The sequence below is a fragment of the Ostrea edulis genome, chromosome 3 (assembly GCF_947568905.1).
Source record: "Ostrea edulis chromosome 3, xbOstEdul1.1, whole genome shotgun sequence".
Classification (NCBI taxonomy): domain Eukaryota; kingdom Metazoa; phylum Mollusca; class Bivalvia; order Ostreida; family Ostreidae; genus Ostrea; species Ostrea edulis.
Genome location: NC_079166.1, coordinates 92,118,322 through 92,262,500, shown reverse-complemented (window position 1 = coordinate 92,262,500; position 144,179 = coordinate 92,118,322). Strand labels below are relative to the sequence as shown.

The window sequence follows — 144,179 nt, the reverse complement described above, 5'->3', positions numbered from 1 at the left end:
AGTAGAAATGACTTAATAGGAGAAATATTTCAAGCCCCATAAAATCTGTAAAATCCAGGAGCTTCCGGGGGCTTCACCCCTTGGACCCCCACCAGGGCTTCGACCTGGACCCACTGCCTCATAAAGTGGCGCCCTCGTAACCACAATTCCTGGATCTGCCCCTGCTACATGTATTTTATGCTGAATTCTGCAATGAGTAAAGTCAATCACTCTCTTATATATATATATATATATATATATATATATATATATATATATATATATACATAAATATGTGTGTGTGTGTGTATGTGTGTGTGTGTGATTAAAACAACATTTTTACTTCATTTTAAAAACCTCAGAGGTCCTTCAAAATTGTCACTTAAATTTGTCTTTCCAGTTATATCAGCTGGAGGATTCAAGCTCCTGAGAAACTTTTGTATACTTTGTCATGTTTGTTCGGTAATTTGTCTAGCGAAATTACAAATCTTATTATTTTCATCTTATTTTTTTCTTTTTCTTAAATTGTTGTTTAAAGTGTTACATTTTGCATACTTTTTAATTACTGTTTTACTGAATTGTTAATTTGTCTCGTGTACTTACACTATCATTTTTCACATTCAGTATTCTCTATGAAAGGTGAATATAACGAACAGTAATTAATATCATAACTCTTACAAGCAATACAAAATAGAGATTTGGGCAAACACAGACCCAGGTGGATATACCAGAGGTGGGATCACGTGCCAAAGAGGGACGTCTAATCAAAGAATTAAAAGTTTAATATGGATCACTAAGTAGGAAATGATAAAAATGAGTTGATACTTTGTCATGAGTGGATGACTGAACGTATTCGAAAACAAGTGTTTACATCTAAATATACATTTATATCAAGTCGTTTTTTTTTTTTTTGTTCATTGATACATTTGCCAAAACAAAAGCAAAAAAAAAAAAAAAAAAAAAAAAAAAAAAAAAGAAAAAAAAAAAAAAAAAAGCTGTCCTCTCAGTGTTGAAAATAAAAAAGTGGAGTGAGTCCCATTAGTATGTAAGTTAAATTAAATGTGTGTCCTATTGTATTTTGCACCGGTCCCAACCCCCCAACCCCCAAAAAATATTGACTGGTCATTTACAAGTCTTTTAGATTACTTCAATAGTGATTTAAATCATTCACAGATCGAATTTTAACTGTGATATGTGCAGTAAATAATTATTGAGTAAAGAATTCATCCACATGTTATATATTCGCCACAGAAATCTGAGAATAAGATCCCGCCTATGGCCTTTTATCCATAATATATAAAGGTACATGTATGTCTACTTTCGTTTTGATAACAATTAAATAAATGACAAGATGAAACAGATAGAACATACTTGACGCTTGGATTAATTAACATGGCAAATGTAGATAAAAATTATCATTTTTTTTCCAAATATAGAATGGGTATGAAAAGTATTTTTAAATGTGACCCTGCAACGAACCCCATGGAAATTCCGACAAAAATTGAAACGTTTAATAAACAGTCAACAGTAAGCAGGTATGTCCATTCTAAAATTATCACCATTGTTGTATGTTTACGGATATGACCATTGTCTTGTGGAAACATTTTTAACTACTACGAGAGTGTGTTTCTGATATAAAACTGAATGTAAACACTTAAATCTAGATAGTATCACTACACATTAGACGGTGTTACAGGCCTCGTTATGGATAGTGTCACTACACATTAGACAGTGTTACAGGCCTCGTTATGGATAGTGTCACTACACATTAGACAGTGTTACAGGCCTTGTTATGATCCATGCTGATTAGTTTAGTTGTGCGCATGTCGTCGTTATGTTATACTCGTAGTTAGTCAATGAATCGACATTTAAGAACAGCGTTTTGTATAATATCACCGAACAAAGTTCGCTCAAATTACGACACGGTAATTGTGCCATAAATATCGGTATAATTCACACTTAAGCTACGGCACATTAACTGTGTCATAAGTACCGGTATAACTTCATTCGCAATATTTACACTCCAGCGTGATAAAGATGTTACACAAGTATGAGAAAATATTATGATGAAATGACCCCTGGTAGGAAACAAAACAATAAAGGGTTTGCTACGGGTTTACACAATAGAAAATAAACCCAATTGATATAATTCGGGTGGGCTACATCATTAATTATATATAATTAATAGCAACATCGATTAGTCGAGACAGGCTATTTTTACATTTCAGTTAAATAGACACCGAAGTTGCACGGATATGTACACGTACGTGACGATCTGTCATGCATGATTAGGTCATAACTAATTATAGATGATGCGTACGACAGATTGGTATATTAGACATATATAAATCTTTGGTCATCTGAGTGGAGGTTAACGTAAGTAGGTGGATTTTCGACTGGTCCAAAGCAACACTAGCTGTCATTTCGAAGTTGGAAATTCTTATTGTAAAATTTTGATTTATTGTCTCAATGGTAAAAAAGTAAGGCTTATAAACTTATGTTATCAGTTCGTGATAACTGTATACATTAGATACTTCATTCAGAGGCTCTGAAGGAAGTAAAATGACATCATTGTCTTACCAAAGAAAAAATTGATTTTATTGATCTTTTTGATAAATTCTTAAAATTAGTTTTACGTTTATTGATAATAATGATCAAAATTATATAAAACCTATTATAATGACCCATTTTTATAACAAAATAAAATTGTCATAGTTTAAGCTAATGTTGCTTTACAGCTGAACAGGCTGACACAACCAATTATTGATTGAATCATTCTGAGTTCATTGATTGATTAAGATATGTCTAATGCTATCTGACGTGTTCATGTCAATTGCGTTCAAGACGGATGTGACCGATCAACAAGGAATGTTGGGATGTTTAATGATCCTCCTAGGCGACTGATCCCAATTCTGTTTTCCCAGGTGTTCATGTTTGCCTAAACTCTTAATTTTTTGTATTCCTTATACTGCTTATAGGATATATGAGATGATCACGGTTCGTTTTCTTGTTTTCATCTGCCTATGTAAGGATACGGCGATTTACTGCGCAGCAAATGCTCAAAAATCGTAGCAGTCAACAATTATAAATATTTTGAAGGCTTACATGCTTTCAACTGAAAGAGGAATAAAACACCAAAAATAAATCTTATAAATGTAGGACACGAACAACAATGCTTTGACATTGAAAGCTTTCAAATTACTTAATTTAATTAGAAATACAGTTTTAATAGAGAGCAATCCGAAAAAAATAATCATAAAACGTCTGTTAGACTTGAACCCGCGATCTACATATTGTTGTGCATTACGTGGTATAAATATAATATAGAGTGCCCAGTTAGTGCAGTAACAACATAAGTCGTTCGCCATAGGCTGAGTTGTACAGATCTCCGAGATGATCGTCTCTAGAGGTCTGGTCTGTGACTTGAATACAACTAACTTGACAGCTGCTCAGTATCGGGAATGTCGAGTCCGATCTGAATAACATCGAATATTACTACAATATCAGCAGTTGACTCGTTGACCTTCCGAGCTACCCAACTAGGCGATTAAATTTAAGGCCATAGGACACCTAAGATTTTGAACACATCAAGTAAAGTAGGAGTTTTTGTGTTTTTGTGCGTCGTGCATAATTGCCAACCTCCAACATGTAGAAGGAAGTTACTAAACAGAGTACGTTAGAGTACTATAGAGTACGCTGGTAAAATTTCATAATCTAATGCAATTGAAGTGTTTATTTGTATGTAGACGGCTTAAATAAACATGATTATAAAATAATTTCGCAATATTTCTCAAAAGTACTTGTTTTTTTAAAGCTATATTTTGACCAGAAAACATTAAATTTATTGAAGATTTACGGCATCCCGATCCCGATTATTAGCGATGTGACGTATTACATCAGTAATTGATTCCATAATTAATTCCATCTATGATTGATAGTTACTCGGAAATCATGATCTTTGATTCTCTTGTTTTGTTTTCCTCTTGTATTTTTAGCTCACCTGAGCTGAAAGCTCAAGTGAGCTTTTCTGATCACCCGTATTCCGGCGTCCGTCCGTCCGTCCGTCTGTCCATCCGTCTGTCCGTCTGTAAACTTTTCACATTTTCAACTTCTTCTCAACCAAAGTTGGCACAAAACATCCTTAGGTAAAGGGAATTCTAAATTGTTAAAATAAAGGGCCAGGCCACCTTCCAAGGGGAGATAATCAAGAAAAGGTAAAAATAGGGTAGGGTCATTAAAAAATCTTCTTCTCAAGAACCACTGGGACAGAAAAGATGAAATTTATAGATAAGCTTTATTAGGTAGTGCAGATTCTAAATTGTTAAATCATGGCCCCCGGGGGTCGGATGGGGCCACAATAGGGGGTCAAAGTTTTACATACAAATATATAGGGAAAATCTTTAAAAATCTTCTTCTCAAGAACCACAGAGCCAGAAAAGCTGAAATTTATATGAAAGCTTCCTTATATAATGCAGATTCTAAATTGTTAAAATCATGGCCCCCGGGGGTCGGATGGGGCCACAATAGGGGATCAAAATTTTACATACAAATATATAGGGACAATCTTTAAAAATCTTCTTCTCAAGAACCACTGAGCCAGAAAAGCTGAGATCTATACGAAAGCTTCCTTATATAATGTAGATTCTAAATTGTTAAAATCACGGCCCCCGGGGGTCGGATGGGGCCACAATAGGGGATCAAAGTTTTACATACAAATATATAGGGAAAATCTTTAAAAATCTTCTTCTCAAGAACCATTGGGCCAAAGAAGTTCATATTTATATGAAAGCTTTCTGACATAGTGTAGATTCAAGTTTGCAAAAACCATGGCCTCCAGGGGTAGGTTTGGGGCCATAATAGGGACTACGGTTTTACATGCAAATAGATATGGAAACTCTTCTGATATGGACCAAGGTGACTCAGGTGAGCGATGTGGCCCATGGGCCTCTTGTTCATTTATCTGGTGGCGCCCTGTTTTTATTGGTTTTTTGGAGGGGTTATGTCTCCCCCTTTAAATTTATCTTTTTTGATTTTATGGTTTTTTTTGGGGGGGGGGGGGTATGTATTCCCCACCCTTTAAATTAAATTTATCTTTTTTGATTTTATGTTTTGTACCTTTGTTGTCTTTTAAAGTTTTTGTAGTTTGATTTGGTGAATGTGGAAAAGAAAGTGAAATACTTTCATTTTCAAAAATGCTTCAAAAGGTTAGTGTCCGTGTGAAGATTCTCAATTCGATATAAGTGGGTCTTTAGATAGGAGAACAATTCTACACAACCCTTACATATAATGTCTACTTTATTCTTGTCAATGTTGATAATCAGAATTAAACTATAAACTACTTTATGGTACTTTGAACAATGATGTACATGGAAGTAAATGGAAAAAAAGAAAGATGTGTTTCCATCATGTGAAGCATGCAATATAGATTATTATTATTATTTACAGTATTTATATAGCGCATTATATAATAAAAAAAAATCTAAGCGCTTTACATTAAAACAACAATAAACTACAATTAAAAATTGAACATATCTAAAACAGTGTGAAAAAAAAATCGTAATTAAACTACAGAAAATACATACAAAAAGGTTTCATGAAAAAGAATATTAATACTGTCACTGGAAATGGCTTACATAAAATCGTGATAAGCAAGTCTGAAGAAGTAAGTTTTTAATTTTTTCTTGAAAAGTTCGAAAGAAGATGAAGACATAAAACAATAATGTATGAATTTAAAATCATTAAGCATATTTGGGAGAAATAATTAGCTCCTTCTTGGAGTTTTATATTACATGGGACACTATTGTACTAGCAATCAACAAAAAAAAACCAAAAAACCAAAAAAAAAAAAAAAAAAACAAAAAAAAAAAAAAAAAACAAAATAAAGAACAAACAAAGAAAAAAAAAAAACAAAAAAAGAAACAATCTTTCTGAATAATCTTATATCCTCTGTTAAGTTTTTTCTATTTATAAATATAGAATGAAATACAGATTACAGAATGAGAAAATGATGGAGCAAGATCTGCATACGTTTAACATTGAACGTGTTAATCCATAGTTATAATGCAATACTTTTGTTTACATATGTTAAATATACTAGTAATAGTTCGTTTCGTTTAAAGCGGATTTTTCAATTTACAAGTTAATTCTTGACACAATTTCATAGTTTTTAGTATTTAGCACAAATCATTTAGTTTTACACATGCTATTTTCTATTAAGCAATCTAATTGTAAACAAAAACATGGCACGAGCCTTGTTGATATAAGAAAGAATTGTGAGTGCTGTATCTCACTTGTAGCTCAAAAGTTGATATCAAAATTTTGGTTGAACATTAGAAATACTTTAGTTAAGCTGGATCGATCCTCATGTGATTTATCAATATTAATGTTATTGATTTTCACTCAGTATAGTTTAATTTCATCAATAACCAAAGAGAATATGTATGTCGCCACCTTTTTAAAGATGTCATACATACAAAAACAGAAGTATATATCAACATAAAAAAATCAAACATTTTCGTTAAACAGAATAATAAAAATTGATCTAAAAAAAACTTACTGATATGACAATTTTTAAATGTCAACAGTTTAAGAAAAGTGCTTATTCATAGATATATAAAAATTAATTGTGGATATTAGTGAAATCATTGTGTCATGGACATGCAGTAGAGGTAATTCTAGCATAGGAGTTATTGCCCTTGACAACATTTTAAAAATTATAAATACATGTAATTTATTATCTATGGAAAATAAAAACTTTGTCAGTATCAAACGTTTACCAAATTTTTTTATTATACCCGCACTTTCTAAAGAAAGCTCGGGTATATTATTTTTATCCTGGTCCATCCGTCTGTCCGTCCCAGTTGTTGTCACTAAAACTGTGTCCACATTTACAGCGCAATCCAAATGATATTCTAGGTGCTAAATAGTAAAGTCCTTTAGATGTACAATAAGGTTTCAGAAATTTCATATTGGCCCCAGGGGGCAAATAGGGTATGAAAATGACATTTTTTTTTCACATAAAGCTTGTCACTTAAACTCCATCTACAGCTGTAGGAGCAGTCACAAGCTATTCTAGGAGCTGAATAGCAATGTCCTGTAGATGTGCAATAAGGTTTTGGAATTTCCATATTGGCCCCATGGGGCAAATATGAGCTGAAAAATGACGTTTTCTATCATAAAGCTCCATCTACATCTTTAGGAGTAGTCACATGATATTCTAGGACTGTTTACCTTGAATGACCTTGAAAATGAGTCAAGGCCAAAGGTCAAGATCACTTTCTCCTCCACAAGGTCTTAAGTGGTTGACTTCAAAAATGGGGTCATGGTCAAAGGTCAAGGTCACTCTTCAAGATGTGGGTCTCCACAAGCAATGCAACATTGAGTATGTACGTCATTCCAAATGAAGTCTATATCCCTTTCCTTCACGGGATTCAGAATGATAGCTGTCTTCGCCAAGTACTTGCAAGACACAGATAGATGACCGACACTCTACGCATAACTTGGAGAAACAGTCTCCGTGGGAAAGCTCTGTCAATGTCAAGGAGGACTGCATGGACCAACCAAGTGCCAATTTACATATCTGCCCAATGTTCAACATTAGGGCACTGGTACTGATCTTTAAGCAATACACAAAATTGACACTCTACACAAACTGATAATACCCCCCCCCCCCCAATTAAAACAAATGCACATAGACAGAAAGAGCTACACTTGTACATTTCACCTTCTGTAATATTGTAAACCAATAAATGAACAAAAATATTATTAAAAAAAAGAAAAAAGAAATGATAAATAAAATAAAATAAATGAATAAGCTAGACTTGTCTGATCAGGAATGATGCAGTATCCTCTGTACAGACTCTATACTCAGCAAACATTTTCATTGTGCCTTTGCTCAGCCTCTTAAATCCAAGTGAACTCACTGAAATGACCTCCACGTCCACACATGTACACAAATCATCCAACAAGGAAATGCGCAGCTTCTTCTCCTGTCGTCCGTTTACTGCATCCTCAAAAATGAAAGTAGAAATCCCCGCCAACCAACTCTCTCACACGTCACTGTTTCGGATCCTATAAAAAAGTAACTTTATCAAAGTACAATGAGCATCACCATGCATTCAAACACAAATAAACAACATTGATATCATTCAAACTCCATTATTTCTTCTCTTTAAATCATCTAGTGTTTAACCCTGGTCACATTACCTTCGTAAATATTTTGCTCACTAAAAAGTCATGCCGGGTCAAATGATCATAGATATATTTAGAGGGGGTGGGGGTGGAACAGCATATGACGATATCTGATCATCAACTTTTATCACATTTGTTTGAGCATGTAAGTCACTAAAAATTAAACTTGTCGTAAAAATACACACTGAAGTAACTACAAGGAATTGCAGAACACCTGGATACCAATTAGGGTATCATTCTGTCTCTGTAATTGAGCTTGTGAAGTAGATCTTACAGAAACGGATGCAGGAATTTTTGAAGGGGGGGGGGGCAGTACTTGATCTTTTAGAAACTTTTCACAACGTCCTTCTGCTATCTATATCTATGTTTGATATAGCAAAGAAATGAGAGAGAGAGGGTTACTCCCAGTAAGCTGGGGGCGGCCTAGGCCCCCAGAAGCTGTAGGGTAAATGGTGCAACTCCTGCATTCTGAACATTTCCTGGACCTTCCTTTTCACTTTCAAATTCTCTACTTCTTAAAATTCTTTTTTTTATTAAAATTGTTTATGTTACATATACTTTTTAAGAATTCTTTTTAAAGCGATACTTGCAATTGACGAAAATATTGTAAATATTTTATCAGTGTGTCGTCTTATTTATCCTAGAATTAAATGATAATTATACTGGTGTTGATAAATTTGAATGAAACAATTAGTAGTACATATACATGTAAGTATCTACCTTTCATATCATTTGGACTCAAAGTCTCGTTAAAATTGAATCATTCTTAAATTGTTTGGTTCTCCAAAGGGGCGCTCTGGACCCCCCCCCCCCCCCCCCTCCTTCTGGATCCGACCATGTCTTATGTGTTGTTTCTGCTAGGAAATTTCATTTGCGATTACAGTCACTTGCCCTTTATAACCATAACAATGCGAAGTAATATAAGCCCCGTCAGTTTTATTGACAACGGCAATTTCTTTCCTTTGAAATGGTAAAGAAGTTCGATATATTGACACTTCTCTCTCTCTTTCTCTCTCTCTCTCTCTCTCTCTCTCTCTCTCTCTCTCTCTCTCTCTCTTCTTTATGGTAGGCAGTTGAAACGATGTGTAGTGAAAATGTAAGTTTAAACGGTGAATCTAATCGTATTTTGCAGATTTGGTATATCGAAGTTTGGCTTTAAATACGTACAGTTTTAATAGCGTTAGGTGTAGTTGTCAAATTAATGAGTCAACTTTTCCATCCCCTTTTGGAACTGAGGATGCAATGGGTCGGAGATGGGCCACTTCAAAGTCGATCTCTAGCCTATCTCTAAAGGGCAGCGAATATGCATTACATGCATAGTCTAAACATATTTTCTATCATGACAAACTTCACCTTCTATACAATAGTTAGGCTCCGTAGAATTAAGATTAAAGATGGCGACCTTCATATAGGCGCTTCGTGTCGTTGTTGCTAAGTCAATCATTGGGCGGCTCAATTGACTTGTATTTTTCCGAGTTTATGTACATTTTGATAAACGAAAGTTAGCATCTTTGTCTCTTGGATTAAATCATAAAAACTTTGGAAGAAAGGTTAATGACTTGAGTTCTGGGGCAAGTTATACGAGTTTAACCTGGTTTGGGTCAGTTTACATTTTTTTATAATCCGCTTCAGCATAAACTGATCCAGACCAGGTTATACTCGTATAACTTGCCCCAGAATTAAAGTCACTCCTTAATTAATCTTTCTGTGTGTGGTTTTGATGATTCCAGGAAAACGAATGTGTACGCTGGAATATCAAGTAAATGGTGTCTCTTTCATAATACATCAATTTTCTCTTCAACTGATGAAAAGCTAATTGTAACCAGACCTGGTTTCTCTCAACCCCTGCTCTTTAATTCTGTCGTTGCAAATACATTTACAGAATCACATAGGAATCTAATAAGATCCTTAGCTATCTCAAGAATAGCCTCGTCTTGGTTATGCATAGTGTTATAATCTATTATCGTGCGTTCTGCGTCACTAAGTGTGTTCGAGTTGTTTTTCTTGTTTGTGCTATCAGCTGATTCTGATTTTCAGTTAGGATGTTCTAGATTGTCGACTTTTTGTATTCTTTCTATAAGCGTATCAACATACCGTGGTAGCGAGTCAATTTGTCTTTGGTGTGTTCCAAGTTCAAGGTCAAAATCTGAATTCATTGCTTTGATATTTATCGTCAATACTTGCCATAAAATCGTTACGAAAATTATTCTATTTCTGATCACATGACGAACGTATTTTTTTCTGACTATTTTGAAAGATCCTCACCGCGATTGTTATTAAAGTAATTTGCTCTATCATTTTCGTCTCAAAATCCTTTGTCAATCACATCCGCGACTTCGAACAGTTTGCTAGTGGGTTTTGGAATTTGTTCATCAGACGACAGCCTACGCCAACCCCGTTCCAATCTTCTCCTTACATGGACCCCCAAACACACTTCCAAATTAACAAGTTTGTTAAAAAACACAGACTATACTCACATTGCAATGGCTTTTTTATCCACACAAACATTCACGGGTTAAAATCACTGCCTAGTCATCTTAACGCATACGCAACCTTATGTTTGAATAAAAGGACCTCTAAATCGGATACATTTTTCACAATGCAGTGCAAGTTATTTCCCTCTAAATCAAGGAGCACACAAACCGTTGCGATCCACAATTCATAACGTGAGCATAATGATTTACTATATCTGTCTGTAATTAAAGGTACCAGTTAAGATATTTTTCTGTACTTAATGAACGTAATTTTAGCCACTGATTTCATTTCTGTAGACTGTGCGATTTTTTTGTTTCGTAGGCAAAGTTGTATCATGATGTAGCAAAATCTGTAAATATCAAAGTATTCCTCTGCTTAGATCATGATCAAAGTATCTTGAACATATCATTAATTCTTTATTATTAATTTAAATCAATATTTTGGATTTATATTTTTCCTGGAACACCATTATTGCATTGCATTTTGATAGGATGAATATCTAAATTCAAATATTGGGGGAGGGGGTCCAAAAAGTTTGTCATCCGACATCGCTTTTCACACACAGTTTATTATTATTTTCAACAAACATCAAATGTAGTTCGAAGTGGGAAGGGTTGTTGATGAAAACTATGTGAATTTAATTTCTTCTTGTTAGACGTTGTAAATTCGTGTGTCATTTCAAATTAATTCTGAAGAGTGTTTTCATTTTGGTAGCTAGCCTATAAAACCCAATGTAGACGTTGAAAGAATTGCACAAAATGCATACTATTATCTCAGCAACTTAATCCTCCTATTCACCCTTCTACTCCGGTAACCTTTCAATATCCACGCCTGGACAATGTTAATTATATGTACATGTACATCGAATGTAATGTAATATTTATGTTGGTATTTGATTGGACTTTATTTTTGTTTTGTTTTTTCACGTGCGATCCAATATTTTGAAAACATCTTTATGTAAACCACCTTTAAATGTTTTAAATAACTCGACCTGTATTGAGTTACGTAGCATTAGAGTGAAGGTTGGGACTAGCTCCACACTTTTTTTGACAGCGTTCTTTTTCCTCTATCATTACAGACAAAGTTGGCAATTTTTAAAGTTCGATCTATAGGCTAGTTCCTTACCTTTTTTGAAAATTAACAGTGGACTGTAGTGGAAATAAATGTATAATCAAATTAACCTAAGAATTGGAGTAAAGTATCAACGCTCGTCTCCTTATCCCCAAAATGTAGGATTTAGAGCTTTGATTTCAATTTTACATTTTACGAGATATGAAATACCCGACAATTGTAAAAAAAAAAAAAACTTCTCCGGCTGCCCCACCCCACCCCCTCTCTTTTGACCCATCCCAATAAAGAAAGAAACAAACCCAAGAAGGATGGATGGTTATGTCTATTTAATCTCATGCTTTCATCGTGCCTTTCTTTCCAGATGTCTGTTGTTTTGAAAGATGACTTCTAAAATTATCGGGTTTCAAATAAAATTGTTTTCACAACCTTAAAATTTGACGAAATTCTAGACAAGCTTTTACGATAGTCAATGTAAAGCTCCAGGTTGACATTTTAATGTTATTGTCCAATTATCGTGTAATCCGTGTACGTACAGCTTGGTGGCGTGGCGTCAATAGCACACACCGCTTGTGAAACGATATTATTTCTCTGTCTTCTAATTAAAGAATACCTCGCTATGCGAGATGTATAATACAGAGGTCATGACATTTTAAATTATAGTTATACCCGCACTTTCTAAAGAAAGTTCGGGTATATTGTTGTTACCCTGGTCCGTCCGTCCGTCCGTCCGTCTGTCTTCTTCCTCAAACTGCTCTTTTATTTCAAGTGGTAACCAAGTGATCTTTTGGAATATGATAGGTGGTGTACTGTATATATATGATAAGGTTTTAAAATATTCAATTTTACCCTGGGGGCAAAACGGGGTCAAAAATGACGTTTCTTAAACAAAAACCTGGTTCCCAGAACTCCTCCTACATTTCATGCAGTAGCCCAATCATCTTTTGGAAGATGATTGGTTGGGTCCTGTAGATGTGCAATAAGGTTTTGGAATTTTCATTTTCAAATGGGGGTCGAAAATGATGTTTTTTAACACAACCCTGGTTCCCAGAACTCCTCTAACAATTTACACAGTAGCCTAATAATCTTTTGGAAAATTATTGCTGGTGTCCTGTAGATGTGCAATAAGGTTTTGGAATTTTCATTTTCACCCTAGGGATCAAATAGGGGTCGAAAAATGACGATTTTGTACAAAGAAACCCTGGTTCCCAGAACTCCTCTTACAATTTACACAGTAGCCTAATAATCTTTTGGAAAATGATTGCTGGTGTCCTGTAGATGTGCAATAAGGTTTTGGAATTTTCATTTTCACCCTAGGGATCAAATAGGGGTCGAAAAATGACGATTTTGTACAAAGAAACCCTGGTTTCCAGAACTCCTCTTACAATCTACACAGTAGCCTAATAATCTTTTGGAAAATGATTGCTGATGTCCTGTAGATGTGCAATAAGGTTTTGGAATTTTCATTTCCACCCTAGGGATCAAATAGGGGTCGAAAAATGACGATTTTGTACAAAGAAATCCTGGTTCCCAGAACTTCTCTTACAATTTACACAGTAGCCTAATAATCTTTAGGGAGATGGTTGTTGGTGTCCTGTAGATGCACAATAGGGTGTCGGAATTTTTATTTTTGCTCTGGGGGTCAAGTGGGGGTCGAAAAATGACGATTTTGTACCACAAAAAACCCTTGTTTCCAGAACTCTTCTTACATTTTACACAGTAGCCTAACAATCTTTTGGATGATGATTGCTGGTGTCCTATAGATAAGCAATAAAGTTTTGGAATTTTCATTTTCACCCCTGGGGTCAAATGAGGGTTGAAAATGACATTTTTGCATAAAAGAACACTCAGGTCCCCAGAACTCTTTTTACGTTTTAAGCAGTATCCTAATAATCTTTAGGAAATTGGTTGCTGATGTCCTGTAGATGTGCAATAAGGTTTTGGAATTTTTATATCCGCACTTTCTAAAGAAAGTTCAGGTATATTGTTTTTATCCTGGTCTGTCCGGCCGTCCGTCCGTCCGTCCCAGTTGTTGTCACTAAAACTGTGTCCACATTTACAGCGCAATCCAAATTATATTCTAGGAGCTGAATGGTAAAGTCCTGTAGATGTGCAATAAGGTTTCAGTAGGGGGCAAATAGGTCCTGAAAAATGACATTTTCTAACATAAAGAGTGTCACTTAAACTCTATCTACATCTGTACGAGCAGTCACATGATATTCTAGGAGCTGAATAGTAATGTTCTGTAGATGTGCAATAAGGTTTCGGAATTTTCATATTGGCCCCAGGGGGAAAATAAGGGCCGAAAAATGACGTTTTCTATCACAAAGCTAGTCACTTAAACTCCATCTACATCTTTAGGAATAGTCACATTATATTCAGGGAGCTGAATAGTAATGTCCTGTAGATGTGCAATAAGGTTTTAGAATTTTCATATTGGCCTCAGGGGGTAAAGAGGGGCCGAAAAATGACATTTTCTATCATAAAGCTCCATCTACATCTTTAGGAGTAGTCACATGATATTCTAGGATTGTTGACCTTGAATGACCTTGTAAGTGTGTCTAGGTCAAAGGTCAAGATCAATTTCTCCTCCACAAGGTCTTAAATGGTTGACTTAAAAAAATGGGGTCAAGGTCAAAAGTCAAGGTCACTCTTCAAGATGTGGGTCTCCATAAGGAACGCAATATTGAGTATGTACGTCATTCCAAAGGAAGTCTATATCCCCTTCCTTCACGGGATTCAGAATGATAGTTGGCTGCACCAAGTACTTGTGAGACACAGATAGATGACCGACATTCTACGCATAACTTGGAGAAATAGTCTCCGTGGGAAACCTCTGTCAATGTCAAGGAGGACTGCATGAACCAACCAAGTACCAATTTACATATCTGCCCAATGTTCAACATTAGGGCACTGGTACTGATCTTTAAGCGATACACAAAATTGACACTCTATACAAACTGATAATACCCCCCCCCCCCCAAATTAAAAGAAATAGACATACACAGAAAGAGTTACACATGTACATTTCACCTTCTGTAATATTGTAAACCAATAAATGAATAAAATATTATTCCAAAAACAAAAAAGGAAAAAATGATAAATAAAATAAAATAAATGAATATGAGATTGATCACTGTTCGTTATCTTCAACTTGCCTGATCAGGAATGATGCAATATCCTTTGTTCAGACTCTATACTCAGGAAACATTTTCTTTGTGCCTTTGCTCAGCCTCTTAAATCCTAGTTAACTCATTGAAATGACATCCACGTCCACACATGTACACAAATCATCCAACGAGGATATGCGCAGTTTCCCCTTCTGTCGTCCGTTTACTGCATCCTCAAAAGTGAAAGTGGAAATCCCCACCAACCAACTCTCTCACATGTCACTGTTTCGGATCCTATAAAAAAGTCACTTTATCAATGTACAATGAGCACCATCATGCATTCAAACACAAATAAACAACATTGATATCATTCAAACTCCATTATTTCTTCTCTTTAAATCATCTAGTATTTAACCCTGGTCACATTACGTTCGTAAATATTTTGCTCACTAAAAAGTCATGCCAGGTCAAATGATCATAGATATATTTAGAGGGGGAGGGCAACAACATATGACGATAAGCTTATCATCAACTTTTATCACATTTGTTTGAGCATGTAAGTCACTAAAAATTAAACTTGTCGTAAAAATACACACTGAAGTAACTACAAGTAATTGCAGAAAACCTGGATACCAATTAGGGTACCATTCTATCTCTGTAATATGAGCTTGTGAAGTAGATCTTACAGAAACGGATGCAGGAATTTTTGAAGTGGGGGGTCAGCACTTGACCTTTTAGATACTTTTCACAACGTCCATCCGCTTCTTTGCTAGTTAAACATTATAGGATTCAGAGATATAAAGCGGGGGGGGGGGGGGGGGGGGGTTCCAGAAATAAAAAAAAAATGAATTGATACAAATAGATATACGTGTATCATCCAGTGCTAGTTAATCTTTTATTTAACTTGTACATTAAAAATAATTGCCTACAAATATTAGCAGTATCATATATATATTTTTTTTAAACAACAAAGATGTCCCACAGAAAGGGGGGGGGGTGTGCCAATCCCCGGATTCCCTTCTGGATTCGCCATTTGGACGGAGTGTATATTTAAAGGCAAATGCTTACGTGCGGGTATTACTGTCTCATGACAGCATCTAGTTATATATTATACCATTACATTTTTGTGGTCATAAAAATATAAAACATAAACCCCTGTCAACAAAATAAAAAAAATAAATAGCTGCATATAAGGCGTCAATCTATATTAAACACACCCGCAGTAACAGACATCTGTCCCGCAGAAACGCATACAACTTCTTCAAACCTATATCATTGGCTTGTGCCGGCCCATAAATAGAACAGTTATCTAATATGGCGGATAAACGATACATGCGGCAGACACGGGGAATTCTACTATATTAATTCATGTCAGCTTTAAGTATACCTATTTACGTTGGAGCTATTCTTACATGCCAGAGGATTATGAGAATCTCTGTGTTTGGTTCATCATATATGAATGTTGGTCGACAACTTGGACACGTGGGTTTCCTCCGGGTACCCTGGTTTCCTCCTATTCAATGAAAACACATCGCTAATATCCGTGCAAGTCAGTAAATAGCTGGTATATAGCTAATGTTCATTGCTGTTATGTTTGACTTTAAAACAAAATTATTATCATTAAGGTGCATGTACATGTATATGAAAATATCTCTGATACGAATTAATTTCCTGTTGATTTATTTCTAATGCAAACACAGTTCATTTAAACATTAAAATATTCGTTTTCGCTATCGTCTATTTCATATTTCTTTTAAATAAAGTGGTAACAAAAGGAAATGAAAACAACGAATGCTACAACTTACTAAAACTTAGAACAGCGTATGACATATTAAATGATGATTTCCCGTTGAACTTCATTCGAGAATATTTCTCAGAACTTTTACTTCGTCATCATCTGACATACTGTACCACTTTATTCAAATCCAGGAGATGATGACTTATAACGCTTGACGTTTTAAATTTCAGAATGTGACCAACTTCCACAACTGTTGAGAATATATTGACGTCGTCAGTAATGGCAGAGAGAAAGCGTCGTGATTCAGCTGTTGAGTCTGTGAGTAGCTTTTGATTGCAAGGATCTAGTTCATGTCCTTTGAATATCACAGTGATACATAAACTATATATATGTCACAATGTACATTCATTCTTCTCCTAAGGGGTAATATTTCTATTGATATTTTCTCTTTACCAAGGATCTCTTGCAAAAGCGTTTTAGAGCAGACTCCAACAGCAAAGACGATGACGAGGGTGATGACGATGATGGTGATGATGGTGAGGAGGAGGAGGAGGAAGAAGAGGAAGAAGACAATGTTACCAGTAAAGAAATTACTATTGTCTATAATTTCGTCTCATTGACCATTAAATGTGGGTATTGGGAATTTTTTTTCAAATAAATAGAAACAGCCGTAACTATGTTTTGGTGTTATAATCTATACCTACATAATTTGAAGCAGAAAATTAATAATTCATTCAATGAAAACTGAGTTTAACTGACATGACTGTATTGATTTTAATTGATTAAGATTTTTTGAACAACATATAAGTAATATGGATACAAACGAGGTATTCATTTTATAGATTAATTAGCGATGCATATGTAAGTATAGCTACTGAACTGCTCTTACCAAACACATGTATTGAACCTAATTTGATATATTCATTTTCACGTTAAAGAGAAATCTTGAATTTTCACATTCCCATTCCAAACATTGATCGGTGATACAAGTGAATAATCTTTAGTAAGCTACACAACATTAGACATTCTTTATTTCAATAGAGTGATAGAAAGCATCATGAAATTCAGTTATGCTTCATTTAGTGGATTTGCGTTTTGACAAGTCTGTAAATCTTAGAAATTCAACATATTTGTCGATCAGTTTATGTACAATTTTTGATTTTATGAAGTACGTTCTGCCTAATCTTAAGGTTATAATTCACCTTGATAATTGAATTGGTTGTATCATTGAATCTCCAAAAAGTCTCATTGGTGATATACAAATATACATGTTTTATTTATCAATATAAGCATTCGATTTTTTTCAAGGCATCTACTGTAAATATGACCGGGCGATCCTACTTCAGTTATTGACTCGATATGTCGGGCTTTCTTCTTGGGATATAGATAAAGGATATTTCCATAAATGTTTGGAAAAAATAGAAGCTTGTCGTGGGGTTATAATTCAGTTTGGGAATTGAATCAGTTATGTTATTGTATCAAAATCCTCTCTTTGATGATATACACATACATATTTTCTCTATCAATATCAGTATACACATTTCATTTGTTTCCAGATATCTACTGTCAACTTTCTGAATATGACCAGGCGATCCTACTTCATTTGTTGGCAAGACATGGCTGGATTTATTCTATAGATGAAGGGATAGATGAAGGGACAGATGAAGGGGAACTCCATGAATATTTGGAAACATTTAGAAACTTGTGTGACATGGACAGCAGACCAGTAGAGGAGGATATCCGTTTTATTAAATCAATGGCTGACAAAGGGGACGTGTTGAAGTGGGACGGTGGAAAACTAGAGTTTTCTTCTCCTGGGGTCAGATATAGGGTTATTGAAGAGTTTGCAGGCTGTGTCAGAACTGACAGTGAATATCTGATATTGAGCATAATTATTGAGAAGAACTGGAGTGACCCTAAATCTGAAGGAATTAGAAAACGAATCACCCAGAGCATTCTACAGCCTTTTTTCTGGAGAAAAGGACTTGATTCCATCGACCTCTTTGTCACAAAGGGATATCTGATTAATATGTTCTGTGATGGACGGAGAGTTATCAGCGAAATACGTAAGTAAAATGTCAATCACTTTAACACTTTCTCTGACGTACCTGTGAGTTTGACCGGTAATGTGTAAAAACAGGACCATGCAAAAGGAATGCCTCTAAATCTTTGAAACCATGTGAAAATCAATTGAGTAAATAGAGTCATTAAATTAAAAAAAAATGAAGTGAAAGATGTGTCGATCTAAATATGACACAACACTTTGCATCACACCATCATCCTCTCCATCGATATGAATTATTAAAACAATCCTTATGAATGCAATATTCTTTTTTTCATATTTTTGAAGAAGAAAAAAACCCATCAGAACAAATTATAGGGGTATTAAAGGAGTAATGTTCTACTCAATGCAAGGGGTTAACGGTGATTTTCTAATGATTATTCATGAAGGAATGACGTTTATATAAACGGTGGATGCACGTAAGCCGTGAGAAAACAATTATTAGAAACATCGTGGGTGATGAGTATTTCGTTTACAGTATGCAATCATATTGAATCGAGATTTCATGTTACGTAATTACTTTAAAGCAGATTAATTACTTTACAAAATTATCAACTTTTCATAAATTACATGCTTGAAAACATCTCCATGTAAAAGAAAACAGTGAAAATATTATTTAGAAAGTAAATATAGTGTGGTACATAGATGCAAGGTGAAGATAACGAACAGTGATCAATCTCATAACTCCTACAAGCAATACAAAATAGATAGTTGGGCAAACACGGACCCCTGGACACACCAGAGGTGGGATCAGGTGCCTAGGAGGAGTAAGCATCCCCTGTTGACCGGTCACACCCGCCGCGAGCCCCATATCCTGATCAGGTAAACGGAGTAATCCGCAGTCAAAATCAGTGTGCCAAGACCGGCTTAACAATCTGTATGAAACACGTCAGACAGCATTTGACCCAATGCGAGGTTGTATTGACGAACTAGATCGTTATAACGACCATAGAATTTGCGAAATGCTCATCCGGAAAACCTCGGACATTTCAGCCAAAGCACGGTGTAAGGCCCGAGGTGTTCCGGGTAACGCATAAATTATACAGTGTTAGACGTCTATAAATAGCCCTACGCCCGACAAGGGAATCCCAACATGATGTATTAACTCAGACGCAACTGTCTAGTTTTAGGGCTGAAAGAGCGTAAACAAAGAATTACTAAGATACATTTGATATTTTTATTACTATTAAGCTTATGGCACGGTGCTGTTCTAACAAACTACACAGCTTTACAAAGATAAGAACACCAATGATATGTAAGTTTGAACTGGTAACGTGACTGTCACTTGTAAATACAGGGTGACGCGATTGTTTGTAAACACCGATTTAGAATTAAATATTTTTTGTTAAAACAGGTGAAATAATGTATGATATGTCATACAGCCTCATAACTACATACGTGCGATGATTTAATAGCGTTTTACGTGATGGAAAAAAATGTAATTCGGATCATACAGCTTCAAACCTGGTATTTGCGCCACTATCTATCGCTACTAGAAAAAAAATATCGGCTAATAAATCGATGTTCCATATAAAAATAACAATCTTTGTATGAAATAATAAATTGAAGGGAAAAGTACGTCTTCTATGACGCGAAGTGTGTCTCCGTTACTACGTGCCTAACGATTGATTGATAATAAGGGAGGGTGAAGATAACGAACAGTGATCAATTTCAATCATACTTCCGCAAGCAATACTAAATAGATAGTTGGGCAAACACGGACCCCTGGATACACCAGAGAAGGGATCAGGTGCCTAGGAGGAGTAAGCATCCCTTGTCAACCGGTCGCACCCGCCGTAAGCCCCATATCCTGACAAGTGATAATTTACGGTATCATTACGGTACCATTGCAGGGTGGTCGGTTGTTAAGCGGAATGAATCGAGAATATCTACCAAGCTGAGTAAATATCCACGTACGGTAGATGAAATTCACATTATACAAATTTTGAGATTGATGACATAGATCACTATCTTTACCTTTTCATTGTGCTTTGATTTGCTTTTAAGTCGCGTTCCGCTACTAAACATTAGAGAGTCATGGTTTTTGGTACTAGGATATTCGCTTGCAATATTTTGGTCCTTACAGAGAATTGCTTTTAAGTCGTGTTCTGTTACTAAACATTAGAGAGTCATGGTTTTTGGTACTAGGATATTCGCTTGCAATATTTTGGTCCTTACAGAGAATTGCTTTTAAGTCGTGTTCTGTTACTAAACGTTAGAGAATCATGTTTTTTGGTATTAGGATATTCGCTTGCAGTAGTCAAAAAGGATAATTGAATCGGGGAGAATCTTTTTTTTTATCAGACATGAATCGGCTTTAGTCTTCATTAATTTGTAGACATCAGTTGCTCAATTAATGCATAATTTCCGAAATTTCTTTTTCTGAAGAGTTCGAAATGTTTCGATATTCCGTAGTTTATTTTCGGAACTCATACAACGTCCTATGATCATGAATAATTAGAAATGGTGCTTGGAGAGAGGAAATTAGCTTAACTGTTTTTCATCTGATTGGGTTAAATAACATAATTGAAATAAAGTGTATTACTCAAAGCTTGTTATAAATCATATGTTTGTTTTATTTTATTTAGAAATGTAAAAGCTTTAAAGACAGTTTGTGCGAACAGAGTTTGATAGACATACATAGAGGTCACGCTGATTGTAATCTTTTTTTTATCAAATGAATATACTGCGTGTAATTATAAAAGCTTAGTAATTGTTAACGTCATATCATATTTTCCATCATATATCCGTTATTGTTGCTATAATAGAGAATAATTATACCGTATTTGATGATGTGTCATGAAATGTACGCTTTGCTTTGTTTACTGTATTGCATGTACATGTACATGTCAATTTGCATCAAATGCGTTTTCCTGGAGGTCAATGGAGATCACAAGCAAATACGATGCAGATTGGAAATTGAACTCAAGCGGTAGCTGAATGGTATCTGAGAGCATTCGCTTCGTAACCGGGAGTCTTATCTTCACCAACAATTTTCGCATAATACATTTCTCAGCCTGAAGTATCCCGATCAACAAAGCTAACCCTTTCTGATCTAACGCTAAGGATTTGCGTAGTATAATTTCATTTAATTACTTTTAGAGAAATTTGAGTTTGTTTTATTTTTTTTATCCATAATTTTTTTATTGAAATGTTTGTAATTTGCAACTTTGCTCTTTCGTATTCACGGTTGTTTTTATTTAAACTCGGAACGTTTGTAAGATAATTTAGTTTGTATAACCATTATATTTCTAACTGAAGTATACATGTGTCAATTTCACTTTCATTCAAACACTACTCGTTTCTGCAAAATGTTTTTCATCCTCGTTTTCATCAGTTTTTGATATTTTTTTTTCGATTCTATTTCACATCTTGAGGCATTTCATGTTCAAAAGTGTTATTAATGTTTTCTAATTAAGATGTTTGAAACTATATTTTTGACGCATCTATATCAACTATTCGCTGACGCAATAGCTACTCCGAATTGTTGTTCCTTGCTCTCACATATACCTCTGTCAACGTCTTGAGGCTTTTACAACGTTATTGTAATAGTGGCACGTGTGCCCAAAAAAGTATGGCATCGAGTTCAGTTACAAAAAATATAAGTAAATAAATAAATATTGAACAGATGTCAAGTCTTTTTGTGACAAAATAAGCATTGATTTGGGTTGAAACGTGGATATTAGGTCGTTCTCTTGCACCAGGCCTATACATAGATACATAAAAAATTCATAGTAATGGAGAAAAATACATATAGTTGCTTGTCCGACACTTTCCCGATATTTTATAAAGTAGCACTTAGTTTTATTAGCCGTAAAAGATGAATTTACATGTGGAATGACATTACGTAGTTTGAGACGTTGACATAGGACGGTAGATATATGCGAGTGTAAGGAACGATAACTCTGGGCAGAAATTAATTGTGATGTTTTAGTAAGGACTTTCGCGACGTTGCTGATCTCCTCAATATGAAGCGTTTGTATGATCTACAAAATAGATTTAGATTTTATATTGCAGTTATATTACAACAAAAATACATACATCGGTCTGGATAGTACATAACTTGAAATGTAAAAACCCCGAATTAGATATCTGATTGATCCAAAGATTAACACAAAATTAGCATATGAGGGCATACAATGAAACAACCACTTCAATGTTTTACTAATTTACCGAGTTATTTCTATATGCGTTACCCTAGCCATACATATTGATTAAGTTTCCTTTACCCTAGTCATAAATTTGCCTTACCTTAATCATGCTCGAATTTCAAAACCTCTGTATCGTTGTAATAGGCGCTGATCATGCAAATATGCAATATTTACCTTCTACTATACAACTTTATCCTAAGTTGTTTTGTAAAACGGGTCCCAGAATACGAAATTCGATTACGGGAATTAATTGTTCAAATGAACATGCTATCATATTTCATTCTGTGATTATGAGTTATACGAATCTGAAACAACTTACATATTAGATACAGTCGATATCGAAACATGTTTATGATACATGTAACTACATTTATAGTCTACCCGATATTTCAAATAGAACTGCATTTTTATATCACTATGCTCATTACTTTCTAAAATCCGTGTTTCGCAAAACCAAGATCGTATTCATTGTGCTTTTGAAGATTGCGGAAGCTAAGATGTTTGGATTCTAATGAAAATACTCATTTGTGTACATAATTCAATGACTGTAGAAGTTGGGGTGCATATAGTGTTAGCATTTTTATTTGCATCTTTGTCTAAACCTCTCTTCAACATTTTACTAACCATGCGCCATTCACAGCACCTTACACAGCACCTTTCACAGTTCCTTACACAGGGACGTCCTGTTTATACACCTGCACGTAATGACATGTACATCGATCTGTCAAGAAAGAATTAAAAGGGAACTTTAAGTCGTATGGTGCCAAAAAAAATTGAGCATTCTCTGACAAAATCTACTAAATACTAAAATCATTGATTAATCAAATTGGTTGATTCAAATTGACATACTTTTTTTTTTTACCTAAGCATAGATTCTGTCCACAGAAAGCGCTTGAGCTCGGAAGCTTCCGGAGACTTTGTACCCTGAACCTCCACCACGAATTTGATTTGGACCCACTGGGCGCCTTAAGGCTGCCCTCGGACACCCTGCCTTTTCGGCCTGCACATAATTTCGTTCTTCGTAACTATAACCTTCTTTATAATAGACACATGTAAAATCGCAGGTGCCGATATGAAGACAGCAGTTTTTGTACGACTTTACACACAGCAGATACATTGTGTGAAATGTGGATTTTGTTGTACAGTTTCATCATCGTCATCATATATCTTAGTAGTCATGTTGTAATTGTCAGTGTGTGTCATGAAAGTCAGTTCTACTCGAATTACATATTCTGCTGTCTTTTCTTGAAATCCCCGGTCCCAATGGAGATAAAATGTTAATTTACAGCAATTTTGATGTAGAAAACTGTTTTAAAACGATTTCTGAAATCTAAAATCCCGAGGACTTGGCAATAAAACGAGAAAAGTAGAACCATTATCTTCCGACGTATTTCAACGACTTATAGATGCTAAACAGATGGGAAACGGTAAAAAAAAAAACTTACTTCAGTATAAGGTAACATTCTTTAAGCAAAGAAATAGCAGCATCAGATCTGTAAACATTCCCGTTCATACGATGACGCCACGTAAACAAAGTTCTACAACTCTTACAAATTATATGAAATATTGAAAACGGGCGAGTTTGGTAAATCCGAAAAAATAAATAAAAATCAGCAATGGAATAAAGCTACAAAACCCAGACTTTAGCATGTTTCACAATGTCAATAGTACTGGAAACGTAACCATTAAAGTAAACTCTCTGAAGGAATGAAATAGTCAAATATCGTTGTACAGTATACCATGTATTTATGTTTGGGTCAATGACCCCCCCCCACCCAATTTAAAAAAAAATGTTTATCAACTTGTTGTGTTTTAGGTATATGATATAAACAATATCACACTCTAATGTTGATCTCGGACCTGGGATTGCCCCTCGAGTGATCTCGGCCCTCGCCCTACGGGCTCGGGCCGAGATCAACTCTCGGGGCCAATCCCAGGTCCGAGATCAACATTAGAGTGTGATATTCTATATATAACATTTTCCCCGCGATACAACTATAGGCCTGTACGTCGTGACGTACTTTTATATTGTGACGTCATATATAGTATGAAGTGCACCGAGGTACATTTTATGATGTTTGTTTTAACTTTACTCGGGACACCTTAACCCTGCTGCGTGTATCCTATCCTATCGTGCGTGTATCCTATAGTGTGTGTATCCTATTCTATCCTATCGTGCATGTGCCGTATCGTGTTTCATCGTTAATCATGTCAAGAATAACTGAATGTAGGGGGGGATGGGCAATATATCAATGAACCAGAATTTATTAAAAAAATTCAACATAAGAAGAAAAATCTCTTTCCATGACCTTCAATGCGATATTTAGATATATCGACGACGTTTTATCTATTAACAATGCTATTTTTATTCAGATACACCGCCGCGGTGTTTTAGTGGTTAGAACGTTCGCCCCACATGCGGAAGCCCCTGGTTTGAATCCTGGCCGCGACAATCCTAAGTCGTTCAAACAGGTAGTGACAGTTCCATCGCCAAACACTCGGCATCAGGTGTGAATGTCACGGGCCGTCGGAGATGACCTTAGAAACGGATGTCCCGTGTCACAGTAGGTGTGGCACGCTAAAGAACCCTCACCTCTCAAAGGCCGTAATAGCCGAGCAAAGGCCTAAATTTGAGGGCCCCCATCGGTGTTGGTTACGTTTCCATATGAATGAAAAATTCTCGAGAGAGACGTTAAGGAAGATACCATCATTCATTCATATGTCGATTCGATATATCCCCGTGACCTCAAAATAAAAGACATCACAGAGTTGTAAAAATATTAAAGACAAACTAACAACTCAACTTTATGATAAACATGATGATTTCACCTTATCCATCATTAACTTTAATTCTTCGTTGAGGCCTCATCCTGAACTATTGGACAATGATTTGAACAATCTGGAATCTGCACTACCTGTATATACTTCTGTATCAGTTTGACTAATCATGACATTGTTGCTCTTGAGAAAAAAATAGTTTTAAAATTCATCCCATATATTCTCCTATAAAACAATATTGCGGCCCAATCCAATCCAATGCGGACATGATTTAAACAAAATTGAATTGATACTAGGTTCCTTGAGGATGTTTGGATATGAACGGTGAAGATAACGAACATTTATCAAACTCAACACTCCAATAAGAAATACAAAATAGAGTGTTGGGGAAACATGAACCCTTGGATATACCAAAGGTAGAATGAGGTAATGAAGAATAAACATCCCCTGTTAACCGGTTACACCCACCATGAGCTTTATATCTTGATCAGGTAAACGGAATTATCTGTAGTCAAAATCATTGTGCCAAAAACGGCCTAAAATAGGTATGAAACGCGTCAGACAGCATTTAACCCAATGTTAGGTTGTATTGACAAATTGGATTGTTATAACGACCGTGCAATTTGCGACGTGCTGACTTTAAAGCAGACTGTTAAAAGTCCTGCACCACTGACTTGTTTGTCAGTAGCCTGCCTCGATTTGAAACCTGACCAGACGCATAACACCCTCTTGCGTATCGATTCAGTTGAGAGATATAAATACCATTCGCAGGTGATGATGTAATATTGCTACATGAATAAGGAAAGATGACGATTCGTCGTAGGTGTGAATAATGCATCGGTACAAATGTCGGTCATACACACAATTCAACTTGTGAAACTGTTTGGCACACCCGCGCATTTTTCAGTGTCTCTTCGTAACAACCATAACAGACATAATCTGTGATTTGAAAGCCAATGCAGTATTTCAAAATGGCATTCATAATAGAAAATAATTATTTGTATATGAATATATCAATACAATTTCTAAGCTTTACAACTTCTCTTTCCCCTCGTATAGATTGAAATATATTGAAATATCTAAATAAGAATAGTTGATAATGTTTTATTTACAGATTACTAATGTTATTCACATTTCATGAACAAAGTCATATTCAAGTTGCTGGGTTTTTTTATTATTTCAAAGAAATTTGGTATTTTGTGTCTGATGTATTGTATGAGTATTGCAATTTATAATTTCAGTGTGCCTTCCCTATGATGTATTCAATCTTGATGACGATACCACGAACCGGTTAATACAATTCACAAAGACACTGGAATCACAGCGACAGGCGCCCCCCGGTATCCTGAGTCACAACAGTGCTCTTGGATCATTTTTAATCCTTGAGAATTTGGACAAAACAATAGGTAAGTCTTTAGAATTGTTTTATTCAGAAGATTATCCATTTATTAAGTGTCATATTGTTAGACATATCGTATTATGTTATACAATAACTTGACGATGAGATGACTGTCGATAAAACTACACAAACAATAAACATGTCGTAATATATAAATATTTCGGAAAAGGACTTCTGCGTTAATTTTCAGTGATTTGCTTTTTATACTGAAAAGAACTGGGAACACACGTTCTCTAAAAACTTAAATGGAACATAAATAATAATACCATGTTTAAATAGCACCCTTTCTCATACACTATGTACATATATGTTGCATATATAACCAGTCATATGTTTAGTGGAAGAACTTAGTTTTTGGTAATTATCCACACTATGTACATGTGATGACCAACTGCTGGATTAGCGAATTCGATTAAAGCATTTGATCTAAGGAGAAGTAAAACACCCATATCTAGAAATGGCAAATGTTAAAGATTGATATCTTTCCCTTTTCCCTTTTCCCGGGAATAGTGGTTATATTGTTCCCCTTACCCTAAACAATAATGATGGCGATACTTCCCCCTACATTCTTAGTTTGTTATAGTTAGCATTTCCCACATGGGTAAGGGTAACCCTATCCCCAAACCAACAATATATTGAACCTCAACTCCTTTAGTGCATGGCTTCGAGATTTACCCATATCTTATTTCATCAGGATCGTTTCGTATAAATAACAAAATACGTATATATTGGGTATATTTTGTCAACAAGTTTGGTCCCCTAATTAAACATATATTTGTCATTACTAAAACCTATCAAAGGCAGCAATGATTATATCAATTATAAAGGCATGAGCAAGTCTAGTGAATGCACTTAAAGGTGCACGTGTATTTGGTAACAGCCCCTTGCTTTTTCTAACGTGGACGTGAATGGTATAAACATATCAGGTCGAAGTTATGAATTGAATCCATTTATTGAAATTCTCCCACACAATTTAAGAAATTAAAGTGTCCCGGAAGTCAACAATACATTTTGGTTTATCTTATGTATTTTTAAAAATAAATACCGATAGTAAAATTCTTTGAGTTATTTCTTAATCAACAAACGATATAATGGGCAAAAACAACCTTTACCGTAAATTCACACCTTTACGATACCGAAAACGAGACTGAAAATGTAATACCGGATCTGACGTCACAACCCATCATTGGCAGTTTCTTCACAACAAGACGAGAGTATAAGAGAAGAAAATATTCGAAGAGAAATGGCAAGTAAGAGTAAGAGACACATATGTGTAGTTGCAGGATGCAACAACAGGCCCTCGGACACCGTTTCCGTCCACAAAGGACGAGCGACAGAGAGCTACATGGACTCGATTTGTGAGCTGACCCATGCAGACTGGACATGATCGTCACAGTATACTGTTGTTTGTAGTGCACATTTCCCGGACGAATGTTTCGAGGCTCAGTTTTCACTGATGAGAGAATTTGCAAAAAACCGCTTCTACCTGGTGCGATTCTATCGCTTTATCCTAAGAGGAAAGTGGACGACCTCAGTCTTGCCCTTTTCTCTTCGCCAGAGCCTAAACCTAAGCGCCAGGCTGCCGTCAAGCTGGATAAAAATAGGGTAGGTCGTGTGTGTTACTTTATTATGAGATTTCCATCGGTAAGAAAGTTTATAATTTTTATTGTAGTCTGTGACGTTGATTAGCTTTTTTTCACTTTATAAGTTACAATACACGTACCATATAACGAGTTTCTTACATGCCCCCATCTGATCAGGACCCTGGATTAGATTGTCGTTTAAACATATTCTGTCATATAGATCCACTGACCTATCTTAATAATGTGATCAAGAACTTTGCATAATTTAAATATACGAAGACTTTTATTACTCTTTTAGTGGGCAATAGTATTTTCCAACACGATTAAATGTTAACATTGCAAAGATACCAATTCTGATCAATCAAGTGAAGGCTGTAGAGTGGGTTGCCTGTAACCCCTGTTATAACTCCTACATGTACATCCTTTGGATTTATACGTTAATGAAAATTAAATTATTTCCAAAAATGACATATGATGGAAACCCCTCTTCACTAATTTAATTTACACAAATCATGGGCAGATCCAGAAAATTTGGAAAGAGAGGGTTTTTTTTAGTTTTGAAAGGAGGGTTCCACCATCTATATGTGTGGGTGTTTCTTAGCAAAATTTTCTGATGAAAGGGTAGGGTTCCGACCTTCGGGATACCCCCCCAACCCCTCTGGATGATCTGGATCCCCCCACTGCAAATTATTTCAATATTTACATGCGGACATTTTGTTTCAAAATAATAATATAATTACAGTAAATATATTATAAAGCACTATCGTAACACTTATTTTATCTTTTTTTTATTGGGAAAGGTTGATGATTGCTGCTCTACATTTTAATGAGAATTTCTCAAGGCTGTATGTCATAACGAAGGAGGGGGACCAACAATTTAAAATCAGCTTCTCGAAGTTCAAGCGTGGGGAATGCAGTGTTCGTAGGAAGCCTGTTGATCCAACAATTAGTAAGAATGTACTTCTAAAGATAATCTACTATCATAATTCATATCAAAATTAAATGGCATGACATTTTCACTATTTTTGCATTTGTCACTTTTCTTTCAATCAAGTTTAAAACAGCAATACCAATGTTAATGAGAATATGTATTATTTATCAAAAATTTATTTATTAGGATATAAAGCATACATAAAATTTAAATAGTGTCCATTTATTCCAGCCCATCAGTCCTGATGAAAGAGACTTATTTGGCCTTTCATGGGTCATCAGAACTATTACCATACTCATTGCCAGCTAAACCACCTCCAATGTGCAGTAAAGTTTTCCATCCTGATAAAGAAGAAGTGGTGCTACATTTTAGATCGAGGTTCAGTCGGAAAGAAACATCCGTGTGAATGCAAGATGAAGATAACGAACAGTGATCAATCTCATAACTCCTGCAAGCAATACAAAATAGATAGTTGGGCAAAACATAATACTAGCTATTTGGACATTCTAGGAAAGCAGATAAAAATATGTTGGTAATACAGATGTGCTCTATTTTAATCTTGTTTAAAAATGTTAAATCGTTGTGAAACATCTTTATCTTTGGTTTTGTTTAAATCTGAACCAAAGCGATATAGAATAGTAGGTTGTGAAAACAAATTTTGTTATTTGTTTTATAAATAACAAATAGACTGGGAACAACCATGATATAGGGTCTGACCGTTGGATAACAATCTGTTTGGTCTTGCATACAACAGTGTGTTTTTGCAAACACTTTATAGAATGAAATATTAGCATAGTATATGTAGTATTAGCTTAGTATATATAATAGTTGTAAGAGTTAAAAAATGATAAAACTTCTTTTTTTAATGAGAACATGAAAACAGGGTCCTCGTCCCGTTCCTTGGTGCAGAAACATTTTATTTAAAATATTGTTTGTGCAGCTGATGCTTTCTAGAAAATTGATATTTTGTAGTATTCTGTTTTGCCAGTATTTATTTATAATTATGATATTTTTTACTACCATTATGTTTATAAATGTATTATTTTTGGGTCATTTCTGTTAGAATGTTGTGCTTGAAATTTTTTGTATGCATCATGGATGAATCGTACATTTGTTTTTAAAAAAAGTTGCTTCAACTAAATCATACCATCACTCAGGTGCATTGAATCCTTGATACTCCTCAGAGGCAAAGAAATTCGTCACAGCACATGAGGGTAGAGAGAATCGCACCTTGTACCCTAGGTAGCCTTACCCATTGGGGTCATGTGGATTTTGTATTGGTTAAATCAATGGGAAAAAAACTGACTTGCTCTTCAATTTTTGCCCTCATTTCTCCATACTGGGATCAGTATTGGTATTATGCCGTTTCGAGCTCATGCACATCTAAACACACTGATGAAAACCCAGGGTGTTCAGTAAAGCAGGCTAGTTCCTTGTTGAATGACTCCCCTCTTCTCATCAACCCTTGGCAATTCGGTGCAGCATACAATTTCCTTGACAGCTGACATATGGGAATATAATCCACATTGACTCCTAAAATGATTTGTAAATCATGTGAATTTGTGAAAGAATAGAAAACTCAATAATGGGGAAAAGATAAGACAACTCTCCTCTAGATGATATTTTTTAAAAATTCTTAGAAAAAATTGTAAGTACAATTATAACAGTATAAAGGGGGTGTCATATGAGAGGATAGAAAAATCAATGTTATTTTTCAGCTCTTTCCCAATGAAGTAATGAGCGAAAATACACAACAGGAACAAATGATTTTGTAATAATAGTAAGGCTATTGATAATTGAGGGTATATACCATACCACTCCCTAATTACTAAGGGGTGGTATGGTACACACCAGTGCGACCACTAACATTGTTGTTACAGACAAAATTACAGATTCCTGTGAAAACGACGTGGACAGGCGTAATATAGTCATTAGACATCTGTAATTTTATCATTAATGTAATTAAGAATCATGTACAGTTAAAAATTATTGATCAATTTCGTATTTCCCAATTTATTTTATAAACAAACAGTCTAACGGTGCCTTATCATTCCGTGCTTCCAAGGCGATGTTCAAGTTGTTCACGTTCAGCATTCTCCCCATTTAACTCGTCAAAATAGTCAGAATCCGTTGCAGCTGGCTCATATTGGTAAGGGACGATGTCTGTACGTACTCGTAACGATAATCTTCAAAGGAAGACGCTTCAAATGATATGTGGAGGTCGATTTCGTCCACAGAAACGGATGTATCGTTCACATTTGCCATACTGCCCTGTTTGAGACTGATGGGTTGTGATGTCACACGTCATTATGGCTAAATATAGTAAAACCGGAAGTCCAGTTCATTGATTTCGGGCAGGTGCAAAAATAGCTAACTTTGACGGCGAATATCTCGGTATTGAATGCACGCACGATCATAAATTTTTGTCCTTATATTTTTAAATGAATTTCTGAACCAATTTACCATTTTTGCACCCATGACTTCCGGGGCTCTTTAAAGTTTGGAGTTATTTGAGACATGCACAAGAAATATTACTCTACTACCCACACCCTCACTACCACCATCACGACCATGAATTCAGAAAAGGAAGGTTGGGAAAATAATGATAAAATAATTGGGATTTTAAACATCGACAAAATGGAATATGTTGAATTTTTTGGTTAATGGAACTTAATCAAATGCGACGAAAAGTGTACCATTAATCTATATCTTGACCCAAAAAAAAAAAAATCAAAATCCAGGTAAGTGTTGTTGATAATTGTAACCGAAAATTGTAACATATGTTGCATTTACATGTACAAAGTCATAAGAACAGCCTCTGGTTCATTGTTTGTTGCACGTCCCGTCGGGGATTTTACACTCATAAGGAGACGGCACCATCAGTCGGTGAAGTATTACAAATTTAGATCTATGCTTTGCGCCCAAGGCCGTAGCAGTGTACGTTCTTTAACATGCCAACTCCTACCCAAATAGGAGACCTCCATTTTGAAGGTCATATCGGAAAAAGCCATGAACTTCACTTCTAAATCCAGAACGTTTGATGAAGGAGGATTCACTGCTTCTTATTACGTCTGAGGTTTGACACGGCAACTGCACGAGCGGGGTTTCGAACTTACGATTTCCCAGTTACGAAGCAAAAGTTCTACCACTGAGCTACCGTGACAGATTGAGTGTGTACGGCTTACATAATGTTTCGTTAACCACATTAATATATCATTAATAGGAGTGTACAATGGGACGGAATCAAGAGTTGGGTAGACTCTGAAAAGTTTATTGTACAATACACTATATTATCATTATTACACTTTGCATCGAATTATGGGTTACCAGTGTATTGGGGTAAATATTTAATTTTACAACGGTAATCCACCAGTGATCTTTTCCAGGGCTGCGTTATTGAACTGTATACAGATATCCTGGTGGTATCATGCGGTTCCTGGTGGATCCTTCCGATCACACGCTGACATCGTATGACCCAAGTCATAATGCTACAATTCTTTAAATAATGAAATGGTATCCGTGAGCAGCAAATTGTATATATGGAACGTGACATTTTCATTTTGAAAATTTGAATATGGTTCTTTCTATATGATTTAAGGATGGATGGGATGATATCATGTAAACAATTACAACGCAGACATGGGGTATTGATTTTTGTTATCAGAAAATGTCGAGCAAGAGGAAAGACTACTAAGACACGATAAAAACCCGTAGACAAAAATAAACGGAAATATGATGAATTATTAGGCATATAGTTGTTTCTTAAAGAGGTTCACACCTGCGATTTGGAGCAAAGTCATTTTTGAGGGGTGGGTGGGTGTATTTTTGATTTCTACCCTGAAGGAGAATTAGGAAATTAAAAACAAAAACTGCGATCGTAAGGCTTGTTATTGAGCTACAGTATCCCAAACATGATATTTTTGCACTTGAACTTTATTCAATTAAACTTGATTTACATGTTGGTGTCAAAACAACGTAGGCATTACAAATCAGTTAGATATACGGATCTATTCTAATAATACAGTAAAACAAGTTAATGCAAGTTAAGGAAATAAATGATAATCTTTTTGTACTTGATATGCGAAAAAGTTCATGGTATTGCATTTGAGAGCTTAAAGGCCGAGAAAATAAGCACCGCCTTGAAATTTACCTGGTCTGTGAACCCTTGTCAATCAGGAAAAATTAAGCTTAAGATTGGATGCTAGAAATTGATGGACTTTTAGCTTTTAGCCTTTGTGTATACCTTATGTAAAACTTATACGGTACCAATTTTGATGCACCAGATGCGCATTTCGACAAATAATGTCTCTTCAGTCATGCTCAACCGAAATCTTTGAAATCCGAAATAACTATGAAGTTTTAGAGCTAAATATAGCCAAAAAACAGCGTGCCAAAAAAGTGGAGCCAAATTCGTCCAAGGATAAGAGCTATGCATGAGGGAGATAATCCTTAATTTTGAAATGAATTTCTAAATTTTGTAACAGCAATTAAATATACATCCGTATTTTCAAGCTAGTAACGAAGTACTTAGCTACTTATCTATCTTAACTGGCGATCGAGGCGTCCGTGTAATCGTTTGATGCTGACCGCGTAGTCCAGCTTGATAGGGAAACGGTTTTGGTTTTTTCATGTAGGGAGATTCACACAATAATAACAATCAGTACATGAATTATAAAATAATATAGGGTTAGGGTTAGGGTTGGGGTTTTGATAATTATTATGAATTGTTGAATATAATTTACACGGAGATCGATTTAATGTTAAACAGATTAATTATGAGTAAATGCATTGTATGCTAAGGAAATCTTGTTTACACTCAGTTGAAAATTTATAAGCGTAATTTTCCCCTTGAAACAAAGCGGCAAACGTTCAACTTATCGGAAGAAAAATTAGCCGCAATAAGGACGCTTTCTTGTGTTTAATGGTTGGATTGGGATCCATAGGAAGAAAAAAAATCTTCGTCTATACCAGTTTTTAAGGAACTGTTGGAAAATGCGAATGTCCTGTTTGTGTAGGCCATGCGCTATGGCCATATCGAGTCACAAAGACAACTTAGGTAGCCAGAGAATTCTGGTGTGCGTCCAGAAAAAAAACTAATTCAAACAGAATAAAACTTTCTAAGCTGTTTTGGAATATATAGTCATCATGGGACATGGGACATCAACTGTACACAGCCAGACAATCTACCGCAGTACGCAGAAACTCTCGTCGGAAACTGTATGTTTGGCAGTCAAACATCGTCAGATACTGGGTATCCGACGAACAAAGGCAGTCAAATGAATACAAAAAACTTTCAATAACGAATAGTTTGCCTAAGTTTCCAATGGCTAAGGTTGTCATTTATATAAAATAAATTTATCGAGCTTTAATTTTTACGTTTGATTCATTAGATTTAATTATCAACGTTTCGATTAATCTGCAAAAAAAAAAAAAAAGCCCACTACCATGGAGTTTTCAATCATACAAAAACGTACAGGTAATGCAGGTAACACAGATAATATTCCGTGTATTTGTACATATACAAGCTAGCAGGGTTCTCTCGGCCTTGAAGCTTCACACCTGCCTTAAATTACTTCCGCCCCTCACTTAACTTGCCTGAGGAAAACCAACCGGTTGAAAACCTTGGCCTTTAGTATGACATATTAGGAGTAAAGTCCATTTCTAAATTTCGTATAATTTTTTTCAAGTCTTCTTATGAAATTCAAAATGAAAGTTAAAAGAGTGGGGTTGGAGATTCAATTTTTAAATTATTGCCGAAAATACTAAATCTTTATACAAAATTTCATGCATATTGATTGAAACTTTTTTTCTTATTCTTACCTGCTAATTTTTACCTGCAAACAATAAAAGAGGCAGAAACCATACCATTATCTCGCAACATTTTTTGATTTTCATGAACAAAATTAACATTTAAGCACAGTAAAATATATACATTATATCAGTTCTTTATCGTCCTTTATTGGGGAAAAACATTAGAGTATTATTCATCATTAGTGGACGACGCTTTCTACATACATGCTCGAGTTATGACATCATTTCTTTTTGCAGACGAGTGATATGTATGCATTTATATATTAATGGTATGAATTATCATTTCTATACAGTGCACAAGCATAGACATATTTAATAGAATATAATTTACAATATCATTGATTTTCATTTGAAGTAGAATATTTTTTAATTCTAGTATAAAACTTCATAATCTGCTTGTTTTAAAAAAAACTGTTCGTCCATGTATGTATGATTAGCTAATTTTCTTTGTCAATGCTTAACCAAAAATGCGTTAACCGAACTATCAATGTAAATAAAGGACTACAGCCACAAAGTACTAAAATCGGCCCTTTCGCAAAAAATAAAGGAGACTTTCATATATGATGCTCTAAGATTTATAGGTCATTGAGCAATTTATTTCAAAACAATATCTTTTCTAGTTATCGTTTTACAGTCGTTTAAACTTTGTATTGTTTTTCAGCATGAAAACTAAATAACGTCATGATGCTTACGTCATGGTGTTGACGTTATGAGAATCACAGTGTAAAACACCAAAAACAATGGACAGATAGGTTAATATATATTTTTGGGTCTTATTCTGATTGTAAATCAGAACTGTTAAAATACTAGGAACTTGTATATTTTCTATCACGACGTTTAGATTTGAGATATATTGCCCCCTCCCCCCACTTTACATTTGTTTTTCGCTGTATTGGACATAATTTAAAAATTGTGATAGTAGCCAGGGGTCAGTGTTTGCCCAACTCTCTATATCATGTTACTTATGGGAGTTGTGAGCTTGATCACTATTCGATATCGTCACTTTTCATTTTCAATCCAATTTATGTTATCATAGTTTCCAAGGAATGAAAAATGTGGCATCCACGTCCTCAAATTTTGTCTCCAACTAAGATATTTTTAAATTTAATGTTTAGGTTATTTTGAGATTGAAGTCCAGTCGTACTTCGCTTCATAACGCAATAAGGCCAATCCAAATACTTACGCATCTTTATTAATCGGACTAACTTGCGGTAAAATTTACTACCTTTTAAAGAAATGGATCCCAAAAGCCCCTCCAAATGCATATCACATTGAACTTTTAACAATGTACTTGATTCTTGAAAAGCATGGATAAATTCATAGAAAGAAAAGACAAGTTGAGAAAACAGTAATAATTAAGGAGTTATAAAATCTGTCGATTGTAACCTTTCAATTGAGGTAAACAAATTTGATGACAGTGTCGAATTTTATACCTAATGTATTTGTTCTTAGAAGTGAATTTGAGCAACATTATATGATATGCCCAATGATATTTCAGATTTGTATGGACTGTCACTCTCCAGACAAAAATGGAGCATTCTTATCCACATCTTGACATCAGAGAAATACAATGCGTCTCTAAATTCATCATGGAAAGATAAAACAAGAGCTCTGGGAGAAGTATTTCCAGTCCTGCAGAACGACTCTATAGTCGATGAACACGATGTCATTAAGGAATTGATTGAAAATGACAAAGTACTGACATACCAAAAGAACAATAGCTCCGTTGGGTTCGCGTCAGACGATGTCCGCCATCAGGTGATGAGTTACTTTGTCCAGAATTGTCTGAACACTGTCGAGGACTATGAGAACTACTTCAGATTGTCGTCAGTAGACTCGTTGTTGGAGTATGTACGTACGTGGTGGTACAACAGAGATACAGATGAACGATGTATGTACCTAACGGAGGGACTTGAGGAGTCCTTTATCAAGAGACTTGGAATTGATGCAATACGTCATATAATGGTGGAGTTTAGAGAAGACAGTGACGGCAACATCAGTAGAGGAAGAGAGAACTGCATTCTAGATAAAGTGAAACAAATACGTAAGTTCCTCTTTTTAGAGCTAGACGATTAAGTGATCTTTTTCCACATTTTGTCCAGAGCCCATCCGTCTGTCTGTCCGTCTGTAAACGTTTAACAATTTGTACTTTTCCCAGAACGAATTCGCCAATTCCAATAAAACTTGCAATAAATCATACTTGAGTGAATAAAAATCAAATGTGTTCAAACACAGAGTTATACCCCTTTCAAAGGGAAAATATTCAAGAAAAGACTAAAGTAGGGTGTGGTCCAGACTATCTTTAGAATATTTGAATGACCCATTTAAACGTTCTCCTGATAGTCTAGTCTAGAAAAGTTTAAATTTGCCTGACAATTTGCTGACATAGTGTACATTCAAGTTGGTTGAAATCACGGTTCCCGGAGGTACGAAAAGTCATTTATCTGCAAACCTTCCTAGGTAGAGCAGCTTCGAGTTGGTTTAAATCATGACCATGACCCTGGGGAAGGATGGGACCAGGATAGGGAATCAAAGTTTGACATGGGAAGATGGTACAGGGATTTCAACAGTCTCGATTGAAGTCAGCATTTCGCAAATTCTATGGTCGCTATAACGATCTAGTTCGTCAATACAACCTCGCATTGGGTCAAATGCTGTCTGACGTGTTTCATACCGATTGTTAAGCCGTTCTTGGCACACTGATTTTGACTGCGGATAACTCCCTTTACCTGATCAGGATATGGGGCTCACGGCGGGTGTGACCGGTCAACAGGGGATGCTTACTCCTCCTAGGCACCTGATCCCGCCTCTGGTGTGTCCAGGGGTCCGTGTTTGCCCAACTATCTATTTTGTATTGCTTGTAGGAGTTATGAGATTGATCACTGTTCGTTATCTTCACCTTGCATAGGGAACATTTTTAAAAATATTTTTTCTCTAGACATCAAGGAAATCATTAGTCAAATTGATATGCAAGTATTTTTCAGGTAGTACAAAGTGTAGTTTTTCTTTAATTTAGTGACCCAAAACATACCTTTTAGGTTTACCAATAATAGGAGATGAAAGTCTAATTTAGGAGATACAGGTAATTGAAACAAATTTTTTTCAAGATTAGCAGGACGACATTAAATCATATCAATTAACAAGTGTTTTTAAATTGTATTCATTAAAGTGTTTTGATGCCTCTCCAACTTTGAGGAACATTGTTATACGGGGTATACTGGAATCGGGTTGTCCGTCTGTCTGTCCGTCCGTCTGTCTGTCCGTCCGTCCGTCTGTAGACGCAATGGTTTCCGGGCTCTAAAGAATTATCTTTTCCACCTACCGTCACCATATCATATATATGGACTACCCATGGGATGGAGATGTTCCCTATCGATTTTGGGATCAAAAGGTCAAAGGTCAAGCGTACTGGACATTGAAGTAGCAATATGGTTTCCGGGCTCTAAAGCGTTATCCTTTCCACCTGCAGTCACCATATCATACATATGGACTACCCATGGGATGAAGATGTGCCCTATCGATTTTGGGGTCAAAGGTCAAACACACTGGACATTGAAGTAGTAATATGGTTCAGTTTGTCATGCCATTTGTTTTTTACACTCAGAAAAGTGGTAGTTTATACCTATTACCAACACCCTTTGGGAGATTGGGGTAAGCGGGGGGTATTCGTAGTGAACATTGCTCACAGTACCTCTTGTTTTTCCTGTTTGTCTGAAACTTGAACCTTGTTTATAACTTTTAAAATCATGGGTGATACGACCCATATTCCATATTCATATTCTATTTGACAAGACTGTTGGTATCATCATTTTTACCCTTGTGACCTTGACCTTTGAGTTTGATCTAGTATTCAGAAAACCTATAAACATCATATGCAGATGATAATGGGATATTGCTACATAAACACGGGCCGATAGAGAAGCTAAAGTGATCCGTTTTGTCATCAAGTTGTCAGTTTGCCGTTGATATCTACTTTCAGCAAAACATTTAAGCATGAAGAAGTGTACGACTATGTGGTGTATTTTATTTCGACTTCACAAGGATATATCGAATCGACATATGAATGAATATTATAATTATTGATAAATAAAACGTCGCCGATACATCTAAATGTGAAATTGAAGGCCGTAGCAATATATTTGTATTATTAGGAAGAAGTTTTTAAACAGTGATCACTTTCATAATCTGACTCATAGTTTTAGACACATTTGATATTCCGGCCAATGGGTCGGATGGATATTATTCATCGTACCTATACTGAAGTCCTAAGCTACATAAAAACCCTTACAAATAAAAGATACAAAAAATATGCAGGAGTTCCTCAATGACAATATAGTTGTGGTCTTTGGTAATCAGGTCTTCCAACAGTCTGTTTGAATTCCCATGGACATGAACTGTACTTTTTTGTTAGCTAACCTTTTTTATATTCATATGAAGATTTCAGTTTCTCCATCGTCAACTTCCCATATTTATGTCGCAATATTTCATTATCAACTACAGATGGTGTTTATATCTCTCAACTGAATGGATACGCAAAAGCTTGTTCTGTGTATGGTCAGTTTTGGAATCGAGGCAGGCTATTGACAAACAAGTTGAGGGTGACGAGGTTTCAACTGTCGAGTTTAAAGTCAGCATTTCGCAAATTATATGCTCGTTATAACGATTTAGTTTGCCAATACAATCCATCATCGGGTCTAGTGCTGTCTGAGGTGTTTCATACTCATTGTTAGGCCGTTCTTGGCACATTGGTTTTGACTACGTTTACCTGATCAGGACACATGGCTCACGGCGGGTGTGACAGGGCGACAGGGAGTGTTTACTACTCCTAGGCATCTGATACCACTTTTAGTGTGTCCAGGGGTCCGTGTTTGCCCTACTATCTATTTTGTAGTGTTTATAAGTTTTATGACATTGGTTATTATTCGTTATCTTCACCTTTCATTGTATACTTTTCTTAATGCTATGCAATGTAGATAACTTGTATGTTAACGATTTACGAAAAAATAGATGTGAAAACCATAATGAAGAGATTGATCTTTATTAACACTTTATATCTTTTTTAATATCAACGTATTCTAATGTTTCGCAACACATTTTGTATTAAACACTGGATATTATAGCCTAGACATCCTTTGTTGTGTACACATACGCATACACTTTGATTTGTCTGTTCGCAATCATGTTTTTCTATGAACACCTGTTTTCAATTTCCCAAATCACAACATCAGTTGTGTATGTCATGAGTCTTCGGAGATGATCTTAAAACGGATAGTCTGCGTCATAGTAGGTGTACCATGCTAAAGATCCCTCACTGCTCAATGGCCGTAAACGCCGAGCATAGGCATAAATTTGAAGCCCTTCCCCGGTATTGATGACGTCCTTATATGACTGAAAAATTCTCGAAAGGGATGTTGAATAAGATACAATCAATAATTAGCAATCGATATTAGAGCTGTTAAATTGAGTTAACATATCTCGAAAGGTCATTGAGTATGCAATAAAAATATGAGTGGTCCTAAATAGACACTTGTGTTGTCCCTGTGGTGATGGGTAAAATATCAGAAGATCATGTGCATTTGTACAGCTTAGAATATGTCGTTTGGATATAAGACTGAAACAATTTCATTGTGTGTGAATCAAAGTTATAGTACCCTTAATTGTTGTAGGATATCATGATTGACTAAGTCAAGTGCTGCCAACGAGGTTTTCACTATTTATTCCATGCAACTAAGTGTCAGGAAGTTAGTGTCAGTTAGTGATGTTGGGCAACAAGGCAATTTCTTTAAACCAGACTGAGTTCCTAAATATGATAAAACATGTTAATGAATTCATGCACCTGATTAGGTAAATGTGTTTCCCTGATTTCTGATAAAGATGGATATTGGTTGGTAGTTACATGGATCATTCTATTTTATTTCTTATATGGGCATTTGCCAATTAATGTAATTGTGTTTGTGCCAATAAATATTTGTATTTGTATATAGGAGTGACTTTAATTTGTTTCAGAAGTGAATGGAAAATGTCATTAGTGATGCTAGCATTGGTGATATCGGCAGTGGGTTTAGATATTGCATTCGTAGAGACTTTCATGATACGGGAACTAATGAAATCTACACCTGCTGATTTATTCATGTCAGATGTGCTTTACATTGTTAAGATTTCGTCCTGGTAGATATGGAGTATATAAAACACAGTTTACTCATCACGCTTGGACGTTGTGCATTCTTTTGACTTGTCTCGATGAAAGCTAACCTTCAGCAATTTAGTTAATACATTGTTAGGAAGTTCCGTGACGTGTTCATAAAAAAACATCATGCCCTGTGCATCATCAATATCTGGCCCATTGTTCTTAATATGATTTGTAGAAACCTGAAAGCTAAGTGATTGAAATAACGTTTAACGTCACTTTTAGAGCAATTGTGTCTAAATTGGGAATAGGGTAATATTTTGAATGAAGGTGAAGATAACGAACAGTGATCTCATAACTTCTATAAGCAGTACAAAATATATATTTGGGCAAACACGGACCCCTGGATACACCAGAGGAGGGATCAGGTCCCTAATAGAAGTGAGCATTCCCTGTCGACCAGTCAAACCCGCCGTGAGCCCTACATTTTGATCAAGTACACGGAGTCACTCTTGAAATTCAATTCAGACGTACACTGAAAGTAAATACGTAAGCTACGGTAGCTGTCAGACCAATGTACTCCTGCACGGATACGGTGTTTTGTAATTTCGGGATGTAATTCGATTCGCAAGTGACGTCACTGGTGCCAATGACATAACACTAATCAACCGTAACTAATCGGCTATTTACATAACTGCAAATGGACATCGTATGGGGATCGACGCCATCAGAGTATGTTGCCATGTGCACACAAATGTAACTATGGCGTCACAGTCGTATGTTACAATATAAAACGCGAGCTTTCAGATGCATCTAAGATATCATACATATCTAAGGTATTCTACCACTATCAATTTCCACTTATATGTTTATGTATTAGAGTGAATAGGACGTTAATGTTACCAAAACTGAATTCGTGGTGAAAATATAAATAACACATTATACATGAATTCGGTTCTTGTCTTTTAACTTCATCCACAGGCGCGCTTCCAGCGAAGAAATGCATCGATTTGATGCAATTCCTGCGCCGATCCACGTCCGAGTCTTCTTACCTGTTACGGAAAACGACAGACGCGTGATCCGATTGAACACAAATTGGATTTGCAAGTGACGTCACAGTTTTCAATTTAATAACACACTCTGCACGAGACGTTTCCATACGAGTTAAAAATACTAGAGAGGAACGTTGAATAATGTACAATCACTCTCTAAAGGGAGATGGTGTATTGGAAACGATGTATCGTGTCATTCTTATTGTCCAATCATATCTACAAATTTGTATGAAGCAAGTTAATAACAGTGTTTGGTCACCTATAACCTCGACTGAGCAGGCATCCATCTACGCGAGAATAATTTTATAATCAGTAGAATATGTATCTGTTCATTAGATGTTGAAATCAATACAGATAAATTGGTGATTTTTATTTTACCTGGGTAAGTAATAACTTACTGCTTCATATTTAATATCTGGAGACAATCTTTGATATGGTTCATTCATTTAGCGGGTACTCTTATTAATATAATATAATACTGTTCAAACCTAATGTACATTTTTCCTGATGCTCCATGATGATGGTAGGTAGGAAATATCGGTATAATTTTTTAAAACGATTTAGAAGATATAGGTTATTATGTTTAGATTAAATTCGATCATCGTGTAATTTTTTACAAGGTTTGGACGAATCTGACGACAACTTCACGGATATCAACACATTGTGTGTCGTTATAAACCATTCTCTGTAATATCTACACGTTTCTCGTCATGCCGAATCCGCTGTGCTCTTAGCCTGTATGGTTATTGTAGCGGTGGTACAGTTTTGGATGGTTCAATCCCAAGTCGTCTACTGAACTGAAATAACCATACGGAGGTCGTATGATCTGTTGTACGATAGGAGTATGGGCAAAGGGCTTATGATTATGTATAACTTTCAACTACAAAAGATTGTAGAGAATACGGAGTTCGTGATTCAGTACGATAACACCACAGTACGTAAACGTCGCTCCTTTTTAGTTAGCTCAAGCGATCTTATTATTTGGTCTAGGGTTGGCGTGCGACATGCAATGTGCATAAAAGTTTAAGAATTCGGGTCATATCTGAAAACGTCTTGGTTAATTTCTTTCTGTCGTGCACCAGGACATCCCGGGGTCTATCAGAGCAGCTAATACCACTCTTACGCAAGGGGAGATAATTACACAAATATACTAAGATATTGTAGATATTAAAACTCCAGAACAACTCATCGTATTTGAACCAATCTTGCAGAATTGGATAACTTAATTATGTAGAGTTTAATTTGTTCAAGGCTTTACCACTCGGACAAAAGTTGTAGCACTGAAGTGAGTTTGAATTTGGGAAAAACTTGAAATTGTAAAATTTTCAGATGTGACCATTGTTCCTAGATATCGGATCGCTTTTGATGAAACTCGGTATATACTTGCCTCTGACTGTTAAAGTAACTCATTACACTATTTTCATATTTAGCAGCTCGTTAAAACCAAACAAGTATGATTTCAACATCGAAAAAGTGGTACAAGCTCTCAAGTATTTTATATTACTTTTTTGTGATTTATCCCTGAATGATACAAACGGTTTTTTGTTTAAAAAAAAAAGAGACTCTAGAGTACAATTTTTGCTGTGATATGATGCATGGTATGAACATCTAAGTAAATATGTCTAAACGACTCAAATATACTTTCTAATTTTAAATGAAAATATATTTTATGAAAATTGAAAACTTTATTACCTAACATTGTTATACCCCCGCGAACGAAACGGGATATATAGGAATCACTCCGTCTGTCTATCTGTCTGCCCCTCTGTCTGCCTGTGCTAATTCGTGTCCGGGTCTTAACTTCTTTGTTCTTTGACATAGGCATGCCATATTTGACACATGGGTGTATCACCATGAGACAATGTGCCGGGTACCTTCATGACCTATATATGACCTTGAACTTTGACCTCATGGTCAAAGTTGAGTATAGGGTTTTGACATAGTCATATCATAAGACATTTTTTACACGCAGGAAAGAGGTAATTTATACCTATTAACAACACTCTTTGGGAGTATTGGTTAAGGGGGGGGGTATTCTTACATTGCATTGCTCACAGTACATCTTGTTTAAATCTACGGATCAAATATCCAAACAACATGTCAGTCAGAAAAAAGATATATCAGAAAAAAAAACATTTTTTTGTAAATTGAACCAAGCCCGATTTGAATTAAAGAAAAGTAGTCATTGAGAACATTCTAATCATAAAATCACATTCCCTTAGTGTAAAATGGTTTCAAATGAAACTAATTTCTTGATGAATAGGGCATAACTTTAGCAAGAATATGATTATTTTACTGATTTCCATCAATCTTATCGGCATCGGTACTTTTTTCTCAAGTTTGAATATAGTGATCATTCTAATCTAAAAATGGTCATGTCGTTTCAATTTCTATTGATGACAATGACATATTTCTTCGATATATGCAAGGTGAAGATAACGAACTGGGATAAATCTCATTACTCCTATAAGCAATACAAAATAGATAGTTGGGAAAACACGGACCTCTGGACACACCAGGGGTGGGATGAGGTGCCTAAGAGGAGTAAGCATCCCCTATTGACCGGTCACACCCGCCATGAACCCTATAATGTATATGTTTATTATGAGATTGATCAATGTTCGTTATCTTCACCTTGCATTTAATTTTCCATTTTTTTCTTTACATGTTAATTTTTTCGGCTGGTGCGAGTTCTATAACATTATTTGATAATGTTACGTGCCTAGCTATCTAACGCCCTCTCACTCAAAAGTAAAAAAAATATATTATATTATACAACTTCATTAGGTTTAATGGACACTATTTTGCTTATCACCGTAATACATGTTTATGCAAGCGGACAATCTAGGCATGTTTAAAATTATTTTTTCCATCTTCACCAACGAAAAGATCTTTCATTTATTGTGTGAACTCGTACTTCACGTGCTGTTATACGATGTACCGACAAGTGTTGGAAATACCACATGTATGTGTTTATGTACATGAGAATTTGGCGTTTCATAAAAAAAGTTTGAAATTCTGCGGGGAGGTCTGCATACGGATATACATGTATATCTTGATATATATGTGCACCGGAAATATTCCCGATTTACAAACATGTTGAGGTTTCAACTTACAGAAAACTAAAATCCATTTAGCGACATTGTCCTCTCTATGTTTAGGATTTTTCGTTTCAAACATATAAATGTGAAAAATTAACACATAACGGACGACATAAGTCAAGGATTATTAAAATAAATCTTTTTTTATTGAATTAGTATTACGAATTTACAATAACATATATCATTAAAGGATATAAATATATACAAGTTGCCGTTTTATACATTTTGATTTTCACATAAAAATAATTTTTCGCTTAGTATTTCTTTCTTTTATTTCTTTGTTTTATCACACGGAGATGCACTGTGGCACCAAGGGGTACATGTGACATCCACGGAAATCCTCCGTGGACTTAGATGTCTGGCTCGTTCAGAAAAACAAGACTTCAAAGATGCGGACAATTTTAAAAGTCCGCCGTGTTTTGGACCTTTTTTTTTTAGTACCACCGCGTTACAAGGAACACACACAAAACCCGTGTCATATACTGTCTTTCTTTAAAAACTAGGAAAGTACTGAAAAACGCTAAGCTGACTTCATCAATTCTGTCTGTAATGTTGATGAGCAGGAACAACAGTAAAAAAGTGCATGCGTTAAGACAGTAAATAGGGATCTTCTACTGTCTCGCTAGTGAGTTAGCTTTTCTAGTGATGTGGTAGTGTTTCTCTCTTGATCGTGCACGTTTTGTATAATGCAAAGAGGAATGTATTATGTAGTGATTGACAAGTCTATTAATTAAATACTTTTAATGACCTACATTTTTCCAGTTACTCCCCTTACACAGGAAGATGGGGGCGCACTTACGATCGCAGTCCTAAATTTCACATAAATAGTAATAACAAATGGTGTATAGTAAAGCTTACGTTACCAAATTCTTTATTATGTTGAATTTCAACAGGTTGTATTCTATCTATGACACAAATCAGGTTTAGTTTCTTCGATTTTATGGAGAAAACTTTTTGAAATATGCACTTTGTCAAACTGTGGAGTTGGGGGAGGGGGAGGAGATGTTATAGGCGTATTTAAACTTTATTTCTGCCCAAGTTATAATACAGTTGATACCGTGAATATCAGTAGTAATCTGTTTTAAAAACAACAGACACCTAGATATCATATAATCAGGCACGTTGGATCGTTAAAAGAAGGGGAAGGCGATTTCATGATATTCCCCTACAATTCCAGACAGGTACATTAAAAAAATCTAAAGCTCGAGAGAGAAGACGGCAAGGGTTGATCTTTCAGCTCCATTCATTGGTTAAATTTTACTTTCCCACTATGTATAATTCACAATGCTGTTTTAAGAGGGGAGGGGGCTTGCAGCTTATATATAGATCGAACTTTGCATTTACTTTGCATGTAATGATAAAAGAGGACAAACCCATTGTTGCTATGTGCCTGATGATTGTTTTTGTGCTCATTTGAGTAATTGAAGTGCAAGAAGAGCTGTAAGTTGAATGTTTTACACAAAATTTAACTTTCTAAAGATTGAATTACACGCACGTTGCGTCGTTTAAAAAAAAGGGGGTGACTTCATAATATTGCCCTATAATTCTTGACAAGTATTTTGGTTTTTTTTTAAATCCATGTTCTGTTTATTGCCACCTGGTGTACATCCAGCAACACGCAGTTTTATTCAGTGTGAGAGAATGGAAATTGACAATGTACATGTATGCGTTGGTTGCACATGTGTTTTTACGCATATTTTATTGTATGTGTATAGGTTGTCGAAAATAGTGAAAAAAATAATAATGAAGAATTGCTGATATACTAAAGACATCCCGATTCTGATCTAAAGAAGTCGAGAAGTAGTTGATATTTACATACTTTCTTACATCATTACAATATTTACTGATTGTGTGAAAACCACACCGGAGACATATACTAGTAAATGTAATCAGTAACCGAACTATTATTGCTCAGCTATACTATTTTTAAGTCATTACACTTAAGTTTTAGAAATTTTCCTTAACTAGCAATTGATTGCAATCAAAAATAGTAAAGTTTCCATTTATTCCTTATATGACATCGTCAACTGAGGACCACAATATGCTGCGCGCCATCTGTAATAATGGGGAAATAACTCGCATAGTATTGTGAAAAATGTAGGTCATTACAACACCTTTTGCAAAGGGATGACAACTGTTACTGTTAAAATTCTGCTCTAAAATGACACAATCAATACATTTTGAATCACATATTCAACTCATGCAAAATTGTCCTTATGATACGCTTGCTTTAGAATTTTATCATTATGCCCCCGAAATCGAAGATCAGGGGGGGGGGGGGGGGGCATATTGTTTTTGTCCTGTCTGTCATTCTCTAATTCTGTAAATCTCTAATTCTGTCATTCTGTCTGAAACTTTAACCTTGCTAACAACTTTTGAACAGTACATGATAGAGCTTTCATATTTCACATGAGTAGTCCTTGTGACAAGACCTTACTGTGGGTACCAACATTTTTGACCCCGTGACCCTGACCTTGGAGTTTGACCTACTTTTTGAAAACTCTAACCTTGCTAATAACTTTTGAATAATAAGTGATAGAGCTTTGATATTTTAAATGAATATTCCTTGTGATAAGACCTTTCCATGGGTACTAACATTTATTACCATGTGACCTTGACCTTGGAGTTTGGCCTACCTTTTGAAAACTTTAACCTTGCTAATAACTTTTGAACAATAAGTGGTAAAGCTTTGATATTTCACATGAGTGTTTCTTGTGACAAGACCTTTCCGTTGGTTTTAAACCTTTTGACGTTGACATTTAACTTTTTTTTTTTTTACATTGGTTATTACTTCTAAATGGTAAATATTAGAGGTTTCATATTATATATGAGCGTTTCTTTTGACAAGATCTTTCTACTGGTACCAAGATAGTTGCCCTTGTGACCTTGGCCATCTTTGGAGTTGGCCATTATCGGGGGCATTTGTGTTTCACAAACACATCTTCTTTCCATTCAATTTCAAAATGTTGACGCACTCTAGCCTATACATCCACCCTTTTTGATTCAACAACACCTTTGGACTGACTTTTTCTAAATAACAATTTATATTACCTATCAACATATGAATGAATATTATAATTATTGATAAATAAAACGTCGTCGATACATCTAAATGTGAAATCGAATGCCGTAGCAATATATTTGTTTTATTATGAAGAAGTTTTTAAACAGTGATCAATTTCATAATCTGACTCATAGTTTTAGACACATTTGATATTCCGGCCAATGGGTCGGATGGATATTATTCATCGTACCTATACTGAAGTCGAAAGTTACATAAAAACCCTTACAAACTAAAGATACAAAAAATATGCAGGAGTTCCTTAATGACAATATAGTTGTGGTCTTTGGTAATCAGGTCTTCCAACAGTCTGTTTGAATTCCCATGGACATGAAGTGTATTTTTTTGTTAGCTGACCTGTTTTATATTCATATGAATATTTCAGTTTCTCCATCGCCAACTTCCTATATTTATGTCGCAATATTCCATTATCAACTACAGATGGTGTTTATATCTCTCAACTGAATGGATACGCAAAAGCTTGTTCTGTGTATGGTCAGTTTTGGAATCGAGGCAGGCTACTGACAAACAAGTTGAGGGTGACGAGGTTTCAACTGTCGAGTTTAAAGTCAGCATTTCGCAAATTATGTGCTCGTTATAACGATCTAGTTTGCCAATACAATCCATCATCGGGTCTAATGCTGTCTGAGGTGTTTCACACTCATTGTTAGGCCGTTCTTGACACATTGGTTTTGACTACGTTTACCTGATCAGGATATATGGCTCACGGCGGGTGTGCCAGGGTGACAGGGAGTGTTTACTACTACTAGGCATATGATCCTACTTTTAGTGTGTCCAGGGGTCCGTGTTTGTCCTACTATCTATTTTGTAGTGTTTATAAATTTTATGACATTGGTTATTATTCGTTATCTTCACCTTTCATTGTAGACTTTTCTTAATTCTATGCAATGTAGATAACTTGTATGTTAAAGATTTACGAAAAAATAGATGTGAAAACCATAATGAAGAGATTGATCTTGATGAACACTTTATATATACAGGGTGGGGCCAAAGTTAGTATATAGTATGTATAAGTTTGCTGATACTGTATAAAATCTAAATGCATATTTAGAGATAGCAGTAAAGGATGTACAAGAAATGGTCAGTTTCATAACCTAGGGTTATGACTTTAGGATGAGTCCAAATTAGTCATATCTTTTGATATTTTAATGTTAACACACCTATCATTTGAAGCCTTTCATCAATGTATGCACTTTTGAGAACAGTGAAGTTTTAAGAACACATCTTGTTTATACTGTTGCTGAACATTAGAATCTAGCTTAGATATTCAGAACAGGAATTCTTTTCTAGATTCCATTGCCCATGGAAGTAGTGATACTTTTTCACTAGTATTCAGGTGACCGATAAGATCAGTGGACCCCTTGTCTTAATTCTATGCAATGTAGATAGCTTATATGTTAAAGATGTACGAACATAATATATATGATAACCATGCTCAAGAGATTGATCTTTTTGAAATTTTTATATCTTTTTCAATATCAACGGATTCTAATGTTTCACAACACATTTTTGCATTAAACACTGGATATTATATCGTAGACATCTTTTGTTGTGTACATATAAGGATATACTTTGATCTGTCTGTGTTCGCAATCTTGTTAAGTTGAGTTTACGTATAACGAAAGGTCATTGAGTATGCAATAAAAATCCAAGTGGTCCTAAAATATACCTTTGTGGTTTCCCTGTTGTGATGGGTAGGATATCAGACCATGTGCAAATTTCCACAGCTTAGAAAATGTCTTTTGAATATCAGACTGAACCAATTGCATTGTGTGTGAATCATAGTTATAGGACCTTAATTTTTGTAGGATATCATGACTGACTAAGTTAAGTGCTTTACGGAAATCTGGAAACATAATGCCAACGAGGTTTTCACTATTCATTCCATGCAACCAGGTGTCAGTAGGTTTGTGTCAGTTAGTGATGTTTGGCAACAAGGCAATTCCTTTAAACCAGACTGAGTTCCTAAATATGATAAAACATTTTTTTTTAATTCATGCACCTGATTAGCTAAATGTGTTTCAATGATTTCTGATAAAGATGGATATTGGTTGATAGTTACTTGGATCATTTTGTTGGCTTTTTTATACGAGCCCTTGCCAATTAATGTAATTGTGTTTGTGCCAATAAATATTTGTATTTGTATATAGGGATGATTTTAGTTTCTTTCAGAAGTGAATGAAAAATGTCATTAGTGATGCTAGCATTAATAAGATCGGCAATGGGTTTAGATATTGCATTCATAGAGAATTATATGATACGGGGACTAATGAAATCTACACCTGTTGATTTATTCATGTCAGATATGCTTTGCGTTGTTAAGACTTCGTCCTGGTAAATATGGGGTATCTAAAACACATTTTACTCGCCACGCTTGGATGCTGTGCATTCTTTTGACTTGTCTGGATACAAGCTAACTTTCAGCAATTTAGTTAATAAATTACTAGGAAGTTCCGTGACGTGTTCATAATAGAATGTCATGTCCTGTACGTCGTCAATATTTGGCCCATTGTTCTTAATATGAGTTATAGAAACCTGAAAGCTAAGTGGTTGAAATAACGTTTAACGTCACTTTTAGAGCAATTGTGTCTAAATTGGGAGTAGGATAATATTTTGAATGAAAGGTGAAGATAACGAACAGTGATCGCATAACTTCTATAAGCAGTACAAAATATCTATTTGGGCAATCATATTTGGGCAATCACTAGGGATCAGGTGCCTAATAGAAATGAGCATCCCCTGTCGAATGGTCAAACCCTACATTTTGATCAAGTAAACAGAGTAATCCGTATTCAAAATCAGTGCGCCAAGAACGGTCTAACAATCGGTAGGAGAAACGTCAGACGGCATTTGACCCAATGCAAGATTGTTAAAACGACCATAGAATTTGCGAAATGCTAACTTTAAACGAGACGGTTGAAACCCCTCTAATATAAACTTGTTTGTCAAAAGCTTGCCGCGATTTCAAAACTGATCATACGCAGAACAGGCTCCTGTGTATCGATTCATTTGAGATATATAAAAACAATGACTGATCGTTAGATACTATCTTGTATGAATATTTTCTTTTTCCATTTTTGTTAAAGAAGCAACTGTCTATGATCTTACAAATTCTAGTTTTAAAGTTATAGCGAGGAATGACCATGTAACGTGCTGACAATTCGATCGTTTTGATGTGTTTGATTTGAGAAAGTTTTGTAATTTCAAATTTACAAGCAGTTCTTTCGATTTGTATCCACATTTGATTTACACTACTTCTTGCATGTGTTGTGGCAAAATACAGTTGGAATTCCTCCTTCACGGCAGTTGATATTTTCACGAGGAGGGGCTTGTTAGAACATTTACTAGATCCAGTGATGCATCTTTGTATGAATTTTTTTACAAGTTTAGGAATCCAGTATAAGTGCGGTAACTCATGCATGTGATTCTTGTGATTAAATGTGAAGCAGCTTTTGAAAAATTTCACCTTTCAAAAGGGAATTTGGAGTATTATTAATGGTGCCAAATGTGGAGTTAATGCCAAGTTCATGTACAATAGTTGTAATGATGAGCATTAAAAACAAAGACAATATTTTTACAAGATTTATCAGCTGAAAACAAAACATTTGTCATGTAAACTATCGATTTATTTTATCACTTCTGGTTTACTAAACACAAGAAGATAACATTTGATGTAACTCTGTGTACTTCACACTTGATGACGTCACAATGAAAGGGTGTGTTACAAAGTATAGGTCAATATACTTCTATCGTGGGGAAAATACCATTACATTGTCTTGTTATTTAATACCGATGTCAAGTGTTCAATGGTGTGAATGTAAATCTACTTGATAAATTTTTCCCAAGTAATCATTTCTTAATTTATCTATGATATCATATCAGTCTACAATTTTTTATATTGTGTGTGCTACGGTAGATTGATTTTATACTGTGATTTTGAAATCACCCCTAATGGCCACTGTCATCAAAGTAATTTTTTCGTAAAACAACCGTTCGGCGCAGGTAAAAGGTGATGCTCGTTTTTCTGATATTCTGTGTGAAACCAATGGAGGAAACAGACAATCTCTGCTAATATTGTTAGAGGGGTATGCTTTATTTAGGTGCTGTTATAGTCGATCATTCTCTGTAAATAATATCCTCAAATGTGACAAGGTCCGATATTTCGGGTCAAATACCAACGAAGCTAAGACTTTTGATGACATTCTCGACCCTTTTTGCAAATAAACCTCACCATGCTTTACCTCTCTAATACCTTTATATTTTAATGATGTGGTAATTTCTACTTAGCACCAAAGCGATTTATTGCATGAACTTTGAAATGTAGATATTTCATGCCACGCGACCGATATCATCACATCATCACGTAAGAATAAATTATTGGTTTTCTCCAGTAGATTTGAAAATATTCTTAATTTGGCTAAGGAAGATTTGCATAACGGCCTGGATTTTGTCGACATGAAGCAGATTTGTTAAATGCCATCTTTACTAATGTTTCGTTAATTCGGCCATCATCTATATCGGTCATTAGCTAGACTTTAATTAGCTTTAATTAGCATTGTTGCGAAGGCATTAACTGTCTGTTCAACGATGTAAACAAACATAAATCTATGTGATAAGACGAGCAAATTTAGTGCAAAGTTGGTATTTAAGACAGTGTCTGGTTAATGAAACACGGAGTTTATGACAAAACGAAACCATGGAAAACCCGACTGGAAATTGAAAATATAGAGATTGCATTGTTTGCCAAAATTGATTTTAATATTTAATTCTTAAATAGACATCCGTAGGTATTTAATCGTCATATTTGTTTTGTGTCTTAGGTCATATCTTTTATCATTATACCTCTATCATCAATTCTCAAATCTGATTGGTTGGTGGAAAACCTTTAAATTTTAATAATGACTCCAAAATACACTGTTTACTGCAATATTGACCTCCGAATCACTGCACGTGCATAATATTGACCTATTATTATTATTAATAATCGCTGAATTTTACCACTAACGAACTGATACTAAATATCCATGATATAACCAATGATTAGGTCTAGTGAATCAAGCCCCAGGTAGATACACTTCCCATTGACAAATGCTGCTCCTTTGCTTGTTATGCAGACACTACGTCATGATTTTGTGTACAATGTGCGTTATGTCTGGATCTTTGTTGTAAACAACTACGAAGGACTGAGATAGTTTGAATATATGTAACATTACAGAGGTAGGACTTTTATCAGACGTAGAATTATAAGAAATTTTTCTAAAATGTCTTTTTTATTTCTAAGACGAAAATATTTGAAATATTTTTTGAATTATAATTCGGTGCACAATCCGACGTCCAAGGTAGAACTTGAAATGATTGACACGGTACACAGATATCGTAGAAATCTGAGTTCGTGTTACAAATACATGCTGTGTGTCAGTTTGCTTTCTTTTCTATATCGGTATCATAAAACAATTCATCACCCGTGGTCAGTGTAACATGGGAAATGAGAATCTTCAACCGGGTCAACTTGGTGACCTGCACGCAGCGGTTGTTTGACTTAGACAGGTTATGTCACGTCGTGGACCAGGTCTCGGGTTCTCATTTTCCCATGTTGATATGATGACGGGCCATTAATTGGATAATATCCTTTGAGAGAGTTGTAATTTCAACTACATCGATCGTCAGCTTGATCCACATCCCTTGCTAGTAAAATTGTTTAAATAAATCAGGAGAAAATGTGATTCTATAAGATTTGACAAATAAATATAACTAGTTTATTATTTGTGGTTTGGAATCATATTTTTCAATGCACCCTTCAAAATTTATACAATTATAAAGCAAGATGATAAATCGCATTAATGAAATAATTCTTTTTAACCTGTAGCCATATCAACAAAACCAGGGAGATGGAAATTTTATTTCCTTTAATAATTGTTTATGGTTCAAATAGTATTCTCGTTTGTATAAATATCCAGGAAATTAGTTTTGTTTGCATATAGAATAAACCTTGGAATAAATTTTGCCACTTAAGAAAATAAAAACAAGGCAGCTGATAAAGGTGCACACGGGTAATCCAACAGGACTGGGTTGCTCAAAACCTTGGTTAAGCTTAACCAGTGGTTACATCCCTTGTCCACCGGTTAACTTTTAGCCAATGGTTAAAATATGTTGCTCAAAAGTTAACCAGTCGTTAAATTGCCTAACCAATGGTTAAATATTGATTCAAGTTAACCAAACTGCAGAGGTGGGTTAAGTCATTTAACCAGTGGTTAAACATGACTGCTTGCTTGCTTTTTTTATGCAAATATGAGCACATAACACAAGAAACGGGGAGTTTGGAGACATTTTAATCTTGATTTCACTGAAATGGAGTAAAAAGGAAGTTGAAAATTTTCTAAAAAATCAGGCAGGTACATCACAGATCTCGTAAAGCCCCAACTGTGCCGTCTCACCATGTTTTCATTGTAAGATATTGTTTGGTTTCCTACAACATTAAGAAAAGTTATAATTATCATGTAATTTAATCCATTTCTTTCTTAGATTTAAGTATTTAACAAATGCATAAAAAATGATACATACATGTAGGTGAGGTCACCGGGGTAGAAAAGGGAGATCACGGGGTAGAGGGGGAGTAAACTGAGTCCCTTTATACCTAAGTTTACTACCGCAGTGCACCAATTCCTAACCATGCCTTTATGTTTGTACCCCCCCCCCCCCCTACGCTAAAGTCACCTGTTTATTTATCTACCCATTTCATTCATCTTATCAAACTATTCAAATCATATTAAAATCCCGCATTAGACACATGAAAACAAAAGTACGTACCATCTATCCTTCTGTGTTTAGTAAACCAGAAGTGATAAAAGAATTAGATAGGTTACATGAGGAATATGCTTTGGTTCCAGCTGACAAAGCTAGTAACAACATTGTCTTTGTTTGTAAGGCTCATTATTACAACTGTATTTTAAACGAACTTGGCATCAATTCCACTTTTGGTAATCATACTTATACTCCAACTGCCATTTCAAAAGACGAAATTCTTCAAAACCATGCTTCAGTTTTAGACACATTTAATATTCCAGTCAATGGGTCGAATGAATATGAGTTACCGTACCTATGCTGGATTCCTAAACTACATAAAAACCCTTACAAACAAAGATGCATTGCTGGATCTAGTAAGTGCTCTACCAAGCCCCTATCTTTGCTCCTCACGAAAATGTTAACAGCTGTGAAGGAGAAACTTCAAACTTACTGTGCGACTACATTTCCCAGAAGTGGTGTCAATCAAATGTAAATTCTAAAAAATTCTAAAGAACTTTTAGTAAACTTGAAATCACTGAATTTTTCCCAAATCAATAGCATTAAAACCTATGACTTTTCAACACTATACACGACCATTCCTCACGATAAATTAAAGACTAGACTTTTTGACATCATAGACAGTTGCTTCTTCAACAAAAACGGAAAACGGAAATATTCATATCTAGTGATCAGTCATTCAAAAACTTACTTTGTTAAACACCACTCTGATTCCACGCACAAGTACTCTGAAGTTGAAATATAAAATATGTTAGAGTTCCTCATTGACAATATCTTCGTGGTCTTTGGTGATCAGGTCTTCCAACAGTCTGTTGGAATTCCCATGGGCACGAATTGTGCTCCTTTGTTAGCTGACCCGTTTTTATATTCATGTGAAGCAGAATTTATTCAAAAACTTCTACGTGAGAAGAAAAAATCTCTCGCTGTGACCTTCAATTCGACTTTTAGATATATCGATGACGTTTTGTCTATTAACAATGATAGCTTTCACTCATATGTCGATTTGATATATCCATGTGAGCTCGAAATAAAGGACACCACAGAGTCGTCCACTTCTGCTTCATACTTAGATATTTTATTGAAAGTAGACATTAACTGCAAACTGACAACTCAACTATATGACAAACGGGATGATTTCAGCTTCTCCATCGTCAACTTCCCACATTTATGTAACAATATTCCATTATCACCTGCATATGGTGTTTATATATCTCAACTGATTCGATATGCAAGAGCTTGTTCTGGGTATAGTCAGTTTTTAAATCGAGGTAAGGTACTGACAAACAAGTTGATGGTACAGGGATTTCAACAGTCTCGATTGAAGTCAGCATTTCGCAAATTCTATGGTCGTTATAACGATCTAGTTCGTCAATACAACCTCGCATTGGGTCAAATGCTGTCTGACGTGTTTCATACCGATTGTTAAGCCATTCTTGGCACACTGATTTGACTGCGGATAACTCCGTTTACCTGATCAGGATATGGGGCTCACGGCGGGTGTGACCGGTCAACAGGGGATTCTTACTCCTCCTAGGCACCTGAACCCACCTCTGGTGTGTCCAGGGGTCCGCGTTTGCCCAACTATCTATTTTGTATTGCTTGTAGGAGTTATGAGATTGATCACTGTTCGTTATCTTCACCTTGCATTAATATTTGTTTATTTTCAAAAAACAAATACAACTTTAAAAACTACACAATTTTGGATAAATTGATAATTAAATCAATTTAAGTTAAACGGAGTTATCAATCATGTGCACACATTTTGTGTTGTACATAAATATTTATTTATTTTATTTATTCCATTTATTTATCTTTAAGGTTTTAAAAAAAAGGATATTGATATTCGGATTTTATTTATGCGTTTAAATTATCTGAAAGCAAACAAGTAGTCTTGATAGATTAAAACAGTTTATACACTAGTCTTGTGATCACTTAATTAGGTGTAAAAAAAAAAAAAAAAAAACAACAACAAAAAACACCACGATGTTGACAGGTGGAGTTGAGAATTTCAAGTCGTTGTCTAAGATAAAGTAAACCTTAAAGAAATAATGTAATCCTGTTACAATTCTCAGGGATAATTTTTACTTGTTGGTGAATCAATAAATAAATTGAAATTAACCCCAACCACCATCCAAAGAAGCCCCCCCCCCTCCCGAAAAAAAAACTCCCTGTTATAAAATAACACAAATATTAAATAAATACATGTGCATGTAGTTATTTCTTTAAATGATGATCAAAGAGGTGGGGATACAGTACAATAGTATATTTAGTTGATCATATATATTATGAGGATAAAATTGTCTATGGGGTCAATTTTAAGTGTTGGGGGCAATAGTTTCTTTGAAGAATAATTACTGCATCTATGTTGTATGTCAAGTTGAAATGATTATATGGGATTGAAGTTTTAAAACATCGAATTCAGTCTATAAACATTTATGCAAATTATTTTTCTACTGTCGACATTGTATTACCGCTGCGGTAGCCTAGAGGTGAAAGCGTTCGTTAATAAAAGAGAAAAAAAAAAGCGTTCGTCCCGCTTGCGGAAGGCCGGGGTTCGAATTCCGGGCGTGACAGACCTATAAGTCGTTAAAACAGGCAGTGCAAGTTCCATCGCCAAACGCTCGGCATCAGGTGTGAATGACAGGGGTCCTTGAAGATGACCTCAAAAACGGATGTCCCGTGTCACAGTAGGTGTGGTACGCTAAAGAACACTCACTGCTCAATGGCCGTAAACGCCGAGTAAACAGTAGCGGATTTAAGGGGGGGGGGCAGTCAGCGCGCGCCCCCCTAAAATTTTCAAATTTAAGTAAATCGTGGTATCTTGTTTAGAAAAATGTACAAAACGATAAAAGAAGCAATAATTTCTACCATTCCCAGAGAAATTAATGACCAAATATTTTGATTTCTTGAATTATGTATTAGGAGAACTTAATTTTTTTTCCAAAACCCTTTAAAAATTGCGTCATTATACAAATTTCACCTGATCAAAAGTGATGAAAAATAGTACAAATGACCTGAATAGGAGACATATTTCAAGCCCTTTAAAATCTGTAAAATCCAGGAGCTTCCGGGGGCTTTGCCTCCTGGGCCCCAACGAGGGCTTCGCCCTGGACCCACTGCGGGCCTCAAAGCGGCCCCCAGATTCCCTGCCTCATAAAGTGGCGCCCCCCGTAACCGCAATTCCTGGATCAGCCCCTGGTAAAGGTCTAAATTTGAATCCCTCTCACCAGTCTTGGTGAGTCTCCATCTGAGTGAAAAATTCTCGAGAGAGACGTTAAACAAAATACAATCAATCATTATCAATCAATCAAGATTGAATCAATTGTATGAGGACCCAAATTCTACAGGAGCGAATTCATAGATTGCAGTGACCTTCAAATTGTGAGTAGGTCCAAGAATAGTTCGATTTGTTTTTAGCTAGGCTATATTCCAACATTATCATGTACGTGTGCGGATTATTTTAATTATGCCTACTTTATGTGATGCCTTCACTGAAACAAATTATACCGTTTGATTAAGTTACAACTTCGTGTTAGGTGTACACTAAGGGGGGATAGAAGCCAGTTTGCAAACGAACTACTCAACTTGTGAATTTCCTTTGACTAAAACGTATTTCAATTCTCAGTATTTGTAATAGGAAAAGTGTAGTTTTAGTATAAATAATACAATTATGTAGGCTTAACGTGAATATCAAAGCCTCCATCCTCAAGTCTTCGTGAAATCCCGATGAATCAAATTCACTGATTTCCGGTGGATCTAAATAATTTTCTATGAGACAGGGTTGAGTGACAAAGGAGGTGGACCCTTCCAGTTTATATTCAGTGAGTTTTTTGCATACAGTTTCTCCTCCTTTTGCTTTCGAACAAGTCTTCGTGTACATCTCTTTCACATTCTCAACTGTTTACCCACCCCCACCCCCCTTTTTTTCCCTTTTCGAGTTAACGGCCTCGGTTGACTTCATAATATGACTTGTACAACTAAGAATAGGTTCTCATTAGGTGAAAATTTCTCTGTCCGCTTCATTAACATTTGCAGCAGCCATTACTGTTTACATGTTGTTGAATTATGGGATACTAACCACTGGTTAAATGAACTTAACCGTTGGTTAGTATACCCTAGGGCTAAACTCACTTTGAGCAACAGAATGTTGACCAGTGTTTAGTTACTCAGTGGATAGTAAAGGACCAGAGCCACAAACCCCATATTATGGCCCTTAAAATATATAAAAATGAAAGTAAGTGTTGAATAGGAGTATTGGTGTTATAAATATGTATCAGAATCCGGGGCTTAAAAAAACATGTTAGATTTTAAAAATAGGAGCACAACTAAAGCTGTATACATACTAGAACCGGATATGGTACCGTATTTCTGTCATTTTCCACCAAAAACTGGTTATTTTGTAAAGGTTTTGTCACACTGGTTTCATCTCGCCCAAAATATTTAAAGTATTTTTATAATATACACCTTTTCAATTGACCATAAATGCAAAAATATTTTAGGGAGAGCTATGAGCACTATTTTTATTTTTAACAAAAAAGATATTCCTGATTGCTGAAAAATATTACGCTTATAATGCGCTAGTGGTGGTAAACTTGAATTTTACAGAAAATATGGCTGGTTTAAGTATCTTATGGAGAAAGAAACTACGTTTTTTATTTCGTGTCATGTATATGTACATAGGTCATTTTAGTTCGGTGTTTATTTTTAAAGCAAGGGAAATTCCCTCACCTAATAATAGTTTTCGGTTGCAGCTTGTTTTGCCCTTTTACTATAGATGTTCATTTTCAATACCTAGTTGTTTTCATCTTTTAAAGTCGTTCACAATACATCTTCATTGCATTGTTGCTTAAAAACTGTGTACAATTTTGGTAGTTTTACATTATTATCATAAACATTATCATTGAACGAAACGACAGTTACCGAAACTGTTAGGCCTAGTGACTGAAATGAACATGGCGCGGCGTCTTCTTTCACTTTGGGATATCGGAAAATATTCAGGCTTCACGCAAGTATTCTTGTATGGTACTGATATCATATCGAATAATTTTTGCTCTATTTATTTTACAAAAGTGTTACTACGCAGCTTTAGACTGTCAACATTCGAAATAACTGTTTTATTTAACCTAACTTTACGTACATTGGGAGCAAGTCCTTCTTTGATTTACAGTACATCCAAGTTTCGGGCGGAATATTAGCATGACCTGGTCAGGCAAAAAGGAATTCAAAATAACAGATTTAAACTACAACATGACTTACCATAGCATGCAGCATTACCGTCAGTTAAATCCGACAGTAAATTATGTAAGCAATTCATAGATAGCGATCCACATGTTATCGATGAGACATGACGTCATCTGTTGTAAGATATTCATGACGCATTTTATGCTTCGATAGGCGGATCAAGTAAACCCCATATAAAAATACTCGATATACTGGTTTTGTTTTGTTTTGATTTCACATATGATATCGTTGTACATGTCATGAGTTTTTTATTTTCTATTTTTATGTAACTTTACTTGTAAACAAAGACTGTGCGTTTTGTTTTTTTTGTTGGGGGGGGGGGGGGGTAAGACAGTACAGTATTTATAAATTGTGCATGTTTGATTCCGTTGATTTTCAATTTCATGGCCTAGTTCGAAGGCCTATCAACGTATCAATGTTCCATTGTCCAATGTAAAATTAGAAAAGGAAAAATAGTGTCGTCTTGGTTGTCAAGGAGGTGTGTCCCAATGCCAAGTTACATTTAAACAATATAAACAAATATTTTTTTCAGTGTGCTCAACAAATCAAATTGCGTGATACAAGTAAAATTAAATTATGACAGACGGACTGAATGCTATATTATATATGTTTTGCCAATTAATAAACTGGACATGTGTTGTGCCAATAAATATATCTTAATTTAATAATTCAGCCTACAATAGCAACAGGAAATTGTTATTAAATTGTCCAATCTTCAAAACCTTAAATTGTGTACATGTGTGTGGTGGCGGTGGTGGTTTTCATCCACTCAAACTGTCCTAATCCCCCTCCCAAATTCAATTTCTTTAAGTGTGCAGTGGATAGATCGCCACATGGACCCATCCAAGTCTACTGTAAGGATGTTTTAAAATATCGGTTTCAAATGCAATTAGTTCACACACAAATATATATAGACAACATTATTTGACGATTTGCATTTTAGTTACTTCTATTCATACACGCTATACAACAGTACTGAATCCATAACTGAGAGAGAGAGAGAGAGAGAGAGAGAGAGAGAGAGAGAGAGAGAGAGCACCATTAATTGTATACAGGTACGGGAAGTTTAATCAAATCTTAAATGTACAATATTATTCTTATTAGGTAGCCATTCCACTTCATTCTGATATATTTAATTTCTCTTTTTTCCATGTTAAATTAACTGATATAAATAAATAGTATGTTCTATAACTCTCATTCAGAAGACGGGTAAGTTCGTGAGTCACTGAATAAACAAAAAATTGTCCGCATTCTTATTTCAATCGCGTTGTCAACTGTGCACTTTTTGATATTTCTACACTACCTGTAAACATGTAGACAGCGGATCTAAATCATCTAATATTCTTAATTACAATGAAAATTATACATTAAAATACATGTGGTGCACTAATATAAATGTAAATCTTTTAAAATAATCACACAAATAAACCAATGCTTTTACTTGTCATTTTATGGTTCACATTTCTTTGAGCTGATATAATTCATGCTATTTAACAAATTGAAATCAATGCCAATTTATACCATGTGATATTCGTTTGTTCATTTTCAAAGTCAAATGATCCTTCTCTTGGTGAACTCGTGCTGCTCGTGCTGTGAAACGACTAACACGTGCAGGTGTTTGTGTACGGGATGTCGAGAATTTGGGCGTTTCATAAAGGTGTGAACGTCTGCGGGGAAGTCTGCATACGGATATATATCAATATCTTGATATATCTATATACAAGAAATAATACCGATTTACAAACATGTTGAGGTTTCTACTTAGAGATAATTAAAATCCATTTAGTGACATTGTCCACTCTATATCTGCTTCAAACATATAAACGTGGAAAGTTAATACAGAACGGACGTCATAAGTTAAGGGTAATTAAGATGAATTGTTTCGAATAGCAAACTCCAACATGTAAACAATTTAAGTAAGTTATCAAATCAGTATGGTAATTCTTTAAAGATAGACAGTGAAGGTACATTTTTAAAAATTAAATTACTATTTTAAATTTACAATAATATATATCATTAAATGATATGAGTATATACAAGTCGCCGTTTTATACGTTTTAATTTTCACCCACTAATATTTCGCTTAGTATTTTTTTTATCACACGAAGGTGCACGGTGGCACAAAGGAGGCACAGATGTCAGATCTCCGTGGACTTAAATGTTTACCTCGCTCATAAAATTAAGACTTCAGAGGTGCCGACAATTTTAAAGGTCCACCGTGTTTTATTTTTAAAAAAATAGTTTTAAAACTCCATTTTTGTAATTAGTTACTATACTAACTCAAGTTTAATCGAAATTATACAGTTGTCTCTCTTTTTTTTATCCTCAATTATATCAATTTTAATGGAAGTTGATACTAATAGAATCCTTCATTAGTACGAGTGTGAGATAGGGAAATTCCACCGAGGGGACAAGATTCGCAGTCTTGGACGAGGCTTTGCCGAGTCCTAGACAGCGAATCTTGTTCCAGAGGTGGAATTTCCCTATCCCACACGAGTAAATAATGAAGGATTATTTTTCTCACATTTTAACTACAGTTTAGTGCATAAAATTAGGAGCTTTCAGAAAATTTTAGATTATCAAAATCCTCATTTGAACTTCGATGCAAAAACTAATTAGATAGGTAGAAAGAGCATACCCGAAAATGGTTTACACTGTAAGTGTAAACTGAAAAACCCAAGGTTGTCCACCAGAAAGCTATACTACATTAAAATTTAAAGATAACAATGCAAAATATTTTTACTTCACTGTGTAACGTAAATCTTCACCGTGTAACGTAAATCATAGAAAATATATGACGTCACAATCAAATGACGTCGCAGCAGTGTGAGACAGAAAAATCTCACATGGCTGTCTCACATGGGTAAAGTCGATCTCACACTGGTGATAATGTGAGAAAAATAGATATATGCAACTTGAAAATATAAACTCGTCTTTGAGATAGACGGTAAAACAATACTGTTTGCTGTGGTCCTTTCACTGCAAGGAATTTTAATTTTTGATCACGATTTTTCAATTATGTCCAATACAGCGGGGAAAAAATTGTAGTGTTATGTAGTGGGAAGGGGGGGGGGAGATATATCACAAATTTAAACATCGTGATAGAAAATATACAAGTTCCTAGTATTTTAACAGTTGTGATTTACAATCAGAATAAGCCCAAAAAATATATATTAACCTATGCGTCCATTATTTGTGTATTACACTGTGATTCTCATAACGTCAACATCATGACGTTATATAGTTTTTCTGTTGAAAAACAACACAAAGTTTAAACGACTGTAAACGAAAACTAGAAAAGATATTGTTATAAAATAAATTGTTCTATGACCTATAAATCCTAGAGCATCAACTGTGAAAGTCTCATTTATTTTGGTGAAAGGGCCAATTTTAGTACTTTGTGGCTCTGGTCCTTTAACCACTGGTTAGCTTAACCAGTGGTTAAATTTAACCAAGGTTTTGAGCAACTGGGTCCAGATTGTTGGAAGTCGTGAGCGCCAAAGACCACAAAGATATTGTCATTGTGGAACTTCAGCACGTTTTTAATATCAATTTCATAGTACTTGTGTGTAGAATCAGAGTAGTATTTGACAAGTTATAGATAGATATGGGTAGCAATAGATAAGTAACAATAGATAGATAAATGAAAAGATAAATAGGTAGATATCCACATATATACAACTAAAGGTATACAGATAATTCGATGGATAAATGGATTGACGGATAGGCTGATGGATAGAAGGACGGACAGATAGATATATCATAGGTGGAGGTCATCGTATTGAAGATAGTTGTACTTTGTACTGAGCACATATACATTGTATCCCACTGTTCTCTGGTGTGTATTTGAATGTCGGATTTTTCGTCTTATTGAAAGGTATCATGGAAAAAAAAATGTGCCATTGTCTCGATATTTTCAGTTGATCAGGTACCAGATGAAATCTCCGACTGGGATTACGAAGCACGGTGTCGGTACGTGGAGTGTGCTAAAAGAGGAACACAGACAATACACAGAGCGCGTATGATGATCGTGGGCTGTGCCGGAGCTGGTAAAACTACTCTTCTTAGACGTCTACAGAAACAGGGTTTAGAGGAGTTAAAACAAGTGGAGTCTACTGTAGGACTGGAGGTTCATGAAGATCTGTTTGAAATAACAGACAGTGGTTGTTTGAGAGGTAAACTATAGAATACACCAAATAGTACAATAATAATTGTTGTAATCAACACTATCTAGTGCATACATGGCTATTGTAAAACAATAACAAAAATAATCTTACAATTCTCTGCAATGATTACACCGATTAGAAATATTGACGGCATTCAATCGATTGAAAATATTAACTTTCATTCATACACGGAGTTGACATACTCCACACCGTGCTCCACATTTATTTCGTAAGTAGATGTTTTATTGAACATATATCGATATCTTCGACTTTCATATCCTAACGGTAAACTAAGAACTCGACTTTAAAACAATTGGGATAATGTAAGTTTCTTCATGTTCAACTTTCCATAATTAGGTAACAATATGTAATGAATTATAACTTCTATATGGTGGCTATGTTAGTTAACTGAATCGATACGTAATAGCTTGTTCTGTGTATGGTCTGTGAATCAAGGCAGGTCACTTGCAAATGAGTTGACGCTATAGGGGTGTCAACAGTCTTATATAAAGACAACATTTCGCAAATCCATTGGTCGGTATGATGATCTAGTTTTTCAACACAAAAAGTAATTGGGTTTAATGCTGTGAAAGGTGAAGATAACGAACAGTCATCAATCGCATAACTCCTAAAAGCAATAAAAATAGATAGTCGGGCAAACACGGACCCCTGGACACACCAGAGGTTGGATCAGGTGGCTAGGAGGAGTAAACATCCCCTGTCGAGCGGTTAGACCCGCAGTGAGATCTATATCCTGATATATTTTATAAAGATTTTAGACCGGTCTTTATCAATTGACTTCGACTACGGATTGCTCCGTCTACCCGGTCAAGAGACAGGGCTTACGACGGGTGTGAGCAATCAACATGGGGTGTTTACTCCACTTCATTCCACGTTTGATATATCCACATGCCTATGTTTGCCCAGTTCTTAATTTTGTATTCTTCATGAAAAGTGAAGAGAACGTACAGTGATAAATCTCATAAATCCCACAAGGAATACAAAATAGATAGTTGAGCAACCACGGACCTCTGGACACACCAGCGATGGAAGTTATGATATTGATCAACGCCCGTTTTCCTCGTATTTCTACGTACGTGTCGTAAATCATACAAATATTAGCTCTTAAATATGTGACATATGATGACAAACGGTATGATTTCAGCTTCCCCATCATCGATTTCCCATATTCATGTAACAATATTCCATCATCACCTGCCAACTATTTCAACTGATTCGATACACAGGACTTTGTTCCAAGTATGATCAGTTATTAAATCGAAGCAGGCTACTTACAGACAAGTTGATGATAAAAGAGTTTCAAGAATCTCGTTTAAAGTCAGCGTGTTTCATACCGATTATTATACCTTTCCCGTCACACAGACTTAGAATACGGATACATCCGTTTAACTGATTAATATATAGGGCTCACAGCAAGTGTGACCGGTCAACAGAGGATGTTTACCGCTCTTAGACACCTGTTATGTCCAGGGGTCCATGTTTGATTTGTCCAACTCTCTATTTTGAGTTATGAGATCGATCACTGTACTTATGTTCACCTTTCATGCATGTAAAACCTATACGGTACTAATTTTGATGCACCAGATGCGCATTTCGACAAATAATGTCTCTTCAGTGATGCTCAACCGAAATGTTTGAAATCCGAAATAACAATGAGGTTTTAGAGCTATTATAGCCAAAAACAGCGTGCCAAAAAAGTGGAGTCAAATTTGTCTAAGGATAAGAGCTATGCATGAGGGAGATAATTTCAAAATTTTATAACAGCAATTAAATATACATCCGTATTTTCAAGCTAGTAACGAAGTACTTAGCTACTGGGCTGTAGAGACCCTCGGGGACTAACACTCCACCAGCCGAGGCCTCGACCCATGCATGCATGTTTAATGATTAGTTATCCACAGAAAAATTGTCTTAAGGAGGTATGGTACATCGTCAAAATGAATTACTTCCAGATTTGACTATTCCTTTTAGATTCAATTGGCTAGCTGAGTACCTCATTACAATAGGTTAGCACGTAGACTGCCAAACTGTATATAGTGGGTTCCAAGCCAGCGGGTTTTTTTTCTTATTTTTTCCAGATTACATTACTCTAAAACTGATTTTTTACTGAATAAAGCAGATTTAAAATGTATCAAATTCAAGATATTACTGGGCATTTCCTCCACATTTCAATCATATATATATTTATGGTGTAGCATTTCTCCTTAAATTAATATATGTGTTTAGCGATTTAGCTTCTTCAATAGTACGTAAGTGAGTTGTGGATTTAAGGGAACGCTGGGAGTAGGAAGTATACACTAATGCTACAAATTTGATTTTACAGCGCATGCTTTTTCTCACATAATTTTTCTCCATCTCTATATCTTTCTTTCTCTCTCTCCCTTTCTCCTTTTCTGTCTCTTTTGGTTCATATTTTGTTATACAATTTAAACAGCACTACCTAAGGATACAGGAAAAGAGGACAAGCAGATTCTGAGTGTTGTGGACTTCGGGGGACAATGTGCCTATTACGCCTGCCATCAAGTTTTCCTCAGCAGAAGAGCATTTTACCTGCTCGTTTTGGACATGTCCAAATCTTTCAGTGAAAAGGTTGATGAAAGTTTGTGTGAACAAAATGGAACAATGTTTGCCGACTGGACTTACGGAGGTATATAGAAAGACAAATTATGTATATAAAATGATAACCTATACTTTGTATAAACATAGTTTATTATAGACGATAGTGTGTGAAGAGGAGAAAATACACACCATTCGGTGTGCAATTCTGTTATATCTACCTTTCCTTTTCACATTCAACGATGATAAGAAATAAAGTAACAAAGTATCCATTATTTTTAATCTTACACATTATTGTAAACTTTCACAATGTATGCTAGATGTGTATGTTGTTATCTAACATTCTTACGTATGTATGATGTAATTTAATACTTTCAGGGTATGTTATGTTCTGGCTTAAGTCAATCCACACATACTGTGCAGAGGACACGTCCATTATTGTTGTAGCAACACACAGTGAAAATACCGACGAAAGGGTTAGTGCGTTAAATTGCTTAAATGGCGAACCTTTACATTTTAACATTATCATTATTATTAGTATCAATGACGATAATAATATCGTTATTATTATCATTGTTATTATTATTTTATTATTAATATTATTATGCATGCGTTGGCATTATTGTTTTCAGGACAAGGAGGATTTTTTTGATAGACTTTTGGATTTGCTTCCGGCAGATGATACAAAGCTTAAGAAACACTTTCGCCGGAATAGATGTTTCTTTATCGGTCTACCTATTGATGATACCGGCTGCTTGGATCCTTTATCTGACTTAGAACATTGCATTGTTTCCATCGCCAAGGATCATAGATGGAAAGAATCTATTCCCAAAGAATGGTCAGTAATTGAATTAGTTTTCATGAAGCGGAAGGAAAAAGCGAAAGAATTCGATGAACGAATTGCAAGGATTATTCCAGTCAGCGAACTGGAGGAAAACTATTGGCTTGATTCGAAAAATGCCCGTGTGAAGGTTCAAGATGCTTTACGCTTTTTCAATGACATCGGTTTGATTCTCTACTTCAATGAAAAAGAACTGTTAGAATCACTTGTTATCGATGTCCAGTGGTTCGTCGATTCTTTCAAGTTCATTATATCAGACAAGAAACACGTCCGAGATTTGGCAGAAACTGACAATGACTGGAAATATTTCAACCAAACCGGATACCTCAGACACAGTCTTCTTACACGTATCTGGGAAGATTTATTCATAGAGTCAGAAGAGGAAGATTCAATATTACAGTACATGCAAAGACTTGGACTATTGGCGATTGGGGATGATAAACATTATGTTCCTTGTATGAACAAAAGAGACTTTGGTAGAAAGGAAACCATCGCACTGCGGGGGATGGAAACGAAATCGTCAGTGCTAGTACTTCATTTCGAGTTCCTGCCCTTCTTCTTCTACTGTCGGTTGATAGTTGCTTGTATTGTTGGTACTGAATGGAAAGTGGTGATAGATAATGCGATACCGTGCCTATATAAAGATGTCGCTATATTCGTTTACAAAGACCACCTTATTGCCCTTGTTGTGACGATATCAGCAATACAGATTCAGATATTTCGTCCACAAAATACACCTATAGATCCTGATATCGCCTCAAATATAAAAACAACTCTAGAGAACAGACTAGGATACTTAATGAGCACATTTCACAAAAAAGTGACATACAGGATCGCGTTCCAATGCTCTGTCCAAGATGTTTTGACTCGAGATGTGAATTGTTATGTGTATCAAGAGGAAATACCAGACAGGGGAGAAGTAATGTGTCCAAGGCACCAATTCCCTGAGAATCATCTACTAGATGTGGAAGCTTTAACAAAGTTCTGGAAGTCTGTGAGTGACCTCAAAATTACTGAAATCATGTTTACCTCAGATTTATTTCCAATGATGCAATAATTTAAAACCTCTTAGCCAAAAAGCATTTAATTGTAAGTCAGGTATTTTATCACTGTAATGTAAAACGTATACGGTATCAATTTTGATGCACCAGATGCGCATTTCGACAAACAATGTCTCTTCAGTGATGCTCAACCGAAATGTTTGAAATCCGAAATGACAATGAAGTTTTAGAGCTATGATAGAGAAAAACAGTGTGCCAAAAAAGTGGAGTCAAATTCGTCTAAGGATAAGAGCTATGCGTGAGGGAGACAATCCTTGATTTTGAAATGAATTTCTAAATTTTATAACAGCAATTAAATATACATCCGTATTTTCAAGCTAGTAACCAAGTACTTAGCTACTGAACTAACAGTCCAGTAGCAGAAATAATGTAAATGTAAATAGAAATGTAAATAATTTCACAATCTGCAAGTTAACCCAACTTTTCTATCTTCATATCAATCACTGTTTCAAGCTACAGATACATAATACAATTTTCGTCTCATTTATTCGTAATCAGAGTCGGGACAGAAGTTACTATGTCCTTTTGCTGTCCAATCGCGGTTGTTATTTACAAAACTATGAAGGTAGAACACTGGGGCATGGTTGTTCTTCCGTACTTAAAATGTATTATGAAAAAGTAATTTAAATTTTTAAACTAAATTATCGATTCACGAGCTCATATTATACATTTATTATTGAGCATATATTGCTTTTGTTTTATATCCAATTGTTTGACAAAACATCTTATTATACTCTGATTATAGATTTATATTTCACTGCCTGAAATGTGATGTTACAATTGTATGATTTTAATGAATGTACCGAGGTGTCTTTACAAATTCTGTTGTAATCGAATGCCACGAATAGCGCAGAGCGGAATATACTCCCGAATGTAGGCCATGCTTTATTTCTAATGTTTGAATTATCTATTTAATTTCAGAGTCCAATGAATCTCTCTTCGCAGAATGGAAATGAGAAAGGTATGTCATGTTGGTTTTTGTATACTCAAATGGTGCTTTTATGTGTACGTTAATTCCACATTCTCGTTGTGTTTATTTGTCAGTGGATACGACACATGAAGAGAAAATTCAGAAACTTGTGAAAACCGGAAGAGATGCTTTACAAGCGTATTTTGACACAATATTTCCATCGGATGATTTAGAACAGTGTCTCCAAGATCACAAGACTCATCTAACAAAGGGACAATTCAAATTCACGGAAGATCAGATAGAAACTGTTTACCCAGCAGGTAGACTTCATCATTCCTTAAACAGTATTTGAAATATTGTTCTTTATTTAGTGGTAAAGAAAACGTGTTGATGTATGCTTGTGTATATTGTTATGACAATATTGATCTATTCTTGAGATAATTCCACAGGTTGTAGTTCAAAAGTCATGTCTACGTCGTTTGATGTTCCAATCATGTACAAACTTTTGAGGAACTTTGGCGACAATGTACCTCCCCCGACTAGAGACTGGGGAAAGGAACCAGCGGTTGGACAGAAAACGAATGGAGATGATATCGAGAGAATCCGAAAGTTCAGGAATATGAGTGCACATGGTAAACTGACTGAAAACTGTATGGATGGGGAAGATTTCAGACTTTACTGGGAGGAGTTGGCACAGGTGAGAACTATAGAAGTGTATTGTTAATGCATTCAATGTCACCATATCTGCAATTATGGTTACCATACGCCTCTTGTGTTAAGCTATTTAGTTGCTTTTTATCTAAGCAATTTAGTCCTATAAATATGTTATTGATTTTTACTAGATTTTATTTATGCAGCATTTGCTAAATGTATGCCAACGAATCCCGATCTTTTTGTTTTATTTTCCTGTTTCCTTTGTTTTGTTTTCTTAATATACCCAAGAGTAGGTAATATAACAACGATAAATTCCAGAACTGTTCTGTAAACTCAGTTTGAATACAATTATTATCTATCTATCTTTATTTGTAGGCAATAATGAGACTTACAAATGGTTCATTCAAGAGTAGAATTGATGCAATTCCTCGTTAGTCTCAAAAGGTAGTTACCCTTTGAAATTGGAATCATCAACAGAGTATATATTTTGAAAAGGAAAAGTATTCATTCGGATATCATCTTTACACACTGATTTTTGGGTTGACTCATCTCCTCCACAAACCCCTAATATATTACAACACTTAACCTGGTCTCGCAGTGATGATCTGATTTTTAACTTTATAATGTAGCTTGTGATTTTCAAGTAACTGCTTTCACAATGCTGTTAGTAAAAAATAAAGAAATATGGCGGTAACAACGGACTAAAACTATGCAGTTAATAGAATCATTTCAGTAAAATTAAAGGTAGAATAATAGCCTACCATAGAAAGCTAAACAGGGGGCGACATGTTTTCTTAGGTAAGACGAAAAGCGTGAACATTCTGATGTAGAAGGTCCTACGGTTGTGTTTGGAGAATCGGCTGATTGTGTCATTTTTTCGTCTGTTTAAAATATTTAAACAAAACTAAATAAAAATATCACTTGACGGTATTTGTATGGTATTTAAGTCATTAAACCCCACACAACTCGAGTATAAAACTGATAAACACGTGAAAATATTCATGTCCTTTGTGAATCGAATATGTTCCTTGTTCAAATATTGAAGAATGTAACCAATGGAATTTAGCACTGTTTTAATTGTGTAATCTGCCAAGGGTTTGGGAGGAGTGAAGTGGATTCAAAGTTAAGATGATTAGACACTGGATAGCATGATATCAAATCAAACTTACTTCACCATGTTAATTTTATTTCAGGATCCCACACAGCCAAACGTTCACCAAACCAATACTTGGATACAATTGTCAGACTATTTCGTTGTTATCATAGAAGAAATACCCTTGATCCGTGGACTCTACTTGTGGCGTCATAGCTTAAAATTATTCTTTTATTTGAATTTAATGGCCAATGAATATTCTGATGGTTTATGGGATATACAAGGCGTTGGACATTTTCATGATATTTTGAAAATTAAGAAATATATCTCTGTGGGTGCACTATAGCGAAGCGAGTACTTAGACTATCAACAAACAAAAAAAACCTTACACATTTGATTGTTTATTACAAAATACACTGCCCTTAATTAGATCGATAAGATATATTGAAATTGATTTATACTACTCTTTGCTCGTCGATATGGAATCCTTGTGCCGGGGGTGCTAAGGGATAAAAGAACCAAAATGGAATAAAGTGTTTGATGTTAAATATATCATTTTCATACGGAAAAGAGTTGTATGATTGTATCATGTACCTATGAATTACGTGATGAAAAATAATAAGGATAAACAAGTGACAGTGCTCTAGATGACAGAGAACGTACTTTTAAATGTGTTCATGGCAACTTCCTAATGAAGGGTTGGATATAACTTTTGAAATTTGATATTTCTTGGAAATCTATTGTTCCCGGTTTTATAAATGCACTCTCAAGCATCAATATCATCTTGAATTTTTCATGATCATAGACATGGTTTACAATCCACAGGTACATGTATAACATGGATACGCAATCTATAACGTAAATTAAAAGTAGTTTGATGTTTTGTCGTATATTGCTAACTTGTGTACTGTGAAAAGGTGTGAAAACTGCATATAATAGCACTGTTCGTTATCTTCGCCTTTCATGCATCATAATTTTTCAACATGTTTGTGAGCATATTTACATGTACATTTAGTTGTAACATAAAATCATGCTGATAATGGTTGTATTTAGCAATGTTTTAATGCATTTCCTCAATGGAATTATATAGCATATATTTTAGAATCCTACAGAGTGTATGAGTAGATGACGAATAGTCACTTCCGATAGAGAATAAAGGAAGTTGATTATAAACACCGTATGCATTCGAAACCATGTTTTATAGAGTTCAACTTAAACTGCTGTTAAAGAAATAATGTGACTTTGCGATATTTGACGAAATAAAAACATTGAAATTATTACTCGAGATCTGAACGTGGTATAAACGGAACAATGTAACAATCAAAATAGAAATTTAAGATGATTATATGTTCATTTTGTAATATTCATTAAAATGCGAATACCAAAACAATCCGTGGTAAGCATTACTAACATTGAGTATTCGGTACTAAGTAGATGGACAACTGTAGCATTATTTGCTCTCATCTTCATCATTAGCGTCATACATTGATTAAAGCGATTATATACTGAACAAACTTTCTAACACCCCACTCAAGTTTTTGCATTGTATTCTAATCATATTTAATCACATGAATATAACTATTGATTTGTGTAAAGAATAAGTTATAAAACACCTCATGTGTAGTAAACCGTCTCATCCAAAAAGTACAAAAACGTATCAGTGTCATATTTGTACTTTGCAACATCTAAATATGCGCCCCTTCTCATTTGACGGGTATCTGATGAATACACTAACGGGTGTAAATTAGCTTCATCATTCTGAAAGTTAACAGTCAAACAAAAGTTTTTTTACCATCCAAAAAGTACCAATTATTTGGAATTCGCAACATCTAAATATGCGTTGGTCCTCATGGGGGGGGGGGGGGGGGGGGGGGGGGGGGGGGGGGGGGGGGGGGGGGCATCTGATAACTATCCTAGCGGTTTGTAACGATTGATGTATATTGGCTTTATCATTTTGAAAGTTAATAGTCAAACAAAAAGCTAGACCCCGGTAGTAAAGGAAAACAAACCTTTCTGAACTGCTCCAGCTTCGACATATCAATAGCCCCTGCACGTTTTTATGCGGTCATGCGTTGCATTTTACTACAGTAATTTTGTATTTCGTAAAGACAATTTACATATAGAGAACCCAATAAAAAGGAGTTTTTGGAAATGAATCTTCAAAGCGAATGGAACACGAGTTTAATGTTCTTCAACATAACCGATCAGTGTCTAGAAAACACGACTGTGATCCCATTTGTTGCCGACTTGTGACGAAGACATTTAACCTGGCAGATAATAATGTTAGCAAATTGTAATCTACTGCAGGAATCTCTCTTTAAATTTCAAAATACAAAAGTAGGCGTAAGAAAGATTAGTGTATTTATATCCTCTCTATAACAATGTGTATTGATATGGAGTATTCAAGAACGTTTTTTTTTTTTGTGTTAGATGATAATATATCCCCACTATCAGATTAAAAATAAAGGTACAACCATCATTCAATGCTCTACTTTGTTTGTCTAACAAGTTCATACTGCTTTTATCAGTTAGAGTGTTCTTCTACCAAATCTCGCATATCTATTTATGTAAAATCGAATGTGAATTCGTCCTGACGTGCTGGTTGGTGGTTATAGATTGAGCCATGTTACATTGATGCTATTTTTAGGACTGGTATATTGATAAAGGGATGGGAATGGGGATTGTAATTCTAACTATCCCAACACGTTGTATGCCCTGTATATGTGTATTACTGTTCTGTTTCTGATAAACCATGTATTTCAACGTTTTCATTCTTCCATGAAACTAATATTACGTGACTGACCTTTCATTATTGACATAAAAAGAAATTGTCATTGAATTGTATACCTATTTGTATGAAGAAAAAAGAAATTGTCATTGAATGTATTACAGTGGAATGTACTTTTTTGTCTATCAAGATTAAATGATTGATTGATTTGATATTGTTTATTGTTCCTCTCGAGAATTTTTCACTCAGATGAAGACGTCAAAATTGTCGGTAAAAGGCTGAAAATGTTAGGCCTATGTTCGCCGCTCACGGCCTTCGAGCAGGGGGAATCTTTATCGTGTCAAACCTGCTATGACATGGGGCTTCGGTTTTGGGGGTCTCATCCGAAGGACTGTGTTATATAGACGCCTCACACGACAAGCAAGGGGTGCTGAAGACATTTTATAACCCTGATCCATACAGGGGAAAAGTGAAAGGAGGAAGCATGAGGCATAATTACTTATATAATGGGCAACCAGATTAACGTGAATGATTGATTGATGTTGTTTGACGTTCCGCTTGAGAATTTTTTTTATTCATACGGAGACGTCTCGATTAACATGAAGAGTGATATGGAAGGTTACAAAAACTCATGGCGTGATTTATATTTTACTGAAAATATCGAGCCTCGACATATTTTGTTGCAAACTCGATAAAACAAATTTTCTGTACGATTTTATGATTTATCAGTGGGCATTCTTCATCTTTACTTGCACAACATCGTTGGCGTTTCTGATTCTTGCTGTTTACACCCTAAGTGATGACGCTCTCAAAAATTTCATTTCTTAACTGAATTATAATAGTGCTTACAACAGACAAAGATCTAAAACGGTTAGGTAATCATAATATTTTGAGAAGTAGATTTATTCATAAAGAACTGTAAAATGTATTCCTATATTAAAGAGCGCTATACACTGACATTTCCCCGGAAGACTTTCACGTAAAATGTTGACATAATATGACGTGGAGTGCAGAGATGCGCATTGTGTATAGCATTATATTTTTTCCACTAACCTCCACTAGCCTACTTAATTTTAAAGGTCAGTACGTCAAAGAGTTAATTTCAGGTGACTGATTTTTCGTACACGCTGGTCAGTGTCACAGAGAAAGACAAAAATGTAGGCTCCTTATCGAAGGTCAGAGACGCCATTCCTCTTCCTTATATGATGCCGTCATAAAATAGTTGGAATTTTCCCAAAACGGCATAAAACATCAATCCTCTTCCTTATCAAAAAAATAAAGCTGCATGAAGAGGAATTCCATCTATATTCTAACCCGGATCCAACTGGACACGAAGGTCAGTACGTCATCATAGCGAATTTGAGATTACCTATTTTCACACACGCTAGTGATTGTCACAGTGGCTTCTCAATGTATAGGTATACCACCAGTTATCACACCTACCGTACATGTAGATGTTGCCACAGCTACACACAAACTTCAATGTATAGGTATACCACCAGTTATCAATCCTACCATACATGTAAGTGTTGTCCATAGTTACACACAAACTTCAGTGTATAGGCATATCACCAGTTATCAAACCTAGCTTACATGTAAATGTTGTCCATAGTTACACACAAACTTCAGTGAAAGACTACAACATACTTGTAGCCTCCTTACCTAAAGTTACTGATGACAAAATAAGGTTTAAATCGAGATCATATGGGGGAAACGGAATTGTATGAAGATGACTTCGATCTCTTCAACACATTCATTAGTAAAGAAATAAGCAATAGGTTTTACTAGAAGTCATTAGTAAAGAAATAAGCAATGTTTTACTCGAAAAATAATTTTAATCATGGGCCTTTCATGATATGTATCATCCACAGTTTTTATGTATCAAATCACAAAAGTATCTCCTAAACGACACCTGTAATGGCAATACATCAGTAACAACATAATGCAAAATAAACATTTACATCATTAATGCATAAAACGTAATTGCCTTACTTCGTTTAAAATATTATTTACAATTAATATAGACGGAATGTTGAGGAAGAACAATACTCCTCCCATCACAACAAATGCATAAACACGGAATGGCAATTACTAAGGACACTGTATAACAAATACTATTGACAGGTAGTGTCCCAACGCTCATATAAATATTGAAGTGAGATCAGTCATCTCATGATTCGCTACAGTCTACAACGCAATGTACAATGTTCTTATAAATATTGAAGTGTGATGAGCCATCTTATAATTCGCTATAGTCTACAACGTACTATACAATGTTCTTATAAATATTGAAGTGTGATGAATCATCCCATGATTCTCTATAGTCTACAACGTACTATACAATTTATTTATGTCTTCTTATTTACATATATACACAAATAAGCATTATATAATTTTAAAAAATGGGAGCTACACACAATCTTTTACAGAATCACAATATCGCAGCATACACTGTTGCATGTTGTTACAGAATTCTTGCATTCATTCATTCACTCAAAAAGTAAACAACATCAGGTATATTTGATTGCACGACCGCTAATGCAACAACTCATGATTAAAATGAACATTTAAATTGGTTTTTCACAAGAAATGGCCAACTGCTCTCTCTGGACATACATGTGAAAAGGTACGTTATAAAAGTCCAAACAGGAATCCAATGACCAGCAGGTGAAGCAGGAGAAAGTAACCCCATATCATCTTCCGGATTCCTGGGCGCATGCGCATCAAGCGATTCAAAGTTCGACTGGAAAAGCAGAGGTATTCCCTGAAGTACACACATTACAACGTGACACTACAACCACCCAACACAAAGCTACAATACCCAGCAATTACATACATACCTGTTCATATACATTATGCAACATATTGTATTGTTTAGCTGTTTTCCGAAACACTTGTCAAATTCTCAGTTATCTGGTGGCGCCCTGTATTTATTGGTAGAAGATAGACCCCAGACACAATGTACATGGGAAGAGACCACCGACTTTCCGAAAGTAAACTGGGAAACTATCTTACTTACCGGCGCGAGTGGGATTTGAACTCGCGCGACCAGAGGTTAGAGGCCGTGTGATTTTGAGCGCGATGTTCTAACCACTCAGCCACGGAGGCCCCATACATACTAGTACCTCTATATGCATACATTGCTAGAAAGGAACATCCGCAGCAATGTTATGTGTGTCCATCCTAACCCATCCCAATAAAAAAATATTTTAAAAGAGGTATAGCGCATTTGCTGACGAAACGGCCGACTCCGAAATCTAAATGAAAAACACCGGTTTCCAATAATAGACTGGCGTGTTATATTTAAATATAAGGCCGACGTTTTTTATGTTTCGTTAACCAAGATAAATAACTACCGCAGTTTAGCATTACTGACATTTATATGAGTCATTCTTAAATCAATAAACCATTTTCTTATTTGGAATGATGAACAGTACAATATTTTCATAGGTGCATTCATATTACACAACAATCCTTTTACATATGGCATTACTTAACTCACTGTCTTTTTCTGACATAACTGCAGCACATTTAATAGATTTCATCAGTTCAGATGCTTTTGGTTGATAATTCGAGTGTTTAGTTTTGCTTAAATATCATATGATAGTTGCTACATGAGTTTTTATATTTACTTTTGAGAAGTCAAACTGTATAACAGTTCTTTTCCTCCCTTGACCTATTTTTACTTATTACATGATGTGCATTTGTGCCCTCTTTCCTGTAGTATTTGTTTAGCTTTTCGTCAGCAATATTACGGTTTAAAAATCCTGTGCAAACAGGAACATGTTAGTGTAAACAAACGGAACTACAGTGATCTTGGAATAAATTCCCTTTCTTTAAGTCATATTAACCTTGCAAATATTGGAAGTTATGATGAAAATGATTAATGTTTGTTATAATATATGTATCACATTTATAACACACACACACCCTCTCAAGAAAACGACCTCAAAAAATGAAAAGCCAAAAAAAAAAAAAAAAATAGATTGGGAAAATATTGGACTTGAACTCGGAATGTATGGTTTAAGTGTAAGATTACCGAGCACCTAAACCACTAGGCCACCCAGACATGTAAGTTTAAAGGTTTAACGTTTGACAGGCTATTAAATCTCAAGGTAAATTATGAGAACGATTTTTTCATATTTTATCCATTTTCAACAAGAAGGCCACCTTAAACCAAATTTCCTCAAATGGATTTATGTACAGTCTTACTCAAGTAAAACAATTCCAGTGTTTTATTTCTGGTTTAGGGTGGCCTTTTGCAACAGTTTGCAATTTTTATGCCCATTACTTTACATCTACTAGATACTCTATATAATCACGGTGATGTTTATGCTTATCAAATCAAGATACTATCAACATATAGATATCTTTATTAAGTAATTTGGGTTAGCACAAGTATAAACTGACATTTTATAGCAGAATATTTGCAAAAAATGATATTCAAGAAAAAAGTATTTGTGTAGGCGAAATTGCATACCAAGTGCGCTATACTCCTTTCGTGATTTTATATAAAATCCACATCGATAATTCAAAGGATATATTCCCATACGGCTTATACTGTTTATTACCTTACCTAGAACATGGCAAAGTAAATAATGCTGTAAAAACATACGGTATCAAAAGCATAATGTGAATAATCCACTTACCGACGCACTCTAAGCCAATTCCACACCCTCTGTCCATAACCAGCCTCACTACGCACTACAGGAAGAAATCAACAACGCATTTCATTACATTCTACCACGGTTATTACAAAGATGAAAGAAATACGTAATAACTAATTATGCAATACAAGAATATTTAACAAAACATTATGTTACTTTCTACCACGGTTATTGCAAAGATCAAAGGAATGACAGGGTCATTATTATGGAATATACCTTAATATGTGATACTTTATTATGTACTACAGGAATAAATCAACAAAACTTTAGTGTAATGCACATATTATCATTTTCTTTAGTTAGCACCTGGGACCTTTCGGTTTCATGTTTCTAGCCCGCCTAAAGATTACAATGTTAAATAGTTTATCTGTTCCTAGTCCGCCTAAATCTTACAACGTTAAATAGTTTATCTATTCCTGGCCTAAACCTTACAACTTTAAATAGTTTATCTGTTTTTAGTCCGCCTAAACATTACAACGTTAAATAGTTTATATGTTTCTAATCCGCCTAAACATTACAACTTTAAATAGTTTATCTGTTTCTAGCTCGCCTAAACCTTACAACGTTAAATAGTTTATCTGTTCCTAGTCCGCCTAAACCTTACAATGTTAAATAGTTTATTTGTTACTAGCCTAAACCTTATAACTTTAAATAGTGTGTATGTTTTTAGCCTAAGTTTTACAACGTTAAATAGTTTATATGTTCCCAGCATAAATCTTACAATGTTAAATTGTTTATCTGTTCCTAGTCTGCCTAAATATTACAATGTTAAATAGCGTATATGTTCCTAGCCTAAGTTTTACGCCAACACTTTACAACGTTAAATAGATTATCTGTAATCATGACTAAATGACAAAACAGATAAAGACTGAGATCCTGTCTCAGGTCAGAGCCCACGACGTCATGACAAAAACTAATAGTAAAAGTTGACATTGTTCAATAGCCAGCATTGTATCTATGCGTAGCAAATGTTGTGACTATCTAACAATGAAGTTACAAGGTTTGAGGTTACTATAGAAATGATATAAACCACTTACTCAGCATGGGACTTGCTTCTAGGATTCTCTCCTCATCATCATCTTCAATTTGGAGATTGATCTAAAGAAAAGTGATCACTTATTAACAAACTTAAGAGTGTGCAATACATTAAATTAAACTGTGAGCAAGTAAAGCATCATGTCACTTATGATAAAGATCGACATCTCTTACTTTCCCTTGATGTGATTGTTTAGAGAGTATACATCTGGCAAATCAACTCTTTCTCTTTCTCCCATAATAATATTCCTTTTATAGAGAACATTTTAAAACAACAATTCTTTGGTCAAAATATGGCTTATCCTGACCCCCCCCCCCCCCCCCCCCCCGGAGTATATTTCATGAATAACAATTTCAATTGAAATCAAAATTCATCATATAATAATTCATTAATGACAATCAAAACAGAAGATTTTTGAAACAAAGAGGCGTTTCAGATTGATTAATGTTTCGGTCCACAAAAATAGTATTACTCGTCATGAATACATTACACACAAGTGCCATTACCTGTTTGTTTTCTGCTACAAGCCGGGCCTGCTCCTGCATAGTGTTCAGGGCCTCCTCCAGCTGGAGTCGTTGTTCCCTCTCCATCTGCAGCGACTTCTCCAGGGCGTGGTGCTGGTCGTGTAGTCGTTCCCGAGTTAGCTCCGTCTCCTGCAATCTATATATAATGGATGCCAGATCAAAATTCAATGATGGTAGAGTTACAATTTAAGTCATAATCATACATGTAGCTACAGAACGTGAAATTCAATCACTAAAATGATTAACATAAATATGAATTAATGGATATATTCGAGAAGAATGTTTCATTGTTTGTTTTACATCCCATCAAGAATGTTTCACTCATATTGAGACGCCATCAGTTGTGGGTGAAGTATCACTAATTTAGATCTATACTTAACACGCAGAGTTGTAGGAGTGGGAGTTCTTTTAACTTACCAATGTCTGCCACGAGACGGGACCTTTGTTATAAAGGTCATATCAGAAAGACCCATGCTTCTCACTTCTAAATGCCAAACGTTTGGCTAAGGATCAATCAGTACCTATGCTTACACATTAGGTTTGACGCAACCAAGGTGTCACGGGACTCGAACTTACAACATCCCGGTTACAAAGCAAATGCTCTGACACTGAACTACCACATCCAGTCTTATCATGAAGCATGAGTGTACTACAGTCAATATAAGATGACAGAGAACATGGCAAAACGATAGAATTCCATTAACAATTATGGCATTGCAATCAAAACTTTCATGAAAAAGACGATATTAACCAGCGTAATAATAGTATTGCCAGTACAACAATTATCAAATACATACTTAGAGCCAGCAGAACAATTATCAAAATACATACTTAGAGCCAGTAGAACAATTATCAAAATACATACTTAGAGCGAAGTTGTCTGATTTCATCCATTTCGTCTGTGTCAGGGGCAGACATGTTGATTTTAGTTTCTTCTGGAACAATTCGCTGCTCTGAAACTGCAGTTATTTCTACTGAAGAAGCCCGTTGCATGGCCATGTTAATGGTCTTTGTTTCTGATTCTATCATCTAAAAGTACAGCAGTTTACCAAGTAATAATAACATGCTTAACAGGAATAGGTCTCAATGTTTGATGCATAATAATGTGGATTCATTTTTTAAAGAAATGAATGAATACGTCGCATCTTACCTTGGACTGAAGTGACATGTGCGTCTGATAAAGGATTTTGTATTGCTGTTGTAAAGAACGCAGCTCATTCTCCTTTTCTCTTAATGATTTCGATAGGTTCCCAAGCTGAACATTAAGGTAACTTCTGTCTTCAGCCAGCTGGCTTACCTACGTTTATAAATATGAATTATTTTATCCCATGCCAATATGTTATGAATGACATTTGTGTTTTTATAACGGATTCTGATAGAAAGTGCAGTGCTAGATTCGATACATGTAATTCACATGTTTACCAAACCTTACCTGCATAGCCATTTGTTGGCACCTTGCATCTCTTTGCTGAAGTCGATGAGCCATTTGGTTGAGTTCGATTTGTATTTTGTTTTTCTGATCCATGGCTGTTGAAAACTGTCCTTGAAGTCGTTGATAGTCTGCATGAAAGTTGTCCATCTGCATCTGTCCACCATGTGAAATGCCTAACTGAGCCCTCAAAGTCCCATTATCAAATTTAAGTTGTTGTATCTGTCCCTCGGCTGCCAGCAGTTCGTGACTAATGTTAGAATTATTCTGAGCAAGATCTTCACACTTCTTCTCTAGCTGTTGTATATTACTCAGCAGTGTCTCCTTTTCTCTTACTGCATGCTCTCTCTCTTCCTTAATGTATGATGATTCATGGTTAGTGCTGTTTTGTAAATCCCGGTGTAAGTCTTCAATTTTCTTAACCATCTCACTATTCTCTGTCAACAACTTATGATACTGGTCGCTTAGAGATTCGTACTCTTTCTTCACTTCATTAAACATCTGACTCTGAACTTTCAGATGTCCCATTTCTCCCTTCATTTCCTCATTTTCAGTTGTGAGTAAATTAAAGTCTTCCATCAGAGATTCATACTGTTCTTGCTTTTCTTCCAGCTCCTTCTCTATATTGCTTGGAGCTGATCTAGAATGCATAACATCTTCCTTCCTCCCAAAAGATTCGATGCGCATTGTTGATAGTTGAGATTTTAAATGATCATTTTCCGTTTGACTTGCTTCGAGTTGATTTCTCAGGACTTTTATTGCGTCATCATCTGCCATACTGACATTGGATGGGCCACTTTTCCTCATCGACTCTACTTCTGCTCTTAAATTTTGATATTCATGCTGAAGTTTGTCAAACAAAATTGCTTTGTAATCTGACCCATTTTCACTTCTCAGCTTCTCATTTTCGGACATTGTCTCATTCAGTTCTTCTTTGATAAGCTCCAACTCCTCTTCAAGTTCTTGCATCCTATTTGATGTTTCTATACCCGCACCAGAAATTGTATCCGTAGATTTGCTTTCATCTCGTTTCAAGACTTCTAGTTCTGTCTTTAGTTTATCATTTTCCTTTTGAATTATTTCGACCTGGTTATATTTCTCCCTGATTAAATTCAATTCCTTCTTCAATCGTTCATTCTCTGTTGCTGATTGGTGGAGTTCTTCTCTTAACAATCTAGTCTGGTCTTCTACTCCCTTAAGGGATTTCTCTGTATCAGTATCATTTGAAGATTTCAGATTTTGAAGGTCTTCATACTTCATCGCTAAAGCAGTATATTCCTTTTGCAAGCTGTCAAACATGGAAGCTTTAATGGCAGTTGTACTGAGTTCTCCTCTCAAGTTGTCTATTTCGGTCGCAGTCTCATTTAATTCCTCTCGGAAGGAATCCACTTGGTCCTCTAGGTCTTTATTAATTTCCATTTTCTTATCCAGCTCTTCTTTTAGAGAGATGATATCTTCATTCAGCGTATGTTGTGAGGGATTATTTTGGTTTTGTCTGTTTTGTTCTAGTTCTGCCTGAATCTTCTCTTTTTCCTTTGTTGTCAGGTTTAAGTCCGAGTTCTTCCTGTCAAGTTCAGATCTCACTTCTTCTAGCTCTTCTTCCAAAGATTCGACTTCTTCTAACCTCCATTCCATTGCCCCGATTTTTTCTTTAAGTCCTTTGTTTTCATTTAAAACTTCCTTTAACTTCAGATCAAGCGACTCATATTCATCTTTTAAGGCATTCTTTTCTTTCTTCAATTCTGAAACATCTTCTTTAAATCCATCAATTTCTTCCTGCATCTGTTCACGTTCGTTTTCAAACTCCTTTACTCTTTCTAATAGATTTTGGATTTTTGTCTCAATTTCATGCGCAGTTCTCGTCTCTTGTTCCAGTTTGGAATTTGTCTCTCTCATCCTAGCCACAATATCCTTAAAACTTTTATTTTCAACCTCCAATGAGTCACAGAGCATTACATTGTCTTCTAACTTTCTCTCTAGTTCTATTTGTTTTCGCTCTGCACTTATTAAAGAACATTTTAAATCACTCATTGTAAGCATTTCATTTTCATATTCAGAAATCTTATCCTGAAGTTCCCTTTTTCTAGAATCATTGAATTCCTCTTTGCTCAATAAAGATGTTATCTGAGTCTGCAGTTCTGAGTTCATTTCCATCAGTGTTTTAAGTTCACTTTCCTTCTTTTGGAACCTCTCATCATTTTGTTGTAAGTCATTTTTCAACAGATCTATCTCACCAATTAACCGTTTTTCACTCTCAGATTGTTTTCCTATAGTGGTCTCCAACATGCCCTCATTCTCTTTCAGTTTCTCAATTTCAGAGATATACCACTGGCTAGTCTCAACTTCTTTCCTGCGTGTTTCCTCCAGTTCTTGAATTCGGAGTGCAAGTTTTTCTTTTAAAGTGTTATCAGCAGCATTGTCTTCTTTGGTAACTTGTGCAGAACTGTCCTTCAAAACACTGACCTCCTCTTGAAGCTTATCACACTTTGTTTTGAAGGCTTTCAACTTCACCAACATCTTCTCACATTTTCCTTCTGATGACTTTAACTTGCTATGTATTTGCTCATAGGCATCTTCCACTGATTTAAGTTTTTCCTTAGTGGTTTGCAGCTCGGTTTCGTCACGTCTATCATTTGCTGAGGACTGTCTTAAATGTTCTTCCTCCTTTAGTTCAGTTTTTTCTGGAAATTCAGTGGAAAGTTTGTGAGCTGAAGATGCGGTAAAAGTTTCTTGTGAAGCAGCTGAGAGACGTTCAATTTCAGCCTTTAGAACCTCGCTTTCAGACTTATATGTTTCATTTTCATTTACCAGACTGCTGTATTTTTGCTTGTATTCAACCAAGTCATCTTCCATTTTGCTGCATTTAGCATTTGATATATCACAGCCACTTTTCAATGCATCGTTTTCTTTCGTGAGATTTTCTACTGCTAACTTTAGATCCGAACAGGTGGAATCCCTTACACTCTCACGCTCTGTCATTTCTTCAATGGTAGACTTTAGATGTGCAACCTGAGCAAGTAGATCATGATTGCTGTCTTCAATTTCTTTCAGCTGCTGGGAGATGATCAATTTTTCATCATTGACTTGGCTATATTTTTCCTGTACAGTGTGTAGTCTTTCTCGTTCGTCTTCAATCAGCTTCTCCATTTCACTGATTTGTTGTTCTAATTCCTTTCTTTGTGTTCCCTGTTGTAAGGCTTCTGCATTATTGACCTGTAGTCGCAATGAAGTTAACTGACTGCTTACAAAATTCTGTAAGGCAATCAGAATGCCTTCAATGTTTTGCACATTGCATTCATCTCCTGTCACTTCACGATAACATCCTTTCACGTTGTGTATTATTGAAGATAGTTGGTCCTCTTTTTCAGAAACCAAATTTGTAAGGGACATAATTCTCTCATTCTGCGTCTCTAACTCTTTGCTAATTGACTGAATGGATTCCTCTAGTTGTCCTTTCTCAAGCTCAGCTGAACGGAGACTATCGTGAAGACTGTTCACCATTTCACTTTTAGAGCGAACCTCCTGCTGTAACGATTGCAATAAACAGTCAAGTTCATTACTTTTGCGATCAAATTCTTCAATTTTTTTATCCTTCTCTACAAGTTGCATGTCCAGGTTTTTTAGTTTTTGAGACAATTCAGTAACCATGCTGTCTTTTTCGTTACTTTGCACCAGCTGTTCCAACTGACTCTCCACATCATTAATCATTTTATCTTTTGTTGCGATATCCTTTGCTGTCTGGTCGGCTTGTGCTTGTAAATTCACACATTCTTCAGATTTGTCTTGAAGCAAGCCTTGTATTTGCGTCTTTTCTTCCTCTAGTGTAACCATCTGAGAATGCATCTCTGATTTCTGAGATTCGGCTTTAATAATGTTCTCAGTCAACCTCTCTGTTTCCATGTGTAGCTTGTCATTTAGTTTTCTATTTGCAGTTTCTAAATCCTGAATAGTTTTATCACTATTGGTTAATTTCAAGCTCAGTGAACTCAACTCGCTTACTCGATTTTCAAGTTCTTCCTGAATCACAACAATATCTTTCTCCCTTGTCATTAACAAGTCCTCACATTCAGCCAATTTCTGATTTAAATCATCTACAGCTGTTAGTTTCTCTTCTAATATATGAATTGATGATTCATCCGCCATAATTTTCTGCTTAAGCTCGGTTACTAAAAGACTTTCTTTCTCTTCAGTACCAGCATCCGTTTTGATGTCATTAGATTCATTTTCGAAATTTCCTTTCTTCTCCAGTTCAGCCCTTAGAGACTTAATTTCGGTTTCCATGTCTTCCTTTTTGCTAGTAGATTGTTGGAGTTGAAATTTTAATTTTTTGGCTGTTGCTAATGCCTTACGGAAATGTAAATCCTTGTCTTCATACTGCTTTTTCAGCTCTTGATATTCCTGTTCTTGTTTGGCACACGTCTCCTTCAATGATTCTTTCATTTTATCTGCCTGGTCAAGTTGATTGAGACGTTCCTCCATTTCTTGCATGTTTTCTAAAAGTGATGCGATTTTCTCATCTTTTTCTTTAAGTTTCTTTAGCATCATTTCCTCATCGGAATTCTTATTGTCAATCAAGCTTGATAGTATATTTTCTTTCTCCTCCATCGAACTGGCCAGTTCATCAGAAGCCAATTTTAATTTCTGCAATTGTTCCATCTCTTTTCCAAGATCAGCTGTCCTCTGTTTTTCTTGATGAAGTTCGTCGATCACAGATTGAATTCTACTTTCAAGTGATTGATTTTTCTTTTTTTCTTGGTCTACTTCATCGGAGAGTGTCTTACATTGTAGTGACAAATAGATTTCACTTTCCTGAAATTTTTCCCGTTCACTTTCAAGTACTTTATTTGATTCTGAACACTGTTGTTGAAGATCACAAACCTGCAGTCGATATTGTTCACATTCGGCCTTTATATCTTTCTCTGATAGTTCCAGTGCATGGATCTGTTCTTGCAGGTTCACTATGGTTGTTCTTGATGTTTCAATTTCCTCTCTGAAATTTCCAGTTGACTGTTCTTGTTCTGCTGACATTGCCTGTACTATTCCACTGAACTTTTCTACGGATTCTTCTGTGTTCTTTAGTTTGGACTTCAACAGACTTAGTTCCTCCATTCTTTCACACAAAGACCTCTGAAGTTGGGAGTTCTCAGCCGACAATACTTCTACGCTTTGTTGAGCCTCTGTCAATCTGTCCATTAACATTTGTTTGTGACTATCATTTTCACTTTGGCTTTTCCTTGCATGCTCCAGATTAAGCTCCAGTTGAGAGCATTGGTCCGTAAGCTGTTGCTTACAGAGCTCCAGTTGAATTATTTTCTCCCCGAGTTGCTCTGTCGTTTCATTTGCCTACAAAAGAGATTAAAATGTTATCAATACTGAAAATCATATACGATAAATCATAGAATGTGTCCTCTGACATATAAAACTTTCATATATAAATCCAATCCATTACGGTAATATTTTACTGAATATTTAAATTACCAGTTCATAAAATCTTTAGAAATAATGATAGACAAAAACAATAATTATATATGGTAATATATGTATAATATAGTATATATTCATAATATATATATATATATATATATATATATATATATATATGGCATATGCACATGTATGTATGTATAATTCTACATGTAATTCTGCTGTAACTTGTTTACCGATTAGATACTGAATTCCGACTACAAAAATAGATAAATATGGAATACAAGAGTGCAAAGCAATATTTTCCACTACTTTATATACTATTTACCAATGATAAATACAATAATAACGATTTATACATTTTGTGTTTGATTATTCATTCGGCAAGCTAATTAAATTTAAAGACTATTTCAATGGGGGGGAAAACACCACTAGAAGAGTATTTTCAGAAAACGATTGCTGAAATCGTAAAATTGTTTCTGGCAGCTATTTAAATCACACATAATATACGCTTTTTTTCTTCAAAATCTAATTAGTCATAAAAATAAATCTCACTTTTAAAATTCGACTTCGACATGAATGTTTCAACTCCCAACCAGTTAGTAAATGTATAGGAATAAGTAAGTATTAGTATCAAGTCATCCTGGCATGCAGCAGGTGTACATACATATCGCCGAAGTTAGTAAGAAATGAACGGAAGCTGGCTATGGAAAGTCTATAGAGCATAGAAACTAATCACAACACCGAAAAGATAGTGTTAGCACAAGTGCAGTTCTACATAATCTCTTACATCTTGAGTTGTGTCGGATGTTTTCATTAGTTCCGTTGGTTTGGAAGAAGGCACAGCACCCAGCAGCTTTTCTGAGGATATTTTAATGATAGGCTCAACTACAACATTAGAAATTTCAAATGTTTCTTCGGCGTGTTTATTCAAAGCTCCAGCCTCTCTTTTCATCACAGAACATGTATTTTGCAGAGACCACAATTGTTGCTCTTTTTCCCCTACAACACTATGAAGGTGTTGGTTTTCTTCATACAAACGATTTACTTCTTCTTTCAAATTGATTAGCTTATCCTGCTCAATTTGCAGCTGATTCTTAGTATTACAATTTTCCTCCAATTCCTCTTTTGTAATCGAAAGTTCTTCGTGTATTGTTTTCAAGCTCTCCTTTAAAGTGACAATTTCCTTTTCTAAATCATTTTGCAAAGCCTCCGCTATATTTCCTTTCTTGTGCATTAAAGCAGTCTGCTTTTCCACAGAAATCTCAAGGTTAATTATACGAGTATTCTGTTCTTGAATTTTCTCTTCTGAAAATCGTATTGTATTTCGCAACTCTACTTTTTCAATTTCTTGTTTGGTATTCACTTCCAATGCAGTGCCCAATTGTTCATTCAAATGAGATTTTTCACCTTCTAGAATGTAAATTTTTTGTTTGTTCTCTTCAATTTGCTGTCTCATGTCTGTAATAGCCATTTCCCTTTGTCCCGCTTTTTCCTGATAAGAGTCATTCACTTCCTTCAAAACTTTTTCACAGTTATTTTTCTCCATTAAAATAACGTTACATCGTTCTTCTAGAGCAGATACCTTATCCTCTTGCTGTTTGCAATCGGCCTGCAGCTCGGCGAGTCTTTGACTAACAATATGAAGTTCATTTTCTTTCTCCTGATAGTAGTACTGGTATGCTTGGTTGGCTTCATTCAAACTTTGTATTGTTTGTTGTAAACCAATTACAGACTGCTGGTTTTCCTCGAAAGATGATGAAAAATGTTTGCACTTCTCTTCCTCCTCTTGCAAACGTTTTCGTAAATGTGTAATTGCCAAATCTTGTTCCTCCATCTTCGAGCTCCTAACGTTATTGGCTTCATCTAGTGCTTTTACAGTTTCTTCTAATTGCTCGCTTTGGCTATCATAAAGCATCTGTATATTCTGCATCTCGTTTCCTTGTCGAGATAAATTATCTTTCAACCGCGCAATCTGTTTCTCTAAACCTTGAGCAACTTGTGTCTGTTCAAGAATATCATCATTTTGTATAGTTGCTAGCTGTGAGCTGATATTTCTAATATGAGTTTCCTTTTCTTCCAGACTCTGTTGATGAGTTGCCTTTATTTTTTCTAATGACCGTACCATGTCTTCCAAGTCTTTCATTTTCTGCAATCTTGCATCATTAGCTTCGTTAAGAGATGAAATACAAGACTCTTTCTCCTTCAATTTTGCTGTACTTTCTTCAAAGGACAGGCGAAGTTGAGAAAATTCTTTTCGAAGCATTGATAAAATTGCAACAGGACTGCTGGCTGATTCAAGCGCCTCATGATAAACAAATTCATGGTCCTCTCTGATCACTTCAAAAACTTCCTTCTTGAACATGTTGAGTTCAATAGCTACTAAACTTGAAGATTCCTCTAATTTTAAGCATTTATTTTCCAAATCGATATACTTTTGTTTCAATGCCAGGATTTGGTTTGTTTCTTCGCTTAACATTGATTCAAAATCTTTTACTCTCTGAAGCTGTTCAGTATTAAGAGTTTCTATGTGCTTGCGCAACTTCTGATTTTCATCTTGACTATCTTCTAACAGCTGACGCCATTCAATTGGATTGGTTGTGTGGGAGGTTGTCGATAGTTGTTCTGCATTGAGTCCATCTTTTTCTTCCAAGTCTTTTTTTGCTTGTTCGAGCTGCTTTATTTTAGCTTCCTTGCCTTTGCAAATTCTTTTTAATTTACATAATTCTTGTTCAAGAGATTTTTGCACGTCAGTCTCTTTACCCTCTAATAACTTAGGCTCCTCAGTCATCGATATATCTTTTAAAGAATCATGTTCTTCCTTCATATTGGCAATAATTGTGTCTTTTTCTATCGAAGACTTTTCCATTGCAGCCAGCGAAGATTCAATGCCTCTAAATTCTTTATCATACCAATCCTCCCAACCATATACCCTCTCTTTAAGACCAAACATATCTTCTTCTTTGGCATTTAGAAATTCTCTTAAGGAATGTAACTCTTCTTGCTGGTTTATGGCAAAATTCCTTCCATCAACAATTTCTTCGTCTCTTGATTGAATAACGTCTTTCAAATCTTCGATTTGCCTTTCAAGTTGCATCACTACCTCAGAATGCATAATTCTCTCTCTCCATTCATTATCAACCACACTAGAGTTCAAGGACAAATTGTCTGTACTTTCCCGTGCATTACTGCTTCCACTCTCATCACCTCTATTTTGCTCGTCTTTTTCCATGTTCTGAAGTTTGGCAATTTTAGCATCTTTGGCTTTACATAGCGTTTTCATCTTGGATAATTTGGCATTTAAAGCTGCGAGTTCTTTTTGATGGTTATCTTGCATTGAAAGAATTAAAGCTTGTTTTTTATCTAATGTTGTTATCAGCTGTTTAGGATTCAAATCCTCATATTCAGGGTCATTGTCTTCAGTGCTATCTTCTTGGATCTTTGGTTTGATGGCTAAGGACGGATTAGTTTCCTGACGTTCTATCAAATCGCTGACGATTGGGATTCTTTTTAGATGAGATTCATTTCCTTCCTCAAGCTTCTGACACCTGTTTTTCCAGTAATCAGCCTCTGAAGAAGATGCAGATAGTGACTGGATTTCAAGTTCCATATCCTTCTCTTGACGCTGCAAAAATTCAATAGTATTTTCAAGAGCAGAACATTTTTCTTCTAAGATGGAAATTTTCCTGTCACTTTCGATATTTCCTTCCGTGAATTCCCTGGTTCTATCTTCGACACTTTGATGTATGTCATGGATTGTCCGCTCGTGCTGTTTACAAACCTTCTCCCAACGAGTCATTCTTTCTAAATCTCCCTGCAGTAATTGTAATTCTTCTTCTTTTTGTCCGAGTTTTTCAGACAAATCGTTAATCCTTTCTTTCATCATAAGTAAATCTGTATCTTTTTCCGATATAATACTCTCTTGCTTTTCAACTATTTCTTGGAATTTACCAAGCTTTGTTAATTTTCCTTTTCCGACCTTTTTCATTTTCTCAGTTTCATAAATAATGTTTTCTTTTTCTTTTCTAACCTTTTCAAGATCTTCAGATAGTCGTTGAACTTCGTTTTCTGATTCGTGTAGCTTTTCTTCCGTTTGTAATAAAGAATGCTTAATTTTGCGACATTGCTCTTCGACTTCTTCCTTCTCCTGAAGCAATAAATTGTAACTTTCTTTACTTGTCTCCAATTCTCTGTTTAGTTTTTGAATCTCCTCCTCTTTCATTTCTAAAGCATGTCTGAGATCAAGTTCGTTTTGTTCCAATTTTGAGCATTTTACCTTCAATTCTGTAATCGTTTTCAAATGATCTTCTAAATCACTTCTCAAACTTTGTTCAGTAGCACCAAGATCCTCAAGTTTTAAATTCATTTCAGAAATACTACCCTGCAGGATCACAGCATCTGTTACTTTATCTGCAAGAAGTTTTTCTTGCATATTTATAACATCTTCAAACTTCTTTGCTTTCGCCTCTTTCCCTTTTCCCAGTTTTTGTAATTTCAGAATTTCTTGAGCATTAACCTCTTCTTTCTCAAGGCTACTTTCATATGATTTCTTGATTTCCTGGAGTTGATAATGAACTGATTTTAGTTCCTCTTCTTTCTTTTTTAACACCTCTTCCATTTTCTTGACTTTAGTATCTTTTCCTTTGGTCACCATGTTTAATTTTTTAGATTCTGTCACATGCTTTTCATGACTCTCCTCGAGACTAACAATTTTGGATTTCAAGATTTGGATTTCTTCATCCATTTTTTCAACTTTTGATTTCAAGGCAGTATTTTCTTCCTCAAGCTGAGAAGAAAACACATGTTGGCTCTGGTTGCGTTTGTTAAATTCCGTGTTCTGTTGTTGTAACAAATCTTTCAAATGGACCAATTCTCGATCAAATTTTACTATTTCTTCCTCTTTCTTTGCAATGAACTTTCTAAGTTCCTCTATCTCATCAATCCGCTCCTGACGCTGAATAGTAAATTTCTGAAGTTCCTTTTGTGCAATTTGTTCCTCATATCTTGCATCCTCTACTTTTTCATTCAGTTCATTCACACTTTCGCTTAAGATAAGTTTATCTGCTTCGTACTGACTCAGCAGTTTCTCCTGTTCTGTTACTATTTCGTCCAATTTCTTTAGTTTCACTTCCCTGCCTTTATACATTTTCTGCAACTTTTGATTTTCAATTCGCATACTTTCTCTTTCGTCAATAACCTCTTTTAACGTTGTTTCCAATTTTTCTACTTTATTTTCAAAATCCTTTCTGTCCCCCAGGTCTTGGTTGTTCATTTCTTGTGTCATTTTAGATATCTTGGCATCCTTTGCTTTACAAAGTTTCTGTAGTTTCTTAATTTCACTATTAAGTTTTTCAAAGTCTGTGTTCCTATCCTCTGCACTACTCAATGGTTTTTCAGTCAGCAGTTTGTGCGAGCTTCTCTGAATTTCTAACTCCTGTTGGAGTTTAACTATTCTAGATTCATACTCATTTGATTCCACTTTGTGTTGTAGTAAGCGATTCTCTTTTTCTTCAATAGAATTCCTCAGTTCAACATTCTCACTATTTTGCACCTTCACTTCCCTTTGCAACTCACACAACTCTCTTTGAACCTTTTCAAGTTTAATTGTAATATCTGACTTTTGCCTAATTAGGTTTTCTTGTACCGACAACAAATCACTTATTTTCTGATCGTTTTGGTCCATCGCTTCTTTAGAGTCTCTTCGGAGGTCCAGAATTATATTTTCTTTTTCATGTAGCTAAATAAAAATGAATTGAGACGATAAGTACGAATGAAGCCTCAAAAATAAATAGGAAAGCAGTTTTGTTAACATAAAACAATGCCCCATATCCCTAATGTCGAATTTAGCACAGAAATTATCCTAACTATACTAACTGACAAAACTCAATGCACAACAATTCTCCTTTTTTCAATCACATGTAGAGTGATCTGGCCATAACTCTACGTTCTCATTGCCTTCAGTATCTTTATGTTCAAAGTCAATAGGAATAAATGTAGCTCTAAAAACATGACATGAAGAGACTAAATCCTGATGGAATCCTTCTTACTTACTCGTATATTTATATAACTCATATTTATACTTTACTATTAACGTTATCAGCAGACATTATCATTATTTTTATTTCTTAAAAAAATACTTTTCCTTTAATTGCAACTTTTTTAGGACAAGGATGACAAGTCTGAACAGGATTTACTGCCAAAATGTCATTTCTGTTTGTGTAACATGTACACATGTAGGTCAAGAGTTTATGACATTTCTTTTGAAGGAATTTGGTAATGGGGATCAGAGCAATGAAACTTTAATTTGGCATTTAAAAACTATCACTAGTGTCTTGATAATCGATCTTTAAAAATACCTTAACCCCAAATCAGAGGTTCCACTAAAACTATCCAACTAGAAATAATACAAAGTGTAGAATGACACCAATCCCTTTAAACCAGTCCTCTAAAGAAATCCTCCTAAAATACATCGATGATTTGTTGTTGCAAATTGGCAACAAAGTAGTGAAAAAATACTTGGGAGATGTTGTATTTCATTGTTTCATACTAACAGATTCCTTAAGATTTCTGATAAAACATCTTTCGAAATTTGTCATCTTGATTTGGAAAATACACGTCATAGAAATAAAATAATGCCAAAGGCTTAATTCAAGCGAAAATGAATAATTATTGTAAATGCTCAAACACATCATGACAGCTCTACTTTCATATTCTCTTAGTTCGAAACATATGTACGTTACCTGAAATTTCAGATCCTCGTTTGCATCCGTCAATGCATGGAACTGCTCTCTCAATTCGGAATACTCACTTTCGCATTTTGAAAGTTCTAAATCTACTTTCTCTTTCGTCTGCAATATCTGCTTTAAACGAGTCTCTGTGTCTGTGGCTTTATGTGTCAATTCTTCATGAGATATTGTTATATCTTTCAAGGTACTATCTGCTTTCTGTAGCTCATCTTCCAGCGTTGTTTTCTCCTTATCCAGCTTGAGCATACTTCCTTTCATTGAGCTTATAAACTCCTCAAGTTTTTCAAGCATTGAAACGTTTCCATCTCGTTCATAGAATTCATCTGAAAACTCGAGTGAACTGTGTTCTGTTGTTTGTAACAACTTCCTTAATCCCTGTTCGTAACCGTCACACCGATGTTCCAAAACCTCGTTAGCTTCAGTTAGCTTCTGAAGTTTTGCTTGTTGATCATTCATCTCCTCCTTCATTTTCTTGTTTGTTGTCAAAGTAATCCCACTATTAGCATTTATACTGAGCAATGCTTGTTGCAGCTCCTCATATTCTGATAGCATTAAATAATGTCTATTATTCATAGTTTCGACCTCACATCTTCCTTGTTTCAATTCTTCTTCAACACGATTCAGTTTTCTTGATTTGGCTTCTATTTGTTCAAGAAGGGAGGTGTTTTCTTCTGATATATTAAGAAGATTTCTTTTCAATGTCAAGATCTCTGTGTTAACTAATCCAATCCATCCATCAATGTAAGTTGTTTCTTCAGGGACATCTGTGCTTAGTGTTAGCTCTTTGAACAATGATTTCAACCACTTCAAACAAGCATCCAAAGCCTTGTTGTTCTTTTCTAACATCAATTTAAATTCTTCGCATTGCAATCTATCATTTCTCTGCTTTTCTTTTTCTCTAAAATTTTCTTGCTTCAACATTTCATTTTCCATTATGAGTTCTTCAATGGATGATACTTTACAAGACATGTCCTCCTTCATTTTTTCCATGGTGGCATTCATGTGCAGAATATCTGACTCGACAGCCCCTGCTTTATTCAGACAATTCTCGTACTGATCATTCTTTTCTTGAAAACATATTTTCAATTCAGCATATTCCTTTTCTAAACAACTCTTTTGTTCGTCCATGGAATTCAGTTTTATTATGCTTTCTTGGAGTTCATTTTTAAGACCAGTATTCTTCTGTCTTTCATTCATAAGCAAGGAATCTAATGCTTGGAATTTTTCAACGTAATCTTCATTCTGTAGTATCAGCATTTCAATTTTTTGATCAACCATATCTTCTTTTGTTTTAAACGCAATGTTAAGTTCTTCATTTCTCTTACTCGCACTTTGCAATTCCTTTACCACATCTTTCAAGCACAAGGTCTCATTTTCTAGTTCAGTATTGGTTAAAGATAATGATTCCACCTGAAGATTTAAAGTTGATAAAGACACTTCTTTTTCTTCAAGATCTTTGTTGAGAATTTCTGTTTCAGTCACAAGTTCGGTCTGCAATTCTTTCAATTCCTTCATCAACATCATTTTTTCTCTCACTAAATTCTCGAAATCTTCTTGGACTGATGTCAATTCTTCTCTTGTCTTTACCAATTCTCTGTTCGACACTTCTAAATCATTATTTTCTTGTAAAAGCTCATTCTTCTCGTGTATAAAAGTGTCAAGCTTCAATTGAAGACTATCCATCTCTGCACTAAGAGACTGGCACTCCTGTTTAGCACACAATAACTCTTCATTTAGCATTCTATTCTTTTCAGACATGTCTTCAAAATCCCTGGATGAATTTTTTAACCTTTCCTCCATGGATTGTATTTCTTTAATACGCATTTCTTCTGCATCTTTCATGTTACATTCCAAAGAGGAATAATTGCATTCAAGCTCTTGGTTCCTTTTATTCAACTCATTACATTTAAATTCCAATTCCGATAGCTTCACATCCCTATTCTGTAGCATTTCTTTACATTCCAGAACGTCTTTCCTCAGTTTCTCCTTTGCATTTGCAATATCTTCTTTTCCATTTTCCATCTCTATTCTGATTTTACTCTCTAAATTCAGATCAATTTTCAGTTGTTCTGCTTCTTCCTCTAATTTCTTTATCATAATTTCTAAATGATGGATTTCTTTAGACTTCGTCTTACTATGCACCTGCAGTTTTGTTATAATCATTTTATGCTTTTGGTTAGCTTCATTCAGCATTTCAATTTCTTCTTCTAATACTTTGAACTGGGCAACATTGATGCTTTTCTCCTGTTCTTTTTCAGAAACCATTTGGTGATAATCAATTTTCTGTTGCTTTAACTCATTTTCCAGGACATTAACTTCTTCATTTACCTTCTCCAGTTTCAATTTCAAGTCGGTTTTGTTACTCTCTTCTTGCACTTTCTCTCTAAGTAAATCTTGGATTCTTTCTTCCAGATTGCTTTGAGCATTTCTGAATTGTTCAGAGTCTGACTGGTGTAACTGTCTTAACTCTTCTATGAGTACATGCTTGGCCTTTACCTCAGTCTCTACCTCTGTTACTCTAGTTTGAAGTTCACTACATCTGTTTTGCTCGTTGATGTATTTTCCTCGCATGTCATTACATGTTTGTTGCAATCTATCTGTTGTACTTCTACAAGCTTCATCTGTTGATGCTAAATCTGAATTGATCTTATTTAGCTGTTTATCTTTACTTTCCAAGTCGAGCATTAGTTTCTTAAGATCTTCCTCCAGGCATTTTATTTTAGCGTTCTTTTCAACCATTTCATCATGGTTTTTTACTTTGTTCTTATTCTCATCCGATCTTACTTTCGTAATAACTTCAGTTATCTCAAAGCAACGGTTTTCTAGTTCTTGAGAATGTTCCATCAAGACAGTGATTTCTTGATCACGTTGCAATAATTTCTTTTGTAGTTCTCTATTTTCTTCAACTTGAGATTGGAAATTGCTCGTTAGAGCCTGGATCTGATTATCCAACTTTTCTGTTCCCTCCCTTAGACAGTTAATATCAGACATCAGAGAGTTTATTTGAATTTCTGAATTATTCATTTTTTCTGCATGCTCTGACTTCAGACCTTGTAATTCTTTCAAAAGATTCACCATTTGTGTTTCTGATATTGTTTTTGATTCATTAAGTTCTACAATTGTTTCCTCTTTTGTCTGAAGCAAACTACGTTGGTTCTCAAAAGATTGTTCTAAAGCACAGGCACTTTCTTCCGTATGTCGCAGCCTGTCACTTGTGCAATGAAGTTCTTTGATATGTTTCAATACAAGTTCTTTTTCAACAACATTCTGCATCTGTAAATCCTCAACTTCAGCCTGCAGAACACACATTTGTGATTCTGTCAGAGACAACTTGTCTATCAATGCGTCTTTCTCGTTGATTAATGTTTTCTTTTCGTCATTTAGAGAAATCAGCTTTTCTTCCACTAAAACTAGTCTGGCATTTCTTTCCTGCAATACTTTTTGGTGATCTTTTAATAAATATTCAAGGTTTTCTTTTTCTTCTAACAAAGTAGAATATGAACTATTGTACATATCTTCTCTTTTCATCAAGTCCTTTTTGAGAGATTCTTCGGATACTTTTAAAGAATTGATTTGATCAAAGCTTTCCTCTTGAAATGTCTTTAACTTATCTCTCAGTTCAACTTCTGTTGATTCTAGGTTTCTTAATTCAGTCTCTAGAAATAATTTGCTTTCAGTAAGAAATGAGAGTTGTTTTTCTTTTTCTTCATTTTCTGTTTTAGTGGTGATTAGCTCTGACTGTAGAATTGAAAACATCTCATTCAACTTCACATTATCTTCAGACTGAGATTTGGATTCTGTCAAGCTTTGCTGTAACAAGTTTTCTCTTTCGTCTTGGACAATAGTGTTCTCTTGTAGCTCAATCTTTAATCTTTCTACTTCTGTCTCAGCATCACTCAGTGACATGCCTAGGCTTTGATTAGTTGCTTTTATCTCGGTAATTTCGGTAACCAAAGAATCTATTTCTCTTCCTTTCTCTGCTACTGATTTACTCATTAAATCATTTTCAAGTGCAAGATCTTCCAAGTCTTTTGAGAATTTCTCGCATTTAGAAGACAATGTGTCTCTTTCAGTTTCCACTCTCTCTAGCTCCTTTTCAAGAACTTCAAATTTAGTTACATGTGTAGACAATTTTAAGTCCATTTCTTCAACATTCTGTGCAAGAACATCTTTTTCTTTATTGACAGCAGACAGACGTACCTGGATTTTTGATACATCCTCTTCTAAAGCTTTTTTCTCTTCCTCAATTTCTTTAAGCCTTCTGCAATACAAGTCATTTGTATTCTCCATGTTTGCTACCTTAGAAACGAGTGTCTCCATTTCTGTTACTTTTATCTCGAACGATGAATTTCTCTCTGCAATAGTTTGGTCCATATCACTTACAATATCTTTCAGACTCTCTTTTTCTTTCAAACACTTCTCATAATCAGTCTTCAAATCACCTAATTCTTTAGTAATCCTTCCCATTTCAACCATCTGAGTAGATAACTCTTCTGTTTTGCGTTCCAAAGATTGTTTAATTGCATCAAAGTTCCCTTCCATAACTTGTTTTTCTTCCCTTGCCTCAGCAACATTGAGCTCCAAAACTTGGATTTGTTCCCGATATTTACAATTGGACTGAATAGCGTCATTATATTGCTCTTTCATTTGAAAACAATTTTTGGATTCCTCTTCCACTTTACTTTGAAGTTTCTCTACAAATTCTCTCGAAGATGTCAATTCCTTCTGCATATTGGACAAAGACTCAGATAATTCCAAAATTTTCCTTTCGTTCTCTTTCCACTCTTTGGTTTTTTCAGACAATGCCAACTGTAGTTTTGAATTTTGTTCATTAAGGCTATCTAAATCCTTTTTAAGTTGATCCTGAATGTTGTTTTTCACTCTCAGATCATTAGACAAGCATTCAATTTTTTCTTGATATATTTCTTTTTGTTTTGACTCGTCCGAATTTAAATTGGAAAGTTGACAGAGCTTTTCTTCAAGGTTTGACTGAAGTTCAGATAGTCTGCAATTCTCTTTTTCTAACATTTGAACATCCTCTTCTTTGCTAGAAGCTTTCTCTGTCATCATTTGCAAGTTACTCTCAATATCCGTCACTTGCTTTTGAAGTTGCAACATGCATTCTTGTAATGAAGACTTTTCGTTGCTCTCTTCCTTCAAGGCTATTTCTGATTTATCCAGTAACTGTTGCGAAAATTCGAGCTTGGTTTTAAGTTCTGATGCACACTCTTCAATTTCCTGGTTTTTGATTTTGAGATTTTTGGATTCTGCTTCCAAATACACCAGCTTCATTTCTAGGTCAGATTTGCATTTTTCCATTTCCGAGTTCTTTTGTATTATATCCTCTAATTCTCTTTCCTTGTCCTTAACGGTATCTGTTGTTTCTTTCAAATCCACCTGCAACATTACCATTGACTTTTCTAGAGAAATCACTGTTTTCTCCATATCCACTTTGTATTTTGTCAATTCGTCTAACTGATGCAGCATCTGTGCATTTTTTTCTGCATGTTCCGATATTTTTTCATTGTGCTCTTGTCTCATGTTTTCTAATTCTTTCACCGTTGAATCCAATTTATCTGTAAGAAGAGTCACCATGTCACACTTTTCCCTTATTACCTTTTGATTCTCTGACTTTTCCTCTGAAAAAGACTTTACAGATTTTTCTAGAATTTCCACTTTCTCTTCAATCTGTGATATTTTCGAACATAAACACTCATTCTCATTCAGCAAAGTATCCACATGCTTCTGTGCTTTTTCTAATTTTTCACAAGAAATTAAGGTTTTTTCATTTGAACTCTCCAATTCTTCAATCAGTTTGTCCTTTTCTTTATACATATCCTGTAATGTGTCTTTTGTCCTGTTCACAAGCTCATCATGACTTTGTTGCAAAACAACAAGCTCTTGTTTCCTTTCAATTTTCAATTGTTCCATTTCAGATTCCAGAGAACTGACTTCAGCTTCTCTTTTCTCAAGCTCATTTGTCATGCGACAGCTATCCTTATTTCTATCTTCCATACTTTTTGTGATTTCATTGAGATCACTGCTTAATTTTAATGATGTTTGCTTTTCTCTGACTAGAGATAACGATATATGTGAATGACTAGATTTCTCTGCTTCAAGTCTTGTATTGACATCTTCCAATTCTTGTTTCATGATTTCTATCTGGATACTCATTTTCAACAGATCTTCTTTGGAATTTTCTGTTGATAATTTCATTTGCTGTACAGCAATGATGGCTTCTTCTGTTTGTTTTGAGACAGTTGTGTCTGAAGACAATGACTGAGACCACTCATCACTTCTAATTGCTTTGACTAGAAATTCATTTTCAACAATTTGTTCTCTCAAGTCCCCCTTCAGTTTTACGATGATACAGTCCGACTCCTGTAATGCACCTTCTTTCTCTTGACCAAGTCTGTTAAGATCTTCAACCAGCTCTTCAAGGCTTTTCAGCTGAGATTCCATGGAAGTTATTTTAACTTCTTTTTCACTCAATGCAGTAGATACTGATTGTGTAGAAATATTCAATTTTTCATTTTCCTGGGTAAGTCTTCTTTCTTCTTCTTCAAGATCACATATTTTGCTAGTCTTATTTCGCAAGTCTAGCAACAACTCATCACGTGCCTCTTCCGTGTGTTGAAGAACTTCTTGTAGAGAAGCATTTGTTACATCGTTCTCTTTCACTGTCTTCTCGAGAAGTTTAATTTCCCCACACTTATCATCAAGAGTTTTTCGTAACTCTCCTACAGTCGTTTCTGCTCGAGATAAACTACACTCCAGCTGATCAATTTTAGCATTGTTTGCTTCAATTTTGACTTCACATTCGCTGAGATGACTCTTCATTTCAACCTCTGAACGACGGAAATTTTCAATCTGGGTCTCTTTCTGTGATACTATCTGATCGAGTTCTCTTATATGTTCTTCTTTGTCTTCTATAGCTGTTTTTAAATCAGAGAGCTCTTCATCCTTTTTTGCAACATCAAGAGTCAGTTTCTGCATCAATGTTGCTTGTTCAAGCAATGAGTTCTGCATATGGTCTCTCTTCTCTTCCATGGACATAATAGAGGCTGTTAAATTTTCAATATATGTCTTTTTTGTGGCTAATTCTTCCTCAGTGTTTTTGATGTGGCCGTGCAGAATAGATATTTCTCTAACCTTACTCTCATTGTCATCTTTGATGGTTTCCATTTTTTCTACCATTGAAACATGTTCCTTCTCCTTTGAGAAAATATCTTCATTCAGTCTCTCCACTTCACGTTCTAGATTTTCTACTTCTTTAATTTTAATATCATTTTTTTCTTTCAGGGAATGAATAGTTTCAGTCAAGGTACTAATTTCTCCTGTTTTCAAATCTAGACTCTCTTTCAAATGAAATTCATTTCTCTCTAATTCTTGAAGTTTAATATTGGCATTTTGCAGAGCCTGATCTTGTTCATGTACCTCCTGTTCAAGTTGTTGAAGATTTCTTTCACTACTTTTTCTGAGTACCTCGATTTCTCTGTTTACAGTGGTAACTGCTATGTCTTTTTGAGACAATAACTCCTGAACATATTCAGCATTTTTAGATAATTCATCTTTCAAAGCTATTTCGGATTTTTCTGATGCCTGTACTTTTTCGTTTAATTTCAATATTTCCGATTCTTTACCACTAATGACCCTACCTAGTTCGCTGATTTCAGTGTCTTTCAGGATAATCAACTTTTCTAATGTGTCAATCTTATTCTGGAGATCTTTCGCTTTACTTTCTAGATCTGAAATTTCTTGTCCCTTGATTCTTTCAAGTTGATTGAAGTTTTCACATTCTGTTCTCATCTGTTCTATTGATTTTTCCAGGTGCTTTACATTTTCAAGAGTTTTTCCATTAGATTCTTTCAAACCTTGAATAGTTATCTCACTCTCTTCTTTTAGTTTTTCTAAACTTACTACTTTTTCTTTATTCTTAATCAAGTCACTTTGCAAGTTTTTGAAAGCTTCCACCCCCTCTTCATTTTCTCTCTTCAATGAGACCACTTTGTCAGAAAGTTCTGCATTTGTTTTTGTCAATGAATCAAGATATTGTTGTTTCTGATCCGTTTTCCTTTTAAGTTCAGAGACAGTTTTTGCTTTGCTCTCTTCAATCTCTTTTATCTGACTATTTAAATCCAAAATATCATTATTAACTTTGTCTAAATCTTCTGCTTTCTCTTGAAGTTGCAATTCCAAAGTTTCCTTCAAAATCACCATTTCTTTTGTCTGAGTTAACAGACTCTGAATTAAAGCATCCTTTTCATCTATTTGTCTACTTTTTTCTTTCATTTCTTCTTGTAAATGTTCATATTTCATCATTGACTCAGTCATTGTTTCCTCTTTTGCAACAATCTGCTGTTTTACTTTTTCAATTTCAATGATTTTCTGACCTATATCTTCTTCTAGGGTTTCCATTTTGGACAGTGTTTGCATTATTTCTTTGTCTTTATCATCAACGTTTTTCAACAACACCAGTATTCTTTCATCACACACTGTTTTTTCCTTACTGAGAGATTGAATACTTATTTCTTTCTCATTTACATCATGCATTAATCCAGATAGTTTTTCTTTGTTATTCTCAGACTCATTTTCCAACTTTGCAATCATTTCATCTTTTTGCTGTATTGACTTTTGTAGAGCTGACAGATGTTCACATTTGCTTTCCAGCTCGCGTTTCAATGAATGATTACCATTTCTTATCACTGACAGAGAGTGAACACTAGCAGAAATTTGGGATGCTAACTGTTCAACTTCATTCACTTTCTCAGATAGCAAAACTTCACTTACATGTAGACTACTCTCAAGTTCATTTACACGCATTTGGGCTGCTTGTTCTTGCTTTTGTACTTCTATAATATCTTGTTCATATTTCTGTGCCTTTTCTTCTGCATCTTTTAAGTGCTGGCAGGATATGTCATGCTCATCATGCAACTCTTTCATGCAACTATTAACATGCTCAAGCTGGGACTGGAGAGAACTACACTTGTCTTCATGTTTCTGGCATTCCACAGACAACAAATTGACATGCTCGTTTAAAGAAGATATCTCAGAGTCTTTGGCTTGAGAAAGCTTTTCCATGCTAGTATGTAGGTCTGCAACAGAATGGTTAAGTGTCTCTATGGTACATTGTCTTTCATTGCATATATGCATTAATTCACTAACCTTTTCTGTCAGAAGGTCTGTCTCTTTTGTAGCGTTTTCCATGTCCTTGGTTAATTTCTCGACTGTCTTGGCTAGGTCTGCTTTCTCCCGCTGTACCTCTTGCAGATCCTGAGTCAGTTCCTCATTCATCTTTGTATGGCTTAGCTTCTCTTCCTCAACAGTTTTGAGTGTTAACGACATTTCTTTAATTGTATCTTCTTTTTCCTCAAGTTTAGTTTGAAGCTGTGTGAGTTGTTCCTCCAACTTCTTTTCGTTTTCCTTTCTTGTATATAATTCTTTAGAGAGTGCAGATCTATTTTCAAATAGAGTCTTTATTTCACTTTGCAGAGATTCCACTTTTGAATTATGTCCTGAGTCCATATCTGTTAATTTATCTGTCACCCTCTTTAGCTCACTATCCTTAACTGTTACCTTTTCCTCTAATTCTGAAATTATCCTTTCAAGATTTTCCTGTATATCAACACATTTCTGGTCAGACATTTGTTTTTCCTTTTCAAATTGAACTTTCAAAACTGTTGAACTATTTTCCATGTCTTTTATCTTCATTTCACTTTCATTAACATTTTCCAGCAACTTTTGAATTTTTGTATCTTTTTCTGCCACAAGATCCTGTAAAGATTTTAAGCTATCCTTTGAGCTAGATGATAAATTGTGGATCTGTTCGTCTTTCTCACTACAAACAGTATGCAATTCTGCTAACTGACGTTCCAATCCACTTTTCTGACTAGATAGTTCAGACACAGCTGTTTTCGATTCATTTAGTTCTGTGTGAAGATTTTCGATTTTGGAGTCCTTATCTTTGAGTTCATTATCCTTACTAGAAACAACTTCACTTAATTTTTCAATTTCTTTGGTCATACTGCTAATGTTTTCTTTTCTCTCACTCAGCTCACTCAAAATATTCTCTTTTTCTTGGTTTACATCCGTGACTTGATTATAAACGCTACTAAGTTCCTCCTTAGTCAGTTTTAGTTCATTTGAAAGACTATCTTTTTCTGAGGTAGCGATACTTAACATGGAATGTGATTCTGTGAACTGTGAATTCATTTCATCTAATTTAGAATCCTTTACAGTTAATGAATGATTTAATTCCTCAATCTGAATAGTTAGTGATTGTATAACAGATTCCTTTTCTTTATTTTCAACTTGTAATGAACACAATTCGGTTTTCAATGCACTTTCAATCTCCTGCAGCTTGGAAATTTCACTACCTCTACTCTGCACTGCGACTTTGAGATCATCTATTTCCCTTTGTTTATTTTCACAATCTGTTTGAACATTTTCCAGTTCCTTTTCTTTGATGTCAGAACTAGAACTCAAACTTTTTAATTGATTTTCTAACTCCTCCAGTTGAAATTTCAAACTGTGAACTTCAGAGTCACTGTCCTTTTTAATTTCATGAATGTCGTTTTCATGATGTTCTAACGACTCCTGGAGAGATTTAATTTCCTTTACTTTACCTTCTAATTCTGACGACAATGAATCGAGTTTTTCTTCCTTACTCTGGAGGGCATCATTCAGATCTTCAATCTCTTTTCTCTTAGTCTTGACCAGTTCCTGGAGTTTACTATTTTCAGAAGTTACTGATGAGATCTCCATCTTCATGGAATCAGAATCCCCTTGTCCTTTCTGAAGAAACTCCTCTGCCTTTGCCTGCTGTTCCTGAAGTAAAGATATTTCCTCTTGGTGCTTTTTCTTCTCTGCAGAAACAGACATCTGTCAAACAAGAAAATAACCTTAAATTAGTATCTTGATCAAAGAAGATAATTTTCATAATGTAAAATTCACACTCTCCCCCTTCCTGGGCTGTTTGTGCGTTTTATGTCCTGTAGAGAATTTTTCACTCCTACTGAGACATCAACAATTGTAGGTGAAGTACCAGAAATTTAGACCTACATGTATGCTTAGCACACGTGGCCATAGCTGTGAGAGTTGTTTATCGTGCCAGCGTCTGACATGACAGGGGACTTCCATTCTGAAAGTGATACCGTATAGGCTCTAACATTACCTGGCTCAAAGATATGGTAATAATTTTAGCGGAATACATTTTGGCGGACAGGGAAGAGTTGTCTATTTCAAATACTGAAGTCGCAATTGAGTGCATATTTGGCGAGTGAAATCTTGGCGGAAAGCTATCTAACTGCTAAAATAAGCCAAAATTATAACCCCACGAAAAAAAACCACTATATGGTATCTGAAAATCCCATCATTCTCACTCCAAAATGCTATGTGTTTGACAAAAGAAGCAATCACTACCCATGTTTACAGCTTAGGTTGAAGCTACAATGTAATGTATGTTCAATCACATCGCAAAAACTGAGGCCCCGTGTTACAGCAAGTGTGGCACTGTAAAGATCCCTTCCTGCTCAATGACCATAAGCGCCGAACATTGGCCTAAATTTTGCAGCCCTTTACCGGCAGTGGTGACATCTCGATATGAGTGAAATATTCTCGAAAGGGACGTTAAACAATATTCAATAAATCAATCAATCACATCAGAAATGTTATACCAATATGAGAGTAATGGTTGGTAGTGATGGGTATAAAACACTTGCTTATGTCCCATTTAATACAAACAATATAGCCATTTATTCCTTACACACATATTTTGTGATTTGACTTGTTTCTTTTTGAACAGGCTAAATTTATTTGAACATATCCCATGGGAATTGGGGTTAAAATAGGTCCTCAGTACCCTTTGCTTGTCGTAAAAGGCGACAAAATGGGGTGGTTCTTCAGATGAGATCGCAAAAGCAGAGGCTCTGTGTCACAGCAGGTGTGGCATGATACAGCTCAAAGGTCGTAAGCGCCGAGCATAGGCCTAAATTTTGAAGCCCTTCACCAGCACTGAGTGCAATGAGTGAAAAATACTCAAGAGCGATGTTAAACAATATACAATCAATCAATCTCTTTAAACAGAAATATATTTATAAATCCGAATGTCAAGTTCAACAGTCAGAGGCATAATGCAAACATGCTATTGGAAAAATAACACACACAATCTTATTTCTTTTTCATCACGATGAGTTAACTTTCTTTGCTCCTGTGCTTCATCAATTAAATTTTTCCTTTCATTAATATTTCTACTTAACTTGTTTGTAACACATAATTTTGTGTAAACCCCTCTTACTTCACATCGCAGATTTTCGCAAGTACATCAAGACAAAACAAATGCTTGTTTTATTCAAAAGCTTGCTTAATCCGTGAAAAGTATCAAAAGTCTTTGGAAAAGTGCTTAAAATTGTTCATTTGTTGACAAAAATCTCATCCAAAAATGTAAATAACACCTCAAAGGAACGAGAGTAAAGTAACGAGACTACTAGTCGACAACTGCTACATATCTTTCATCACAACTGTTTAATTACATTCTGCGCATTACTTCTTCCACATAATGGAATCCCATAAAATACAATTATCAATAGACAATATAAAAACCCGAAGGTTTCAGACAAAATCAAAGACCCCAAAAGAAAAAGAAAAAATCACAAAAATGTGTTTTTCTTTTTAAATATGTGTATGTAAATACTGTAAACCGACCTTTATTCTCGATGATTTTATTTTGCAATTTACTACTCACTGCAGAGCTCCACATAAGGTGCATATCAGCGTAAATACTCATTAAATTTTACCAAATACGCATTTAAGTTGAAAATCATGCGTACAATTACACATTAGCGAATGTAAATACGCTTTACACTCCCAAAGTAATGCGTATTAGTCCGCGTATTTGTGATACATGTAGTATGATATAAATATGAATTATCTATTCATATGAATTGAGGTTAGCCCAGGGCTTGCTCATACATGATATTTAGCGCTATGAAATACGTGTTTTGATGACAATCACAATTTTGAAAAATTGGAAGAGTTAACTCAAAACACTATTAAATAGGCCTACTTGTTATACTTTCTTTCTTAAAGAGTTAGTGTGCGGTCGAAAGCACACAAAAAAAACCTTGTATTATCAATCGTGGACGAATGATATACATAATTGGATCATAATCATGTGACTGAGTGTTTGACATTTTCAAATTCAATGCATCAATGATAAGTATCAAATTCCCAATGACAATGAATAGTTTTAATAAAAAGAACTGCAAAGGATTTTCCCCGTAAATAGCTGGAGCAGCCTTTTAGCATTTTTAGTGTAAACTTTAAGTCAAAGTTTAACGGAAGAAGTATCATTTATCTGGTGACATCTTCTGTGCAAAAGAGCAAAGATATCAGTAAATTAACAAAATACACTTTTGAATTTTTCTGAAAAGCAAAATACTCATTGATTTGAAAATCAGGGAGTAAATACTCTTTGTGGTGAAAAATTATCTGGAGCTCTGTACTAGTGATGAACTGTTATAGGGCATCTAATATTCACGATCAAGATAATCTTAAGCGTACAAGAAACATTAAAGGTCTGGTTCGCGACAAGAAATATTTGTGATGAAGTGGTTCTCGCAAACCTCAAGAAAACTTCTAACACTCGAATAAAAGTTGGTTTATAGTAACCTATGTGCATTATTTTTCAAATAAATGTGTAAATTGTATAATGCCCCTGACTGTTGAAGCTGTAACAGTTTGAAATGAAATCCACTGAAACACCACAGGTTTACTACCGTGTTAACAGTGTTAAAGTAGATATATTCAATACATGGTTGAAAATAGTCGAGTTTGAAATCAATCTCACCTTGTATTCACTAACTTCTTTCTCCAGTGATTTAACTTTGGCAGTTAACTGTGCCTTTTGTTTCAAATTCTTAGCGCTTGAGTCCTCCACAGCTTTCAGATTCTTCTTCATTTCTTCCATCTTTTCTCCCATTTCCTTCTCAAGTTCCCCTAACTTAGTCTGAGCAACATCAAAATCACTCCTATAATGTTCTAATTCTTTAATGGTCCTCTCCTTTTCCAGCAGCTTTTCTCTAAGTTCTGCCATCACCTGTGCTGTGGCATCAATTTGTTCAGGTGCTTGTAGTTTTGTCTCCTCTGCCTGTGGTATCTGTGAGGCCGGGACAGCACCCCCTGGTCTGGTGCTGTGGTGGAATCGCTCCTGTAGGCTATTGTACTGAGCAACAGCCTGTGTGTAGGCAGTTTGATATTGATATAACTGTCCCTGCATAGTCTGCACTATCAGTTCTTTCTCCGTTCTCTCCAGCTCATGCTTTTCAATCAAATCTCGGATTTTACCATCCAATTTTTTCTTCTCATCATTCCACTGCATTTCCATGTCCACAATGTTGGCCTGCATCAACATCAACTGTTCGGAAGTTGACTGGAGTTTTTCCTTGAAGTTCTTCTGCACTTCTATACTCTCTTCTATTTGCTTGTCCTTTGTTGTCACTTCTCTCTGCAGCACTTCAATCACTTTAATTTTACCTTCCAGAACTTCATTGGTATCTTTAAGTTTCTGTTCTAACATTTTTAACACATGGTCCTGTAAGTCCACTTCTCCCTTAGCCATAATCCTCTGAATGTCTTTCTCATGTCTTGATATTAATTCCCGTAGGTCATTCTCCCTCATCAACAATTCATCATCTTTCACTTTGACACTTTCACGAAGACTTAACACTAGTCCCTGACTCTCCTGTAAGGACTCTTCAAAATATTTCTGAGTTTCTCGTAGTTTCATGTCAAATTTCTCACTTTCAAGTTTCAGTCCATGATCAGCCTTCTCCACACGCTCTGCCATTTCCGCAATTTTTTCTTCATAGTTCTCCACTTTTGCAGAGAGCTTCGATATCAGCATTGCTTGTCCCTGAATGTTTTCATCCTTTTCTCTTAATGTAGTCTGTAGAATCTGCAATGGAGAAAGATGTTTTCTACATGTGTTAACCACAACCAAATTCAGTTTAGACTATGTACTCTTCCTCAATCAAAGAAATGGAAGAAACAAAAATACACCACTGTCGAGCATATATGATAAGCCAGTCAGGAACTATATCTACATTATGCAAACTCCAATCTACATTTACTGCACGGAAATAAAAAGGAACCGACAACAACAACAACAACAATTCACAAGCTGTGGTGTTGTCATTGCAACTACAGGGGGAAAAAATGCTTCAAATGGCCACTCATGAAAGAAATTCTTGTATATTGCAAAGTGATACTTCTAACGTAATGTAAATGACAGAAAAATAAAACAAATTGTATTGGATATAGTGAGAAGTTTGATTATCATGAAATGTTTGTTACTAGCCCTGGGGGTTCTTTATAACCGTGTTTTACTGTATAATGAAGTGTGGTTATAATGAACTGTTTGTTGCTGGCCCTGGAGGTTCAGTATAACCGTGTTTAATTGCATAATGAAGTTTGGTGTTGATGGCCCTGAAGGTTCACTATAACCATGTTTTACTGTATAATGAAGTTTGGTTATAATGAACTGTTTGTCAATGGCCCTGGACGTTCTCTATAACCATGTTCTACATTACGCATAGTTATAAAATTACAAAATGGGGTTTACAGTAACTTACATTTGGGTCACTACACACCTCAAAACCTCCCACCAGCCCCACCCTGCTACATTTATGCCATTATTGTTAGAAACAAAATATTTCTTTAAACCCTAAAATAGTTTCTCACATCAGTACGAATTGATTTAACTATAAAAGATATGATGATATATGATATTAAGTATTCATGCCAAAAAGGCAGAAATTATGCAAATTTAGATAAAAACATGATTTTAAAAAAAATTATTTCAACACATATGAAAAAAAAAAAAAAGACTGGCAGATATGAAATCGAGATCTGTGGTTCACCAAAGCAATGCTTTAACCACTGAGCTACGATGATAGACAAGCAAATTGATCGATACAAATGATTTCACAAAACATTTAAATCGCCATTTTGTGAAATAGTGTCATAAAGAGTATAAGCTTTAGTGTAGTGAGCTATTCTATTTTAAGAAAAAAATTTAATGTGTATTTCATGCTGTAATAACTATTTAACAAGGTTAATATATAATTCTCATACATTTGTATGGATTGCCTCCCTTAAATAGTTTCCTTCAATACAGTATACTTGGTTTTTATTTGTTTCTTAGTTTTTTTGTTGTTTTTTTTTTTTTGGGGGGGGGGTTGTTTGTTTTGGTTTGGGTTTTTTTTTTAATTATTTTTTATTTTATTTACGACCTGATTTTATGCTGTAATTCACATTTCTCTACAGATGCATCATTGGAATTGACAAAATTTGTTGTCTACATGAGCCCAAAATTGGTTATGACATATATGGCCATGTCCTCTTCATTAAAAGTCGTGTGACCTTAAAGTACACATATTATATGCATTAACTGACCAATTTTGATAATTATATGCTACATAATTGTCAGAAATTTATGAGTTGGACAGAGTCTTGCCATATTTGGCCTTTTCATCTTAAATAAAGTGTTGTGTGAAATGTCAACGTCAAGCTGTGTCAAATGAGACACACTTTCTACCCAAAATGCATCAGCTGCAAAAGTTTGATGATTCTAGGCTTCATAGTATTTAAGTAATGAGGCGAACATGAAAACGCTAACAGACAGACAGACAGAGGGATATACACACCATACCATAATATATCCGTTCTTAGACAAACATATAAAAATCAAGACCAAAAAAATCCCAAAAAGAACATAAAACAAACACAATCTTGTGAAGACTTTGTGTTACCTCAAACACTTTGTCTCTGCCCTTGATGACTTCATTTTTCTCTGAGATAAATTCCTGAAGATCCATCATTTTCTTCTCATGATCCAGGATCTTGTTGTTGAGCTCGAGTATCTTGTTGTCCTTGTACACAATCTGCGCATACATCTCCTGCACTCCACTCTGAAAACGTAAACAAAGACATGAATATTTCACACAATCTGCAAGAGCATACATCTCCTGCATGAGTTCCTCTCTGTAAACGTAAACAAAAACATGAATAGGTCAGTATGCATGTAAATTTTCCATACAATTTTCTTAAATCATGTTTCATTTTGCGTACACTTTTTATTTCCTAAGCATAATATTTGGGTCTCTCAAATCACTGCATAGTACAGTGCTAAAACGCGCCATCAACTTCATCAACAATAAATTTGCCCATTATCGATGATCAGCATTGCAGACAATGTATTATAGTCCAGGAGTACATGTTTAACCTACTCTTAATTTTGTATTCTTTATAGGATTTAAGAGCTTGACCATTCCCCACTATCCTCATCTGTTCATATGACTGTCTATTGTATTCAACTTTAATTCAACTACCCATTTTTCTAGCTTGTTTCTTACTCACTGTATAGTCACGATTTCAAACAATTGATTATTCATTTGCATCATTTTACGATAATTATCAGTATCCAGTGGAGTCACTTAATGTTCAGTGACTGTAGTTTTCTCAAACGCAAGCTTATTCATCGATAAAACCACCTCCAAGTTTTGTAGTACGATGATCATAACAATGTTTATCGTTTTACCGAAGACCGTAAATTAGGAATTTGATGGCAGTATACTATAGATCGAATTTACTTGTCGTGTATTAAAATCAATTTAAATGCATTTTGAAGAGGATAAAAGAGCCATGGTTTTGTGTCGTGACTACCCCACAAAGTAAATCAGCAACGGTATCTTTTTCGTACCATTTATTATGAGGGCTACTTTAACTTCTTGAATCCTAATACAAAATCGGAGTATACTGTCACTATAAATCTTTGTTATGATTGGAGAAATTCTTGTCCTGATGCGCCCTAATGCACATCGAGCAGAGTGAGCGGAGTGAGGACATGGGCCTTGCATTTACCGATATGACATTAAATAATCTAAACAAGTTGAATAATAATAACCTGTTTGAGATATTAATAAAGGAAAGAGTTAAATATCTATATAGGACAGGAGCAATTGAGAGCAAAGAGATGTAACTCATTGTGACAAAAATAAGTGATTTTGGAAAATAACTTGTTTGCATTACTGAAGATTCCTAAATATATGCGAGCAATTTACTATCACATAATTTCACAAGAGGCATTACTTGCAAAATAGAATTACTCGCTTTTATTTTTTGGTGTTAAAATACATGCAAGAACTTTCGATTCACAGATGACATGCAAGTTCATGATCAAGCGATTTGACGTCTGTGAAGCATTTCGCCAAAATACGTACTCGCGTAAAATTAGGAATCTACAGTATGTCCTGGCTGTTAGAGAAATCATCAATGTAAACCCCCACCTCTGGTGTGGAGCTCTCCGTCCTCTGTTCCGACTGTAGCTGTGCGATCAGATTGGCGTTACCCTCCAGCTGTGATGATAGAGTCTTCACAGCCTCCTCCTGCTCAGAAATGACCTTGACCTTGGCTTCGATCATTGCAATCTTAACGGCCAGCAGCTCTTCTTTTTCTGCGATGATGCGATCTTTTTCCTCCATTTTCCTCTTCAGTATTAACATTTTGGCTCTCCCTGCCTTGTCTGTCTGACTCTCCTCTTCAGTGGCTCCCTCGGGTTCCTACAGAAAGAAAATTCATACAAAATCAGAGCGAGGTAAACATCATAATTCAATCCACACTGCTGTCAGGGCCCAGGTAAAATTCCAGCAAAAAAGAACGTTTTTCTGAATTTAATCCTGCAGATCTTAGGAAGTACACAAAACTTTAATATCAATGTAGATTGATTATGTATGAAAATATGAAAATAAAGAGTAGAATTTTATACCATTTGGTTTATCATTTTTTCATTAGCTAACTAGGATACCCTATAATCAGAGTTCTATACCTCTACTAAAACAGTAAATCTGAACACAGGTGATATAATTGCATGTGGGGTAGATAAAATGGTTTGACACATTTCATGCATTATAATGATGTGCAATGATACTATATAATAATAATATAAATATCGACAATAATCTTAGGTATGGTTAGACCACAGGATTGACGAATTGAATACTACATAACGTAGTTATGCAAATATGTATCTATATAATTTAAATCACTCTGTCCTTTTTATTACTATATCTATTTCAAAAGCAAAGCAACTCTTAATTTTATCTCTTAATGTTTATATCACAGTGGGTATTTTTTTTGGGGGGGGGGGGGGGGGGGTTCCATGAAGAAATGAAGTAAATTGATCAACTTGTAAAACATAACATACATTTACCTTTGAACAAACAAAACAAATATTCATGATTTTAAAAAGGCTGTTGAAAACTGAAACGAAAAGATTCTACGGGGTTTGTAGTATCTGTGACCCTGTTAGTAAGGGTACCAAAAGAATGTTGTTGATGATAAGGAATAAAGTATCATATTTCAGAATCTGAATGTCGTTTCTATTTAAAACTCATATAAAGATCTTAATAGACACTTTCAAACATATAAAATTCAACTGGTTACGATTCTACATATTTTTTGTCAAATCTTAATTTTCAAAATAAAAATATACTGAAATTAAATTCACTGGGTTGCTGAACTCAAATGTTTTCCTGTGAGTAATAGAACATTCAGACAATGATTCTAGACTAAAATATGTCAAAGTCAATAAGGTAGACATTACTTTTATTAGTCATAACAAATGTGGAAAATTCAGTGAAAAAAAAAAATATTACATCTCACCCATGTTACATTTTTCTTCGGACCTTTACCCGATCATGAAAATTGGAGTGCCCAAAATAATATGTGAAAAATTCTCGACAGTCTAGGGATACAAGTTTTCATGAAAATATAGAATGTTTCACCATTATTTCATTAGAAAAATGTTCAAATCTGTAAGTGCAACAGCATAATGGTCCATAAATGACTGTTTAGGAGTACACTTTTTGCATTTTCTTAAAATTTATTTCAGCTAGATCAACAAAATTTGGCACTGCATTTCATCTTATGTATTTCTATAAAACAACTATGATGAATTGTAATAAAAGAAAACAAAATTTTTGAAAGTCATGCATTGAACAATGTGGTGTTTTTAACGCTTCCCACATTGTGTTACACAAGATTGTCACTGGTGATATCTATACACTTTAGTTACTTCATGCGTACATGCATACCAAGCTGACAAATGCTAATACAAGATCAAAGGTTTCTGTAAAATATCACAGTAAACATACTTTAGTGGTGTCCTCTGTTTTCTTCCCAGCAGCTTTGGCCTCTTTAGCTACTTTCGCTTTTGCTTGTAGTTTCATTTTAGACATTTTAGCATTTGTCTCCTATAATAGAAGTAAAGCATATCATAGAAAGAGAAGTGAATGCAAGTATTGCTCCTGACATAGAGTGTAGAAATATCAGTCTATGCGAAAGACATCGGACCGTCGGACCTGACCGATGTGCAGTGCCTCAGGTCAGATGTGTCATTTTTTACACCGGACCGGAATGTCCAATGTCTCAGTATTCAGTTTTAAGCTTTATTATTTTGACACGGAGTCAATTAAATGTTTGTTATAAGTAAAAAATATCACACAAATCCAAATACGTAAATGAATGTGATTAAACCGCATGGACCGTCTAAAGTATTATGCGGGAGGGATCCCTGGTATAGTATTACTAGTATAATAAATAAGATTTCCTTGGTTTTGCATTTTCACGTGTTTCTCTTTTTTACATTAGGTTTTTCGGTCTGACAAAATTTGGTTCGGTCCGGTGTGTTCATTGATTACACAGGACCGAATGTCCTGTGTGGTCCAAAAAACTTTCGTATAGACTGAAATATTACTGTCAATCTACGAAAATACAGATCTCTAAAATAGCACACAGTGCAGTCTCTTTATTTGAGAGATCTGTAGTTTAATTAGATTGCATAATACTCGACATATTGTATACTTATTTTATTTTTGTTTATTGCTGCAGTTTACAATTTCACCTGTACTTTGCTTTGAAACTTATAACAAGATAATTTTAAGTGGGCAAGGTTATTTTCATCTCCTTGAAAAATAAAAACAAGTAATAAAAAAACACATGACTGGTTGTCAATCCTACACTGTGTATGTACACATTAATGGGCCATTTTGATATGGATTCAGGGCACGATTAGCAGAGACAACAAGAGTCACCTAATTTTGGAATAATGGATGTGATGTTGATCATACCTGGCAAACAAAAACAAACAAGAGATGTTTGTAAAACACATATGGCCCCCATGGTGCAAAATTGAAAAGGGTTATACACACACATCATTTAATTGAGAGTAGTCTCATCAATTCAAAATATTGAGCAGACAATATCTTCCTACGTCAAGAGTGGATTGACCATGTGACCTAAAAATCAATAGGGGTCATCAACTCCTGAAGATGTACCAGTGTACCAAGTTTGATGTCTGTCAAGCAAAGGCTTCTCAAGATATTGAACGGACAGTATATTCCTATGTCCAGTTTGACCCTTGACCTTTGACCATGTGACCTCAAAATCAATAGGGGTCATCTTCTTCTGAAGATGTACTGGTGTAACAAGTTTGATGTCTGTCAAGCAAATGGTTCTCTAGACATTGAATGGTCAGTATATTCCTATGCCCAGTTTGACCCTTGACCATATGACCTCAAAATCAATAGGGATCTTCTACTCCTTAGGGTGTACCAGTGTGCCAAGTTTGATGTCTTTCAAGCAAAGGGTTCTCAAGATATTGAGCGGACATTATATTCCTATGTCCAGAGTAGATTGACCCTTGACTTTTTTACCTGAAAAACAATAGTGGTCCTCTTCTACTCATAACCAACCCACATATGAAATATCATTATCATCAAGTGAATGGTTCTCAATTTATCGAGCAGACAACATGTGGTCTACCGACCGACCGACAGGTGCAAACCAATATGCCTCTCTTCTTTGAAGGGGGCATAATAAACAAAAACACAGCATCTCTATCTCTTTTCTGCACACTGTACCTGTAATTCTTTGTCCTTGACCTTTATGGTTTCCTCCCTCTCTCGGATCAAGGTCTTCAGCTGCTCAATCATCCTCCCCTGGGCCTCACACTGCATGGACAAGTCGCTGTCAGCCATCTTGCTGTCCTGTATGTCCCTTGGCTAAAGACAAGTAAAAACAAATTAGTGCAACACAACAACTGTTCTTTCATAAAATTCCTAATTTTATCTCTGATAATAATGTAAACACAAAGAAAAGAGAAATGAACTGTTCAAGTGTTCATTGAAACAACACAGAAAAAACTGGAACAAAAGCATGTAAATGTTTAATAATTGATGATCACAAATTAATTTCTTTTTCATTTAATATCAAAAATTGCAAAATTTTATTTCAAATTCGAGTTCTTACCTATATATAAGTATACCTGCAACAAGTGATTGATTTCTTAGTGATTGATTGTCTTCTTCACATCATTCTCCATTACGGTCATATTCTACAATAAAAAGGGATCATCTGTAATAATATGTGTTAGGGCTGAAACAATTAATCGCGGTTCACTCGAACCGCGATTCACGGTATTCTGTTCAATTTTCGGTTCAACATCTTCAAATTTCGATTCGGTTAATGTTTACATTTTTTTCCGGAAATAAAGAATTCAACAAGGATTTGGTTTTTTACCTTACAATTTATTACAACAAAAATGGCGGACACTAACTCGGGAATCGTGATTAAAAACCCTCCAGCAATTTAAGGTCCCTTGTATGGAAGCATTTTGGTTTTAAAGAGAACGGAACTGCGGCAGTATGTAGAATTTGTTTCACAGAAATAAATTACCAATGCTCTTGGATATTTTATAGCATCTGATATAATAAAGACCATATTCCGTTGTTGAAAACGATGATTTTCAGGGGGGAAATGAAATAAAAACATGAAAGTTGTGTATTTTTTTTATTGTTTATTAGAGTTTTTGACAACTATTGAATTGAATCGAAAATAATCGAATTGTGGCATAAGAATCGAAAATTGAACCGAACCGTGAGGTACCTGAATCGTTTCAGCCCTAATATGTGTGGTCCCATTCACCAGACCATCCCTACTTTTTAACCACCACCCCCCCTTAACTTTTATTTTCTACTATTTCCAAAATCAATTACTGTATTTTGCTGAATATGATAAACACTTTTCTTCCCAAGATTTTTTTCTTTCGTTTTTTTTTCTTTTTTGAGAGAGATGTATTATGTACCATTTTACTCAGTTTTTGACACATTTTTCTTTCCAGTGAAGCTCAACTGTAAGTTCATTGATGCTCAATATCATAGCCTATTAGATACTGTACACTCCCTCACATAGCCTATTAGATACTGTACACTCCCTCACATAGCCTATTAGATACTGTACACTCCCTCACATAGCCTATTAGATACTGTACACTCCCTCACATAGCCTATTAGATACTGTACACTCCCTCACATAGCCTATTAAATACTGTACACTCCCTCACATAGCCTATTAGATACTGTACACTTCATGCTCAATATCATAGCCTATTAGATACTGTACACTTCCTCACATTGATGCTCAATATCATAGCCTATTAGATATTGTACACTTCCTCACATTTTTCACCTACTTAAAAGCAAAAATCTTTCTTTAAAAAATTACAATAGCCTCATAGGAACAATTTTTTTTTATAATTTGTACATATTCGAATTATTATGAAACCATGGACAAAGCCAGTGATTTTTTAAGACCCACTTTAGGTCCGAATATTGGCCCTTTCTCCTCCCAAAAATTACAAATTTTTTCCCAATTTAACTTGCACTTTCCCCAATAATACAAACTGGCGTATTTCTTAAAAAATAATTTCAATGTGAGTTGTTTATGTACGACATGACAAAGACAAAGACGTGCATTAGGGCTGTGCGGTGCACCAAAAATTTCGGTGCACCGCGATTCATACCATTCGATTCGATGCACCGATTACAAATTCCGGATTTCGGTTCGGTTCGGTTTAGATTTTACTTACACCAAAACAGCAAATATGGCGTCCGAGTGATGTGCAGAACATATGGTTTTTTATGCAACAGAGATTTAAATCACTACTGTGTTGAGAGTTAGCATTTTCACCACTCAGATACCAACAGAATATGGTCCGTAAGATCATTGCAGTTTATCTTTACATGACATATAGCATTTCTGTCAGTGGTAGAGTGAAATCAACATCGTAGGTAATGACACAGATTTGACAGTTAATATGAGAGAAGTAAATCAATAAAGGAGAGATTTTCAAAGACTCTCAATTGATAGAATTGTTGAATTTTTGTATATCAATGAAAATAATATCATATACATTTTAGATTCACTATAGATTTGTTTAATAATCCAAAACTTATGCAGCACATTAATATAACAAATTTTAATAGACTGTCAAGTGTTTTCTTTTTTCTATCAAAGTTATAGAATGCCATTATGAATAGATATGATGTTTACAAATGACAACATATAGTTATATAACTTGAATAAAATCAAATCAAATATGCTACTCATTAAAATTGTTAATTTTTGTGGTGTCATTAGATAAATTGGACCTAACATGAACCGAATCGAAAATAACCGAACCGTGCTGTTCTGAATCGAAACCGAACCGAATCGAGCTAACCCTGAATCGTCCCAGCCCTAACGTGCATCAATTCTAGATGATTTAGAAAGAATAGTCAAAAATTTTAAGAGCTTAAAGAAAAGAAAGTCAAATATGTAAAATAAAAGAATGACATCAATTTGTGTTTGATTTCTTATTTGATATGATATATTTAGCATATTTACAATAACCACTAGGTTTTCTGAATTTGATCAAAATGTTGACATGTTTTCCCAATTCGAAAGCCATGGGACCCTTTTCAAAAATGTTGGAAAAATTACTGCCAGCAATTTTTTTCCTTATATAACTGGTACCGATAAACGGTACCATTCCCAATGTCAAAACCCATTGATTTTTCCCAATTTTGAGACTAAATATTCCCAATTTACTTGCCAAAATATAGACCGCTGACATCGTAATTTATTTAGTCTGAAACGTTGTACAAATTAACGATTCCTTTTGTCTCACAACAGCAAATATTAGCATAAAAAAGTTTGTAAAGGGATGACTACTTCTTGTTTTGTTCTCTTTTTTTCTTTTCTTTTAGTTGAAATCATTTGCCGATATATTTGTAGAAAATTCCCAATTTGTTCGATTTTGACGCCATTTTCCCCAATTGAGTGGGTACCGGTACCAGTACCAGTGGGTAGAAAAAAATCGCTGACTGCATACCATTAATTAGAAAATTTGACATTACCAGTATTCCTATTTTGAAATGTAATACAATACTTTAGAGTGCATTAAATCAAAATTGTATGGGGTTAACTTCAGCAACCTAATTCTCAGAAACTGTACTCATCTTTTTAAAAGTTTCTGTGATGCAAGGTAAATGATTTTTGCAAGTCAATAAAGAACAATATCCTGGCTTTTGACTAAGAAAACTTTTAATGCATTATCAAGATTAAAACTGAATTTTTGAGAGTTTGAAGTGAGTAACATAGAATTTAATGTTGGCTTGCAGTTTGCTCAGATTACATGTAAAAACCCTGCACTGACATCAAACTACAAGACAATTCTGAAATGAACATAAGCTGAAAATAATGGGGGGGGGGGGGGGGAGAGAGAGAGAAAAGAGCAATTATACAATTACACAGGTAGAAGGTTAGAGGTAGTTGTAGTACTGAAGCTCTTTGTTGATAAAAAGATCCGAGAGATTGGTCAAATGTCCAGGATTGAATCTGACTGCATTGTAGTCGAGTTAGGTGTCCGTAAATAGACGGGTCGTGTGTAGTGAACCACGACTTTGTGCACGAGCAGGTTTCCCGCACTGACACACTCATTCGAAGTCAAACCAAGTAACCATTGAGATGTATTATTTATTCTATGTAACTATTCAGACGTATTGTATTTTCCTATGTACTGCCTGTGTGTCAGTTATGTCCAACATGCCTGTGTTGAACCTCTGCCATATGTATGTATGCTTTGCATTAGATGCCATGCTACTATTTACTAAATAGTAGATGCATTTTCATATGCCCTCGCTTTGTAAATTTTGCTTAACATTTTAACACAGCAAGAATGTCAACAGCACAAACTCCGTAATGTCATGTCATCCAAGCTTACACATTGTAAACACGTTATGCAATTTTTGTTGTGATATATCATGATCTGTATGTGTATAACTCTGGTCCTACAGTTATAGACAGTTTGAAGGATGAAATCCAGCTGTCATCCTGTTCTGTCGTATTGAATGTCTCAGGTGACGTGTCACAGATATCGTAAACATCGGGGCGGCCATGCGGGTCTTCGCCAAAGGATAAGCATGCAGTTTTGATGGTGAATTACTTAGCAAAATTAATCGACAATGTTTATGCAGAGCAATTCATTGTTACCTACTTACACAGGGGTTTGTTTACAGGTGTGTTTGTGTAGGCCTGTAGCCTTCTATATCGTCCTCCATGTTGGAATTTACAGTCTATCACGTGACTTTCCGATCCCGATCAAAATAATTCCACAACAAGGCCAGCCGCGGGGGCTTCATATAATCTCAAATCATGTTTTGTATGAAAACTTGAGCAGAATTTTTCTGTTCTTATCAAGTGATTTACAACATAAATCATTATATTTTCAGTCTATTCACTATAAATACGTAATTTTTCTTAATCAACAGCATTTTTGTGATTTACAACATACATTATTTTACACGATGTATGCACGCATGTTTTAATGTTCATTTGTTTTGTGTTATTTGTTTTACATCCTTCGAGGATTGTTCACCAGAGTTCACCAGAGTTATGTTATGCATGGTGTTCAGAAGCCCTTCACTGTGCATTGAAAAGGTTCATGAGCCGTTGTGGCTCATGAACCTGTTCAATGCTCGCCTGAATTACCTCGGTTCTTCAGGAGAAAATCTTTAAAGATTTAATTGTTTTACCCGATCTATTTCCACGAGAGAGAGAAAAAAAAATACCCTATATTATGACCCCACAGACCCGAGTGCGCGACGAATAGGGAGTTCGGTTCCGACAACTGGTTCGGGAGTTGGGAAAAAGGAAGAATTCTTAATGGGTGAGCGACTTTTCGGGAGTTGGCGCGGCATTATATGCGACGGATTTTGATATTTAGTGTCCTATCTCTTTTATCTGTTTTAGAATTGACATGAATCCTTATTTTTGATGTTTTACATTATATTACGAATTTGAATCCACACATTTTAGGGATTCTGCATCAGTTTACGTGACCTGTTCTGAATGATAATAATAGCCTTTATTTATCCAGGATAACACAGATTAGCATATAGCTAGTTTCCATTGTGGTCCTAAAGAAGGGGATTCTGTCAAGATTCCCCCTATATACATGTAATACACGTAGTCTATATTGATTATTCCCAAATTCCAAGTAAATTTTAATCCCTTTCTGTACAAGTTGCTTCACCCATGAGGAACCATGATGCAAAACAAACTGCTAATCAGGAATCTGTTGGTCATGGGAAGAATTTCACCCCCTCCCCAGATTTTCATCCCCTCCCCAAAATTTCACCCCCTCCGTAGAATTTCACCCCCTATCCAAAATTTCACACCCTCCCCAGAATTTTGCCCCCTCCCCAGAATTTCCCACGAGATACTTTGAATCCGTATTGCGGCCACCTACCCCATGGACATTGAAGAAACTTGAACATTACTACCTTACGATGTCTGACATTGAAGAAACTTGAACATTACTACCTTACGATGTCTGTATACTTGAAAACATGACTAAACCGCTGCTCTGTAGAATGATATTTTTAAAGATTTCCTCCTTCATATTCTTATTTAAAATGTTAGTCCCCTGTTTAGGCCCATCCTGCCCACCGGGAGAATGATATGAAAATTGAATCTGCACATACATGTATCAATGTGGTTACTCACGGACCTCTTACTCACGATAAAAAGTTTGATCCCCTCCCTATTGTGGCCCCGCCCTAACTCATCAGGGGGCATCGATTTCAATAAATCTGAATCTGAACTACTTGGGGATACTTGCCTGTTAACATGACTAATAATAGTATAGCTGTTTATAAAGAAAAGACTGACTCTTAATTGTTCAGTGTATGGTTAAATGTAAAAATGTGAGCTTCTATTGTGGCCCCAAACCTACCCTGGGGGGGGGGGGGGGGGCACAAATTCAGCAAACTTACATCTGAACTACCATAAAATGTTTACTTATCAAAATGAATAATCATGACTCTGTTGCTCTTGACAGAAATGTTTCAATTTTTCACCTTAATTTTGTTCCTTTACTTCGGCCATGAATTGCAAACTTGAATCTACACTATCTAAGGATGTTTGCATACCTATATATAGCCATTCTGTTCTGGAGAAGATTTTAAGAATAATTTTAATTAAATCGATGAGAACAATAATTGATTTGATGAGCGCATCTGAGTGAATGTGATGGAATTATTGCTCGTACAATTGCAATTGGTACTCGGTATAAATGATTCTTTAATTCAATTGAATATATCTTTAATTATTTACAATGCATTTGTATGAGGGGTTAACGTGCGCATCAATTCTTTTAAAGATTATTTAACGTCCCTTCACTCTGAAGGGTATTGATGAAGATATGCCAAGGTTGGTCACGCCTACTGAAGGGTATTGGTGACGCCCTGCTAGGGTTAGCCACTCCCACTGAAGGGTATTGATCACGTATGTGACGCTGAGTTGTTTTGTACACTGTAGGGGCCATACCACCTTCGTTAGCCAAGGGTTTACGATCCGCTCCGCTTTTCTACAAACCCTTGGCAGATTTAGTGCGATTTTCGTAGCCTCAACTTTCAGCATATGATTGGACACAGGGAAAGTCCACTGCTCAATCAGAGAACGTGTTACGTTAGATCACGTGTAAAACAAAGGAATTCAAATACCTACAACTGTCACTCGGCCGTGCAACAAATACTTATATCAAAACCAATGAAGCCACGTGCGCAATTCAAAATCGTATTTTCGTAAAGAAGTGCATTTTATTTACTACAGTACCGTACCATAAGTTTAATATCAAACATCTCTTATAATTCGTTGTTTTTATGTTCTATCCCAGATTTAGACAGTTGCGTCAGAGCTACATGTATTTTCCTCAATTTGGAATCCACCTTACACACGTGGAGTTACCGTAGTTTTTAGACGTAGATTCAATGACTACATATATTTCATGGGTTCACACATGTTTATTTTCTAAATAATATTCTCACTGATTTCTTTTTCAAGTCTGCAATTAAGAGATAGTTAAATTTATTATTTTGAATGATTTGCATCTCACATTGCGTTACTCTCTGAGCGCAGCCATTTTCTAAACAACTTTTAAACAGTAGCTGAAACACGCATTTTCATTTGATAAGCATGATGTAATCCAAACAGGATTGTTTTCTTCCATCCGCTAGAGCGCGCCACTCAAACCTACGAAAATTGCACTATAAATCTGCTAAGGGTTTGTAGAGAAGCGGAGCGGATCGTAAACCCTTGGCTAACGAAGATGGGGCCAGACCTCCTTTTTAAGAATATAAGTTGAAAAGGCAAATTAATGTTTAAGAGCAGACGTCATGTAATTAAATACATCTTAATTATTCGTCTTCATTTGCTGAATCAGAGATAATTCCGAGTGTTCCGACTTCTGGAACCCACCCATCAAACGATTTGTTAATTACAAACTTTTCCTGGGGGGGGTGGGGGGTGGGGGGGGGGGTTGTTCCCTCGACTCCCACCAGCTAGAACAATGAACAATTGCATGCGCTCCGTGTACAGGCATATGTAAACCTCATTTACGATCAAAACTAAAGGAAACTTTCATGGAACGACGATTGTTTTAGCTGGGAACATATCCATCGAAAATGATGAATGTTCTACTCCCTAAACAATGCTGGAGGTGTAAAATTGGTTTCAAAATAGTCGTAAAGCTAGTCTGGAAGAGAGCAATTTGGCCCTCTGTGGCCTCTATAACTAAACACAACCCGCCTACCTGGCCCCAGGCAACTTTGACTGGACCTGCTCTAGAATTCAATCTTTTTAGTCACCCAGCTTGTCCTTCACAATTGATGAGGCGTCTGAATATATAGATATTCCAAGTTCACATGATTTCTAGACCCACACTCCCTTTCAGCCACCCCACCCCCTTTATTACGCAAAACAAATATCTTCGATAATATGTGTACTACGTTTATGTTTCCCAGTCCATTTTACGCTTTTGTCAAACTTTTAATTACACGGGTTTACTGAATGAAGTGTATACATCATATTAAATCCAGAAACCATGCTGAACTTTAAAAAAGTTTGATAACAGCACAGAATGATACATTAAAGTAGATAAAATAAACACATATTAACAGGAGATATCTCGTAATAGATTTATTTTGCACAATAAATAGGTGGCGTGGATCAAAGGGTGTGTGGGTATAAACGTCGGGTGCTTGTGAGCTCGGGGTGTACGGTCTTTGAAACATTAAAGCAAAACTTTGTTTCTGAAATAAGACTCCATTACGTAAACTGAGACTGGCCTAATTCAAAGTTTACGCCTGCCTCCATTACCGTAAAGTGAGACTGGTCTGATTCATGAAATATTCATATTTATAAGTCAATACATAGAAAATCTTATTTTGGACATCACTCTGTTCCGTTTTTAGTTCAAGGTCATGGGCTCTGTTCAAGATGAAGGTCAAAACAATGTATCATATATACAGCGTAATATCATTGAACTCGAGTTGAATGATGTTGATCCGAGTTAATTACTAATTATAATCAGGCATTTGTACCGTCCACTGTTTCTTTGAAGAGTATGGAGATATAAAACGACCCCATTAAAATCTCCACTTGTGACTACTGCGTGCATTATATGATGAACCCTATCGTCATGACATTGTATATATCTAATATTCCACTAGTGACTACTGCGTGCATTATATGATGAACTCTATCGTCATGACATTGTATATATCTAATATTCCACTAGTGACTACTGCGTGCATTATATGATGAACCCTATCGTCATGACATTGTATATATCTAATATTTATTTATCTATTGCTTTTGATAAATACGCTATGATAAAAAAGCTACACACTCCGTGTTTTAATTGCCTTTTATTCTCCTCAATGTTCCATCCTCAAGTTGAGAAACTTTCTTCTGATAGTATACAAAATATACTTATTCTATGCACTCAATTTAATATGCATATGTTATCATTCCTATGTGGTATAAAGTGTTAGCACATTGTATGTACAATTTATGAAGGGAAAACATTATAGACTTTATTGCTAAGAGTAAATACACACACGTTCCTATGGGTCTTTCCTGTTCATTATTTATGTCAACTCTCATCGTAGTACGTGTATATTCACGAAATTAACAGCGAAATTTGTTAAGTCCATTCATTCTCCAGTATATAATACATATTGTAATGAATTTCACGAGTGATACTCTGCCTGCATATGGAAATATTGCCACTAAACACATCAAATATTTGAAAATCCTAACTTTAATATCGCTACCTAGTTTTCTTTCTAGTTGCTGTGACAACATTCTTTTTCGATAAATGTCTGCTTTTTATCATGTCGGCGGCCTTTTCCGCCATCATTATAGAGGGCGCTGTGAGGTCAGGTGACACAAGAGTCGGCATCACAGAGGAATCAACAACCCTCAACCGATCGATACCCTTCACCCTGTAAGAAGAAAGTAAAATTTATTAATGTCAGGCTATTTTCGCCCCGTGTTATTTTGGTGCAAACGCATATACAGTGAAATATGATTTCGTGACGTTTAAAATCTGTACTGAGTCTCTATTTGCCTCGCCTTCTGTGGATTTTAGCAACCCGACAAACCTAATAAGTGTTTTGTTTTGTGGTGTACCAAAATGCTTAAAATGTAAAGAGGTATAAGAAAGAAATACGATTATAAAGACGCTCGAGAGCCAATTTGACGTCTAAATTTTTCAACGTGGGGATCCGGGTTAGAATAGGTCCTCTATATGGGTCGGACCTCGGCAACAAACACCTAGGCCCCGGATCACAGTAGGTGTGACACGATAAAGATCTATCCGTGTTCAAAGCTGTGAGGCCGAGCATAGGCCTAAAGTTTGCAGCCCTTCACCGCCATTATTGATGTCTCTATACGAGTGAAACATTCTCGAAATTTAGACGACATCACGTGATGCATTTTAAAATCCAATGACGGAACATCATTCTAGTCCGAGGCAAAACAAAAACTATTAAGATAGCCCATTCCAAGCAAGAGCGTGGAACGTGCAAGATATTCTAAAGTACCTGAATAACCAGGTAAGCGATTTTTTATAGTATGGGGACGCTCACTCCTCCTAGGCATCTGATCCCGCTCACTCCTCATAGGCACCTGATCCCACTCACTCCTCATAGGCACCTGATCCCACTCACTCCTCCTAGGCACCTGATCCCACTCACTCCACCTCGGCACCTGATCCCGCTCACTCCTCCTAGGCACCTGATCCCGCTCACTCCTCCCACGCACCTGATCCTGCTCACTCCACCTAGGCACCTGATCCCACCTCTTATATGTCCAGGGGTCCGTATTTGCCCAAATTCCTTATAGGAGTTATGAGACTGATCACTGTTCGTTATCTTCACCGTTTCATTCATAAACTTTGCCTGACAATTTTTCCGGGAATGAATATAAGGGTCAAATTCAAAGAATTGTCAAAGGGATTTGCGACTCAAGACGGTACTTAGTCCGTCCTTAAAGAGTAATGAGACTGCAGAATCTAAAACAGTAGTACACATAATATTGAACTTTTTGGTCGATAATTTTCAACCAAATACGGTGCAGTCACTGTAATCTCCCACCTCCTCTAGATCCGCCACTGAATTACAAATCATAACGAAGAAAAATTCGTAAATATAAATTTGCGCTACAATTTCCTACTGTGAAATACGACATCCTCAAGTATAACAGTGATATGTTGGTCCCGGGTAAGTACACGAATCAGATATCCCTACTGCGGATACAAGGGTAGAGTGTGGAGCGGATCTAAAATCAGATCATACCTCAGTCTGTGATCCACCACTGTAGTGTTATCCTTTGCAGACCCCATCTTACATCCGCCGATCAGATTATTCCCTGGCACCGCTAGATGGCGGACTAAGCACTCTAAATAGCTATCCGAGTTGAGTTTCTCTTTGGAACATTTAGGAAATGGTGAGTACGGGGGCCTGACTTGTAAGCGTGTGAACGCTTTAGTCTTCATTAGTTTAAAGTAAAATCTTAGACCTGTAAAAATAGATAAAGAGAACTGTTACTGAATAGTGTACAGATTGCTTGTATGGCCACAAAAAAATGTGTGTGGATTCTATTGTAATGTATGGTTGGTTTTTTTTTTCAGAAATAGGGTATAATAGGTACATATAGGTCGGAATCTTATTTTAAATCTTATTATCTATGGACGAATCATTAAAAAAAATCTATAGAGGTCTGTGACCCAGTGACTAACATGATGCTATGATGCTGAAAATGTTACTCAAAACATTTTGACGTAATTTAAGACTATATATATTTAAACATTTTCTAGCGTCATCAACATGTACATCAACATACTGGCGTTGCCAAGGGTAGATAATTTGATCACGATAACTGGGTTCATTCAAGCTTAATAGTCAAAGAGTCAGGGATCGAAAAATAAAGTAGATAAGAAACCACGCAGTTATTATTTTTTATCTTAATTTTGTTAGAAATTTTTAGTTTTCTATTCATATACATCTTTCTTAAAAAACAGCAATGTTCTCATGTTTCTGAACAAAGACCACCTTGGATGAGACTAGCGACGTCATCATGATGTTCCAGATATTCTGGATCTACATCCGGGGGATCAAATGGATTTGTGCTGCGAATCTTCAGTGTTCCGCTGCTCTTTGGTTCCAGGGGCTGAATCAGGAAGGTAACTCCCTCCGTGGAATTCGGTTTTCCGTTTCTGACAGGTGTCAGATCTTTTCGTACCTACAAATTCGATAAGAATACGGACTTAGATTGGAAATGGATGATAGTAAGTTCTCTTGATCATTATGGTCATTTATGTTTGGAATACCTCCCGCAAACATTACTCATTAATGACGAAGTAGAGGGGGAGTTTGAAATCAATGTTTTAGTATGTTAAAAAAGAATAGACTTTATTACACATTGGTGTCTTTTAATTTTTTCTTTAGTTGAATGTTTGCTTATCAATTGGTAATAATCTACCTACATTTGTTTCATACCCATAATCCATTGCTGACCAGAGTTCCGGTATCGTTGCCAGGAAACTAATCAATATGTCTGCCTGATTCGTTTTATTTTGCTTTACTTCCACTAGTGAGTGACCAACAATGGCGCCGTTGGATGATAAGGGACCTATAAAGATTTCATAGAAAGCAACAAATAAAAATGGCAAAAACGAAACTGAATGATCTATTTCAGAAAATCATTCTGATTAGAAATACTAAGGGTATATGTAAATATGATGCCAAATTTGGAACAGCATTTATAAATATACGATAAAAATCTTTTTTTAAGTAATGTTAGAAATGTCTTTTGTTTTGAGTTGTTTATTAAAGTTCTGTACAACATCTACCTCCTCCAAACGCTTTGTATTTTAGTTTGGCCAGGATGCTGGTTGACCTTGGGTAGGTCACAGTCAGAGATTCATTGATGGAGCCCCGGATTGGGAACATCACGTGATCTTGGATAAACCCTCCAACCGGAAGATCCGCGTGAACCGTTATCTGTTTGATAAATGAATGAGCAGTGTCTTAATTTCAGGCTCACTGTGGTCGTCGTTCTGAACCAATGAATGAGCAGTGTCTTAATTTCAGGCTCACTGTGGCCGTCGTTCTGAACCAATGAATGAGCAGTGTCTTAATTTCAGGCTCACTGTGGCCGTCGTTCTGAACCAATGAATGAGCAGTGTCTTAATCTCAGGCTCACTGTGGCCGTCGTTCTGAACCAATGAATGAGCAGTGTCTTAATTTCAGGCTCACTGTGGCCGTCGTTCTGAACCATTGACTTGTTGGATTTAACAGCTGACAAAATAGGTCATAATAGAACACTTCTTTTAATTTTGTCAACGTTTTTATCATTCTTATTTTTTTCAAATTTTGATGACTTAAAAACAGCATACATATTGGCAGGTTAGTGCTTTTTCCAACTCTGTTTGCTGGAACCAACCACATTCATGACATATCGTCTTTTGAGACGTGTTTTGTCAGCTGTCACATTCTAAACGTCATTGATTCAGATCGATCGTGGTGATCCTGGAATTACTCTAACAAAACGTCACAATCGTCATACGTGAGACATAGATATCTTATGTCTCGGAGATAGACTTCACTAAGAGAACAGACAACGCATGGGATAAATATAGAATTCGAGCAAATACTGAAACAAGTTAATGGAAACTACTAATGAAAAGAATGTAACCAGTAATAACAATGACTCGTGTCTGCTCTGACTAAATGTAAGTTACAAAATACTATGACTAACATTAACCCACATTCCAATCCTTTATTTCAGTATTTGATATCTAGGCTCTGTGGCCATGAAAATTAAGGATACTTTCGATCTAAATTGCACTGTTTGGTTACATGTCCCTTTTCGCTGTATGTCCCTTTCATAAAGTGAGACCGAGACTTGTCTTAAACTTTCTAGTCAAGTGAGACTGAGACTTGTCTTAAACTTTCTAGTCAAGTGAGACTGAGACTTGTCTTAAACTTTCTAGTCAAGGCCTGTAACAGAAAGTTACAGTCATTCTCCTTCACCTTGTGTTCCTGTAGGTGGTCCCTCGGTCCGACTCCCGACAAGAGCAGGATGTGGGGGGAGCTTATAGGCCCGGCGGCCAGGGTTACCTCTTTAGTGGCCCCCACCACCTGCCGCCTGCCATTCTGTAGGTACTCAACACCCACCGCCTTACCATTAGAAATCAGCACCTGAAATTGGAGTACCGATGGATCATTTATACATCCACGAAATGTGAAGATGATGAACAGTGATCAATCTCATAACTCCTATAAGCAATACAAAATAGACAGTTGGGCAAACACGGACCCCTGGGGACTCCAGAGGTGGGATCGTGTGCCAAGAAGGAGTAAACATTCCCTGTCGACCGGTCACACCAACCGTGAGCCCTATATCTTGATCAGGTAAATGGAGTCATTCGTAGTCAAAATCAGTGTGCCAAGAACGACCTAACAATCGGTATGAAACATGTCAGATAGCATTTAACCCAATGATAGGTTGTATTGATGAACTAGATCGTTATAACGACCATAGAATTTGCGAAATGCTGACTTCAATCGAGACCGTTGAAACCCCTGTACCATCATCTGTACCACGATGACGTCGGTGGCCGAGTGGTAAGGCCGTCAGACTCTCGACCGAAAGGTCGTGGGTTCGAGTCCTGGCCGCGGCAGGGCTGACGTTGTGTCCTTGGGAAAGGCACTTTACATGAATTTCCTCACTCCACCCAAGCGTAAAAGGGGTACCTGGCTATAGACAGTGAAAGATATTGTTAGAATGTTAGTGCTCTAGCGCTTGTAATGGCAGCTTGCACTGTATGCTTCCTAGGAGGCTGAGGAAGTTCTAGATTGATATAAGGTCTGCCGGGGTAATAATGTACATTGATTATTGTAAAACGCTTTGAGCAGCATACGCTGGAAAAGGCGCTATATAAAACCAATTATTATTATTATTATTATCAACTTGTTTGTCCGTAGCTTGCCATACGCAGAACAAGCTCTTATGTATCGAATCAGTTAAGAGATATAAACACCATTTGCAATTGCTACATGAATATGGGAAGTTGACGATGAGAGAAGCTGAAATCATCCCGTTTGTCATACAGTTGAGCTGTCAGTTTGCCGTCAATGTTTACTTTCAATAAAATATCCAAGAATGAAGCAGAAGTGGATGACTCTGTGGTGTCTTTTATTTCGAGCTCACAGGGATATATCGAATCGAATATGAATGAAGTTATTGTTGTTTAAACTAAACAAAACGTCGTCGATATATCTAAATGTCAAATTGAAGGCCACAGCAAGAGATTTCTTCTTCGCACGTAGAAGTTTTTGAATAAATTATGCTTCATATGAATATAAAACAGGTCAGCTAATAAAGGAGCACAATTCGTGCTCATGGGAATTCCACCAGACTGTTGGAAGACCTAATGACCAAAGACCACGAAGTTATTGTTAATGAGGAACTTTAGCATATTTTCATTTCAACTTCACAGTACTTGTGCATGGAATTGAAGTGGTGTTTAAGAAAGTAATTTTTTGGATGGCTGATCACTAGATATGAATATTTTCATTTCCATTTTTGTTGAAGAAGCAACTGTCTATGATGTCAAAAAGTCTAGTTTTTAATTTATCGAGAGGAATGGTCGTGTAAAGTGTTGAAAAGTCACAGGTTTTGATGTTATTGATTTGGGGAAAGTTTTGCGATTTCAAGTTTACTAAAAGTTCTTTAGAATGTTTTTAAGAATCCACATTTGATTAACACCACGTCTGACATATGTGGTCGCATAGTAAGTTTGAAGTTTCTCCTTCACAGCTGTTAATATTTTCGTGAAGAACAATGAGAGGGGCTTGGTAGAGCACTTACTGGATCCAGCAAAGTATCTTTGCTTGTAAGGGTATTTAGATAGTTTAGGAATCCAGGATAGGTACGGTAACTCATATTCATCCGACCCATTGATCATGACTGGGGTATTAATTGTATCTTAAACTGAAGCATGGTTTTGAAGAATTCCATATGTATTTTGAAAGGTCAGTTGGAGTATAAGTAAGATTACAAAAGTTCGTTTAAAATACAGTTGTAATAATGAGCCTTACAAACAGAGACAATGTTATTACAAGTTTTTCATCTGGAACCAAAACATATTCCTCATGTAACCTACCTAATCATTTTATCCCTTCTGGTTTACTAAACACAGAAGGATAGATGGTACGTACTTTTGTTTTAATATGTCTAATGCGGGATTTTAATATTCCTCTTCTGCTTTGAACCCATGTAGATGTATTTATTCAATACATCTAACGTAAAACTTATACGATACCAATTTTGATGCACCAGATGCGCATTTCGACAAATAATGTTTCTTCAGTGATGCTCAAGCCGAAATTTGGAAATTCGAAATGACAAAAACATTGTAAGAGCTAAAAGGAAACGTCAATTTCTCTGTTGAGTTTGTCCAACCATCTATTTTGTGTCGCTTGTGGGATTTATGAGATTGATCAGTGTTCATTATCTTCACCTTTCACCTTTTTGACAATTGCTCTGAATTTCCTTCCCAGTACAAAAGTTCCTTACGTGACAATATGTGTTTCTTTTACATTATAAGCCTTTGTGAAATATCTATATATCAGAATGTATCGTTTCATGTATAAACTTTTATCACGTCACAATATGAGGCAATTCGCAAACTCTGTCCCGCGACTAGATGAATATATGCGTATAGTTTCCTGTACAAACCTTTGTCACGTGACTATATAGGGCTATGTGCAGGTTGGTCCTGTCCATGGCTGGCGATAGGTAAGTACCGGAAGTGCTTACTCGCCTGGCGCGGTCCTTCATCGTGGGATTGGAACAGAATCCTGAAAACAGAGACCATCATCAGCCTATGTAGAGCTATTTCGGAAGACCTTGAAAGAATTTGTTTAATGACATTTCATTTAGCAATTAGCTGAAATCGATGTATAAATAGTGGATATCTATGTTTTCTTAAGTGTAGCATGGTCTTTCGCTATAACACAGATGAGTTTCCATGAAAGGTTTACACTTTCCTTTGATAATTCTGCATTACGATACTCACCTATGAAGTCTTTGCCGTTGCAGTCGGTAGCTTTATACCCTAGTGTTTCTGAGGCCCTCTGATAAACATCATGAAGAAGTGGGTGGTCCTGAGATCCGTCGCTGATCACTACAGGGCCTTTCGTGGAATGATATGCTGGTCATACAAAAATCGGTAAACTGAATGGAGTCTCTATGGGCAACCAATCAACAGATTCTTTCCAAAGTTTTAATTCTTAATATACATAAATCACTGTGTACGCCATTCATTGAGTCGAACTACCTAGCTGAGTATTCAACAAGGTGCGTATTCAACAAATGACTTACATAAATACTATATTGAATCTAATAGTCAAAAATATTCAAAATAAATCATGCATAGATACCCGAAGTTTGGAATTTTTCGATACAAAAGTTTTCTAGCTTGAGGAAGTACGGAATGACGTCTCTAAAACCCCAGCCCGAGGCTCCGGAGCTCTCCCAGGAGTTATAGCTGCCACTACTTCCGCGTAAGTATACCATGCTATTTATAGAACTGCCCCCTCCCAGCACCCGGCCCATGTTGTAACGCCCTCTCTGTAAATCATGACAACAAAAGCAAGTCTTACCAACTACAATATTTTTAGTTCTTAACTCTTTATTTCAACTATTTGTGCCAGAAATGAGCCTTTTTTAATTTAATTGTTTTATTTGCTTTTTTTTTTTTTTTTTTTTTTTTTTTTTTTTAAAGAAGAGATTCTTTTATATAACCACGAGGGAAGATTTTCATAGATAGTTAGCGAGCTTTTTCTTGCCTCATTATTATACATTGTAAAACAAAGGATTGCTCATTTTATTTGAAATTGGTGGTCATTAGTTATTGCTTGTTATATCAGAACGTTGCTTGCTACGACATATTATAACCTGGTTCCCTTTCCCTGCTATATGCTCCGTGTCTACTGCATTTAGTCAGGGCGCCAGGGAACCAGACTACCACCTGTAGATAGTTAATCCACGGGAAATTCGAACTCCATATATGGTACACATCGACTGCTTTTTGCATTACATAAGGCGTTCTCAGTCCATTAGAAACATTCATTCAAGGTAATTTCATATGCAATCTTAAATGTCTATAACAGGAAGGGGGAGAATGTAACAGGTCAGACTGGGTTCGATTTCCGGTCCAGTCATAAATTTTCTCCTTCCCTGAACCCGTCTGACCGCTACATCTCAGGATCATATGATTATCTAACCTTCCCCGTTAAAGATTTGAAGGCGTGTTGTTGTGGAGTAGAAGTGAACTTCCAGTCATTTTCCACTTTTCGCTCCAGTGAGGAGAGAAGTGGTACCCGAAGCTCGGGATCGGAATCCAAACCTCCGGCTTCCAGGAGAAGGACTGTAACATCGGGAGATTCCGAAAGGCGGCTGGCCAACACCGAACCCGAGATACCACCCCCAACTGAGAAATATACATACATTCATATATTTTACAAATGATTATCAGATTCCGGCGACAGGAATTATGAAATTCTTAACACAAAATATCGCTAGCAAATCAAAATCATTTAAAGACACAATAATAATGATTTTAAAAAAATGAGCAAATAACAAAACAAAATTCACTTTCAAAATGGTTTACCTATAACGAAATCATAGGTGGCGTTGACTCTGTCTGTGAGGGCCGCTTTCGATTTGGATCCATTAAAGTACAAGAACGCCAGCACGGCAGACATTAATCCCAGCCCCAACCACCAAATTAAGGACCGCCTATAATATCACATAGCCAATCAGATTGTAATGCTAGTCCAACCCTCCGTATTACTCCATACGCCACACACACAATAATACAGACCCAAACAGATTAGTCTGCTAACATTATACAAATCCTGGAGATGAAGAAGAATTCACACTAAACAGGAAGAGAGACATAATAATGTAAGGTGAAGATAACAAACAGTGATCAATGTAAGGTGAAGATAACAAACAGTGATCAATGTAAGGTGAAGATAACGAACGGTGATCAATGTAAGGTGAAGATAACGAACGGTGATTAATGTAAGGTGAAGATAACGAACGGTGATTAATGTAAGGTGAAGATAACGAACGGTGATCAATCTAAGAAATACAAAATAAAGAATTGGACAAACAAGGACCCCTGGACACACCTGAGGTGGCATCAGATGCCTAGAAGGAGTTAGCATCCTATGTCGACCGTTCACACCCGCCATGAGCCCTGTGTTTTGATCGGGTAAACAGAGTAATCCGTAGTCAAAATCAGTATTCCACGAAAGGACTAACAATCGGTATGAGACAGCATTTGACCCAATCATAGGTTATATTGACAAACTAGATCATAATAACGACCATGGAATGTTGAAACCCCTGTATCATCAACTTGTTAGTCAGTAGACTGTCTCGATTCAAAAACTGATCATACGCAGAACAAGCTTTTGTGTATCGAATCAACTGAGAGATATAAACACCATATGCAGGTGATAATGGAATGTTGCTACATAGATATGGGAAGGTGACGATGGAGAAGTTGAAATAATCCCATTTGTCATAAATGAGTTGTTAGTTTGCCAATTACAATGTATATTAATTTTCAATATAATATAACAGTACCGTAAGCTAAAATGAAATGCTTCAAAATTAAAACGTTGTTAGGTAGATCCCTGGGTCGGTGAAACACGCACGCGCGAAAATTTAAAGGAATACATCAATTTTTGAAATAAATGAAATAGAATAAAATTATCCAGGGAAAATGTCCCTTAATTTCCACAAGTCGATTACAGACATCAAAATTTCCCTCCAAAATGAACGTTCCTTTCCGTAAAGAAATCATTTGTGTCAGAATCGTTCACTGTGACCTTGAAATACCTCTTCTGTACCTACATCTGAATTATCGCTGTCTGTAGCAGTGTGTAGACAGGGTTTATCATCAGTAGGCAGTCATACATCTGAGGAAGGAACTCTATTGACGGAACCACGTCAGATTGAACACCCCTGGTCTTTTCTTAGATTAAGTTTATTGTGAACAATTTTCTTGTATACATGTTTTATTCTGCCTTGTAGTTTCCACCTGTCAGGAAACTTTAGAACTCTAGAGTTGTTTATAAGTATATACACACTCTCCTCTCTGTAAAGCTTTCAGATTCATAAACCAACTTGAACGCCTTACATTGTATTATGAGATTATGAGAGAGAGAGAGAGAGGGAGAGAGAGAGAGGGAGAGGGAGAGAGAGAGAGAGGGAGAGAGAGAGAGAGAGAGAGAGAGAGAGAGAGAGAGAGAGAGAGAGGGGGGGAGGGGGGGTAAACAACTTAGGTATATAAAATATGCATATCTTTAAATGATATTGAATAATGATTTTTGAAGCTGTGTTCTTAGCCCGTTTCAGATAAGTATCGCCATTTACCTTGCTTAGAACGTTGTTAGTGAATTTAAAATTGATAAATTTGATAAATAGAAACTATTTGTAAGTTTCGCTTTACAAATAAACAAAATGATAATGATAATAAATCGCTGAATAAAATAATATATGAGGTCATCAATCATGTAATTCTGATGTAGAATACATATAGAGATGTCGATTCTGCACTTTCGGTGTAGTAGAAGTACTCACTATGATTTATTCAATCATACACACGATAAGCATACCAAACAGGAGGGGTATTCCGGACTGTAACACGGAGTCCGATTATGATGCAGAAAAAATAACAATGTTACACGTCATGACGTTTCAGTAGAATTTTTAAAAGTGGACGAAAAATGGCAAACAAAATCATAGAAGTCATTAAAAGATAAATTTGAAATTGAATTTTTTTTCAAAGGTAATAAAATTAGCAAACATGAGTGTTGGGAAAATAATTTTCTTTTTCTTGTCCATGCAAACAGACAGAAAGATGTTCATACATACTGATTATGATGCAAATTAAACAGAATTGGAAATGAATCAATGGTATATATAATATAGGATGGAATTTTAAGATTCTGTGAGATAAAGAAAAAAGTGTAACCTTGAAATGACCTTGACATAAACACCAGGAAATTTCTGTGTCTCAAAAGAATGTATGCATTCAATAGTTTTTGCATATAAGATGCGTCCAACCAACATATGACCTGGGGACAAACTTTGATAACTATTTCACAGTGCTATCCATGGGCATACCATTCTAAGCACAAAAATACACACACGATTTTGATCTCTCTTTTGGGGAAATAATTTCAATCTCAGCACCTCAATCCAAAAAGACTAAATGTCTGCCTTCTATTCTATGAAAATTGAATCTTTCACGAGTTTCTTGATTAGCCTATGATAATGAAGAAGTGCATTTTACGGAACTCTACTGAGTGTAGTGTATGGAGGTTCTAAAATGTAAAATTCTTTTAAAATGGTACGAAACTTATCACACCACGCCCCATCTGTAGATTACAGCACTAGAACAGAATATTATCTGACGTTTAATCGTGCACATCGGTCAGAAGACACCCTGCACGCGCATGCACGTGCTTTGCTCGTTAACTTTGTTCCGCTACCTTAAATCATAATTACGGCGGCAGAAGGGGGTACGTGTTTGGTCACACTCCCGCGCGTCATGATGTACAGTTCTTGTAAATCACTGGGCGGATTTCCACTGATTGCTGGTTTTGAAATTGCAGTGGAATTCACCGTGATGGAAATACATGTAGGAGAGTCTGAATAGCACTGATTGTATTACAATCTATTTCAAACTACAGTCTGTGTATCAAACATGAAAATAGAGATGATTATTAGTTGTTACTTTCAGTCAATTATTATCGGCATTAGATAAGAAAAGATGAAACAGATAGTGAATTGATTGTGTAACGATAAGAGGTGCTCGTGGCGCGGAGTAAATGGTTAATGAAAGATAAGAGGATGTTGGATTAGGAGCGCTTTGATGTGAGGAGAGTGGCACGGCATGGTGCTGGGGCGAGGGGAGACGGATATTTGCGGGATCAGGACATTAGAGAGTACAGGGGCGGATTCACAGTGGCGGATTCAACATTTCCCTGTCTTCGCCTGAGATAACATTGCAGAGTTTCTCGTCACGTTCCATGTATTTGCCGGATTAAAGAACAACCCCATCCGAAAGTTTATTTAACAAATTATATTTTCTCTTTTTGATAAAGCAAAGTTTACTTTTGAAGAAAAGAAAAAACCCCGACTGATAACACAGGCAGAACTAAACAGTTACGGTAGCCTGATTCCTTAAATAAACATGACATAGGAAACAAATTTTAAGATTTTCTTTTAGTTTCTTTTAATTCGGTGGTAAGGGGAATTAACTATGACAATCGAAAGTTAACCTCTTTTCATTTCTGTTTTATAGACAAATACAATGTATAAGAATATGTACATGTCCCTGGAAAATGTTGAATCCGCCTCCTGATAGGCGCTGGGGCACAAGGAAAACGCATAATATACCGAGTGAAGAAATGCTTGATCCGCAAATGTCGCCTCTCGTGTACACGCCAGGTCCAGCTCGTGTCGTCCCACTCAATAATAAGCACGTATGACCGGTCACTCATTACGAAATGTGGCGGGAAAAAATGTGACCAAGTGATAATTCGAAAATGTGTGGTGTTCAGGTAATCTGGCACCTGTAAGCATCTTTCACTGTATATCACACCTGTCATTAAAAGAAGCAGAAACAGATAAGATGGAGTCCGGTGTTTTAGAATTATTACAGGCCGCGAGAGAGCGCGGTCTGTTCACATACGGGGTTTCAAACTGTACATGTACGATTTTCTGCGGAATCATCATTATTTCGTTTATGCAGGATTGAATATATTTAAAAAAATATTTTTTTAAATTAATGTAATACGTACTTAATTTGGGATTGAAGTTATTGTTACATATGCAATATAAGTCAAGCGTAAACATAAAAAATGTATTTGAAAAAAAAACCCAAAAAACCCAACACGCCATAAACTTCAAACATATATAGATGTACAGTATATATTCTATATAGTATGCCTTTTGAAATCTTTTCCTTTCAGTGTAGTTTGTTTGTATTCACTAATTTTGCCTAGCAAAGCAATTAATCAAATCTTCTATAAAGTATGACTTCACAACATTAAATCTTCGTCCTGAAGGCCAGTACAACATACAAATCGTCAGCTTGTTCCGATCAACAACAACAAAAATGATAATGATAAAAAAAAAAAAAAATGGATCCAAAAAAAAAAGATTTTTTTTAAGAACGATTTCTCTAGCTGACAGCTATTAACGTAAACAGTGTTTATACATTACCGGTTCATATTATTACTTATCTAAGGAATATTAATATAAATATCAAAACGATGTATAATTAAACTGCGAAAGTAAGCTTCATCCTGATACAATTTCTCCTTATATCACAGCTACTTCACACCTGATACAATTTCTCCTTATATCACAGCTACTTCACACCTGCGGTTTTCCTGATTTTCGCTGTTATTTGTATATATGCGGAATTTTATTAGAATTTTTTTACGGGAGCAGGTGTAGTGAAGATTTCGAGAATAACTCTGCTATGGCGAATCTTTTAAAAAATCATTATGCTTTACATTGATATCGTATTGGACAGAAATTGTGTATGAGATTGATCATTGTTCGTTATCTCCACCTTTTCATTGATCTATAGATACACGCACCGATAAGTTAATACGTGTTACATTGCAGGCCCGTTAGTGAATGGGGCGCGAGAAGTGCGTCAATTGTTCAATTAAAGTGTATGATTTTCTGACCTCTAATTATTTGTTTTATACCCATATGTTGACCCCCCCCCCCCCCCCCCGCACACATAACATTTACAGTTACGAAAGAAAAAAATGCACACAACACAATTTACAACCCGTTGATAAGTCATTACTACGTACGAGTAGGCCGATGTGTGCATAGTGTCGCTATAAAACTAAGCTTTTTTCATGACTGTTGTAGATACATGTAATATATGGTAACCGAAATCCTTAACGCTATCATCACAAGTAATGGCAATCAGATTGATAATGAATTGGTAGAGGGGGGGGGGGGTCAAACTTGTAAACATATGCCAAGTCTGTCAACGATCTGAAAACATTACCACGCTATGCTAACTATTTTCTTATCGGCCGACAGCTTCAGATCTAGTATCGTTTATACGGAATCTGGAGTGTGCGTCATCAAGTTTAGAACTGTGTATACTTCACTTTGAGCTAATTTTCCAACTCCGCGTACGCGCAATTTTATCTTTATTTCTTTTAATTGCCTGTTGAGAATTTGAAACATCTTTGCGTTCTCTGTACAATGAGAGGGGGAAACTTGTTTCCCGCCAGCTTTATAATCGAACTGTCGTTTTTAATTAACACTTTGTGTAAGCAATGCCCGTGCTTTTAATTAAATAATTACATAATGTTTTTGTCTTATTGACGGCCAAAAATAGATTGCTAAACCATGAAAGTATCGTATGGCAAATAAGATGGGTATAAATAATATTTTGGGTTGAAAAATTCCCGTGAATGAATATCAGATATATCTGAGCTTATGCGATGTTTTTAGAGGATGAGGATGCATATTGAGGATATACAATTAAAATATATAAAGTGTATGCAAATGAATTAAATACGAATAGTTATATACAAACAAATGTATATAGATGCAATTAGATTGTAGACAAATTAATAAAAGTAACCAACTTACCCCACTTCTCCGCTTTTCATTTCTCACACGAAAAATATTCACTTTTCACATTTTTGCGAAAACATTTTTTGTTTCTACAAGTAGGAAGGGGCTTCCACGCTCAGCGACGGACATGGCATAAATCACCGAGTGGTCACAGGGCACCCAGCCATCTGGAGCCGAACACTGCTGTTTATGATGTATCGAACTGACGTGCAAAATCGAATCAAGCACCACCGTACAAAAAAATCGCTTACACGCGCCCCGCTATCAATATCCAGAATTGCAGGTAATTTTTCCGGCAGCGCCGCAGAACGTTCAGTGAAGAAGAAATGATGGCTCGCCCGCGTGAGGCGGAAATACATTAGATACCGACACAGGAATTGTCTGCGGGTCTCTCTATTTCTACCACTTGTTAGAGTCCAACAACTTACGCAAACGTTTTACGTGATGTAAAGAGACTTTACCCCCATTCCAAAGAACACTAATTTATTATACATTGCTTCAATGCATTCACATTGTATCAACATGTATTCACATCAAATTAACATGTGTGTACATTATTTTCACAAGTATTGACATTATGTTCACCTGTGTTCAAATTATATTCAGATTCAGATTATGATAACATGCATTCACATTATATCAACATACGTACAGATTTCACATTATATTAACATATGCATCCACATTAATGTATTCATATTACATTCACCCTTAATCAGATTATATCTCACAACTGATTCGATACGCAAGAGCTTGTTATGCGTATGACCAGTTTTTAAATCAAGGGAGGCTACTGACCACAACAAGTTGATGTTACATGGGTTTCAACAGTCTCATTTAGTGGTGACCACTTCCCAAATTCTATGGTCGTTATAACGATTTAATTTTCGAATTTGACCTGTCATTGGGTCAATTACTGTCTGGCGTGTTTCATACCAATAGTTTTACAACCGTTCTTTACACACTGATTTTGACTGCGGATAACTCCGTTTACCTAGTCAGGATATAGGGCTCACGGTGGGTGTGACCGGTCGACAAGAGATGCTTACTACTCCTAGGCACCTGATCCCACCTATGGTATGTCCAGGGTCCGTGTTTATTCTCTATTTTGTATTCTTTAAAGGATTTATGAGATTGACCACTGTTCGTTATCTAAACCTTTACATTTTTATATCCCCACGTACTGACATTATATTTACAATTATTGTCATTATATTCACATGTATTCACATTATATTATATTCTTTTTCAAGAATTTATTGATGTGTAAACTCTGGACATTTTACTCACAAACTAAATAAAAGTGCGAAGCACTTTTATGTTAAATTTGCGAGTAAAATGTCCGGAGTTTACGCATCGATAAATTCTTCAAAAAGAATGTTTGGTTCTTATAATTCCAATTCATTCACTTTATTAACAATTGCAAAATTTTGAAAAGCTTCCCAGCACTATGTTGTTTGTTTTCAGGCGTGTATGAATACATCGCGTTTTCGGATTTATCGATGTGTAAACTCTTGTTCAGCTTTATTTTTGTCCAATCAAAACAATTGTAATAAATAACATTGGAATTATTCACATTCACATTATGTTCACATGTATTCACATTATGTTCACATATTTTTGTAGAACAATGAATATGTGTGTATATACGACACAGTAAACAAACTAATATAACACATCACGTGTAAAATACATGTATATTTAAATTATTATTCTAATTCGGTGATGCTAAGGCCAAGGAGTTCTGTTCCTTATTCAAACATTTTATAAACCATCGTCTTTTCATCTTCACTTTAACAAGTGTGATATATAAATGTATTCGTATACGATCTCTCGCTCCAAGGTTATTCTCCAAGATTATAGAATAGTCGCAGCTTTTCTTTCACATTCTTCTTGCATCATTCACCTGCAGCTCGCGGTATCACGTGATTTCTGAGGCCTACACAAATCACAAAATCACGCTGTGTGTGTATCTCCCATAATGATGATTTTTTTCAATGTTACACCCTTCCTAAGTGTGTCTATGATTGTGACCTAATTTATAAGAGTCCGTATCACATTATCTATAAATTACTTCAATTTTAATCTGATAAGTTTTGTAGGTAAAACATTTCCTGCTGTCCCTCGTTTACTGGGAAAAAATTTGAAACTGACTTTACATTCCGGTCATTCAGAATACTATTTCCTAATTTGTTGGGACCCTCCCCCTCCCTATATAACACTATAGAACACAGCAGTGTCTACATGTATATGGAAATACACTCGGATTAAGAGGTCACGGCTATACGCGAACCAACTGTGACATCATTAACAATCTGAATAAAATTAGATAATTTGATTTGCTCATGTATATCGCTACACATGAAATTATTCCACACAAACATGAAAATATGTCCCTCTATAATACTAGAACGAAGATCAGTCTTATATCCCAAGATGCAGATTAGAGTTAATCAGAAAATCATTTGAACCCGACTCTGTAAAACAGTGGAATTTATTTAGTGTAGAAGCTAGAAAAGCCATTTCAATCAGTTCATTTCGCAAAAATATAAAAACAGGCATTACAAGACCACCATCATATTACTCTTTTGAAAAACCGATACATCAACATGGATAACATACAAACTAAGACATAACTGTATACATCATTATGATCTTTATAAACGAAATGATATTATTACAATTTCTCCATTTTGTAAATGTTGACATATTAACGAAGATATTTATCATCTCGTTTTCGCTTGTAAAAATTATTCTAGATAAAGCTAGATAATCTTTTTAATCGCCTTTTCATGATGGACTTTGTCAATATTGATATAAAATTGTTATTATGCGGTGGTGTTAATTTGCCTCTGCAAACTAATGTAAATATTTTTTCAGTTGTTCATTAATTTATAGAAGAAACTTGTAGATTTGTTTAATCATTGTACATTTTACCTGTTAATTATTACCTTGCATGACATATTGTAATATTTCAGGAGGGTGACTTGTAAGTTGTTAGAACTTGTTCCCAATCCTTTTGATTTGATAGACAAAATGTGTTCAAAACAATCGCTACACAAAAATGAGCGGATAATAGAATCTAATTGTAATTATACCGAGAGAAAGAAATCTAGTAGCTTATCCTTGATGAATAGAATTCGAAAATACCCC

The 144,179-nt window shown here is 35.6% G+C and overlaps 3 protein-coding genes across 7 annotated transcripts; 1 reads left to right on the top strand and 2 right to left on the bottom strand.

The window, feature by feature from the left end:
- The first annotated feature begins 1,475 nt into the window (after nt 1–1,475).
- On the top strand, nt 1,476–73,261 carry LOC130053005 (uncharacterized). Of its 2 annotated transcripts, XM_056159428.1 has the most exons (15): nt 1,476–1,514; nt 16,791–16,878; nt 17,018–17,141; nt 18,117–18,626; nt 26,793–26,957; nt 36,774–37,319; nt 64,600–64,854; nt 67,301–67,513; nt 67,801–67,898; nt 68,055–69,257; nt 70,246–70,285; nt 70,369–70,554; nt 70,684–70,931; nt 71,264–71,332; nt 72,082–73,261. In XM_056159428.1, exons 2-14 carry the CDS (start codon nt 16,840–16,842, stop codon nt 71,321–71,323), a joined length of 3,687 nt encoding a protein of 1,228 aa, XP_056015403.1. In that variant the 5' UTR covers nt 1,476–1,514; nt 16,791–16,839; the 3' UTR covers nt 71,324–71,332; nt 72,082–73,261. The 2 variants fall into 2 exon arrangements, with proteins under 2 accessions (XP_056015403.1, XP_056015402.1); XM_056159427.1 differs by lacking the exon at nt 1,476–1,514 and having other exon boundaries at nt 16,784–16,878.
- A 3,263-nt stretch (nt 73,262–76,524) lies between these two features.
- On the bottom strand, nt 76,525–121,083 carry LOC125674482 (uncharacterized). Of its 3 annotated transcripts, none has more exons than XM_056159420.1 (16): nt 120,971–121,083; nt 116,901–116,985; nt 116,513–116,653; nt 114,746–114,844; nt 112,880–113,152; nt 111,344–111,502; nt 108,382–109,488; nt 94,530–105,416; nt 88,580–93,526; nt 82,369–87,708; nt 82,087–82,233; nt 81,802–81,965; nt 80,919–81,072; nt 80,414–80,474; nt 79,359–79,413; nt 76,525–77,473 (listed from the first exon to the last, which is right to left on the bottom strand). In XM_056159420.1, exons 3-16 carry the CDS (start codon nt 116,627–116,629, stop codon nt 77,341–77,343), a joined length of 23,643 nt encoding a protein of 7,880 aa, XP_056015395.1. In that variant the 5' UTR covers nt 116,630–116,653; nt 116,901–116,985; nt 120,971–121,083; the 3' UTR covers nt 76,525–77,340. The 3 variants fall into 3 exon arrangements, with proteins under 3 accessions (XP_056015395.1, XP_056015397.1, XP_056015396.1); XM_056159422.1 differs by having other exon boundaries at nt 76,525–77,452; nt 120,971–121,062; XM_056159421.1 differs by having other exon boundaries at nt 120,967–121,058.
- Nucleotides 121,084–125,664: 4,581 nt separating this feature from the next.
- Nucleotides 125,665–141,378, bottom strand: LOC125672708 (L-sorbose 1-dehydrogenase-like). Of its 2 annotated transcripts, XM_048908916.2 has the most exons (12): nt 141,042–141,378; nt 134,998–135,125; nt 134,612–134,817; nt 133,766–133,955; nt 133,402–133,536; nt 133,062–133,183; nt 130,352–130,519; nt 129,169–129,319; nt 128,803–128,948; nt 128,369–128,558; nt 127,613–127,835; nt 125,665–126,259 (listed from the first exon to the last, which is right to left on the bottom strand). In XM_048908916.2, exons 1-12 carry the CDS (start codon nt 141,059–141,061, stop codon nt 126,085–126,087), a joined length of 1,854 nt encoding a protein of 617 aa, XP_048764873.2. In that variant the 5' UTR covers nt 141,062–141,378; the 3' UTR covers nt 125,665–126,084. The 2 variants fall into 2 exon arrangements, with proteins under 2 accessions (XP_048764873.2, XP_056015394.1); XM_056159419.1 differs by lacking the exon at nt 127,613–127,835 and having other exon boundaries at nt 126,058–126,259; nt 141,042–141,363.
- Nucleotides 141,379–144,179: the final 2,801 nt, after the last annotated feature.

Bases quoted from the DNA above. Each gene is read 5' to 3' on its own strand.
- LOC125672708 (XM_048908916.2), bottom strand. From the start codon at position 141,061: ATGAAAAGCGGAGAAGTGGG. The intron at 134,818-134,997 runs GTAAACCATTTT...TATATTTCTCAG, and splicing joins CACCTATGATTTCGTTATAG to TTGGGGGTGGTATCTCGGGT. The intron at 128,559-128,802 runs GTAGGTAGATTA...TCGAATTTGTAG, and splicing joins ATTATGGGTATGAAACAAAT to GTACGAAAAGATCTGACACC.
- LOC130053005 (XM_056159428.1), top strand. From the start codon at position 16,840: ATGGCAGAGAGAAAGCGTCGTGATTCAGCTGTTGAGTCT. The intron at 18,627-26,792 runs GTAAGTAAAATG...TTATAATTTCAG, and splicing joins GAGAGTTATCAGCGAAATAC to TGTGCCTTCCCTATGATGTA. The intron at 69,258-70,245 runs GTGAGTGACCTC...ATTTAATTTCAG, and splicing joins TAACAAAGTTCTGGAAGTCT to AGTCCAATGAATCTCTCTTC.
- LOC125674482 (XM_056159420.1), bottom strand. From the start codon at position 116,629: ATGGCTGACAGCGACTTGTCCATGCAGTGTGAGGCCCAGGGGAGGATG. The intron at 114,845-116,512 runs GTACAGTGTGCA...CTTCTATTATAG, and splicing joins TCAAGGACAAAGAATTACAG to GAGACAAATGCTAAAATGTC. The intron at 109,489-111,343 runs GTAACACAAAGT...TCTCCATTGCAG, and splicing joins GCAGAGACAAAGTGTTTGAG to ATTCTACAGACTACATTAAG.